The 112,536-nt window shown below is 33.8% G+C and overlaps 2 protein-coding genes and 2 long non-coding RNA genes across 4 annotated transcripts; 1 reads left to right on the top strand and 3 right to left on the bottom strand.

The window, feature by feature from the left end:
* The first annotated feature begins 38,825 nt into the window (after positions 1–38,825).
* On the top strand, positions 38,826–46,138 carry LOC129004076 (28S ribosomal protein S34, mitochondrial-like). The gene is made up of 3 exons (XM_054432464.1): positions 38,826–39,096; positions 45,193–45,411; positions 45,880–46,138. The coding sequence occupies exons 1-3, from the start codon at positions 38,917–38,919 to the stop codon at positions 46,093–46,095; spliced, it is 615 nt and encodes a 204-aa protein (XP_054288439.1). The 5' UTR covers positions 38,826–38,916; the 3' UTR covers positions 46,096–46,138.
* Positions 46,139–49,493: 3,355 nt separating this feature from the next.
* Positions 49,494–84,079, bottom strand: LOC129003759 (uncharacterized). Its single transcript, XM_054432054.1, has 23 exons — positions 84,037–84,079; positions 83,576–83,647; positions 82,293–82,391; positions 80,627–80,743; positions 80,142–80,213; positions 78,699–78,776; positions 78,384–78,458; positions 76,871–76,963; positions 71,593–71,729; positions 66,884–67,105; positions 66,651–66,735; positions 66,067–66,214; positions 64,287–64,418; positions 63,859–63,997; positions 63,104–63,226; positions 61,189–61,384; positions 60,052–60,233; positions 58,077–59,130; positions 57,119–57,303; positions 54,366–54,545; positions 53,503–53,647; positions 52,200–52,338; positions 49,494–49,833 (listed from the first exon to the last, which is right to left on the bottom strand). The coding sequence occupies exons 1-23, from the start codon at positions 84,077–84,079 to the stop codon at positions 49,608–49,610; spliced, it is 3,942 nt and encodes a 1,313-aa protein (XP_054288029.1). The 3' UTR covers positions 49,494–49,607.
* Positions 84,080–84,685: 606 nt separating this feature from the next.
* LOC129003263 (uncharacterized) lies at positions 84,686–88,525 on the bottom strand. The gene is made up of 4 exons (XR_008491634.1): positions 88,463–88,525; positions 88,179–88,247; positions 85,662–85,745; positions 84,686–84,748 (listed from the first exon to the last, which is right to left on the bottom strand). It is a non-coding gene; the product is annotated as an uncharacterized LOC129003263 (long non-coding RNA).
* A 9,353-nt stretch (positions 88,526–97,878) lies between these two features.
* Positions 97,879–103,915, bottom strand: LOC129003264 (uncharacterized). The gene is made up of 3 exons (XR_008491635.1): positions 103,806–103,915; positions 99,444–99,536; positions 97,879–97,981 (listed from the first exon to the last, which is right to left on the bottom strand). It is a non-coding gene; the product is annotated as an uncharacterized LOC129003264 (long non-coding RNA).
* Positions 103,916–112,536: the final 8,621 nt, after the last annotated feature.

The following is a 112,536-nucleotide window of genomic DNA, read 5'->3' on the forward strand; positions in this document are numbered from 1 at the left end:
TTCGAGGCTCTCACTCTAGAATGATCAGCTGTTGAGTATGTTGAATGCTTGAAGCATCTGATCAAATTGGCAATCGCCCTGAAAGCCTTGAAGTGTTGAGAAGAGTAAAAACTTCAGGAACAACTACGCACACAGAGGTAATCCATAATTGACATAACAAATGAAAACTGTATGTTGTGGTAGTGACTGAAACAGTATTAAATTTGTTATGTAAATAATAAAAAAACTGTTCCTAATTCGCGTTTCTTTGGTAATAAGGTATTTTACTATACATTTTATTGAGTTTATTTCATAAAAAACGTAACTATACGTAATTTGAGTTCCTCGAGTCCAGACATTATTCCAAAATGGTGTTGATGATAGTAAATTACTAATTTTCTAATGTTGTTCAATGTTACTACTATTGCGTCTTTTGTTAGAACAAACACCATACAAGAGTAAATAATTTGAGGGATGGACGAAATCATTGGTTTAATCAAAGCTAAACTATCCACTACATGTATATATTGGAAATACAATTGACAAGTATAGCAAATAAAGAATATCAACTTATTTTTCCATTATAAGTTATTATTGTCCTATCCTCCCTTTTGTTGGAAAATGTAACACACACAATACAAACCATTCTGAACAATAATAGCACAGAGATCAGAAGGTCGATTGGTATGCATTAGCTCTGTTCTAATCCGTTATACCAGGTTATACTGACTATCCAATATAACATTGGTTATTGATATAGCATTGATTAACATAAACCAGATTAATCGTATTAATTAGTCAAGATGTCCTTTATAAAACACTTGTTATCATTGATAAAGCACCTCGAAATCATTATAAAAGCACTTTAAACTCATTGTCAGGAGCTTCAAAACAGCTTCAAAATCATTGGAAGATAACTTATAAATTATTTTAAAAGCACTTTAGAATAATTTAAAAATGAGTTTAAATAACTTTAAAATTTTTTAACTCAGCAAAAATGTCCTTTATAAAACACTTTAAAATCATTGATAAAGCACTTCGAAATCATTAAGAAAGCACTTTAAACTAAAAAAGAGGAGCAGAACAATCATTGGTAAAGTACTTTAAAATTAAAACGATTTTCAATAACTTTAAAATCATTAATAAATTATTTTAAAATGATTTCACTTGGCAAAAATTGAATTTATAAATCACTTTGAAATCATTGGAAAAGGACTTTGAAATCATTGATAAAGCACTTAAAAATCATTATAAAAAGCACTTTAATGTCACTATTCTTAAAAAAAACTCTTGTCACTATTCTTTAAAAAGCACTCATTGTCAGGAGCTTGAAAACTGCTTTAAAATCATTGGAAGATAAATCATAAATTACTTTAAAAGCACTTTAAAAACATTAAAAAATAACTTTAAAATTATTTTAACTCAGCAAAAATGTCATTTATAAAACCCTTTGAAATCATTGATAACGCACTTCAAAATCAATAAGAAAGCACTTTAAACTAAAATAAGAGGAGCACAACAATCATTGGTAAAGTACTTTAAAAGTACTTTTTTAACGATTATCAATAACTTTAAAATCATTAACAAATTATTTTAAACTGATTTAGCTTGGCAAAAATGTAATTTATAAATAACTTTGCAATCATTGGAAAAGCACTTTGAAATCATCGATAAAGCACTGAAAAATCATTATAAAAGCACTTTAAACTCATTGTCAAGAACTTGAAAACAGCTTTAAAATCATTGGAAGATGACTTATAAATTATTTCAAAAGCACTTTAAAATAGTTTAAAATGGTTTTAAATTATTTTAAAATTATTTTAACTTGGCGAAAATGTCGTTTATGCTTACTAAGAAGCAGGTATTTACACCAATCAGAATCAGAATCAGAATTAATCATCTTTATTAAGTCTGTGTGTACATGAATAAAGTCAATACGTACAAATAATTTTACAGAAATCTTAACAATTTACTCTTGTAAAATAAAACCAAACTTTCATGATTACTTACAAATCTACAAGAAGTAGGCTTTTCAACGACCCATTAATAAATTAACAAAATCGGTCCAGTAGAACTCTAGATTTAGTTGTACGAAGTTAAAAAAAATAAATCTAATTCAGTATTTTCTAACAACTATAAATTTTCAATTGCTTAGCTTATTTGCCAATAACTCTTAAATTATCGAAAAATCGTCCAAAGTCGATGTGATATTTTGAATGAGAATAAAATTTCCTACAAATTACTACTATATATTTATTTGTACTTTTTCACCACAAATATTAAATAAAATCACAGTTTTATAATTATTTGCAAATCTATATGAGTTAGGCCTTCCAATGACCAATTTATTAATAAAATCGGTCCAGTATCAATTAGATACAATTAGATACAATGCATTTCTTGACAATACTCAAAGAGGCAGCCAAAAGTTGCCTTGAAATAAAAGAATATTAAACCCGCCCATTTTTAATGCATCTCTTATGTAAAACATGTTTTTTTTATTTATTTAATTTATTTATAATCATATTTCGTAATGATTTAAAAAATCTACACGAATTAAGCTTTCCAACGACCCATTAATTAATAAAATCGGTCCAGTAGAACTCTAGATTTAGTTGTTCAAAGATTTTTTTAAACTGAATTATATATAAGTAGATAATTAGTCTATACTAAATATATCTTCAGAAGTGTCATTTTGGTAACGTTCAATCAATCAAATATTCTTTATTCAATTTTAGACAATATGTCTTAAATAGTGTCATTAAACTAACATAAAGAAAAAATTATAAACTAAATAATTAAAGTAATTCATTACAAAGGATCTATACAGTAAAACTAAAAATGAGTGTTATTACTTAAACAAATTATAAAATCGATTACGTCAGAGTAAAACTAGTTAGTATCTGGAATTCAAATGAACGTTTCGAAATTACAATTTAAAAATTCTTTGATAGAATAAAATGGGTTTCTTATCAATAAGTCTTTTAGTTGGTTTTGAATCTGTTTGTATTATTTTCTTTTTTTAAGTGAAATGGGTAATTTTTGAAGAAATTTTAATCCTGTAAATGAAGGTTTTTTGGTGTAGAATTCTAAATTATGTCTAGGAAGGTTAATTTGAAAGCGTGTGTTATATATGAAAGCGATATAACACACAGCGATATAAGTGATATATGAAAGCTTTAAGGTGCCTTATGTTCAGTTCTTATATAATTTACATTTGTCTTATCACAATTTATAAACGCTGGCATGATAGTGATTACTTAGGAATGATAAGGTATTCAGTTTGATCCCGAGAAAAGTCTAAGGCTTTTTGATGATTTGATACTGATTATTGGTCCGAGGAAAAGAACCAGCTAATTACATTCAGTAGCAAAGCTGTCATCTCATATACTCAACTCTCATTTAGACTCAACTTTGCCATAAAATAACCACCTATGTTTGTCCGCTTCATATAAATACCAACTAACCAAAAACTGATTCAAACTATCACCTCCTTAACACTTAAATAAATTAAAATGTTTTTAAATATATTACAATTGAAGGCGTTCTTAAAACCAAAGGCAACTTTGTTATCTAATGAAATCCGACACCAGAACAACCCTGTTTTGCCCAGACACTAAAAAATAAACCAAAGAAACTCAATTAATTTCCGAAGCCAAACATGTGTTAGTTTGCCGCCAGTCCCGGGGGTTATTGTCAGCTGATTAAGTTCAACCCTGGGTAAGGGCAAATATCAGCTGATTAGTTTTCTTCTTTTTTGTGTACTGAGATTGTACACAAGTTTATCAGTAAGAGTCTTACAATTTTATACGTAAAACACAAGAATACCATTGGGCAAATTTACAGTACTACCATAGATTCTTATATGGGTTATTCTTGAGCCTCGGATTAAGAAAATAATCTATTTTTTGCAAACAGTCTACACGATTTTTATTTTTAGATGAGATTCTAGTCTCTCGTAAAATTTTAAACCATGCAATCAAAAAATTGTGTAACTTAATGCAAAACCTTTTTCCGAGAGCAGCTAAAGGTTGTTGAATTATTTTTGGAATATGTTCCATCTTATTCTTACCAAAGAGAACAGCATACGTGTACACTAATATTTTGCTGTCATCATGGTTTGTGTCCTCTATTTTTATATTGGTGTTAGATAAGAAGATATTTAGTGATCATGTTAGTAATCTGTGACTCCATACCCCATATTGAGTCAGTAAAAAAAGAAGTTAAAATCAAGTTATCGATTTTTGTAGGTTAGTTTATCTCAATTTACCAATTTAACAAGCCTCTGGATTTAATGGAGAAAAAATGTAAAGTTATTTTTAAAAAACCCAAAGTACATGTGATTTTTTCAGAAAAATCTTATTGCCGTTCTGTTACCAACTATAAAGTTTTAGGTAATTTAACTAAACTATTTAACGTAACTATTTTGTTTTGATTGGTGTTAAATTAACGGAGGGGTAGCAAATAATTTTGGTATGGCGTTCTAAAACTTCTATTACAAATCGATGTGTGCATGCTTTTAAGTCCATATGGCAGTTAGCGCCATCGTTACACACTGTTCAGAGGCAATCAGTGTTTTAATTTAGTTTCAGCTTCGCACAACGATCATCCTGATTGTAAATACAACTTTTATACCGTGAAAATATCCTGCCAACCTTCCAGTTGCACTAAGTTGTTACGTTAAAAAATTCTAATTAATTTTGAATAGAGCAGTGTTATGTGATACTGGTTCTAATAAGAAATCGATATCTTTTTGTCAGATGAATTAATTACTATTTTGCCTTTTATCATTAAACTTGAGTTCCTAACGTTTATGTTCAAAATTAATTGCAGTAGAAATAGATACAAATGTAGTTACAGCAATTTTGGTGCGTGAAAATAATTGCCCTCCTATATTTGAAAGCATGAGACCAAACAACAAACGCCCTTTGCCTGTTTTCAGGAGCCTAATTCACTTTCAACCTTGTTAAAACTGACGCCGGTAAACTTCTCTTGAAACAATAGGACAATTGTTACGTCCAATTCTTTTATCTAGTTTTTTTTTATTATTATTATTCAAATTTAGTGTTTACCAAGCACACTTTTATCCAACAAAGATTCATTTACAATATTACACTAAATTATTAACGTTAAACAGCCGAAAAGGGTTATTATTTATTAGACTATTCATAGTTAGTTAGGCCTAGTAACATTGAATTAGAAGTATTTAACTTGACAAAAGTATTGAATTAAGGCTTTTGTATAATCTAAGGAGTTTTTGAACTGTTTATTGGACATAAATGTGTTACTTGTAGTAAATAAGAATTCCAACATAATGGAAACAATACGCAGTACAGTTTAAGCAACTCAAGTGGATGCCATAGAATAGAGTTTTTCTTCCTCTATCAATTTTTAGGTTTTCAAATATTAATCAAGACGTCTTCAAGGGAGATTTCAAGTTTCAAGTGGCAGCCAACTCGCAGTAATATCTTGCTCTGTTGGTGTGAGAAATGTGAAAATACCAGACCATATAATAACATCCTCCAGAGCTGTGTCAGAGATTTTGATTTTGAAAAGTCTGAGTCACGTTGGTACCTTTACTAGTTGAAAATTTGGGGTGAATGTAAACGTAGTTTAAACAACTATGTCAACAAAAAACTTCCATAAGTGTGAATAAGTTATATTTAGTCAAGGTGTTTTTGAAAACCCCAAAACGAATACCACCATTCAACCTACAAAACTTAGCAAGACTTGTTATACTTATTTGAGTATTTACAAAACGTAATATTTTATTTTGTTATTTAATTTTTATCAGGGTAATATTTTTTAATATTTAGTCTGCTTTTGATGTAAAAAAATAGTATTTTAAAATTAGTTTTGTAACTAATCGCTGTAAATATTAAGTAAAAATCTTAGTATTTTAATAAAACAAAGGCTGAGTTGTTATCCAATGAAAATATATCACACACTCCTTTGAAAGTTATAATAGATTTCAAAGATTTTTTTCAAAGAGGTTGGCGGCCTCTTTTAATTTTTTATTTGCCCGTCCACATAGACTAACTGCCCGTGCGTGGAAGGTATCCAGCCAAGCAAGGGGTGTTTGCAGCAGTGACCAGGATCCGAACCTACGACAGCAGTGACGCAACCGACTCACCTTTTCGTCATTTATATAAGGCCTAATTTTATATTTAGTTAAGTTGTAAGTCCAAATTAAAATCCATTTATAACACAATATTATAATGCAGTAAGTTTATACATAGTTGTTAACTTCTCCAAATAAATTTTGTGAACAACTATGGTACAAATAGTTAAAAGTTTCACGTAAGTCATATATCACTTGTCATTTGTGATTTGATTACACATCGTGTAATAATTGAATATAGACTTGGTTTATATCATTAGTACACCATCTCTATGGACAGAAAACAAACAGATTTGGGTCAAATATATTTAGATTTTTTAAATCCACAGTTACTCTTTGTTTTGTTTGCTATCTTTGCCCAATCAATCATGATCAAGTCCGACATCGCAGTAGGGATTCACATTATTGTGTTCTTCAATTGATTGGTTTTTTCTGTTTTGGTAGCTTGGTGCTTTTTCTAAATATAAATTAAATTTATGTTTACACGATTGTGCTTGTAGTGCTATTACTCTTGACTTTTTAACACCTGCTGTTTTAAAATTTTGTCAATATTTTAGCTATTAGTCCAGTAAAATAAGGCATTTTGGAATGCAAAAGGTCGGGTAGTTCTGATTTTTGGAAATGTGGTTAGTATTGGGCCCATAACATAAAATCCAAGTTATCCACCTCGAGATACTGCCGCTCGCCGCGGGGCGCGCCACTTGTTATCGAAATATAAAAAATATGGCAATTCCTATTGTTTTTCACTCAATCTCACGAACCGTTGATTTTACCGACAATTTTATATTATTACATTAAAGAAGAATAAATTTGTGACAGTTTAAGCCCAACAGCAAGTATGTAGCGTGAATAATAGTCAAAATACAGACCATCAAAATAAATAAATTTTCCAAAGACGTATAAAAATTGTGTTTTTTTTTTTCAATATTTCCACAATATAGTTGTTTGAAGCAAACACCGTATTGATTTAGAGAGTATGCCAGTTTATTCGCTATTATTAGAAAATAAATGAAAGTATGAATAAAAATACCCCCACCTCAGCAAACCTGCAGACTAAGCGAATTTCCATTTGCTTGATTTGATTTTCACAAACCTATTTAAATAACATTAGGATTAACTGGTGCTTAGGTTTGCTGCTACAGGGAGGGTAGTAATATAGTTTATAAAATAATAATAGTATGATAAGAAACAAATAAATTTACCCAATTTAAAATAATGTGTCTATAAATAAGGAAAAAACAATAATTAAAAAATCTTCGCTATTGGAATAACTTGAGGTTTTTTAATTTACATTTTTTAATTTTCTCCGTAACCAATAACTGTAAAAAACATTTCATTGTACTAAATTATTTGTTTTCAAGCTCTACAAAATTCTTTAATGATACAATTGTAAAATTGTATGTTTTGTGGGTCAGAAATACGAAAAACCCGTTCTGAACAAAAACCCAAGCAACCGTTCCCATATGCCGTTACATACCGTTACTGAATATTACAACTCGTTTTAATAAATGTAGGTTTACATGCCGAAAAACAGACCTTCAAAATATACCTTCAACGGAAAAACTACTCTTCCCAAAGCTGTCAAATGTTTATACATAAACATAAGCTTTGGGTACAATACTTTCACATGAAAACAAAATAAAACAGTTTAACATAGTTAACAGTTTATTGAGGCTGAAAGATCAGGCAAATAAGATCTTCCAATTACAATCACTCTACAGATCTTCCATGCAGCGGGTAATTTTTCCACGCCAAGTGCGCCCATCTATACAGGACATGCTGAATATGAATTGAAATACAGGATTGATATTGAAGAACACAAAAAATTCACAAAGATCAGAAATTTTACTACAAGAAGTACAGACAAGTTATGGTGTGGAATTTGGTCTGATTAGGCCATCGAACAGGCCCTCAAGACAATGAAAAGCTCTGGTGGATTGACTCGAGGACGAGGGATGGGGATAACAGACAAAATGTTGTAACTTGATGGGCGCTTGGGATGATCCGTCCTCATCAAATCTGTAGGAAGTTGAGAAATATTATAAAAAATGACGTCAGTTGAACATTAACAGTGAGCAACATGTTGACGTCGGCCATTCTCGCATTGCTCGAGACAACGAAATTGATGAAAAGATTAAATAGTGGTTTCCTCAACACACACCATTCAATATAAATGATATGCTGATTATTAGCAAATTTCCCTGATAGGGAATACGCCATTACAGTAGGTCTCATGGTAAGACCTAGACCCGGGACCAATTTACTTTTTCATTTTGGTATTCCTAGAGGCCAAAAATACCGTTGGTTCAAATTGTTATAACATATATAAATATATATGTATACATCGAGTGTCCGAAAAAGACTCCATAGTTTTAAACATACCTCACGATACTATTATTCAAATGGATGAGTAATAATCATTTCGTGCTATGTAGAGTATACTTCAAAGTTTAAGTTTCGTACGTTGGCAATAAGTTGCGTTGACCTTGAACATAGTTTTGGTAATGAATTATAATACAAATAATAAAATATTAATGATAAAAATGAGAAAAATAGCTTGCATGTCTGCAGGGCTACAAATGGTTCGCATATTGAGGTGTGATAGTGTTAAAATAACTTTCATTTTATTACCTTTCATTTAATGTATCAGCATAGCCTTCTCTATGGTATCCGTCGTTGAACAGTAGTTTGTATCTAGAACAATAAATAAAAACATTTTCAAACTAGATGAGTTTTTTGGAGACCCTGTACAAAAAAAATAAAATAAAATAAAGATTTTACTAAACTGTATCCAAAAAAGTTATTATCGTCCGTTAGCACGATGATTCCCAAAAATCATCCGATTTAGTGGAATTTGGTACAAACATTACTTTTATTTGTGAATCAAGTGATGGACTATTTATCATTTACATTGTATTGTAAGTGACTTAGCCTATTGCTTTTGCTTAATGGCCTAATAAATCATTGAATCATGTAAACGTACATTTATTTATTAAAACGAGATCGCGAAGCATGATCGGCATGATAAGGCCATAGAAACGGTTGCCTTATAGGTATTTTGCCGTTAAGAATATTTTTTTTTTTTAATTTTTAACCCTAAAAACATACAATTTTACAATTGTATCATTAAAGAGTTTTGTAGAGCTTAAAAACAAATAATTTAGTACATTAAAATGTTTTTTACAGTTATTGGTTACGGAGAAAATTAAAAAATGTAAATGAAAAAACCTCAAGTTATTCCAATAGCGAAGATTTTTAATTATTGTTTTTTCATTATTTATAGACACATTTTTTTAATTGGTTAAATTTATTTGTTTCTTATCATACTATTATTCTTTTATATACTATATTACCCTCCCTGTAGCAGCAAACCAAGGTACCAGTTAAACCTAAGGTTATTTAAATAGGTTTGTGAAAATCAAATCAAGCAAATGGAAATTCGCTTAGTCTGCAGGTTTGCTGAGGTGGGGGTATTTTTATTCATACTTTCATTTATTTTCTAATAATAGCGAATAAACTGGCAAACTCTCTAAATCAATACGGTGTTTGCTTCAAACAACTATATTGTGGAAATATTGAAAAAAACCAAAATTTTTATACGTCTTTGGAAAATTTATTTATTTTGATGGTCTGTATTTTGACCAATATTTACGCTACATACTTGCTGTTGGGCTTAAACTGTCACAAATTTATTCTTCTTTAATGTAATAATATAAAATTGTCGGTAAAATCAACGGTTCGCGAGATAGAGTGAAAAACAATAGGAATTGCCATATTTTGATATTTCGATAACAAGTGGCGCGCCCCGCGGCGAGCGGCAGTATCTCGAGGTGGATAACTTGGATTTTATGTTATGGGCCCAATACTAACAACATATCCAAAAATCAGAACTACCCGACCTTTTGCACACCAACCCCATATTTTCTGACAGATTTACTGGACTATACAATTCAAAGGAACAAACACCTGTATCATGTAGAACAGCTCTTGATGTAGGTCTGAGTCAATTTATGCTATAGATATAGTTAAAACTCGGTCCTATACGGTATCCAAATATCGAAATTGTCAATCCCTGAACCTGCATATTACTGCATATCCCTGAACCCTACACTACTCAAAGACTGCTAAAGTGGCACATACACAAATAAGTGTCTACCTCCTCCTCGCAACAATTACAGTGTATACTAGTCATTTAAAAAAAAGACCTGGTTCCAGTAAGTCACTCAGTATAAATTAAATAATTTATTAATTCTCATTGAACGGTAAATTGGCATAATTTGACATTCTAATGGATCAGTTGGATCCTTAACTTTAAGACTAGTTTCTGCCTAGTACTTAACAATACTTTTTACATTAATTCTAGTTATTTAATTAACTTTAAAAATTATTTGAATAAAATTAAACAGTCCAACCACAAACCTCTGCTTGTCTTCTGATTTTATAATCTATAGCTACAAAGTATATTGTTATATAGATATTAAAGCTTTTTTGAAGCTAAAGTACTCTTATCAATATTCAAAAGATGTACCTTTAGCTAAAATTTAATTTTAAAACACGTCAAAACATTTTCCAGAAAAGAGTTTATCAGAATATGCTTTCAGACACTTGCTGACTGTGATATTGGACAAATTTTGAATATGTAATATTGTCATTATCTTCACAGAATATGCGGTAAGTAATCATTACATAATCAATAAATAAATAATGCATACATATTTTTGTGGCAACATTTATAACATATTATTATGGTATTTTGTATAGCTAAAACAGCAGGAGTTGGTTTATGTGCAGTTACAGAATATTTTACAAAATATTTACGAATACTATGAAAAAGATTGGAAGGATAAATGTATTTAAAAATACTAGCATTACGTAAAGTAAAACTAAGGAAAATAAAATAACTGAAACTAGTTAACGCCACCTACACCTGGAGAGAGAGGTCAAGAATTAATTGCAAATACATATATGGTAGTTATAAGTTATCTCTTAAGCTAGTCAAATAACTCTGGCATTAAAGGATATAAAACAAGCCTTAAAACTATCGTCAACTGATCCATGGTAGATATCAGTGGTTCAGTGTTTACCCAAAAATACAGAGTGTACTGATATCTCCATGTTTATAGGTTATAAAACTGGTTAAAAGTTACAACGATTCAATAATCAGCAATTTAAACTAATGATTATAAAAGAGATACAATCAAGAGGGAAAATTATTAATCTATGTTTATATAGCTTATTGTGTGTACACTTTATGATTATACAATTAATTGGTTAATTATTACTTTTTGGGTCAATTTTGGGTCACCTCTACCATAGAAACATTTCCTTCACTACTGTAGTACCTGTGAAAATAATCTTAAAAAATGAAGGATACGTCAATCCTCGAAGTTTGACATGAAGATAACTTTTATTTTTTTACTAAATTTTATATCTTGTAATAATATGTTCCAGAATGTTCCCAAACTCGTCGTTTCCAAGGATTGTCTCTCAACTTGTAAGAGACTCAGATGTGATCCGTAGTCAAGAGTATTGTTGGAAACATCGTCCGTGTTCCGTTCCATGTATATATTCTGCACTACAAGTCTAATGCGATTTATGTGAACCTGGATGTAGGCCCTTTTCATATTTATCGGACAAAAGACTTGTTCTTCAATTTACTTTGCTATGTAAAAGATCCGCTAATCGGAATTATTCGTTTACCTAACTTAGTTTCTAACTAACTAGATAAGCTCAATAAACAAATATTTAAGTAATTGATATGGCATAATTGTACTTATTAATAACCTAAATTGCCACTTATAGAATTTTTACTACTTAATGTACTGTCCACAGACAAAAAGAATTAAATATAGACCGACAGCAGTGCTGCGGTTAACGGAACCTCGTTCTGGCGTCCACTGCTAGGAGTGCCTTGTAGTTACGGCGCACACCGCTGCAGCGTCTGCTTGTAGCATAATATGGTAGAACGACGACGGCAGCGAATCGAACATCGAGCGCAAGATTTATCCATGTATCCATACATCTTGCATCGAGCGCGCTCTAGCGGCTCATCGCGGAACCTTTCCTTTGACTGTCTAGTGTCCATATATTTATTCAATTTGTCTATGGCTGTACTTATGGGTTCAAAGCTTGTGCACAATCAGAAAACTCCCCTAAGTTAGTGAAAAAATCAAATGCGTACTATTAAGATAAGACAAATATTATGAAAATAATATTTTTGTCACTAAACATAATAATTGCTCTAATAATCTCAATTTTGACCTGGATATTCTATACTTCCAATCTCCTAATATTTTCATATAGCACTAAAAGTACTATTGAAGATTTATTAAGGCCAAAACGCAGAAAACCATTACAAATACCAATAAAATATAATTTATTTACGCAATCTTGTTTTCCCCGCTAAATAGAATATGACAACTTAACTTGAACAACTTTCAATATTTTGCTCGGACAAACACAAATTTCCATTCAACAGTCAAGTAAAGACTGAGGTCAAATTATTATAGAATTGCAAGAAATTGTTTTCTAACCGAGCTAAAAGCTTCAACAAGATAATTTCATAACCGTCATTTCTGTCAATAATGCTTGAGTTTACAAGGGCCGCTGGGAATCGTCTTCAACTTTTTATGGTTATAAAAAAATTAAAAGCCCAATAAAAAGTGTATCATTTTTTAAGGAGGAATTTATCAAGTATGACTAGGTATTGCGATAGTAAATGTAACCTATATAAAGCTCATATATATATATATATATATATATAATATATATATATACGGTATATACATACATAAAGAAAATTTTATTATTTTACTCTGACCTATATCATACATATTTACTTTATAAATACATACTTAAGTTATTGTTTCTGCTGCTAAATTTAAGATCATGATCGTTTTGGAATTAGCCATTTAATGCACGTTTCCGCAATGTTTTTAATATGGTTTCTTTACACCATTTCAAATGTAAATTTTAAATATAACCTTTTTTTGAAACTGTTTTCTTGTAATACATTATTTTATGCCAAAGACTTAATTACAATTGCAATGTCCACTATAAGTTCCAAACTCTAAACATTCTCTAATGTTGTACCTGAACGCAATAAAGTGAACTAGACACATCAGTTTGAAAGCCAATCTCTCTAAAGGTAAAGAGTAATAAAGCCTACTCCAGATTATCGTGCTGTGTAAAGCAATATTAGTGTATAACTTGCCCTCGTTTGAATATTACTTTCCTTATATAAAGTCAACACTAAAACACGTTATCTTAACCAAAGAGATGTTGTTTTATCATAATGCAAGATATAACTAAGGATTCGATAACTTTAAAATATTAGGTCAATTATCCATCCTTTTTGTATAAAGCATTTACACCCTGTGATGTCAATGGGCTCAATAGGTCAATGTTAGTAATTATTGAAAAGTTTTTGGTATAACTGAATTCTTAAAGGTGATTTACTGTATGAGCAAGATTAAAATGGGTGATCATTCTCGTAAAACATTTACACAAAACGCAAAAGTTGTCATATTGTAGTTTATTGTTTGTATAAAAGTTAAAAAAAGTATCGTATGTTTTTGTACCTAATACTCGTTTTTCATTCAAATATTTCCTTATATTTCTTGAGATGTGGGTTTACAAATTACAATCACAAATTGGTTATTTACATAAGTTAGGAAACCCTTCTGAGAAAGTAATGTATTGACCAACTATTACAGTCAAACTATTACCAACTATTACTATCAAACTATTACAATTTACCAAAAACAACGATTATCATCGGTTGTCTGCAATAAGCATAGTCAATAGATTAATTAATATAATTTATTAATTTTGTATATGTAATTCTGATGTATTTTCACATAGTGTTACCTCGAAATAAATCAAAGTTTAGAGAAGGTTAGGTCATTATTGGTTGTTCATGTCATTCAAAATTTATTCTTGATGAATTTTATACAAATTTAATGCAACAATGAAATAATCTATTATAGGTTTGGCTTATTACAACACTAGCCCAATAGTTTATATTCGACAATTCGACATATTTACAAGTATGTCGAATTGTATTATAGTAAAGGCCAAAGGTAAAAAGATCTTATTTACAAACGAACCCAATCGAGTTTAAGCCTTGTTTATTCTGACAAGAGCCAACTTTCATTACTATGTTTGGTCCGACACTAGCCCCAAAAACACTCGATGTGGTTCCCTTAAATAAAATCAACTTTCAACACAACTTGTACTGGAGACACAAAGCTCGAGGGTGCATCCAAAGTCATGTAAACGTAGTCAAAGGCAAAGTCCAATGTAAATCGTGAAAAGCAAGAAAATAGCCAATTGTGATTTTAATGAAATACCTCCGCTGCAACTAACCTACTGACTAAGCTAATCTCTATTTACCTGGTTGGATTTTTACAAAAATATTTCTTTTAAAATTCTCAGATTAATTTCCTGTTTAAATAACATTAATTTTTATGAGTCATTAGGTTTGCTATACAGGGAAGGTAATAAAGTGTGTTTTTGATTTAAATATTTGAGTATAATATAATATGTCATTAATATATTTGTGTTTTTGATTTAGCTTAGTTTGAAATAAACAAATTTGCCAGCAGTATAAACAAACAGCAATATAAAAATTTGATCGAATGGTGTTTTTAGCCTCTGGGGACATCAAAATGAAAAAGTAAATCGGTTCCGGGCCTAGGACTTACCATGAGACCTACGGTAATGGCTACCTACTTCCCTATATGGGAATTCGTTAACAAGTTATAAAGTAGTTTTGAGAGGTTATGAAAACTATTTTAGTTTTGTAACATAGTTTGTTCAAATAATGGTGCAATATGACAAAAAATATAGCTTATCACACGGGCAAAAAGTGTCTTTTCAATCTTCGCTCATTTTCCGACCTCGGGTCTAAATGACTCACCTTAGGCCCTAGTGATGAAATGTATTACTATTAACGTGTGTTTTACAGGTAGGAGAAGTAATACACAATTGTATTTTATGATGATGTGGCCTCTGGGTCGTCTGAATTAACGTATATTGGTTTAAATTACCTTGTTCTGTCCAAAACGATCCTATGTAGTTCGTAGTGACTACAGCTGTTTCGTGCTGCAGGATGAAACAGCTGTAGTCACTACGAACTACATATGATCGTTTTGGACAGAACAAGGTAATTTAAACCACTATACACAATTGTATGGTTGAGAGGTTATAACGTTTCACCTTCAACTGTTAGGACTGGTTCAATCCTACAAGTGGGGTTTACTTGGCATTGATCATTACTAATCCTAATACATGTGTTTTTCCTATTGAAAATGTCTCCGTAGCCGACTGATAATGCTCGCCTTTAAATCTGAATCGCTAGTTCAACTCCAAGCGAGATAGTTGCCGGACCCACATGCCATTTTGTCTTATGGCTATCAATTATTGATGCTATCTAACAATAGGTTGACGTTATGTATTTATAATGCCAGGGTTTGTACCGTTCCCTTAACAAATAAAATATGAATGGCAAAGACTGACACAAAATAAATATACACACCTCTTTTACTTTTTCATAGTTTTATGGTTATTTATCGATGAAATGAAGGCCAAACTATTCTAATTTAATAATATAATGCAGGCATAAAAGTCAATTTCTAACAGGAAAGCGTTATTGTGTGCTCGTTACAACATGAATGGCAAAACGCGCGTTCTGCGAGGTTCAATATAATTGGAATCGTGATCAGGGAGTGATTAGGCAACTGAAAGTAATTTTGACTTTGGTTTTAAATGTTAATAGAAAATTGAAATGCATAGGAGCGTGAATTTTCAGTTTGGATACAAGGTCTGTAATTAAAAAGTGGTTCGTGTCGTTTAGGACTACTTCGACTTCGATTTCGACGTAACAATAGTTTACTACGATACTCAACTAATTCTCATAATAAATTATCATAGATCAATTTATGTGCAAACTATAACAACGAAAACAGCCTTTGTTACTAACACAGAATATTGTGTTTTTTATATTTATCAAACCTAATGACAAGGCTTCCTTTATTTTATGGCATTTACTGAATTAAATATGTCACTCTCATAAGCCATGCCAAAAATATTCCTGTTTGCTATCGTAAGCAGTTGAAATGTAATTTTAAATGTAGTTTAAATATATCAAATAATTAACCTTGTCTTCTTTTTGAGAAAGGACCTTGTCTACTATATGAAGAAACCGCACCTTCATAAAATGAAATTAACTTTGTAATAAAGTTATGGGCTGTAATTAAATTTAACCCTGCTTAATGAGAAATTAAGGGAGGCGAGAGGTAGGAATATTATTTTTCTGGGAAACGAAGGTACATAGATTTATACAGACGTTACTGCCAAGAGATGCATTAATGTTATTTATTTTTGTGTTTGTTTCTAGAGGCAACTAATAACATAATGTTTCAACAATAACAATCATATATTTCACAAACTACTAAGCATTGTCAACTAGAAATTATCGTTTATTGGATTTAGCAATGACTATTTTTATCTTTTATCGGAATTGAATACATTACTTTTTTTATGCAGAACACTATAAGTTTGAAGATTTAATGAGTTTATATTTTACAAACATTAACATAAAACTAACAATCAAATAAATATTCATATTGGTAAGATAAAGTGTGGTAAATCCACAAAGGATATCAAACCCTCACTTTTCTGTTAACGAAATACGTGTACAATTAATTAACAAAGCTGGGTCCAGTCTTGACCCATGAAAAAGTTACGGAAGTCGACATGATCGAACCGGGAAACGTTTCCACTTTCGTCCACTAAAAACTGTCGAACTGTCCACTTTAAACTGTTGAAAAGTTTAGTGGAATTTCCAAAATCCACCAAATTTTTAATATTTTCGGTTGAATAATGTTTTAGTTATCTACAAATCCTCTTGAGGGTTAGATTGGGTTGGTTAATGTTAGGTTAGAATCGAAACACAGCCTAAAACTTCAATTGTATATTGTTACATGAAAATTAATTTTTTTTAATTAAAAAAATTACATGAAAATAACTCGGTTGTAAATCTAGGAAATGGTCTATAAATTTAAATATCCAGATTATGATTGTTATATAGGTTCACAATAAAACAATAATAGTATTTTAAAACGACGAAGGCAAAAGTAAACTATATCAAACATTGTATGTCACAACTTTTTATTTCCAATGATGATAACCTTCTCTAGATGTTTAACCTTAATAAACACAACGGCAGTTGAAGGTGTACAGAGTCGCTGTAAAAGCAACACTTGCTTCTAGAGTGGTCTCAGTAGATACGTGCTTTTTATCAATTAAACTCCGAGTGTTGTCTTTGCAATTTAGGGCCAAATTGCTTACGTACTCTAAACGTTCTCGAATTGTATCCAGTAAATAAATTGAGTGAGACTACATCGTTTTATTATTTTGTATTAAATGTAGTTTTGGTATATTTTAAATGCATTTTATCCAAAGACCTGGCACAATGTTTTGTAATCTTAAACTTATAATCTTTGCTGGTATGTAGCTAGACTTTACTACTATTTACGTAAAGTATTGTAATATAGAAACACTACATTAGTAATTGATAAAAATTAAACACTCTGTCTACCTTGGCCTACGAATACAAATAAAGAAAATGAAACATTCAGACATTATTATTGTTACGAACTAAAAAACAAGTTTGTGTAGTTTAGCCAAGTTTCGAAAAGTTTTAAACTTCTTTCTGATGGTTTATTAAGGTTTATTATACTGAAACGTCCTCTAAATAATTCTAAAATGTTATGTATTAGATTTTTACCAGTTTTACATCAATTCATATTCACCTAATAGCTAAAGGACCTATTTGAATAGTACTTATCATTTGAATGGTATTTTAAATGAAATGTTAATAACACGAGTTATTTCATTTGTTATCATTTTCCCAAGTACTGTACTGTATGTTGTATTCAGATTGTGTTCTTTTACAAATGTAAATCGGTTGGTTAAATAAACCTATACATTTCTCCATAACGAGTAAATTTTAATTCTTAACTTGTAATCTTAAATATGTAGTTTTTATTTTAATCATTTAGCTCTTACTTTATCTTAACTTTATGTAAAATATACAAATATCCATTGGAAAAGTCTGCAAATGATTATTTTTATAGAAAACTTATGACAAATGATGAAGGTTGGAAGTAATCTTAGTCTTCTCGGTAAATGGCAAATGCTAAATTTAACGCTGTTAAGGATGCTTAGTCTAAACAATGTAAACAATAGCTTTTGTTCAACACCTTAATCACCTTTGAGAAACATCTGTTACATAATAAATTGCGTAATAATTTTTTTAAATTTAAAAATTCGTCAAAAATGTAATGGAATAATTTTATTTTATATAACATTGGCTCAGGATTCTCCTAAATTGATTTCAATGAGACTTTGAATTACTTATATCCCGATTGTTGTACATGTCTCTATTAAACACTAATGTAACACTATCGGTATTAGGCCACTATGTTCATAAGTAAGGTAAATAAGTCTGTAGGTATATTTCAGCCAAACCTGAATGAAATATGTTTGTACAATCAGATACAAAACTGTTTACGATGTAGAAAAAAAGTTATGTTTCTCTAGTTAAGAGAATTTATTTTTATTTTCTATTCACTCATTAGCCTACCACTCTCTTTACATTTCCATCTATGATTTTTTTTTTGTTTAGCCAATTTATAAAACCCTATCCAAAACCTAACCTAACTAGTAGTGAATCAACAGAAAATTGGAAATTGTCCTTGCATCAACTCTAACAAAACCCATCCGATAATTTAATTAAATTTGCAAATACGAGTTTTCGATCTCCAGAAAAGCTTTTACAGTAGATTGTAGGTTTCATTAATAATTAAAAAATAGTGTAGTTTTGTGATTATTGTGCCTTTAAAATCAAAGTCAACACGTTATAAATATAATGTTTGATGTGGCGACAACAGATTAGTAAGTGGCATTCGCTTTCTAAGCATTTAGGGCGCAGTAAGCGCCTTTCGTCTACCTTATCCCAGTATTACAGACATCTCCATTTTACCCCACGCTGCACTGTAGGTAATACATGTGGTTGGAATGTATTTAATTTGTTTTGATTTTCTGTTTATATTTCGTTGTTATTTCGTCACCAGCATGGAAACCCACACGAGCTGAGAAAATTTCTTTTAAAGAAACATGCTTGCCTACTATACAAATATAACAATAAATATAAATCGTGTTACTAAAGTTTTAAAACATAAAATATACTTTTCAATTATAAAATCATGTACGTTGACATAATACCAATTCAGTGAATCGGGAACTGCTTAGATATTCAAATCCCACAACGACACTAAAGCTACAACTGTTATAATTAACTGTCTTCCGTCGCTTAAACTAAGTGAAGCACACTGTGTTGATACTAGAGGTGTTGCCACACTAACAAACTTCACTAACTATAGATTATTTAACGTTATTAATGTTGATTATTGTACACTTGTACAGGGCATACTCCTAAGTTATTGAAAGGTGTATTGCCTTCAAATAGCTATGTGGTTTTAAGTTATTGTTCCTGATGATAGTAGCAAAAACTACTAGGAGCCGTTTCACCTTTAAACTACACACAAAGATAGATCATGAACTTCAACATCCAAATCTATTCTATCCTTAGATCATTTTGGGCTACGCCCCGTGGACGTATAAAGTTTTGAGGAAAGGCTTTTGGTAATGTAAATATTGATTGGGCTCCATGGCATTAAGAAAAGTACGGTTAAATCGTTCGTTATAATTAATAACTATAGTTACAGTTAAAAAGTATCTTCTAATTTATAGCAACCAGATCGTGTTGATTGTGGCCTCTGAAGCCCTTTCTCCAATCACCTTACACAAGGACGACCAAAAAATATAGTAAATATATTCGATATGGCCATGTACATTAACAGTTTCTTTGAGATACTAAATACACGCAATCAATCGCCAACTCACACACCCAAACAACAAGCACACCATGCAGCATACAGAACAAAAAACCTATTATTTCATATCTTATTTAGTTTAGACGTATTACTTCTTGTTTTCATTATATCAGTCACTTCATCAAATAAATTTAACCATGTCTTTATTATATTTTATTTATGATAAGGCCATAAAGTACAACTTAATACCATTTTAAATTTATTTTTACTTTCAAAAAACTACCTGTAATCTCCATATTTTACTTTATACTGTATACCAAGTGTTTTTCTAGCCTAATTTTAGAAATAAAAATACAGTTCCTTTTACTTTGTATTAGCTTACAATTTATCTACATAAAACCCATTTCAACGACCTTTTTTGACTTACTATGTAGTTCAACAGAACGATGAACCGTTTATTTAATTTGGTTTTAGCCGATTATCCAAGTTCACAGTAGTTCATTATGAAAACAAGAGTTTCAATAAACTGAACTAAGTTTATCGAGTACTTAACCCCTAACTTATTGCACTTCTTTGAAAGTTATAAGTTCATTCAAACTAATTACGTTTAGTTGAAGCTCGCCTGTAACTCTAGTTAAAAACATCGAGGCTAACTTGTTTACTAGTTTTTTTAGAGCCAGAATAATTGTATAACATAAATGTGAGAGATTTAAGTTTTGACAATGTATCAAATATGTTGGCCATACACCAGACATCTTAAACAAGTATAAAAAATCTTAAACTAAATAACACACTAGACATATTTCACACATCTAAGCCGTTCGAATATCTTTTATATTAAATCAATCATCTTAGACATACCAATATATCAAACATCTTAGACAAATGTAAATATCTTAGACTTATATAAATGTAAGTATAAATGGTACCAACCACCGATCTTACACATCAAAGATGATCAAACAATCTACTGTATTATAAAATGAACAAACGCATATTTTAAAGATGTTTCCGGGGTAGAAATATTTGGTCTAAATTTAACGTTGTTGTGCTGCTTAATTAATTGCTATTTTAGTATATAATTTTAAACACTAATCTTACTCAAACTTTGGTTGCTTATAACAAATTTTTTTCGAGGTTCTTTCCTGTCATGTTTCTCTTCCATAAACTGTTCAAAGTACAATACACGACAAAAATGTAAACGTCAATTTGAAGTTTAAGGAAGGAAGAGACAAGCCATTGACAAGCAACCAGCCTCAGGGGTCAACTTGTTAGGCCTAACTACTTGAGAACTCAGTTCACCTTGTGGCAGTTTTACACATTTCTCTCTAAACTACTAGTCCAAGAAATTATTTTGGTATTTGTTTACTTTAGGGGCTTCTAACGAATTTTGAAAAAAATGTTTTTTTCTCATTATTTGGCCTATTTTGAACACTTTTTACGATTGGCACTTTTGGGGCAAACGCCTATTTCACCCTGAAAATCGCGTTTGAAAATTGCAAAAAGTGCTAAAAATTTGCGTAGTTTTTTTACTGTTAATGTGTTTTTACTATTACTAAGGACCTACAGAACTAAATATAATCCAATCTAACTTTATCTAATCTAACCCAACCTAACCTAACCTAACCTAACTTAACCTAACCTAACCCAACCGTACCTAACCAATGCTTAGGTTAGCAATATGCCGAAAATAGCGGATTATTAGTTAAACAAAGGTTAGGTTACGTTAGGTTAGGTTAGGTTAGGTTAGTTAAGGTTAGGTAAAGTATGGCTAGTTATTAAGTTATTATTTAAACCAATTAGCCTAAAATCACCTTAATATTTTAAATCTAACCAAACCTAACCTAACCTAACTTAACCTTACGTATACTAACCTAACTATATTTAAACTAACCTAACCTAACCTAACCCAATCCTACCTAACCTAACCCAACCCTACCTAACCAATGCTTAGGTTAGCAATATGCCAAAAATAGCGGATTTTTAGTTAAACCAAGGTTAGGTTAGGTTAGTTTAAATATACATCTGCTTATTACTACAATAATAAAAACACATTTAAAGAAAGGCAAGGGGGGAAAAACCTGATTTTCTAAGTAAAAATGGCAATTGCAGAAAAATGTTTGCGATTTTCAAATGTGATTTTCAGGGTGAAATAGTGTTTGCCCCAAAAGTGTCAAATGTAAAGTGTTCAAAATAGGCCAAATAATGAGAAAAAAACATTTTTTTCAAAATTCGTTAGAAGTCCCTAAAGTAAACAAATACCATTATTTTTATTAGATGAATCATTAAAGTATAATTATAAAATAAAATATCTCCTCATGAGAAGAATTAGTTGTTTACTGTGCTTAGATACACATGTTTCTAACTTATTCTCTGTTGATCAATACTACCATACTTTAGTGGTACGGCCTAGATCCGCGAACACTACTATTTTTTAGGGTCCCTAGAAACAAAAAATACAGTTCGATTAAATTTGTATATTCGGAATGAACTTAAGTATAAACCTCAATTTTTGTAAGTTTGTGAACTAGTTTAGTCCAACCGTGGAAAAATATGTTAGTGAGAAAAGTTTGTACCTAAAGAAGATTAATTTGTTTACGCTTCTGCCAAAATGTTAAACTCTTGAAAAGAATTTTCATAGATTAAAGTAAATTGTCTTATAAAATTCTACACTTTTATTATAGGCCATAAGCTACCGAGATATAAAAGGTCGCGCAAGGTGCTAAATACCACGAAGAAATGTGGAAGGGTGGTCCCGTGGCTAGAATGAAAGGTTGGTGATGAATAAAAAGGAGGTTGTTCAAATTGTATTACTGGGCCGCCTAAAGAGGAAAAATAAAACAATTGTCTGTGTAACCGAGTGCTTATAGTGTTCGCCTTCAAACCTCCTTCAAGTGGTTATAGTGTTCTGAGGTTCGTTAGTCGAGTCCATGCAAGATCAGTTCTGGACCTAGATGCCATTTGTAACTGGGCTATCCATACTAATGCTATCAACAAAATGACGTAGATTGTAACAAGACCAAGGGTTAAACCGTTTTCACACACTTAAAACATTCCAATGACGTAGTTAAACATAAAATGAAGGAGGGAAGAGAAGTCCAGACAACTCTCATTGGCTATCGGAAACCCCCACAACCCAGTGCTGATCGAGGTTAGTGCTAAGAGTGCTGACCATCTATGGGGATCGGCTTAGCTGATTTTTGCCATCCTTTGTAAAGAAAAAAAATAAGGTTCTACATACGGAACATTTGACCAAATATTGTTCTTTTGCAGGTTATTGTAATTTATAAAGAATGCTTTTTAAATAGCGATAAGTGATTTTTACATTGAGGCAATTGCTTGACATCATTCATTTCCCTCTTCTTGTGACATCATCTGACAAACATTATCATCAACAGGAGATTGGGTTAAATGGGAGTAAGCCATTAAAAGAGCAATTTCCAACAGCGAGGAATCTAATGAAAACCGACAGACGCATCCTGTCGTTAACAGGAGGTTGAAGTGGCATTAATGACGTAATTTGTGCATTGACAGCTGATTGATAGTTGGATTACACGGGTTTTGTGTCAAACTAGCAACTCACCCGCATTGGTTGGTAGCATTAACTATTGGATCCTGAAGTATGAAGTATTAATAGTTGTATTAATAGTCAAAGTTGGAAGCTTGTGGATGGTAAGCCAAAACAGATTTGTTATGGATCGTTACAGATTTGTGTCACATATTGTTTAGCATTTAAATAATGTATTATTTTTTGAGTTCATTATCAGTGAGTGTTACAAGTGTTCGTCGTTTAAGGAACTGCTGTAGAGATTTCCCGTCATAGATTAGGTTAGATTTAAACGACGACGACATTGACATACCTCATCAGAGTGTGTAATTTATAGTGAAGAGCGAAGTATGAATATTTTATCTAGCTTCCTTACTGACTAAGATCATCTGAATATTTAGCCGTAGTTATTTCTAAGGGTCCAATGATCAAGGACAGCTGGGCCGGTTTTGAACAACCACTGACTTTTCTCAGTGGTTTGAACTGGCAATATTCTGAAAACATGCATCCAGGCGAGCACTACTAAATCCATCCAGTGCTAAACTAAGCTTTGTAATAATAAAGCTTTGTAAATAAGATAAAACAATGTTTCTTAACGATTCAGATTTTGGAATCTGATTTCATCTTTAGGTAGGAGAAGGTACTTCATCATGATACAAAATAGACAAACTCGCCGGCAAACACTGTCTACGTGTTTGAAAATTTTCAATTTGAAATGTGTCGATTTTAGATACATACCATAAAGGGTGATTGGCCTAAATCAATCAGGTTACAACTACCGAACAAGAAGTAGCACATTCAAAATATATTTTGATAAAATGCTGTATACCTTTTGCAGCATGGCTGCGGTTGGAAATTAAACTGACTGTTAACTACAATTATTTACGTTTACACCCACACACTGTAAATTAAATTGGTCAGCTAGCACTAGTTTTTTAAAAGATCCACTCTAGATATGGCCTTAGAGGCGAAGCCCTAAAGCAAATTGCCATGTTACCTACTGAACATTCGCCCCTGCACCAGATTATGATAGAAGCTTTAAAATGATACTTCAGTCGTAACGATCGGTTTAGGACGGGAGAAAACGGATATTTACATAGAATCCCCTGATTGTATTAAGTATACTGTAAACGATACGATCTATTTATCTACGGTACAACATTATAAAGTGGGTAGAATTAAAAATTGCGTTTACTTATACGATACTCCTGCAAAAACCTCAGTTTCGTTATTTGATACTAAATACTATACGATTACAAAATGTTGTTAAGTTAACGAAACTGTATTGTATAATATCTTTAGATAATTACACTTACGCCTAATTGTAGCAAGGAATAATTATCTAGTTTGTTACAATATTACCATTTACTAAATGAGAAACCTTACAACTTAAACATCCATATTATTTGTAGGCCTAAGCTGCATATTACATCCAATGACAGCATCTTGAATTCTAAAATAGAAAGTCATTTTGTGTTTCAACATTTATTTATCTACTAGAATTTTTTTTTTTTTGGGACTTGTTTCAAAAGACGTACAAAGGAGAGATAAATATGATTTAATAAGATATAAGGGTCTGTTTCAGGTAACAGGAATGTAATTGGATCTTCAAGTCGCATAATTGAATTTGTAGACGCAATTTCCGAAGTAAAGGCAGTAATGAGAGACGTAGAGCACCTGTGCCGGCGCAAGATTGTGTCGTGTGTTTTATTTCTACGGCGAAATAAATATTTGTAAATGTAGAGGAAGAGATAGGGATCTTTTCACAACGCCTACACATCGGGGTAGCCTACGGGTTTTAATATAACGATTATGAGTGGATGATGAAATGGCATCTTTGTTGTTAACTGAGACCACCTGTTTCAGTGCAGTAGAAATAATCGAAAATATAGCTTAAGGTGGAACTAATTGCAACACAAATGATTCTTGCTGTGAATGGTAGGTAGTATGCTTCTAATCAACATACTAAAAATATACATCCGTACTGTGGCGCAAAATACGTTTTTTGGCCGCCATCTTGAAAAAAGTGTCAAAATTTTAATATTCGTAAAAATAACTTTTTGGGTGTCAAATTATAGGAAATTTAATGCTGAAAAATATTATAATAGTGGTTATAAGCACTATTTAGAAATACGATCGTAGTACAAAATACCCCCGCCGCAGCAAACCTGCAGACTAAACGAATTTCCATTTGTCTTAATTGATTTTCAATTAAATCTAGTAATTCAGTTTTAAAAATCTTTGTACAACTAAATCTAGAGTTCTACTGGACCGATTTTATAACCTAATGGGTCATTGGAAAGGAATTCGTGTAGATTTTCAAATAATTATTAAAGTTTGATTTTTTAAGATTTGCTAGGTGAAACCCGTCAACGTCGACAATTAGCTTGGGTACTGTTTAGTTTGCAAGTAAGATCTTTTTAACTAAAAATCGATGATAGATAACTCAATTTTTAAACAATTGGGGTCGTTTATGATTTAGCAGTGTGCTTTAGGTACGTCCGATCTGAATAACCAATAATTCCAATGGTATCTGGTATTTCACTGAAGATTTTTTAAATAAAAACATATAGGATAATAGGATAATGTAACTGCTGGAATACATTTTTAATTGAAGTAAAAATTAAAAAAAAACAATTTAATTGTATTCTAGGGTTAAACATTTGATAGATTAATGATAACAAATATGTGCTTGCATACCTTTGAGACCAAAATTATGAAAATCGGTCCGGTAGAAGAGCCAAACGAACTCGAAAAAAAAAAAAATTTAACTCCCGTAAGTAATGTACAGGAAGGCAGTTTGTGCATAGCTCAAAATATACGTCAAAATGAGTGCTGATGCTTAATAGCAAATCCATGTTGCGTCTATAGCTTTAGTTTAAAGCCGAATTTACACTATGTACCAAAACCTGCTATATAACTTTTGCTATATAACATTGCTTTATAGCTTTTGCTGTATGAAAAATTTACAAACATTTTTAGCGAATTTCCCATATAGGGAATAAGCTATTAGTGATTCTGGTGCTCGTGCTAATATGTAGCACAACCTCATTCGCATTCCGTATCGAAATGTGCGCTGAAGAGACATTGTTCGTGGCAGCTATCGTGGTGATCTTGGAAGTCAGAGAGAGAGAGAGACAGACAGGAGCGAAGATTTTAGCAAGTTTTAGGTTTGACCGCTTCTTGCTTCGAGAAATAAGTACTGTACAGTGTAGCAGATTCATTACGGGACCTTAATGATGATGAATACCCTGACAATCCATAATTAAAACGCTAAATAATGCGACGGTAACTTCAAAAACGTTTTACGTATGATCACAACACCGGTTGTCCACGGAACAGTTAAATTAAGTTTATAATATCAATAGCCCCAATAATATCATCCCGACCCTAGGCACTGCCACTTTCCGTTTCCAGTCCTTCCATTGTAAACAAAGATCGCTGAGCAAAACCGTTCAGCGCTACATATAGCAGATGCTAGACGAAAAATATATGTATATCATTGCTACGTATGGCAATGTTAGATGTAGCACGTACGACTCCCGATGGATAGCACAATTTTAGCTATATATAGCAGGATCTGCTACTTATAGCAGTGTTAAATAGCACTTTTGTAAAGTTACTTTTTCTACTTCTAGCAAATGTTATATAACATTGCTAGATGTTACACAAATCTGCAATATAGCAGGTTTAGCTACATAGTGTAAACCCGGCTTAAGGCCAAAATTATGAAAATCGGTCTGGTAGAAGAGCTAACCCGACTCGGAAAAGAAAAACCAATTATTTTTATAGATGGCAATAATTGATTTACCAGTATGCATAATCTAACCATACAGAAAATGAGTTGATAATTTAACAGCTTATTGTTATATTGTTATTTAATTAAATTAATTTTCTTTGATTAAATATTGTTGTTAACAATTTGCATTTGTGTTTAAAGAGTGTTTCTTATGTTAAGTGTGTGATTCTAATGTTATGAGCTTAATATGTACAAAATATTAGTGAGTAAAGTGGTGTATGGATTTCATAACCATTATTTTACTAGAGACCATTGCATTAATTTAACCACAATGGGCTCTGTTGCTAGTCTATTAAATAAATAACATTAGGTTTAACGAAACGAGTAACAAGGTTTGCTGCTACAAGGAAACCAATTAAGTGTGTTTTTAGTAAAATACTATTTGTTTAGTATAAAATAAATAAATCTTCAAAGTTTTATCAAAATATATCCATATACCCCCGCCGCAGCAAACCTGCAGACTAAGCGAATTTCCATTAACCTGATTGGAATTACACTAAAATGCCTCCATAAAAATAGCACATTTATTTCCTATTTAAATAGAATTAGTTTAACGAGTGCTTAGGTTTGCTGCAACATGGAGGGTAAAAAAGATTGTTTTTATAAAATGATAATAGTTTAGTAAGAAATAAAAGTATTTTCCAAAATCAATCAAAATATGTTCATAAACAAGCAAACTACAACAGTTGACTTATTCTCCATAAGAATAACATGAGAATTTTAAAATTACAATTTTTTTGAATTTTCTCCGTAACAATTAGGTGCATAATAACGCTTCAATGTACTAAATTATTTGTTTTTTTAAGCTCTACAAAATGGTTTAAAAAGAAATTGTGAAATTTTGTGTTTTTATGGTCAAAAATGGGAAAAACCTATTTTTACCCCATAAAACCCCCCATAAACCCCCGTTCCCATAGTCCGATCATGCTGGTTCGCGAACTCATTCAAGTTTATCCCGCCTTACACCTTCAAACCAAATTTTATCAAAATCGGACAAAAATTACTCAAGTTATCGTGCGGATGGACACACACATATATATATATATATATATATATATATATATATATATCTCTATATATAGATATATAAAAATTTGAACGAATGGTGTTTTTGGCCTCTGGGGACATCAAAATGAAAAAGTAAATCGGTCCCGGGCTTAGGTCTTACCATGAGACCTACGGTAATAGCTACTTCCCTATAGGGAAATTCGCTAAAACAAGGAAACTACAACTTTTTACCATATTCTCCATAAGAATAACATGGGGATTTTAAATTTCCAATTTTTTTAATTTTCCCCGTTACTAATAATTGTACAAAACCCCTTTGATATACTTAACTATTTGTTTTTTAAGCTCTTTAAAATGGTCTAGAGAGAAATTGGGTAATTTTACGTTTTAAGGGTCAAAAATAAAAAAAAACTCATTTTAAAAGTATAAAATAACTTATAAATAAAAAACTTTTCAAATGCCACGTTTTTAAACGCACCTTTTTTCGCCCATAGTGCATCACTGTTAACAGTATATTTTAAATTCAACCATTATATTCTTTTCCAGCATGAAATGTTCTATAATTTTATACCAAACCAGATTTTTTAACAATAATTTAAAATTTTACACTTTTTTTAAATGGCGACCAAAAACCCGTATTTTGCGTAACAGTACAAATGTATATTTTTGGTATGTTTTTTATAAGTGTATTACCTACCATTTCTAACTGGAATAATTTCTGTTGCAATTAGTTCCACCTCAAACCCTATTTCTACTGCACTATTTAGCCAGGGTCATTTATTAACAGTCCGATGATCATAGCTGAGTCAAGTTTCAAACCATTAAAAAGATATAACGTTTTATCGGAACTTTAATTGGTGTTCTACCGCTTTAAACCAGGTAGCCAAGAATTTTATTTTGATGAAGAGGAAATCCATATTCCACACGAAAATAATTTACTGACAGTTATTAAAAATGTGTTAATGATTTGTTAAATATCGGTTATTTTATAGGTTTTGAATTCAATAATTTAATTTACGTGAAATATGTAATTAATGCTAATTTACTGTATTAGATTTGTACAATACTACAGTACATAGCAACACACAATTAAATGAATACAAAACTACGATGTTAAAAACATTTGCATAACTGTCAAGTCATCCTGTTTTCCCCGTCGGGGTGAATGATTATTTGAAATATCCTAACTTGGTATTCAGCTTGAAAATTGCCATTTAAGTTCGAAATGCCTACACAGGATAATACCCACGCCGCAGCAAACCTGCAGACTAAGCGAATTTCCATTTGCCTGATAGGATTTACACTAAAATGTCTCCTTAAAAATATCACATTTATTCCCCATTAGTTTAACGAGTACTAAGGTTTGCTGCAACAGGGAGGGTAAAAACGTGTGTTTTTGTAAAATGTTAATAGGTATTATGAAATGAATGCCCGAATTTGATCAAAATATGCTCATAAACAAGAAAACTTTCAGTTTACAAATTTGCTCCATGAGAATAACATAAAAATTTTAAATTTACAATTTTTTTGAATTTCCTCCGTACCCCTTAGGCGCATAATAACGTTTCAATATACTAAATTATTTGATTTTTTAAGCTCTACGAAATAGTTTGGAAAGAAGTTAAATTTTATGTTTTAGGGTCAAAAATGGGAAAACACAACTTTTACCCCTTAAAACCCCCCATAAACCCTTGTTCCCATAGTTCGATCATGCTAGTTCGCGAACTCGTTCGAATAAACTTATGTATACTCGTTTTTGCCAAATTTCATCAAAATGAGATAATTTTTGCTAGCCAAACTTCAGGTAATAAATTTGGTACAATTGTGTAAACTTACGTTTATTTGATCGAATTCACATACACTATCAGGCTATGAGAACGGGGTTTTATGGGGTAAAAGTTTTGTTTTTCACATTTAACCTCCTCAACAAAACATAGAATTTTAATTTTTTTCTCAAACCCCATTTTGAAAAGCTGTAAAAAACAAATACCCTAATAATTTAGTATCTTTTTAAGTGTGTTTGTACAATTATAGTTTGCAGAGAAATTTGAAAAACAATTTCAGTTTAATATTGTCATTTTACTAAGTAAACTAGTTTGCTTGAGTTGTGGATATATTTTTATCAAACTTGGAATGTTTTTATATTAACTAAGTTTTTAACATTTTATTAAAAAATATAATATTATAACCCTCCCAGTAGTAGCCATAGAGATAAAAGGATTATGAGTCACTACTCTTTGGTTAAACCATTTAAACATTAAAGAAAAAAGAGTGCCATCGATGGCTGCTCGATGCTGTGTTTTGTTGGTCACACTGTCTCGGTTTGGTTGGGCTCGTCAAATAACCCCATCTGATTGAATCGAATTTGACAGCTATCCAACCAATCTAACATATGGCCAACACAAAACACGAAAACAGCAAAAACTTGTAAAAACACAGCGAACACAGAGTGGTGACTCCAGTTAATCAATTTATCTCTCTGGTATCAGCTAACCTGAGTACCTACTCATTAAACCTAGTGCTTTTTAAATAGGGAATACATCTGACAGGTATAAGGAAATATTTTTGAGAAATTCTAATCAGGCAAATGGAAAATCGTCTAGTCTGCTAGTCTGCAGCAGGGTGGAGTATTTTGTAAAATATAGCGCCCTATAATTCATTACATTTTGGCATATTAAAAATTTGCCATACAATTAAGAAACTGTATATTTGATAGCTCCCGCTATATCGGTTGATAGTATGAACTAAATATTTTATATTTTAGAACCAAGAAAAATATTTTTTTTTCATTAATTAAAAAGTAATTCCCAAAGAAACTATTCATTGATCTATTACATCGACCACATAATACAAAGAACTATTTGAACTATACGGTCGCTGAACTATTACTACTGTATATCTTTTTCAAGGATGCTTCAAAACGTCTGGATAATGGTAACAGGAAGCCGAGAAAAGGAAGCGGAAGAAGAAAAAGGAAATTGCTGAGGATGTTATTTTAGTGTTTATCGTAAAGTGTTATTCTTGGTTCCAAACCATATTTATTCGAAATAAATCATTTATTTTACGCCCTTGATTCCTTTTCATGGCATCTTAACATATAAAATTCAAAGCCCTCACTCGATCACTCACTGATTCATCGCTAACTCTCCAACTTCCAGACTTCAACACTATTATCAAACATTCCAAGTGTTAATTCATCGATTTAATTTCGATTTGCTCGTAGAAAGGTACAAACAGTTACAAGTTTCGTTATTTTTTTACATGACTGATTATAATTAGTAGGTACTTCTGTTATAAGATCTATTATTATATCCTCACACCTATGTCAAGAGTGAACATGATACGAAACGTACGCCTGCTGCAGTTGGCGGGGTTCTTGTTTTTCTAAGTGGCGCCTTGGTTCTTTAAACCAATTGTGCCAAATGTAAATAATGTTTGTATAGTTCTGTTAACCCATATGAGCCGTGTAAGCTACATTTATACCCCCAGTCACGTCTTTGACATTTAATCACAATCAACGAGTAAGGTTTGAATTAATTGCCAAAATACAGTTCAGGACCAATACTTGAGATAGAAAAATTATTATTGCAGAGATATGGTTGATAATGGAACTCTACAATAAATGTTTAACCGATTTTAACAAAACTTTCTTTGCAACAGTCCTCTAGTGAGGAAGATCATACTAGCCATAACTAAATTATAACTCAGCCTATAACATATATTTTCTATGTATTCTGTATGCCTTGTAAGAAAGGGGATAAACCCTGTACCCACGGTGCTCATCTATGCAGACACACACTTCACATTACACTTAGTCGACCAGTTGGTGTGAACAGAGTTGAACAGTAGCATGAGCACCGTGGGAACAGGGTTAACATGGTTGGTCAACATGGTGGGGTTACATGGTGGAGGCAGCCACACGGCGAAGACTGTCTTTTCATTCTAACCTTAGCGATAACGATCCTACATTTATTTTAATACATTATCGTTAAAACAAATTATATGACTTGCGAATTAAGTTAGTTTATTTTATAGTCAATTACAGTCAGTTAAGTTGATATCAGACTCACGACTCGTCAAATGTATAGGGTGTTAATTTAAGATTAAACTTAAAGTCAGAATATGAACAAAACAATATAGGTCACTAACACAAATACAAAAACTCATAATTAATTAATGTAGCTAGGCTCATAACGTTTAAAACCCTCAAATGTAAAAATTACTTATGTAGGTTCATCGTAGTACTAAAACTTAAAAGATAATTTATGGATTTAGATTTTTAAATTGTTAACATTGACATTATAGCTTAAACAAAACTGAGGCTTTACAACAAGCTTGTAAAATATAAAATACAACTCCCACCCATCCCTGAAACCGAAACCCTAGCTAATCTGAGAGCATAAAGTTAGCTTTCACTAAAGATGTTTTCAAGACTGCATTTAGACATGCTAGTTTTGCTCAGACTTGTTCTTTAACTTAACAACATTCTAGAAGACCAAACAAAAGAACAGTTTAGAGATTTGCTAAAATTCAAGAAAACCCTTCAAGAACCAACATATGACACTGTACATTCTTCTGACGACCTAACACAACCTGAAACTGAACATTCACAAAACCTTGACGAAAGCAGAACAATAATAGAGCATGAACAATTGTTACAAAGCTTCAATTCGTTAAATTTAAATCAAGAAACACATCAAAATCATACCAACTGGAAACCCCTAATACATCAACACAAATTGTCTCTCATCCTAAATCACATAGGCCTATAACCAATAAAAACATGGCTGATGATTTAAAAGAGAGACTTCCTTTAATAAAAGCAGGTACATACTCTGGTCTTCCTTCAGAATATTTACATGAATTTATTCAAAAATTTGATATAGCATCAAGCTGCAATCATTGGTCAGAAAAAAACAAAAATTGAACTTTTCCCTACACACTTATTACATCTACCCCATATAAATGGTTTGCACTCTATAAACAAGAAAACATTGAAACTAGTTGGGTAAACCTAGAATCTGAATTCATCAAAGCATTCAGCCTATTTGCCATAATTTGGGGGGTTAATCCCTTTGCTTACAGCCAACACATCAATTATTAAAAACCATATCCACATGGCTGTATGGGCTATTAATCAACAGTCTATCAGTTAATAGAACATGTCTGCCTTAGTCATTAACTAAGACTAATATCGCGCCGCTCACTTCCTACACTCATCTCCTCATTCTTGGCTTCATATGGTCGCCATTTCAGTTAAAAAAATTAAAAAGCATTAATATACTGAGGTTATATTAATGTGCGTGAACTGTAAGCTTACATAAAACTACGATACAATAATAAAATATAGGGGAGTTTTTGATTGATCAATATTATAAAAGTAAACTCTCTTTTGCATTTTATATTATACTAGCTGTTGTACCCGTGCTTTGCAACGGGAAGAGAACACAAAATAGAAACACTTTAATCTTTACATCTGTTGCATATAATAGTTACACATCCGCCAACGCTTTTAGAAACAAAATTCAACTTTTATGGCCGAAATAGAAGCGTTTAAGTTATGACTTTTAAATCTGGTAAGTAGTGGATACCACAATTTCGGTTTGACTAATTTTAAATCTTGTGTAGGCTGATATGAGAAAACTGACCAAATCTTCAAATAAAACTTTAACATACATGATTTACCTTCATTGCCCTTAATTACATATCTTTTTTCTTTATTTTTGACATTTTCAATTTCGGTTTGAAGTTGCAAAAATACTAATTATTAAATTTAAATGAACATTTTTTAAATTTCATTCTTTTTCATATTAAATCACAAATCCTTCCATTTACAGTTTCTTCACTCACAATAAATCATTAGCAAAGCGGAATATAATTTTATCTATGGCAAAACTAAGTCAGCTGTTTTAAACTTTAGAAATAGTGTTGTGCCTTATCAATAGTCTTTTGAAATAGAAACTATATCTATACTATAAAAATGTTTAAACAAATAATTTAGCATTAAAGACAGCAGACAAAACTAATATGATTATCAACGCATCAAGGACTAAAAAATGTAATAGCAAATGCAGTACCTATATGTTTCATTGCATCTCTGATTCTACTCTCCAAAAATATCAACAAACAACTTAATATACAAACCAGTTCTTTTAATCAGTTCCATCGTCCATTGCCTTTACATTTTCACACTTACCATTGAGTAAACATAGTAACAGATATTTCATTGATTTTAGAAACAAAAGAACACTGTGTACTGCTTAGTTTTATGATATTTTCCTTGGTTTAATTTAATCAGTGGTGTGGCAAAACACAATAGTAAATTTATCAAATAAAGTAAATGCGAATTGAAGGCTATGTTAAGATAAAATAAGAGTATTTTGTATTACCATTTGATAATTAAATATAGTTATACATATACAACAGATTTTAGAACACAAAAATCAACACAATTTAGTTATTGATGATATTTTTTAGTTTGATTAAAGCATAGGTTTAGCAAAATACAATAACTAAATTTACCTAAATATACATATAAAAAAAAACAATGTGATGTGCAAGTTATGTTAAGTTAATCTAACTTATGTTAAGCAGTTCGAATTTATTCAAAGTAGCCTCCAAATTCATACAAAACATCTATACAGTTTAATATTCTTACTGTTTCCATGACAACAACATCCATCAAACATCCACCAATAACATTATTTTCATAACACTTAAGACAATTTAAATACCCCCGCCGCAGCAAACCTGCAGACTAAGCGAATTTCCATTTGACTGATTTGATTTACACTGAAATGTCTACTTACAAATATAACATTATTCCCGATTTCAATAGAATTAGTTTAAAAAGTACTTAGGTTTGCTGCATCAGGGAGGATAAAACTGTTTTTTTTTTTAAATGTTAATAGTTAGTAAGAAATAAAAACATTTTCCAAATTTGATCAAAATATGTTCATAAACAAGCAAACTACAACAGTTTACTTATTCTCCATAAGAATAACATGGGAATTTTAAATTCACAATTTTTTGGAATTTTCTCCGTAACCATTAGGCGCATAATAACGCATCAATATACTAAATTATTGGTTTTTTTAAGCTCTACAAAATGGTTTGGAAAGAAATTGCTAAATTTTATGTTTTTTTGGGTCAAAAATGGGAAAAACCTATTTTTACCCCATAAAACCCCCCGTAAACCCCCGTTCCCATGGTCCGATCATGCTGGATCGCGAACTCGTTCAAATAAACGTAGGTTTACACGTTTATACCAAATTTCATCAAAATCGGATCATTTTTGCTCGAGTTATCGTGCTAACGGACACATATATATATATATAAATATATATATATATATATATATGAATTTGAACGGATGGTGTTTTTGGCCTCTAGGGACCTCAAAACGAAAAAAAAGCGGTCCCGCGTCCAGGTCTTACCATGAGTACTACGGTAATAGCTTATTCCCTATATGGGAAATTCGCTAAAATCGAAAGCAGAGCCTGTATTGATATGCTTTTAGAATATATTTTTTATTTCTATAATCTTTGACATAGTTTTTGAATAAATCATCTTTGATAAATTTTTAGATTAAATAAATCAACCACATAATTGTGTGAAATATTATATTTAACTTCATTGGATCAGCTGTCTTAAATTGTAAACATTGTGAGTATTCTTATTGCAGCCATGGAGACCAATCAATATTTACTTTTAAAATCCTCAACTCAGAACTTTTAAAGCCAAAGGGGCGAACCCCACGGTTGGTATCAAAATGTGAATAGTCCTATAATAGTCCTTGGTATGGTAGCTATATTTTTGTAAAATTTGAACCCAGTTGGTTCAGTAGTTTTTGCACCTATTAGTAATACACATACAGACAGACACCATTAGATTTTTATATAATAGTATAGATTAAGTGCTTTCGAAAATACACAAACACTATTAGCTTCTTCCAAACAGCTGTTACAACCCTACTTGCAACGTTGCCACTTCGAAGGCCGCGGCCTGGAGTTAAAGGTGGCCGTGGGTCGAGCCTTCCTGAGAATATCTAAATTTAAAGTTCACTGTAATCTGTAGGCCAAGGTTTTAATGTGATTTAGAGACAAAAACTATTTTTTATATTATACCTGCTTTTTATCTGGCAACACTGTAATAATGTTTTAACGTGTTTTACATTAACTAGTTTGTGGCGAAGGGCCTTTTCCTCCGGACCCTTAAAGAATACTATTTTTCCTACAGTTACCTAACAATGTACATGTTCTCTCACTGATTTGAGAAAGCAATGTGGCCGATTCGCTCATCAGTGAGACAATGTTCTAAATTACTTTGTCTCACTCACTCCAGATTTGCAACGTGAAGGCACGAAATAGAGAGCGCGTAATATGCAGACAAGGTCTTATGCGCGCGAAATACGTTGGCAGCACTGGTTGTAAATCAGCTGGTCAGCTGGTTGTACTGTTGTATCATTATATGTAATATTAAAAGTTCACTTCTGTGTAAAAAATATGTCACGTTTCTTTACCAATTTATTAGTTTTATGGTAACTGTAGGAAAAATATAATGTGCAACTCGAGTGCAAAGTGCAATTGCCTCACTCGAGAAATTAGTCCTCACTCGCCTACAGCTCGTGAACGCCTGGTTTACGCGGGTCGAGTACAGCGGGCGAGTCAGTGTACGAATTGCCACTCGCTCTCTAACTCGCATGGTGTAGACATGCAGACGAGTCGAGCAACGGGCGAGTTGATAAAAAGAGGTCAGTTGAGAGCGAGTCGAGTGATTTAGTTGAAAACCGAGTTGCTCGGCCCAGTAGCTACCCCCACCACCACGATTTGCCCGCGAAACATCTGTTTACTGCTATCAAGTGAGTCCAGCGTCCATAGAATTACGTTTATATTTTTTTGTGGTCACTGAGTGAGTCGATGGAGTCGATCACCGATCACACACTGACACACAACGATCAGTATTGAGGTTAGTTCAGTGAGTAGTGTGGGCCTACACACCCTCAATGCTCAATGGTTTATTTGAATAGTACAAGTGATTTTGTACAAGTTGAACAGTACTGTGTTGCATTGTCTCGTAAATCTACTCTTATAGAATTTAGTTTATAAAATTGTTGTACAACAACTTAAGATATACAGTTATACTGGACTGATTTTATTAATCAATGGGTCATTAGAAAGCTAACTTCCTAAAAATGTGTTCTATCAGAATTACATTTACATTATTTACTTCCACCATGGTCCAGTCAAGTACCGGGAGAGTTGAACAAATCAACAACTGGGCCTAGTAACTGGGCCGAATAACTCGTCTGACATACTCGACCCGTGTAAATCAGGCTCAAGTATTTCTCTGGCTCTCGAGTGAGTCAATTGCTCCCTTTGTTCACTAGTTGCACAAATAACTATTGCCTCCCCTGAGGGTATTCCTGCCAGCGCTCATGTTTACGTCAACCAGTCGTATCTAAGATTGGATTTAATTTAGAAAATATGTAAAATCAGACGATAGATGAAAATAGCTCATTTGCCATAATACACTGGTTGGACTGGTTGGAGTTCGCCAGGGTCTACAGTATCGGGATGTGCCTGTGGCTCAAATGCAGGAAAACCTAAATCTCCATGATCTTCGGGCGAGGCGCTGTGCATCTGATATGGTCTTCCTCTCCAAGCTCGTAACCGGGTTGATTGATTGTCCTGCCTTGCTGTCTGAAGTAGACATTCGTGTTCCATCTGGTACAAGATCCCAGGATCTATTCGGAAGGAGGCACTATGCACGTGGATACCAGTACCATGGACCCCTTGCAAGGATGCTTCGAAATGGGAATGTCTTCTGTGCCACTTTCGACATCTTCACAGACAGCCAAAAGACAATCCGGAAGAGGGTACTGGCTGACTTCCACCGCTCATCATAGTACCACCCAAAATCACGGTTATTATATTTGTTTCAAACCAATGAATGTTTTCTCTCTTTTTACAAATCTTGTTTTCTTTGTTATTGTTGAAATTATATTTACTGTTATTGTTGAAATTCATATATTTATTGTTATTGTTAAAACTCATATATTTATTGTTATTATTTAAACTCATATATTTATTGTTTGTTGTTCATTTATATTTTCACTTACTATTCTTGTTTTTTGTTCTTGTTCATTGGTTGTTGTTTAAAGTTTTGCTTTGTGTACGTCCATTTTGATACTGCTGAAATTGTATTATTTACTAAACTTACTGCATGTCATTTTGTCAAAAATACTTTTGTATGTATATGTTTAAGTTAGAATAAGTCATCTTATACAACATATTATTGTAAATTGGTTCTTGACCGTTGGAAGGTAAAAATAAAAATAAATAAATAAAAAATACACTGAACTACAGTTAGAGTTACCCTGAAGCTACATAGAACTTTAACCAGCATACTTTTTTCAGGAAAAACACGAAGAAGTTTGAATAAAAATTTTTGTTTGTCAATTGTCAATTTACCAGACAAACATAACCTTAAAAACTCAAAATAAGTTTTATCCTTATCCTCCCTTGAAACCCTTGTAACTTAGCTATATATATTTTCAGAAATGCCAAAAATAATTAAAATTGGGCCCAGTACAAAGTATGTAGGAAAAACACTGTGGGAAATTCTAGGAAACTTGAGAAACTTAGGGGTAGGAAGAATCGTGAGGCGCAGCATTTATGAGAGGTATCCTGAACCTACCTACTATAGAATTCTCAAAGTTGATACACTTCCTCCTCCTCAGGTAATGAGTATACTATATTAGTTAATTCCATTAACTATAGGTAGTAATGCGGAGTTTCTACTAGTCCATAACTAATAGTATTTTGAACTGATAGGGGTTTTTTTAGAGGGCCTGACTTACAAGTATCCATGGGATAGCGATTGCATCACAGTTGGAACAGCTTATTGTGCACCCTCATTTACAAGTCCTCATTCTCAGTCAAATCACAGGTCCTTTGTGAACCATGACATCCTTTCGACTATAGTAGGCTAACCTGTTCTTCCCTTTGATCTCCAGTCGATAGGCCAAGGAATCTCATACGCAGACCTTGTAGGGCTGGGCACATAAATATCACGTGGAAGGCTGTCTCTTCCTCCTCTCCACATTTCCTACATAAAAGGCCTTCAACTTGAATTCCCATCTTGTGTAGATGTCCGCGGAGTATCCAATGGCCGCTGATGAAGCCAACCACCTTCCACAGGGTCTTCCTATTCAGCCCAAGGGCATATGCCGCTATCGCACCAGTAGGTGTCTGCAGCATTCTCTTTGACTGTACGTTGCCTTCTGTTCTTTCCCAGCTCTTTCCCAACTGATAGGCTGGATCAACATTTTTTGGTCTGCACCGTTGGCATTTTTAAAAGGAGTTGGAACAGAGAGTATGGACCTTTTCCGTTAGGCCTAATTCACTACCACAGAATCAAATTGTTTAGTTGAACCAGCTGATTAGATTCTTTAATGCCATTTAAAGTAGGTACGGTACTCATAAGGTTAACATGGGTAACTACAGAGCCACTGGGGTGGAGCCCGAAAGGATTTTTGAGATAAGAATATGCCTAAATGTTTTAAATCGGGAATGTGAGCTATAAACATGCCAAATTTCAGCCCAATCCATCTAGTAGTTTATGCGTGATTGAGCAACACACAAACTCACAAACTTTTAGATTTATAAAATTAGTAAGTTAGGCCTAGTATAAGATAAGATATAATGTTGTTAAAAGTGTAATCTACAATGTTTAATAGATAGCCTACTTTTTACTTTAATACTTTTGGTACTTTACTGTTAAGGGGAACATTCATTATTATCGATGATTTCTTTTCGATATATCGATATTTTTGTTTTCCTTTACGGTCCATATTCTATCTGTTTTAATATCTTCAAACGCGTTTAAATTACAGACAGACAGACATAGAAAATATTTCTAAGTTATTCTTGGTTCAATTACCTAGTTATTGAGTTATAGCTCGTATTAGAGAATAGGATTGAGAACTAATCTTGTTTAGGCAAAAAAAATAGCCTATTTAAGAAATAAAACTATTCTAAACTAACCTAACATAACTAACCAAACTTGCTGTAGGCTAATTAAGTTACCGTTCAAAATTCCGTTCGGTAACAGAAAAGGCAAATGGGGAATAGGCTATCAAACAGAATTTTGTTACAGGAAGTTTAGTTAGTTAGGTTAGTTTAGAACAGTTTCATTTCAATATTATATTTTTTTTTATTGTTTGTTGATACTGAAAAATATTTACCTACTAGAGAACCCGTGCGGCTCAATGAGCCGCATAGTATGAAACATAACGCCGAGGAAAACTTTATGCTTAAATTCAAGTAATTGTAGCTACATCTTAGAGTTGTTTAAAAACATGTTAGAAAATAATTTTAAATATCTCTGTTTGCGTCGTCAATGTTCACCTACATTATTTCTGCTCTCAGTTTTAATTGATAACTTCTAATTAATGCTAAACGATCTGCTTCGATTTGAGTTAAAATGTTGCAACAAAGTTTTTCCAGCATTGAGAATTGAAGAAAACTGTTGCCTTAGACCTACTGATAACCTGTGTTTAGTAATTTAAGTTGGGTAATTTCATTTCTTTGATTTGATACATCCCCTAATCAAACGAATTTTCTTCGTGGAGAACCCTGAAAAGTGAGGTGATATCAACCATTTCATGTGCTCCATTTTTTGCCAACTGGACTGTCATAATCTGCTTTGAATAGGCTAAAGCAGCAACACCATTGAATGTTGGTTAACATATTTTAACGTGTTGTCTGCCAGTATCACGTTTTTCAGTTGTCGAAATAGGTTGGATAACTCTTGTAGTTATACGATTTGGATAGCAATTTTCATATTCTCTTTTTGAACAGTGTATATTATTTGCCTTTCCTAAATCATAAAAATAAACTTGACTGTAACAACTCGATCGTTGAATACATAAACACTAATTCCTTCACTTATGTTTGGTCTAATATTGCCCCTAAAACTTTCAATAGCAAATGAGTTGTTGAAACTTCTTATTTTTGACTTGACATGTCTGGATTGTGTAGGTAAATTCTACTAAATGTTTTGAAATATCTTGTTTTGTCAGTGTCAGAAGTAAATATTTTTTGCATGCATTCATTTGATCGGACATTAGGCAAGTTTACTTTACCACCGTGACAACACTATGTGCTTCGTATATCTTTTCACTTCCAAAGTGAGTTGCATAGCAGAACCATCGATGTGTAGCATAACTGGCAAATATTATTCATATCACCAAGTGAATGTGTATCTGGATGGGTGTCTGTTAGACCAGGCCTCTCTATTTCTACTCTCCTCATATGCATATTTGAGCATATTCCTCAAGTATTTAGGAAAAAGTATTTAGGATGGCTCATTTTTCTAATGGCTTATCATTAATGGTAGCTTATCATTAAATAATGTGTTCAAATGATCTCAATGCCCAGTAGCCTGACCCAGGCTTAGCAAGACTTTTTTACACCATGTAAAGGTTGTTGATCCTTTAATACGGTTTTTTATGGCGACCATTCATAGTAGGTATTTTAAGCCAAGTATGTATGGAGATGAGTGTAGGATGAGTGGCGCGATCTTGTAGTCTTGTTAGTGACTAAGGCCGACATTCTTTAGATACAGCTGTTAATTAAATAAATAATCGTATCTTATTATTAATTGTCTCCTACTCACGTTTTCAATATTTCTTCTTTGAACTTGAGGTATTTTCTGTTCTTCCTACAAAACTGATTACCGGTTTAACTTGGTCTTAACCTACTCAATATTAAAAAACATTAATATTTACTCGTAAAAAGCTAAGGAGTTTCTTTTTATAAACAGCTGTTTTTGTTTTTAAATTTGTTCTATGTATTTCTTGGGGAAAACCCAAACTTTGAGAGGGTCTCACGCCCTTAAGAGTAGGAATTTCAAAGTTCTAAAACCTTATTGCAAAACTACATATTGAGACGAATCGTTTGACACCTTAAACATTGAAATTGGCCCACAAATAAGGGAGGAGTTGCGTTAACAAAAACGGCTTCACGTATTATATATATAGATACTAGGGGAAACCCGTCGAAATCGACGGTTACTTTCAAGGCTTACGTTAATTCATCTAACTGCGATGAATTGGGTGAAATATACATATTTTGAGCATTTAACATTGCTCAAAAAGTAATAAGTGTAAAAACAATAACAATATTGCGTTAGTTGCCAAATTTGGTTGTTCATTCAATGATTAAAATATTTCCTATCCTGTACGTCATCGGAGTTATTATTAGTATGTTAGGTATATGGTATCTCTTCCTTTGGTAGAACCTTTAAATAGTATTTAAATCGTATTGGTGGATCTTGTAGTTTAACACTTCCGCGACTTCATCAGTGTTTGAGAAAAAATATCTGTTTGTTGAGAAGACACGTTCTAACTTCAAAGGGAGGTATATCCGTTACAGTGTAAGTTTGATTTTCCTTCGTCACGTAGCGTCAGTTCATATCGTACTTCTCTGCCAATGAATGAACCCTCTAGCATAGTTTTGAGAAATTGACTGTGGGGTTACTGATAAAGCTGGAATTCTTTGACATGGGGGATGTCAGTTAGTTGTCTCGGCCTTATCAATAACATAAAGTTGTCAACATAATCTCTCTACGGCATGTTAGGTGTAGTGGAATACATGAAGTAAAGTTGGCTTTTATTCTTGAACTGTTAGGGGCCTCCTAGTTCATATGATCTTGGTGGCTTCATTGACAATAAATAATGCAAATGACATAGCAATGGAACATTTCCAAAAAGCAAAAATACTGTAAAATGGCTGTTAAAATACTTTAATCCTTTAATACGTTTTTTTATGGCGACCATTCATAGTAGGTATTTTAAGCCAAGTATGTATGGAGATGAGTGTAGGATGAGTGGCGCGATCTTGTAGTCTTGTTAGTGACTAAGGCCGACATTCTTTAGATACAGCTGTTAATTAATAGCCCATACAGCGAATGGCAACCAAGGGACCTAAAGTTTATAGTTGAATTGGAACCATTTGTTTTGCATTGGTATTTATGAATTGGTATAATTATCAGGATAGCACTGCGGGTAGTCGTAGTACTCACTCGTGCGGACGTTAATCCACACCAGGGAGTATCGCATCCATAGTGCATTCCTATAAATATCCACAATTCGTGACCTCCTAGTAGCTGTATTACAGGACGACGCCACCCGTCCCAGTCAAAGGATTATGTGATCTAGTTTAAAAGGAATATGACCTTTCTGTCATGAATGTAGCTGCTTAAATAGTATTTTCTCTTTGTACCATATTTTACAGCCAAAATGTCGTGTTATTTTCAATAATGTTACTAATTCAGTGCGCCAAAGTCCACAATATAGGCAGGTGCAAATAATTTGTCAAGATAGGTACCATTTTAGGCAATGTTTTTAAGTTTGGATTTTATTAGACACAATAAGAGCAGATATTTCTACATAAATATTTGATATTTTGTAGAATAATATGATAAAATGTAGGCAAAAGTGGCGAAAAAGGCACACACCAACCCGTACAATAGATATAAGATAGTTCAATAAGAAATAATTTAAGAATTGCTGTGATAAAAGGATTTTCCACTGATTTCGTAATGGAACGTTATATTGCAAAACATGGCATGATAAAGAAGAAAATCAATTTTAAAATCAGAAAATAACATTGCAAATACTTATTTGTAGAATTCAACTCTCAATAAATATGTGTTGTTTGAAATACAATTTTAAAATGAACAGCTGTTTCATTAAAATTATTATTCTCATGGCCAAAATGTAAACAACTTTGTGGAGGGATCTTTAAAGGCTTCTGGGGCAGAGTCCTGAGGGATTTTGCTTAGTTTATCTTTTGATAACTCATCTACATACCAAGACCTTTCTTTGGACACCTCTACCAAGTTTCTACGCCCAACCGTTCTCTCAAATTAGTGGGGACAAAGTTTCCAATCAAATATTTAGATTCCCCGATGTTAATCTTATGGGAGAAACTCCAACTTTGATGGCCTGTGGGGCAAAGCCCGAGGATTTTTACTACATGAATTGGTGAAAGGGGGCGTCTACACAAAAAATACTTTATTTTGACACGTCGTTTGTAAAAATCCGTCCATTATTAACGGAGGAGTAGTGTTTTGTAGAAATCGCCTTCACGTATTATATATAAGGATAGATTTATCGTAGATGTCAGCTGATAAGTTTCATTAAAAAAGGTTCAACCTTTTTTTATTTTTTTAAATATATTTTTAACAGTATGCGAAGATTTTCCCTGTGACGCTCACGATGAGAGAAAAAAGGTTTTAAAGGAACATGCTTGCCTATTAATATATGGATAGAGCTACAAAACAAGATATATAGATGGATAATATATAGATAGAGACACAAAGATACTGGGCATTACAATAATTTGAACACATTAATCAGTAATATGTTACCCCTCAGGGGGTAGACCTAAGCTGGATTTTCTTACGCGCGGAAGCGGAGAGCGGAGAGAGGAACGCGGAGAGCGGAAAAGAAATTAAAATGGCATTCTGCTCCGCTTCTAGGATAACAGTAACATTAAATTACCTAAGACAAGTGGAGTCCGCTCTCCGCTCCCGTTCCTTGGAAAACCCGGCTCTACATACATACTATGTTTACATTTAAGATTTTCTTCTGACTCCTAGCAGGTCGTTCCCCTGAGGAGGTAGCTTATCATTAAATAATGTGTTCAAATGATCTCAATGCCCAGTAGCCTGACCCAGGCTTAGCAAGACTTTTTTACACCATGTATAGATATTGCCCATGTTACTTATTTGTACTAGCTTCAGTGAATTTATTTGGGATTGATTGCAGAAAACAGATGATGCCAGAAAAGTACGAGCTTATACAGAAAGAGTTTTCAGGGGAAGGAAGTTTGAAAAGATTTATGAAATATGCCAAGAATCCTGGGCGCCCGATTTCACTTTGGTTCCAAAATCAGAAGAAAAGGCTTTATTAGAAAAAGCAGAAGCGTCAGTATATCTTAATAAGAAAACTGTCCCACAAACAATTTCCTTTCCACCACTGTTAAAGGTAAGTCTATAGAAAGATTAAATGAAATACTATTTCTAATGTTATCAACACACTGTGTTGTTAAGAAAAACATCAATAGCGTATATCATGTTACACAGTTTCATAATATATAAGTAGCCAGCTTAAATTCTTACTGAAAATGGTGTAAGCACCTGGTTCTGGTAAACTCCTATTTTGCCATCAGCCACTAGTTTCGCCTCTAAATCTGAGCCATCTTTAGGCATCCTCCACTGAAGACTATCAAATAGGATTTACATGAACACTTTGAATCGGCAGAAGTTTAGTCTATACTGGGTTACAATTCAAATCGTTGATTTTATTATTATAACTAAACATAGTTGTTGTTTACTTATGGATATATATCTTGATAGTGGTTTCTGGATGAACTGTTCAGTAACGAATCTTAAATATTTCTATTGATTGATAAACTCAAGTAGGTAGTTAATCAATTTATTTATTTAATCGTAGGAACTAATAATCCAAGACAGAAAGGCAAGGGGACTTCCTGTTGATGAGGAACCTCGCATGAAGCTGGTGATTCGGGAGGAAGAGGACCAGTTATACAGAATAACACAGGATGGCGAAGCTCCGTCAGTGAACTACGACGGAGGGAAAGGCACACCTAAGACACCCCAACTATACGAGATACCTCAACTTTTCAAAGAGAAGCTTAATTTGTCTTGAACATTGTTGCATTGTGCTATTAGTTATTTTCTATATTTTGTTTTGAAATAAATTTTGTTTGAAAATATTTTCAGTGGTTTTTTAAATACCAAAGTATAACACTGTATGTACTGGTCATCTAAATGAAAGGGACTTTACAGTATTTCCGTGTGATATGACTGTACGTAGTGCGTATCACACTTTTACCACCGACTTACTTGGAAGATATGTGCCAAGATTTTGGTATCTACACTTGACTGTACATTTGTCTTGTTATAGCATGCTGTACACTAAACGTTCCTCAACTCCTGATACCTGCATATATCTCTGCTTCCCGTCGTCATGGTTATCAGTCATAACTGGTTTAGATAGGATAATCAGAACTCTGATGATTTAGGATATGGAAGTCATACATATTAGTTTACGGGCATTCTAAGTCAAGGGCCTCAAAAATGATGTAGTTAAAAAAGTTTAATTTTTTCATCCACCAAATTGAAATCGACAATGACACAATTTTACTTAGATCATAATATGGACTATGTATTTTGGCACAAGAAGAAGTAAGTGCCTCCTCCTCTTTCGAGCTACGATTTGGTCAAAACATCATTACTAAAACAAACTGCACAGTGTGTCAATACACTCTTAAATTGTGAGATGATTAAGTGCATTCAAGTTTACTTAGACATCACAACCCAAGGTTTACAACTACAGTATATAGAATTATAGATGTATGACAAAGGAAATTGAAAAGTCAGAGATTTGTTCTAAATGTTAACTAACTAACTGGTGTAAGTTAGTTTTGTCTACACACCTTTCACTGATAATGGGAATTTATTGCAAATAATGTATAAAATAATGCATCTAAGGAAGAGCTTAACAATATTAATTGGTGTGAATTTTCAAGAATAATGTTTTTATACATTACATATAAACTGAAACTGACGTGGTAAGGACAATTTACTTCCTTCCTGTTTCATAAAAAAAAAATATTATTATTTTGATTGCGATGCAAACAGTTCTATCCAAATAAAAGCAATTAAAATTACCATCCACTACCTATTTGTTTTAGAAATGTGTACGCTGTACGGTAACAGTATATTTTCATAACAAGAATAGAAAGTGAGTTATTACATATTATTTGAGACCATGTTTGAAGTGCTATTAACTAGTATCGAGCACTTTTAATGGTTGAGAATATAGACCCACTCGTGTTTTGAACGTTAATTTTCGCTTCACTACAAAGCCAAATATTTTCTTAATTAAAACAGACATTGAATATTTCTTGAATATTACAGTTAGGAGCATTACAAAACTCATAGCATTTTCAGGTTATTCTTTTAATTTAAATTAATATTAATATAACATACGGTTTTGGTTGTCGGAAATTAAAACGGTTGACAAAACAATAACAAATTTTTTTTTTTAACGTCGGCAAAATCCAAAAAAGATAGTCGACATTACTTTTGCATAGTAAACATTCGTTTTCCTTACAAATCAATGTGATGATGAATTTTTGCAGGTGATAAACATGACATCTTTTTAAACATCAGAAAACAGGTAATTTCACAGTAGTGTAGCAAAAATACATTTCTTGAACATGAGAAATCCAATTTAGTTAGAATTAAACTTGTTGGATCAAAGATTAAATCATAAAAAATAAGGATGGGGGGGTCATTTATAGGGAATAAATCATAAACTGGATTATTCTGTTTCAGTTAAAAAGATTTTATAAAATAAAAATATGATAAAAATGCTTAATTTATTGATTTTACTACAAATATTTAATTCTAACAACAAATAATTAAAAATCCATACTATAGTTATTTGTGTAACTATAGTTCGGCCGCTTAGAAAGCGACCTCCTCCAGCATTAATTTAGCATTAGCGCGCTGGTCGTTTTCTAAGCGGCCAAACTATAGTGAGCAAAGTGGCACTTTGCTGCACACAAGAGCAACTTTTACGGAATGATCTTGAGTGCAGCAAAGGCCTTTTGCACTCGTGTTACACATTATATTTTTCCTACAGTCACTATAAAGCAAATAAATAATTAGTTTTTCAAACACTATACAACACTTTTTTAGGTTAAGCTGGCAACACAAATAGGTGCCCAATAGAAAGTAGTCCCCGGTCCGAATCACTCCGCTATTTGTTCCTCGACAAGCAATGTGCTCCGCGACTTGAGAAAATAGTTCCGTATATTTTTGTAATTTGCAGTGGTTACCGCGCCTAAAAAAATGCTTTAAAGGTATTTTCTTGTTTATTAAGATCGTAGGAATGTTTTAATAACGTTTAAAAGAAAAGTCCAGAAAGTAAGTGATGCCAACCCATTTCCAAGCGTTCACAGATTAAGTGCATAATAGAACCACACTGTTTTGTGTTGTTTCGTTGGAATCCTGATGTGCGCCAAAGTATAAACCGTACGATAAAGTATAAATATGCAGCAATTAGCAGCTTTCTGTAATCTGTACTATAAACAGTACAAGGAAGCCAACTTTGTCAGGTGACTGTAGGAAAAAGAATTTACTACACTTACACTTAGTCCTGAACATTGAATGCAACAAAGGCACTGGTTAACTAAATTGAGTTTTATAAAAACAATTTATTTACATTACAATATTTTTTTGAGATGTTGGCGTTTTGCTTATAAAAATAATAAATATGTTTTTACAAACTAACGACATATAAAAATGGTAGCTTGGCTACACTGATATCATGTGTGTTTAGTTTCAATTCAAAACTCAAATGATTATCCTGTTGGACTAGTCACAATGAATACATAAATCATTCGTTATGACATATTACAGTCTCTGATGACTTAATTCCAATTTATCATAGAATGGTTCAAGTTACGTCCAGAAAGATAAATAATGTGTAACGCTGAATTTGTCTTCAAGACCTTTACAATAAATAATAATAGAGCTGTTTGTATAACTAATTTATAACATACATTTCAAAATTAACAAAACTAACCTAATTAAAAAAAAAAAAAAAAATTTTTATAATATACATTTTTAACTTAAAAACTATCCTAATAAAAATAGATTACAATTAAAGTCCAACCAAGGTTGTTGGCAGCAGTAAAACTCAGTATTGTTCCCAAAAAATGTCGATCCAAAGGTCCACTATTGGTATCTATCTATAGGTATCTATTGGTTTCATGATAAATCAAAGTATTTTTATTATGATCATCTTTCTAGGACCAGACATAGAATGAGTCAAATTCCAATGCTCAAGCCCACCAACCTGCAAGACATTTTTATGACAAAACAGTATGTTATGTATCTTAAGATTTTTTCCTGGCTGCTCATTGCTAGAAACCAGTTCCTTTCAGCCAGCTGCAATACATTGGTATTCATTTCAAGCTTGCATATGAATTAAGAAAGTTTATTACACTATACATACAAGCATCCCGTGTTGTCTTCACCTGCAGGTGTAATGTAAAGTAATCAAAATCAGAAATATAGGTCTAACTCCACAGATTGGCGTTTTTCCAAGATCCATTTCTTATTTTGTTATGAGGATGACATTTTACATCACTTATTCATCATGGACACTCTTGGTGCGGGCATGAAGCCGGGCCGCTTGGTAGGAGGAAGAGTCCGGTTCGGTTGCAACGTGTTGTGATTTCCACTAGCGGTTGCTCGATAACTGCTTGAGCCAGAGCCACTAGAGGGGTTAGCCCTACTGTTGCTAGCACCTCTAACATTCTTAGATTTCGTTGTTTTCCATTTCTTCTTGCGTGGATTAAACTTTCTATTCCTGAAACAGTTTCTGAGTTAAATATACTGTGGCAAACTTTGATCTAAATAAAAATAAACGGTATAAGCAATCTGACACATACTTTCTCCCGTTAGCTTGTAAAAATCCTTCATCATTTTATGGGGAAAATCACAAAAGTTGCAATAACTTTTGAACCGTAATTTTTACAGCAAAGGGTGTCTTTTCCCTATTTTGTTTAGAATTATAAGGGCCATAAATTACTAATTTTAATCAAAACCGGTAAAAAAAAATCTGATTATGGGAAAATAATATAGGTTATAATATCTTTAGAATTAGAACCCTAATTTTTACAACAATGGGAGTTATACCATTTTGTTCAGAATTCAAAGGGCTATAACATGCAAAAAATTTATCAAAATGGTTTAGGCCATTTCCGAGAAAATTCTATCTTTCTGTTATTTTATGGGTTTTATGGAAAAATCTCCATCAAAAATGCCTGGAGATGCAATGGATTAATACCTAAATACAAAATTTCATAAAAATCGAACTTATAGGTGTGGTCTGTAGCTCTACAAACATCCACACACACACACACGGATATCACTTCGAAAACCACTTTTTTCCACATAAAAAAAAGTGTATACCACTCAATCCACTCAAACTCAAAAATTTTGAGGAAAACAATTTTTCTGAATATACTATGGTATAGGGGAGAACTCAAATCACTGTGTATACAAAAATAGTTCTTTTTCAACTACAGCTGAGCTTTACAAAAATCGTCTGTTTCCAATCCCTCCAAAGATGATGTTGCCTGTCATAAACATAAGTTTTCATGCTCCAAAAAATACTTTGCCTGTACAAAACAGACTTTTTCATGTCTCAAACCGAAACCAACAATCTTCCCCATTTAGCTTAACAGAGCACTAATCTATGTATTCTTTTGAAACAAGAAATATCGTTCTACAGTAGACTCCCTCTTAAGAATCCGGACTTCTCGGGACCGAGGCCAGTCCGGATAACGGTTTTTCCGGTTAAACCGACGTCCTCAAAAACTTGTTAAGTAACCCAAATATTTGACTTAAATTTAGGAGAGAATTGTATTTAGACATGTGATCACTGGTCTCAAATCTTTCCCACGAGAACAGTCGTTTCAGTACTACCCACTTCCTGCCGATCTAGTCCGGTTAAACCGATGTCCGGTTAAAAGGTGTCCGGATAAGAGGGAGTCTACTGTAACAGCTAACTTCAAAATAAATAGCAAAACTTACTATTGAAAGTGTACTATTTAAAGAGTAGTTTTAAAGAGTACTAGGTTATGGAATAATGTTTTTTTATTATTAATCACCAAGAAGCTTTGTGTGATTATTTTCATTGTGATGGAAAGTATTGTCACTACTCGACATTATTTTCCATTCCGGGGCTCGAAAGTTATTTCTTGCGCTCTGCTTTTCCTCACTCGTAAACCACTATCTTGCCATAAATGGGTTACTTTCAGGACGAGTAGTGAAATAAACTATTAAAGTTAGGTAATAATGCAATTACTTTTCAACACTGGCTTCAAAAGGAGACATTCTTATATATTCTAACCTCATTGCAAATAATGCTGCATCTATTGGTCCAGCAAAACAACATAAGCATCACATTTACTATTATTAATAAATTAAAGTATGATTTCTTTCAAAAGGTCAAAATTGGCAGCATTATAGGTCCACATTCTAGGGTTTTGTTTTAGCACTTTCAATGAACAAAAAAACGCTGTGTTTGAATCTGCTAGTGTCTACACCAGAATATAGAAGCGCTGCGTTCACTGGCTGGCGGGCTAGGCCAGACTTGTGGAAAGGGAAGAACTGACTTCACTACACAGTTGCTAACTACTGATTATATGAACAAGTGAAATGTTAACTTTAGAAAAACTACAGCGGAGCTCAGGGAAATTGCAGGTAAATCCCCAAAGATATACCTGCAAAGGCAGAATTCAACTTCTAAATTTTGACAAAAGCGTTTTTAATAGAGTGGTGTTGTATGTATTTTAAGGGAAGGTGAAATAGAAATAAATCATTCAGACACGTATCACTGATACAAAACTTTTGGGTACTGAAGTAGGCTACACATCCCATCCATATGGATTTTTAATTCAAATACAACATAGTGAAATGAGCTGTTTACAGCAAATGCTACAGTCTACATTTTGTTTTCTGCCTAAGTTTTTGTTACTGAGATAGTTGATGTGAAATAAAAGATGCTACAGCTTACAAAAAGTTGTCCAATCAGTTTGACTTAAAAAGGTGGACAAATTCAACTGAAACTAGTAGTTTCAGCACACTTTGTTGGTGGGCTTGATTCAAAAACTGGTGACAGCATAGGAATGGAAAGTCAAACTACCAATTCTCAAGACTGACACTTACTTCATCTTGGCGGCATATGGAGCAATGTAGGATCCTGCCGGAGAGTCTTCTGTAGAGGATTTTCTTCGTTTTGAAGGGCCGTTGTGTGGCCTGAAGGACGTAGGAGACAAAGATCTCTTCTTCTTTGGTTCGACAAAATCTATAAAATATCCATGATTAATTTTTACCTAGTTTTTACTTTAAAAAGGTATACTAGGGAGGAGCTAGCACAGCTCATTGTCTAATTAATCTTAAAAACAGGATTTTTTGAGAGGATAGCAGGCTTACCTGAATGGGAAAGAGTCCAAACTGGCACAGGAAACACAAAACATAACTTTACACTATATACACAAAACATTAGAATATTTCACTGTCACTGACAGCATTTTCAACTAAGGAAGAGAGAGTTTTTTAGATGTCCAAAATGGTGGCCAGTGAGTTGTTGAGTCAGTGTTGCCAATAGTAGAATTCAAAAAACACATTTTCAGTTTATCTTATATGCACTATATATATATGAATAAATATGTAAGCCTGCTAGTTGGGTTGGATTTTGAAGTGGAGTGGGTTAGATGAAAGGTATTATCTAAGGTTTAGGTTTGGGGGTTGTCTAGACTTAGTAAACCATTGGTAGGACAGTTCCCATCTTCTAAGTTGTGACTGGTTACATTGAGGAGGTAGTGATTTGACTATTTTGGTTGTAAAGCAGTCATTGAAACTAGGGTTGTTGTGGCTCTGGGCATGTTGTACAACTGGTTTGTCTTTGTATCCAGTAGATACATCTTGTCTATGGCCATTCATCCTGGTTCTGAGGATGAAACCAAAATCTCCAATCTCTCTTGGTCTTTGTGTTGGTGTTTGAGTAAGATAGAAAGATGCCTTCAGGACCTAACAGTGTTAGCTTGAGGGTAAATTGCTGCCAGTGCTAATCCTGCTATGATATCTGAAGTCTCAGGAAAAATAGGTCTATGCCTACAGGGGTTTTAAACTAATTTATTATTATTTTTTAAATAAAACTCCAAACCTTTAGTGTTTAGTTACTTAATAAAGACTGCTTTCTGACAATTTAAATTGGTCTATTCTGATAGGTACTTCTATAATCTAAAAATATGAAAGGTTGGCAGGAACAACATCAAATTTAACTCTATCCAATGGTGTGCATTAATTGGAATTTGCTATTTAACAAACTAGTCAAGTTACCTATATGGCATTTAAAATTAATGCAGTCAAAAATGTATAAAGTTAAGGAATGCAAATGAAATAAACTCACAAACTAAAACCACCTTCAATTTACAACAATAACTACAATAATTGTTCTTATACTCACTTAGCTTATTTCTCTCCTCCGCATATTTGCTTGTGATTTTAAGCAAATCTTTGCCATATTTTTCATAGTTAGCATGTGTCACACCGATAATCTTCAACATTTCCTCTCTGGTTTCAGGTAATTTCAGAGACATTCCTTTTAGAGACTGAAATTAAAAAAGAAAATAAAATAACCATGCTTTCATTAACTATCAACATTGGTTTTGAATATTATTGAAGATCCCCATCTTATAGTAAAATCTGGAACATTTTTATGAGTCTGACTACGTTTGGGTATGCTGATGTCAACTGGCTGTTTTTCTTTTATTTTTCTGTAAATTTTACATAGGCTTGATACAATTTACACTTAGGTTATAATACCTGAAGACAAGTTAGTTACAGTAACTTATTAATTAGTATATCATCTATTGAATTGGTTAGAACTTTCTTAATGTTGATAAAATTAAAATAGTGAGAAAGAAATAATAAATATCAAAACACAGTCGGTTCAAACCAGAACAAATCATACCTCAAAGTTGTTTTCAGCTAATCTACAAGCATGACTATTCTTAAAGGGAGTATACAAGTAAGTAAATAACACATCTTACAAAACAATTTTTTTTGTATTTTAGTTGTCGAGTTAATAATTGAACAAAATTAGAGAGTTAAATAGTCGTCAGAAGATAGCCATGTCGTTGAACCATTGACGATACAACCTGGCCTTTTGGAAGTATTGCAGCAATCCATCTGCGGGCGAGCTACTATTCAACTGAGTTAATTCTTCCAAAACAAAAACGTTAGCCACTGTTTTTACCAATTCAATGACACAGTCATCTCCTGAAGATGACCCAACAGTCTCAGGTTGGATGTACATGATGCCTGTACCTGTATGTTCATGATGGTGTTTGTGTTGACTCCGCTGACCTCTGCGATGGCCGTTACGACATCCATCAGCTCACTGAAGCACTGCTCATGTATCGCATCCATCTCACTCATAGCCTCATTGCCCTCCGCTGGGTTCACAACTGAACTCTTCCTGGCAAGCTTGCGTATGGAGAACTCAACCTGCAAGCATTCACTCATTGACAAATAAAATAACACTCTTTCACCTGCAATATGTCCTGAGGATCAATTGCCTCACTCGAGAGAAATCCTTACTCACGAGCCATAGGCCAGTGAGGAATGGTTTCTCGAGTGAGGCAATTGCACTTAGCACTCGAGTTGTACATTATATTTTTCCTACGGTTCCCATAAAACAAATAAATTGGTAAAGAAAGGTAACATATTTTTACACAGAAGTGAACTTTTAATATGACATTTAATGTGATGACAAATACAACAGTACAACAGCTGACCAGCTGATTTACAGCCAGTGCTGCCAACGTATTTCGCGCGCATACAACCTTGTCTGCATGTTACGCGCTCACTATTTCGTGCCTTCACGTTGCAAATCTGGAGTGAGACAAAGTAATTAGAGTGTTTAATTAGAGTAATTAGAGAGTAATTAGTGTTAACATTGTCTCACTGATGAGCGAATTGGCCACTTTGCTTTCTCAAATCAGTTAGGTAACTGTAGGAAAAAATAATAACACATCAAACGCACACTGCCACTGTCTATTACTCAGAGATTGACAGTCGCAACTCTCCTTTCAAAAAGCACCGTATTTATGTCTGAATGGGGTCTGGTCAACCAAGCAATGGAATAATGCAATAAAAAATAAAGTAAGTGAAAGAATAGCCTAATGAACTAGACTATCGTTCTTTAGTGTGCTAAAAGTAGGCACTGCTTACTCATCCTGATAGTTTGCAGAAAATAAGGTTCACCTCAGTGACCTAAATATACTACAGGCTTAACAGGGTGTCTACTACATTCTGGATAAAAATTTCATGGACAATTCCCGTACATTTAAGGACACTTTTCTGTAACCTTTGTCGGTGTCATTAGGCCTACCGAATAATTTTCCTGATTTGTCAAACTGTATTAATCTTGTTATTCACTGTAGTTGTACCAGAGAGAAAAGTAAATAGGCCCTAATAATAGATAAAGAGTTAAAAAATACAAAATAGAAATTTATTGAAAGTAAACAAACATAGGCCTACCTATACTTTAGGTAGGTAAAGCTTTTATAGTGTAACAGAGAAACGCAATCATTGTCTCCTGCGATAACGACAAATATCTCCATCCGTCACGTAAACTTCATAACATAGCTTATCCGATCCAGGCGGATTAATTTGGCATGATTCGCCCTGGCACAACGTTAGGTTCTCGACTACTTTTGAGAAAAAATCTTTAATGCATATTGTTACTCAATTCTTAGTACAAAATCAAGCGGCTATTAATAAGCAATAAGCACAGAGTAAGATTATTGTATTTTCATTTGTAAAGTTAATATCGACACATATCAATCATTAGTTCAATTGCTGTATCTTATAGGCTCAATTACATTTTCTTAATATATTTTAAAGCTCTTTCAAGAATCAAAATACCCAGGCCTACACCTAATTATTTAGGAGGGCCTATATAAACTGAGTAACAAACAATGAAGTTATAATAGCAGCAAAGTTACTATCATCATTCTAGTTCACATAAGATTTTGATTGCTTAAAGCATACAACTCAATAAATAAATATATGGGAAACAAAAAACACTGAAACCTGAATAGCCAACAATATAAGACAAAGATACAGAAAATGCAATGACATAATTTGAAACCAAGCAGGCCTACATTCCTACATAGTGATAAAACATTAATGCAAACAACAATGCTTGTGGTTTTGTCAATTGAAAGATAAAATGTCCATAAAAAAGGGGTTAACTTACAAATTAAGACTGTAGATTATTTAGGTACATGTTTAATATGAAACCATAAACAGTTTTATGGCACTAGGCACTGGCCGCGGCATATTGAATCTTCAAGCCGAAAGTACAAGTAAGAAGTGAAATTTAACAGCCATTATAAAGCTATTATTTTCACGATAAAATAGGTTTGGGATCTAATAATAATTACCCTAGTAATAAAAAAAGAAGTTGTAAAGGAATAAAAGTGATACAACTTTTATGAGCTAGCTGCTGAGTCAACAGTTCTTGGAAGTACTTGACTTGACACTTGATTGTCGTGATAAAATATTAATGGGTTTGAGATTGTTAATGGGATTTTTATTGCATAATTACTCTAGTAATAAATTATGAAAATGTAAACAAACATCTGATAAACCTTTTATGTGCTCCTAACCAACTAGCGATCAATAAAATTATGGCCCATTAAAAATTTAAGGACATTGTCTGGCATTTAAGGACAATTCCCGTACATTTCATGGCCAGTAAAAATTTAAGTACAATTCCCGGTTTTCCCGGATTTCCCGGTTGGTAGACACCCTGCTTAATGTTACAACTAGGACCATGCACGCAATCTTGCCTTTGCAACGACCAATTTCAGATTATTTGGTTATTGTCTTAAAAGAAATAATTTCTACCGAATCTATTTAATTTAGTCCTAAAAGTTTTTGTTTTATTCAAAACTACTTACCGTACTTTAAATTCAATTTGTGCCAAAATATATACTGGGATTCTAATGTATAGATACACTATGGAAGAATTACCTATCATATATCTATTACAATAGTATGAGAGTAAATACCTTGTCTCGGCCGTTAGCAAGGCTCTCAGCTCTCTGGCCCAGTCTGATGTAGGAGTTGGTGTTGTCATACTTGGTGACATGGTACTCCTCCAACACTCTGTCCATCACCAGCTTGTTGATCAGTCTGCAGATATCTACCTTGTCCCAAACACTGAGACTGCCAAACGCATCCAAGGTGTCATGTCCTAAAACATAAAACAGCTCTCAGCTTACATGACCACGAGCTACTACCTGTAAAATACAATAAAATACATTTCACCAGTCAAAAGAACTGATTTTACCCAGAAAATATTGTTCGTTGTCATGTCTGCTCTCGTGGTCTTTCTACATTGTCTCCCAGCATTGTTTTAGTGATTGCGTTAAAATCTTGAAAACCTTCCGCAGTCTTGCAGAAATGATCATTGTCTCTCACGGTCATGGAAACTCGTCATCCTTTTCCGCGATTAAGGCAACATCTTTTACAGTTTTGTGGATATTATCATCGTCTCCCGCAGTCATGGAAACATCGTCATAGTTTTCCGTAGTAGCGGCAAAATCATGAATAATTTTTGCGGTTGGGTAGACAAGATCATGGTCTCCCGTAATGTAATTTTTTTGCGAATAATTAATATCATCTTCAGTCTTGTAGACCTAATTTTCGTCTCCCGCGGTCACGTAAAATCTTAATCGTCCTTCGCAATGGCGGCGAAAGCATGATTTTTTTCTTTCGAAATCTTTGCAGACGCGTTTTGTGATTAAGATAGTAATAGCTCGGCTTTACTCGGTTTCTTTTTTGTAAAATACCCCAAATTTGGGTAGAAATCCAGTTATCAAAATTTTTGTCAATTCAAAAAGGTTAAAAGATTTTCAAATCAATTCGGATACGTAAACAACTGCTGAAGTGAGCACAACGGGATAAAAGACATTTTATTCTGTAAAAAAGCTGATAATTTTTATACAATCTCTACCTTACACTTACCATTATCCACCACCTTCTTGCAACGACTGCCCTTACAGACATCCACCAGGTGGTTGATGGTGAAGTTATCCCACTGAGACTTGTTACAGATCTGAGCCACCATCATCACAATGGCTCTGCACACTTCTGTCACATCCTCCACTCTGTAACTCTCCTGTAACAACAAAGACTTGTTACAGATCTCAGCCACCATCATCACAATGGCTCTGCACACTTCTGTCACATCCTCCACTCTGTAACTCTCCTGTAACAACAAAGACTTGTTACAGATCTCAGCCACCATCATCACAATGGCTCTGCACACTTCTGTCACATCCTCCACTCTGTAACTCTCCTGTAACAACAAAGACTTGTTACAGATCTGAGCCACCAACATTTCAATGGCTCTGCACACTTCTGTCACATCCTCCACTCTGTAACTCTCCTGTAACAACAAAGACTTGTTACAGATCTGAGCCACCATCATCACAATGGCTCTGCACACTTCTGTCACATCTTCCACTCTGTAACTCTCCTGTAACAACAAAGACTTGTTACAGATCTGAGCCACCATCATCACAATGGCTCTGCACACTTCTGTCACATCTTCCACTCTGTAACTCTCCTGTAACAACAAAGACTTGTTACAGATCTGAGCCACCATCATCACAATGGCTCTGCACACTTCTGTCACATCTTCCACTCTGTAACTCTCCTGTAACAACAAAGACTTGTTACAGATCTGAGCCACCATCATCACAATGGCTCTGCACACTTCTGTCACATCCTCCACTCTGTAACTCTCCTGTAACAACAAAGACTTGTTACAGATCTGAGCCACCATCATCACAATGGCTCTGCACACCTCTGTCACATCCTCCACTCTGTAACTCTCCTGTAACAACAAAGACTTGTTACAGATCTGAGCCACCATCATCACAATGGCTCTGCACACTTCTGTCACATCTTCCACTCTGTAACTCTCCTGTAACAACAAAGACTTGTTACAGATCTGAGCCACCATCATCACAATGGCTCTGCACACTTCTGTCACATCTTCCACTCTGTAACTCTCCTGTAACAACAAAGACTTGTTACAGATCTGAGCCACCATCATCACAATGGCTCTGCACACCTCTGTCACATCCTCCACTCTGTAACTCTCCTGTAACAACAAAGACTTGTTACAGATCTGAGCCACCATCACCTCAATGGCTCGACACACATCCGTCACATCCTCACATTTTGTGAACTATAAAACAAAAAACTTCATTATGAATAAACCCATAAGAAATTTTGGCTAATTGCAATACTTTATAGTTCTAATAAAACACATTTGTACCCTGACAAACAGTCAAACAAAATCATCACTTGAAATAAGTGCTATACATCTTAGCAACTTTTGTTTGGAATACTCAAGCTTTGCGTTTGCAATGGGTTGAGGACACAGTTTAATAAAATTTGGTTCATAAATTTACGGTATAGTATAGTATAACACATCTAACATTGCCATAATGTTCTACCACTGCACCTAAACAATAGAAAAAAATAAATTATCAAACATTCGCACAATATCATAAATTATTCATTAAATTAAAAACACAAACCAAACTGTAAACAATACTACTTTGACAGTTCTCATTGTGCTCTTTTCTATGATTCTATGCAGTTCTCTTTTTAATGCTATTGCATATTATAGAACCAACGTGTAAAGTTGAAACAGCTGACTAAATTCTTTAATTCCCTTTAAATATGAATACTCATAATGTTAACATGGGGTACTAAAGAGCCACTGGGGCGGAGCCCGAAAGGATTTTTGAGATAAGAACATGCCTAAATGTTAATTGGGAATGTGAGCTATCATCATGCCAAATTTCAGCCCAATCCGTCCAGTAGTTTATGCGTGATTGAGCAACACACACAAACTCACAAACTTTCAGATTTATAATATTAGTAAGATTCTGTAAATAGACCTAAAAACATGAATAATTGAGACCTGGCAGAGACAATTGTCGCAGGCGAGTAACGGATTGTTCGGACAGCGACCTTTGAAGTTCTCTCCAAAGTAGTGCAGCTGAATAGTTCTCCGACAGTCGCTCTTGTTCTCGCAGTACTCTACCATTCGTCGTAGATTGTCTCTGTGAGTGTCCTTCGAGGACTTTGTTCCTTCAGAGTCCACTGTCAAAATATTACAGACTAAGTCTACAGCATAAGTTTACTCCATAACATGATGTTAAACCTCCTACTGATGAGCTAAAAGTGGTTTTCAGTAGCTTGAAACCCCGTTAAAGATTTTACAAATTTCAAAAACACACTTTCAAAATTGTTTATTGATGGTACCGTTTACTTTTAGATACCATAGTAGACATCCCATCTATATGGACTAGCTGTAGCTTTTTTTACTAAAAAAGAAGTAAGAACATAGTTGAATGTGCCACTCTTAGAGTGTGCTACAGTCTAAAGTTAAATTTTATCTTTTTTTTGTTACTGAGATAGACGGTTGATGTGGCATAAAAGTTGCCAAAGCTTTTTGTCCTATTCACGAGTTAAGTCGGTCAATAAGTTGGTGTATTTGACTTACAGTAACATCAGCACACTCCTGTGGCTTCATTTAGATTCCAAACAGTAACTTATACTTGAGGATGAAATGTCTAGTTCTGTCAATGGTCAAATATTGGTATGTACCAATAAAGCAAAAGGTTTAGATTCAATTAAAAACAAGTGTAAAAAAATAAATTATGTTGTTGTAAAATCAAATTTAGCTCTATAATCTACTGTAAGTAAGGGCTGCTTCATTTTGGTTGTGGATCGAGCTAACACACCAAGTAATGAATGTAAAAGGCACTGTTAACTGTATGACTCGATTCCTGACTTTCAGTCCCTCAGCCACACGAGTACGACTGATTTGGAACCTGTCCCCACTCGGAATCGTAGGAAACGCATAGATGAGAAAACAATTTAACAAAATCCACTCCTTAATGGGCAGCTGTATTTTAGCTACTGTTGGATTGCAGATTAAGGTCTCGTGCCGATAGACAAGGTTTCAGATTACAATTATATTATTTTGTTAATTTACTTTTCATTATGGAGTGCCTATATTATCCAAGCTTGATATTAAGGTTTGATGACTCACTATCTATCATTTTACGCAGCTTGCACACGTCCGCCACACTGTAGTACAGTATACAGACAGCTGTGTCTCCGTCTCGGCCAGCTCGCCCCGCCTCCTGGTAGTAGCCCTCTATACTCTTGGCCATGGTGTAGTGGACCACGAACCTCACGTCTGGCTTGTCTATACCCATACCAAACGCTATGGTAGCCACCACTACCTACAACATTAGACACACTGTAGTACAGTATACAGACAGCTGTGTCTCCGTCTCGGCCAGCTCGCCCCGCCTCCTGGTAGTAGCCCTCTATACTCTTGGCCATGGTGTAGTGGACCACGAACCTCACGTCTGGCTTGTCTATACCCATACCAAACGCTATGGTAGCCACCACTACCTACAACATTAGACACACTGTAGTACAGTATACAGACAGCTGTGTCTCCGTCTCGGCCAGCTCGCCCCGCCTCCTGGTAGTAGCCCTCTATACTCTTGGCCATGGTGTAGTGGACCACGAACCTCACGTCTGGCTTGTCTATACCCATACCAAACGCTATGGTAGCCACCACTACCTACAACATTAGACACACTGTAGTTCAGTATACAGACAGCTGTGTCTCCGTCTCGGCCAGCTCGCCCCGCCTCCTGGTAGTAGCCCTCTATACTCTTGGCCATGGTGTAGTGGACCACGAACCTCACGTCTGGCTTGTCTATACCCATACCAAACGCTATGGTAGCCACCACTACCTACAACATTAGACACACTGTAGTACAGTATACAGACAGCTGTGTCTCCGTCTCGGCCAGCTCGCCCCGCCTCCTGGTAGTAGCCCTCTATACTCTTGGCCATGGTGTAGTGGACCACGAACCTCACGTCTGGCTTGTCTATACCCATACCAAACGCTATGGTAGCCACCACTACCTACAACATTAGACACACTGTAGTTCAGTATACAGACAGCTGTGTCTCCATCTCGGCCAGCTCGCCCTGCCTCCTGGTAGTAGCCTTCTATACTCTTGGCCATGGTGTAGTGGACCACGAACCTCACGTCTGGTTTGTCTATACCCATACCAAACGCTATGGTAGCCACCACTACCTACAACATTAGACACACTGTAGTTCAGTATACAGACAGCTGTGTTTCCGTCTCGGCCAGCTCGCCCCGCCTCCTGGTAGTAGCCATCTATACTCTTGGCCATGGTGCAGTGGACCACAAACCTCACGTCTGGCTTGTCTATACCCATACAAACGCTATGGTAGCCACCACTACCTACAGCATTAGACACATGGTAGAAATATTGAGCTGATAAGCCACACATTGCTGGTTTGGGACTAGCTTGTCTGTGTGACTTACACTCTCACTGTACTTTTCTGTCTTTTATCACTATTCAAACCAAGTAGTCTGTGGTAACAGTCAGTTTAATTTTCTTATTTTTATTAGAGTAAAACCAATACTATTTTAAATAAAAAAGTCAGGCCATTTTGGATCACCTATTTTTTTATTTAGCAGATTGTTAGATCCAACAGGTTATTTCAAAGTGGTTTCAGTTTAGCGGGGAGCAGTTAAAAAGTGGTTTACCGTAATAAATAAAAATTATTTGTATCCAACGACATGCTGGAAGTAGAATAGGATAATGTTAAGGTGTATCCCTATGAACATATCCTTGATCAGCCACATGGTTTGTCATTAAATAAAATACACTAAGTATAACTAACACACATAAACACACTGAAAGTACATAACAATATGTCTAATAACCCTTAAACAGTTCTTTACTTATACTTTTACACATACAATGTTGATCAAGAAGTTATTTATATAAACACAGACCTGCAACTTCCCATGACAAACCCAAATAGGAACACACTGGACAACCTTAAACTAGTAATCAGCAAAACAAAAGGAGATGTATCAACAAATGCATATTGTACAAATTTACCTTAATCTTATTGAGTACCCAGTCAGTCTGTACTTTAGCTCTTTGCTTGTCGCTGAGCCCAGCGTGATAACAATCTGCCTGTATACCAGCGGCCTGAAGAGCACGAGCCGTCGTCTCACACTCCTACATGACATACAAACTGGTATAGTACAAGCCAGGGGACATGTGTAAAACTAATGTAACACTAAAACATTTTGAATATTTAACTTAGTTTTCTTAAGATATCTTAGAGTAATAAAAAGAAAACTATGAGGGGGAAAACACATCCTATGTCACAATAAAAATAACTTCATTTATAAAACATATTTTGTCAGTTACAGTCCTGGTTTTCTTCCATTTGTGGTCAATCTTGCCTCACAGACTCCTGGCAGATAATTAATTTTATCATCCTCAATATAACTTTTGAACTTAAATCTAGTAAAAAATCCATACTTCATGTTACTAACACAATTACAACAATTGACAGCTAAACTACAAAAAACTAAATTTGAAAATACCTATACAACTCTTCTATGACACATCCTCCAAATTGGATGATCCAATAATGAAGGATGGGATGAAAAACACTGAAGAAAATGTGTTGTAATTTTGACCTAGTAGTGATCTTCCATAATATTAATATTTTTGTAGCAAGATGCTCTAAAAATAAATTTGTATACATTTATAAAGTATTTGAGTTGGTTGTAACTGGAAACATTGAATATTCTATATTAAAGAGGATCAGATATAATTGTCGGATAAGAGTTGACACCAACCTTACGAGAGAAACCATACACGATTCCGGATTTCCTTAGGTATTGTTTTTTGATGAAGGAAATAATCTCTTCCAGAGTGTTCTTGGTCTTGTAGCGGACACTGTAGGCAAGGTTAGGTCTGTCAAAGCTGCAGACAAACCTGTAATACACAGCATTGGTAAGTTTACACAATAAATGTACAACTCACTCAGGAGAAAATTTGTGCAGTATCATGCAAAACTGAATTCAAGCGTTCAGTTAGGCCAGGTTTAAAAAGTATAAGACATTCTGAAACATTTAGTGAATACAGGGAAAAGATTTTTATCTGGATCAGTGCTTTAGCTGTCACAGAGTAGGCAGTGTAAATTGCTTAGAGAGCCACTGACTGACCGACAAACACAAAAAAGTATATTTTAATTTGTATGGGTTTCTCTAGTCCTGATACTGACCACTTGGTATTAGTCATGTGTAACTGGTGGAGGATGTCCTTCCTGACTCTGAGAGTGGCTGTGGCTGTCAGAGCCATCATGGGCACCCCAGGGAACTGTTCACGCAACTGACTTAGTCGCTTGTAGTCCTTCCTACACAGTACACAGTTAACAAATATGTCTCTCATAGTGTTGGTCATGTGTAGGCTATGTGTAACTGATGGAGGCTGTATATTTTTACTTACTATTATTTTATTGTATTTACTCAGAACTGTTTTCTTTTACAAACAGCTGACAAAGTTTACTAACGTAACAAATTTACAACTGATCTCTTCAACTCCAGCTGATCATTTTTCACTCTAAGAATGGTAATAACTACTTTAGCCCCGTGCAAGTCTGTAACGTATGGGTTAAGGAGAGTTTTTCTAATCATTTATGGGATTATTGCATTTAAATCACAATTATTTGTAGTAAAAGGTTACAGGAATTTTTAGGATTTGGCATCTGATCTCATCCTTGTGTATGACAGTAAACCAGAGTCCTGCTAATCAGAACTAAGTGGCACTGGACTCTGTTTGGACTAACCCATTGAGTGCCGCTGTGTCATGCCTATTTCTTATGCATAAATTGCTGAGCTAATTTCAAAGGAAAATGCAGTATTTTATATTAAATGTCATATGAAACACAATTTTAGATGTATCCATGTAATTTATTTTATTTTGATTATGAATAAATTCTTTATGAAATGATAAGACATAAAAAAATTTCAAAATAAATTGAAATCAAATTTTTTTTACATTTTTTCAATATGTTGTTTTGTGTTTGAGTAATACATAAAATATATTATTTATTTATATATTACTTTATGCGCACAATTTATGCGTAAGCACATTGCGTCCCTATGAGAGACGCTGCGGCACTCAAAGGGTAAAAAAATTGTTTGGATTAGCGAAAAATGCAGTCAAATTGCATTAAAACACTAATACAGCGTTTTTGTTTGCTTCTTTTTTATTGTAAATTACTCCCACAATCACGCCAGCACTGTGATCATCTTCCGCAAAAAAGACAACAACAACGAGATCATTTCCCACCATCATGGTGAAATAATCAGGGCTACACCGTCTTCCATGATTGCGGAAATATCCGTATTTATTTACCATGATCGCAGCAACACCTGTGATCGATGATCATCTCCTACAATCACGCTCTTGTTACTAAACAATGACCTTAAAATAATATCAACTAAACACCGTTAATGAATGGCCACTCGACCACAGGCTATTGGTGATTGTATCAAATCAAACTATTCCACATTAAATGCACACACAATTCACAGACTTTAGCCTGTTCATAAAAATTAAAGTGCAGTTCCTAGATTTCTCGGTTTCCTAATAGGATGTACACCTTGGTTGGTATTTCAGAACACATAGCTTTGTTTTTAATTTAAATACAGTAACATGTTCTCTTTGACAGGTGATTCGGATTAGCCAGACTCTGGTGTACCAACATAACATAACATGACTTGCCTCCTGATTAGGTACTTTCTCAACTATGATATCAGATTCCACAATCTTCAAATAAATAATATAACCTTAGTCACTAAAAAGACTACAAGATCGCGCCACTCATCATACACTCATCTCCATTCATACTTGGCTTAAAATACCTACTTTGTATGGTCGCTATTTCAAAGAAAAGTATTAAGTATTAAAGTATTAAGTAACAGATTCCACAGTTCTCAAATAAATAACATAACCTACACACAATTAACTCAGCACAGCTGTTTTGTGGCAGTACTGACCTGAAGTCATGTCCCCACTGAGACACGCAATGAGCCTCATCAATGACAAACCTCGCCAACAATCCTCTGTTGAACAGCCCTTGTAGGATACCGACCAGCCGCTGCGACGCAACTATCTTCTCCGGCGTAACAAATAACAGATGGAAATCTAATAAATTTGAAAACAAATATATTAGAAATTTGTAAGAAATTTTAAAAACTCAACCCGTTTAGTGCTATGGCTCTCTACCGAATGCTGTATTGATTTTTATCAGACAAGAGATGGTTAAGTCACTTTGATACACACATTATGTAGATAAACGTTAGTTGAACTACAAATTAAATAAAAACCCTTATGTTGTCTTCCTTATGAATCCTAAGACAATTTTGGAATGTGTTTCTGCTTGGTACACATGCATTGCATTTTGATATTCAGTATTCATTGATTGTTATCTAATCAATATTGTACCCTAACCAAATATATTCTTGGTTGCCCTTCTGTGTAGTAGCCAAAGAGTAAAACACCTGTAGAATTTAATCTAAATTAAAGAGACAATTCCACAACTAAGCTATCTAAGCTTTATTTAAAGTGTACTTGTACTTACCAGGTCCGTTGACCCTAACCAGCTCACTATAGATCCTGTTCGTCTCAGTCTGTGTGTTATCTCCCATCAGACAAGCAGCAGGTATCTGCAATATTGACATTGAAAAGAAATATTGAAAATGTCTACAAAAATAAATTAAATAACATTAATATATCATCATGAAAACATCTCAAACAAAGTAAGCTAATTAACAATTTGATCATATTAGGTTAGGAGATTGTAGGGCAACTTACGTCCAAACTCTTGAGTTTGTTGACTTGGTCCAGTATAAGTGAGCGGAGAGGGCTGATCACTACAGTGAGACCCCTCTGCAACAGAGCGGGCAACTGGTAACACACGCTCTTGCCTCCCCCAGTCGGCATCAGCACGAAGCAGTCGTGCCCCAACATGGCGGCGTTCAGTGCTTCACGCTGCTTCATGCGGAACTTGGCTAGCCCAAACTGCTGTCTGAACACCTGCAGCAAAATAATAATAGAAAACACTCGTTCACTTAAACTTGTTTCTTACATTTTACAATTGGAATAATTTTGACTACACTAAGGTCAAAATTGTAATTGTTATGTCAAAATACCAATCTATAAAAAACAAAAAGCATAAAGTGACAGAATTAAGTAAAATTAACTCCCCTCTTCACAATGAGTACAAGACAGTTGACATCCCTCATGACGATAAGCATGATGTTTTCAGTAATTTTAATATTAATAAGATCTCCAAAAAGACCTGAACTGCATGCACGTTGAATGTGGAATGCCGTATAATTTTTCATTTTGTATGGACCAGCTGAAGAAAATTTTGTATTCACATAAATCGTAATTTAATGAGCCCCTCAAAAATGTTTTACTGCCAAAATTATATTTCCTATTATATGTTTACATTTTTTAATAATACAATTGGCTAATGTGATGTACTACAGTTTAAAAGCTATACTACATGTGTCTATGGCAGAAATCCGCAGAAGTTAGCAACACACTAAATTCAACTATATTCATTTTTGGCAAAGATGCTAACTTCTTTTAAAATCTTATCTTTTCTTACTAATATTACAAATGCGAAAGTTTGTTTGTTTGTTTGTTTGAAGTTCAATACCGCACTAACTACTGGTCGGATTGAGCTGAAATTTGGTAAGATGATAGCAATATTGGATGGTGAAGTTTCAGTCAGAACACATTGTGTTATCATCAGCTGAGTACTTTTGCTTGTGATGTAACGGTCAAAAATAGACATTTTTTGACCTTATACAGAATAAAATACATATTAAAAGGAGAGAAGGTTATTTTTATTTATTTATTGGAATTATCGAAGTAGTGACAAAAGAAACTAGACTGGGCAGGGTAAACGTTGACCCCTCCTCACTCCAAGACGATTCTCGTAGCGATCGCTGCCTTGCCAGGCGCTAGTGTCGGGCCTCCAGCAGAATGGGGGAAGCCAAGAGCGAGTGGCAACAAACAGTTCAGTTGGTCAGTCTCGTCCTAGCCAGTAGCCACCAGCAGGTCACAACCTCTCCGGTGAGTGTAGTATACCATTTGGTTACACGTTAGTAATACCATAGCTACACTTTACCGCTCTCACGTTAGCTTAGACGTTCGACAGTGTAACATATATTCGTTGCTTTAAGTATTATTTTGTTATTTGTTAATTAAAAGAAGAATATACTTTCGTTTGCATTTTAGTTTTGCATAGAGGTTATTTGCAGTTTAAATTGTGTTGGGAACCAGGGTCACTCCTCTGACACCCAGGGTCATTGTGTCGACTTTATTTGTCGTTAGCTATCGAGCAACTATCACTAAACGTTAACTCTTTAAGTTTTAATCGTTTGGGAACCAGGGTCGCTCCCCTGACACCCAGAAGGTAGGAGTTGGTGATGATGAGCCTTACAGAATAAATCTTGAGAGTTTCGAGACTGGACAGAGTTCTGAGCCTTCTCCTACAAACAAAACTCTTGCGACCGTGTTTGAGTTTTGTTCGACCGTACAAAAACAAATCTCAACTGACCCCTGGAAAATTGGGAACCCGCGCAGACTGAACTATTTTCGGCATCGATTTCAATTCCGAACACCCCACCGAAAACACGGTCACAGAGAAGTGATGTATTCCACCAGATGGCTTCTTCATTGTTCAATAAACTAACATAAATCACAAAAACAACACAACACATAAACATTTAAAACACTTATAGAGACATTGCAGGCCTACATGGACAAACATACAGTCGCGCCGTGGGTCAGGACAGACTGGCTATTTGCTTATCAGTGTTATCACGGAGACAGTGGACAGCTGTTTCTTTGATGGGAATGAGAAAATTGAGTATTGAATTGGAGCTGAAATTTATATTTTGTTTGGAATAACTTTGTTTGTGTCAGTATTTTTATGAGCTCTGTAGATTTCATATTCTTCAAAACTAAATTTCAGCTCCAATTCAAAATTCAATTTTCTCATTCCCACTAATGAAAAAGCTGTCCACTGCCTCCGTGATAACACTGATAAGCCTGGATGAGGAAATAGTCAGTCTGTCCCCGACCCGCGGCGCCGCTGTATGTTCGTCCATGCAGGCCTGCAATGTATCTAAACGTGTTTTAAATGTATATGTGTCGTGTCTTTTTCGTGATTTATGTTAATTTATTGAACAATGACAAAGCCATCTATCTGGTAGAATACATCACTTTACAAGCAAAAGTACTCAGCTGATGACGACACAATGTGTTGAAATGTGTTCCGACTGAAAATTTACCATCCAATATTGAGCTATTTGACGTAAGTAATTTATTCTTACAATTTAAATATAGGCCTATTTATAATGCTTTTTACAGTGACACATTCAGAGGATAAATAAAGCGGACTGACTAGTAGATGTAAATTTATTAAAAAAAGACAAATAAAAAACAAATTAAATTAAAATTAAAGTTAAATCTATGAAATAATGAATGGTCCCTTAAAACTTCTGAAGAAGTTGTAGCAAACAAGAGGTGTACATAAAAAAAATTGAAAACAGCAGCAAAACATGGGAGCACAATTTTAAAAACATCCAATGAGAAAACAATGCAGGAAACGGTGGTGGACAATAAAGAAGAAGAATAAACATTAAGTCAATTTTGTTTATTGCTCTCCAAAAGAGACATGGTAAAAATAAAAATAATATAGTAGTTAACGTAGTATACTAACTTACTACGTTACTACCATTGACTTTTATATATTATTAGTCAAAGGTACTACTCTATTATCTCAACCCCCGTATTAAACCAACTGGCAACAAATTAACTAAACAAAATAGATGCAGATTGTAACGATAAGATTTAAGTACAAGTATCCACCACTGTGACGCAGAGTTGTGCTGCTCGTGCTGCAGCATGGCCTGTTTTTCTAGTGGGGCATTGGTTCTACCAAACTATGTTTTATCTATGGTTCTACTGACCCCTGTCTTGTGCCTTGCTTGTAGTCAGTTGAAACAAACAGCAGTTCTATTATTTGTTTATAACAACTAATATAATGGAAATAAAATGTCTCAAGGTTTATTCAAACATATGTTTATACTCATATCCTTATGTGAATTAATTTCTGTACTGTTTACAAATGTTTAAACAAGCTGATGTTTTAAAAAAAAATGTAAATAACAATAAAAGAATAAACATTACCTAAGACATTAAAATAAATACAATCTGAAAAAGGTACACTAAAACTACAAATGTCAGATTTATATATACAGTTTTTATATGATGTGATGAAGGGAATCACCCACTATTGCACACTTTTTATAATTTTCTACTTGATTTTGTATTTCTTGCTCTGCATAGGAAACGATCTACTTGCAATGAGGATAATGGAGATGAGAAGACTACAGACACATTCAGAGGAAAATCAACAAGAAGAGAACTCTGACAAGGATGACTGAAACTGGTTTTGGATTTTGATTTGAAATGGAACATTTCAAACTCAAATTTAATTCAGGTCGACAAATTAAATTAAGTGATATGTTGCTAATTTAGGAGGAGTAGAAATACAGACAATTTTATTCATTTTGGATTTGAAAGACTACATTCAGTTTTAACTGGACTGGATGGGTTAAGTTTCATAGATTAAGGACCAAACACAAATACAGTACTAGCAAATCTTATTTGTTTTTTTACATTAAGTCCTTCCCCCCCTTTTATCCAAATGAGTTCACTAATTATCATAAATGTAAGCATAGGTCGACATACACATCAAACTAAAGGTCTTTATTAGTAGAATATAATATTATGGCGCAAATTTGAACTCAAAAATCTTCGAACGGCTACCATTTTTGACTCAGTTGTATGAGTTCAAATTTGCGGCATTGTATTTTACAAGTAAAGGCCCTTTAATTTGGTGTACATATCAACCTATGCTTACACTTTTTCTTCTGAGTCCTAGAGGGCTGTCCCTCTGAGGGGGTAGCGTATCACTGATTGTGTTTAAACTATTTTAATGCCCAGTAACTTTGTACCAAAGTTTGTAAGCTATATATTGATTTTTTTATATTTAACTGTCCCGGGACTTTTTTCCACCCTGTAAATTCCATTCCACATTCACCGTGCAATAGAAAAAGGCCATTAGCCATGTATTTTAAATAACAGTTTTGGCAAAACTTGCTGTCCTGAAACATCAGAACCGTCTAAATGCATTTTTTCAGTTTTTACTTTATTCTTAAGTGCTTACGACTAATTTTAACTGTACTAAGGTAACAATTCAAATCACCTATAATACAAATTTATTCTAATAAGAAACATAAATTTACAGGAATAAATAAAATATACTTTAGTGCCTTTATGAGTGTCACAAGGACAGTTCACAAAACCCGCATGACAACAAGAACAAACACAATGTTTCCAGTAATGTAGATAGCACAACTATTTATCTGAACAGTGAACACCTAAGAGAGATTGTATTGGTGAATGTGGTTTTGAGTATATCAGTTGCACTACATTACCCTCAACATCTCCTGGTAGTGTGGAAAGTTTGTGTGGTTGAACTCAGCGGAGTCGTCTTTGATCTCCGGCTGCTGTTGAGGAGACTCTCTGATGCTAGGAAGAGAGGTTCTGTTGGTTTGGAAGTACTCTGATTTATCTGTATGAATTAAACATACCTCATAATGTCTGTCACATTTTGAGAATTCTAAAATTTCAAAAATATTTTAAGAAAAAATATTTTTTTATACATCAATTTTTTTACTTAACTAGCAACCTGTGTCACTTTGTGACTTAAAATCCGTAAGTTCATACAGAAGAGAGAACCAACCGTTGGTGGATCAGATAACCGATTTGTTCGGATTTTCAAACGTAGCCTAGAAATGCCTAATAGACACATAATTAGGCCTACAGTATTAAAAATACAGTTCTAGGATACAGTTAATGAAATAAAAATAATGATTTTTTTACTTAGGTATTTTTGTTATATAACTGTAATTCGTTTCTTGAAAAAAATATGTAGAGCTTATACATATTTGATTTCACCTAATCACTTTATTAAAAATCTAACTAACTTCCAAAAAAAGACTGGTGCAATGGTTGAGGTAGTAAGTTATCATCAGAACTCCAAAAGGTTACTGTGGAGTGGGATGCCTCATCATTTTTTTGTCAACCGATTACGCAATATAATTGCTATCCAAGAATTGCAGGAGACATCTGTTTTTGGTTCATCGCTGTCGTCAATGGAAGATTTCAACACAGTCTCTAGTGTCACCTCGCCTCTGAGTGAGCAACCCTTGTCAAGCCAGTCCCCGACCATCGAGACCAACAGGCCTAGTGAGCAGCAGACCAGTCCACCACCTCATCTAGTACCTGGCCATTGCAGTTACGCAGAATGTGTCTCCCTCAACACTAGTGCGGATGTCAGTGTCAGTGAAAAGCAGAGTAAAAGTGATGTGTCTGTGAGTGAAGTCAGTTCAGGAGTGATTTCAGGTAACATGGTTGTTCCTTCCTCTTCTTTTTTACAAATAATACAACAAATACCAAAGAATGTATAGCCTTAACTAAGAATGTGTACAGCTCTTCACAACACAGTTCTCGGAACCCTTCAAGCCACAAACCTAAACCAAACTTTGACTCCTCCAAAAACAAAATAACAATATTTCACCAAAATATAGAACATCTGGAATCTCGTAAAAATGGATTAGAAATTATTATTGACGAAATAAATCCACACTTATTAGTAATAACAGAGCATAATATGAAGGATTATGAAATTCAAAAATTCAATATTGATGGTTACACTCTTAAGCATTATTTTTGTAGAAGCAATTTTACAAAAGGAGGTGTGGCATTGATGGCTAAAAATAATTTAAATAATCTAAAAATTAAGAAAATTTCAACCTCTATAATACAGGAAACATGTGAGGAGATGGTTTTTGAGTGTTGTGCGGTGAAGTGCTGTACCAACAATTATCAGTTTGTACTATTAGGAGTTTATCGTTCCCCAAGCGCAAGCAGTAAACTATTTTTAGATAAACTTAGTTTTGTGATTGACAGGCTCTTAGGAATTTGTAAAAATATAATTGTAGCTGGGGACATTAATATAAATGTACTGGATAAAAATCACACATATAAACAGTTTTCAAACATGCTAAAAAGCCACAGCATGAGATATTTGGTGGACTTTCCCACAAGAGTTGTTAAAAATTCCAAATCCTCTATTGATAATTTTTTAACTAACATTACTGATGTACAGATGTATGTATATGGTTTAATTACTTGTTTGTCAGACCATGATGGTCAGGTACTTGAGATGAATATTACCCTTGATCATAACAAAAAAAAATCCATAGTAAAAACTTGTAGAAATCTTGGCCAAGAAAACATCAATTTGTTTAAATCAAAACTGAAAGATGAGAATTGGATGGAAATTTACATGTCTCCTATTGAATATAAGTACTCTAAGTTCCATCAGAAATTTTTTTATTATTTTAATGAGTGTTTTCCACAAATTACTGTTAGAACAGGCTCCAAAAAGAATTGCTGGATGAATACTAGGTTAAGAGAAGAGAGGGAAACTATTGTTAGGCTAAGTAAGTGTGCAAGAAATCAAGACAAAGAGTGCAAAGAGCTTAAAATTCGTCAAAGAAAATTTAAATTTGATCTTTTCAAAACAAAAAAAGAATATTATAACAAAAAAATTAAACATTCATCAAACATTTCAAAAACAACATGGTCAATTATTAACAAGGAAGTCTTTAACGGCAAAAAACAAAAAGAACAGGAAAATATGTCATTAAAAGTTAACAATAAGATAGTTAACAATCCAAAAGAAATAACAAATAATTTTAACTCATTTTTTACAAAATCCTCTACGTTACATACAAAATTTTGTAATACTACATCAGACACCTCTTCAAAAAATATATGGCATACAAAATTGTATTTCGAACCAGTAACTGATACCGAAATAATAACTATTATACAATCTTTAAAAAATAAAACAACATCTGGCTATGACAATTTATCAGTAAAAATGTTAAAAGAGGTAAAAGATGAGATTAAATTAATTTTAATGCACCTAATTAACTCACCATTTGTAACAGGAATTTTTCCAAATGAGCTTAAAATTGCTAGAGTGGTACCTGTTTATAAGAAAAACTCTAAGAAAGATATTTCAAACTACAGGCCAGTGTCAATTCTCCCGGCAATATCAAAGGTATATGAGAAGGCAGTGTACAACAGGTTGAACAGTTTCTTGAACCAATATGATCTAATTGATAATGAACAACATGGTTTCCGTGCTGGTAGATCGACAGTTACATCAGCGGTTAATTTTGTTGAAGCCGTGATAAATTCACTAGATAAGGGTTTAAATTCAGCTGGCATCTTCATGGACATGTCCCAGGCATTTGATAATGTAGACCACCATCAATTAATAGCTAAACTTGATAATTTGGGTATTAAAGGAGTCACTCTCAAATGGTTTAAATCATACTTAGAGGAACGTTACCAATTTGTGGAAATATCAACTTTGTCAAAAAATAACATCATCCAAAAAACAAGATCTAATTTATCAAAGATATCATCTGGTGTCCCACAGGGATCGATTCTTGGTCCTCTTTTATTCATATGTTACCTTAAAAATCTTCCAAATTCTCTAAAAGACCCAGGTAGTAAGATAAGTATATATGCAGATGATATTAATCTTAACACAACTGGGAAATCCCTAACTGATTTAGAAATGTCTGCTAAATCAGAATTAAAAAGTCTGAATCAGTTTTTAAAAGACCATAATTTAGTACTTAATACTAGTAAAACTAATTTCATTCTTTTCAAAACGAAAAGAGACAAAAATGATCAAAGTATTAAGTTAGATATAGATACAAATTCCATGGCTCAAGTTAAAACCTCAAAACTATTGGGTTTGATAATAGATGAGGATTTAAGCTGGAATAAACATGTCGAGTATTTAATAAAAAAACTAAATTCTGGTATATTCGTCCTAAGAACAATGTCATATCTCTGTTAAGGATCAGTACTTAAAATGATATATCATGCTCATATTGAATCACATATTAACTATGGAATTAGTATTTATGGTGGGACAAAGAAAAAGAATTTAAAAAAGATTTTGAAAATACAAAAAAAAAGCTATCAGGATAATACATAAATTAAAATACAACCAGTCCGTAAAATCTTATTTTAAAGGGATGGGCATTTTTACAGTTCACGCCTTATATATTTTTGAAACAATTAAATATTTTTTAAATATTGCTGAGACTCAAGAATTGCCTGTGCATAATTATAATACAAGGGGTAAAAATTATTTAGCTAAAGAAAAACCAAGACTTGAACTTTTTAAAAATAAACCTTCTTATATTGGAAACTATTTTTTTAGAAAACTTCCTAGCTTTTTAAAAAAAGAAAAAGACAAATCTAAATTTATGAAAAATCTGAAGGCATTCTTACTTGACCTTGCACCTTACAAAATAGAAGATTATAGTAATTTCAATTTAAAATAATGTAGCCTATAGTATTTTGTTTAAATGTTTCTTATTGCTAATTTAGGTAGTAAGTAACAATAGACAATAGACACTATTCATGTACGAAAATTTGTACTGTGTGAATAAAGACTCTTTGAATCTTGAATCTTGAATCTACATTGGAAAGGAACAAAACACAGATTGGCTCGGCGCATTCACTCATTTCCCTGCCCAGCACCCACTGTTTGGCCCGCAAAATTCTAAAACACCGGTGTCTCCGGTGCTAATTCAATATTTTTAAACTCTCAGGAGCCGTTTGGATTTTTGACGTTTCAGATTTTTGACGTTCGGATTTTCGACTCTCTACTTTGATTAATGATTAATTCTCATCATATGCCTTTTATTTGCATTGCGAGTGTGATCCCTTCGAGGTATCTTAGAAAAATAACTAATACTAATGAAACACACTATGAAAAGTCTAACGTAAGTCATTTTCTTCTTTAAATTTTAAACAATTAACACTACAATACTTTACTTGAATTCCCTAAAACAATAAAATAATATAATTTTCGTATGGATGTAAACAAAATTGTATCATGGCCATCTGTTTTGGTGTAAACAAATGTTAACTTAAAAAAGTTCAGATGATAGACAACAGAATTCAGTACAAACTATGAAATGTTAAAAGCCTATAGGACGAAGAGATTTTACGGGATATCATGCAAACCCTCAAAGGGCACATCTAGAAGATAAGAGCTTTATATTGATACCCAATATGCCTATGAAAATAAATATTTAGGGGTCGATTTGCTGCACACAAAAATCCAACAAATTATTTTAATAATATAGATACTATTATTATTAACACTAACCCTGGACTTACTCAAAATTAGATCAGCTATCCGAGGACGACTGTACAATTTTGTCCCCAAGGGCAAAATTGCACCGTCACAATTCTTATTCTTTAATTCTTTAATTATTTTTAACTCAATATGGAAAAATGCTCATGTAAGTAATAAATTTATATGTTAAAATTATATAGTCTGTAATGTATCCATTTACTAAAACCCATTAAAAATTGCAATGTTCCGGATAGCTCGACAACCTCTAGGCCACAAATTGGTGAGTTAGTGAGGTTTACTGTACGTACAAGCGTGTTTAAATTTGTTGTCAGTAAAATTCCTAACTGCTTTTATATCCTTTCATTGGCTTTGGCTCGTTCGTTAAACTTGAGCTTGTGTAAAAAACACTGTATACCCTACAAATATACTGTTTATATATTCAGGGTTCAATCGATTTTGTGATTACTTACTCGCTGATGAAGTAGAAGCCTCCAAGTGAGTGATCGACTCCAGGAATTGATCACAGTCCAAGTCTGGACCCCAGTCAGGTCCCCAGTCCACATCTGTTACATTAGATGTTTTTTTTTGACTAAAGGAACTTACAAATGCAAAACTTCCATATCACTCAACTAATTTATATTTAAAACATACACATAATGTAGGTAATCAAATAACAAATAACTTAATAAACCTAAAAGATTCACCTTAAGTTTTGTTATGAAACTCATTGGACACAAACTAAAAAGCCAAAGGCAATTCACTTATTACACAGGTTTGTTGAAACTGGATTATTTAATGTTGAGTGCGTTTTATAGGATTGTAACTCTAGTCTCTACCAATCAATGAATACCTATTGAATTTCAAAATGTAAAGACCAATACAACTCAAAATAAACAGTATCAGCAATCTGACACATACTATCTTTTAGCTTGTCAACAATATAGATATACCTATACTATAGATAGTACCATATTTCATCAAAATCGGACCACAGGTGTGGTCTGTAGCTCTGTACACATCCACACATACAGACAGACATCACTTCGAAAACCATGTTTTCAGGGGGGGGGGGGCCAAAACTGATATATCCACTCACAACTCAAATTCGAAAATTTTGACAAAAACAATACTTTCTCCATATAGGCCTACTGGATAAAGTACTAAAAATGTACTTATAGGGGGAGAAAGTAATAATTATTTGTGTAAACATTAAATAAGTTCTGCTGTTTAGGTTCAAAATGGCAGTATATAAAGTATTTAAACTGAAATAACAGAAAATGCAGCTAAAATTATCAGAAAATGTGAAAGGTTTTATTTCAAACTATTTACAGTAGACTCCCTCTTATCCGGACACCTTTTAACCGGACATCGGTTTAACCGGACTACACTCGGCGGAAATGACATCTCGATCTGTTTAACTGGACAATTTTTATCAGCACATTGGTTTAACCGGACTAGATGAGCAGGAAGTGGGCGGTACTGAAACAACTGTTCTCGTGGGAAAGATTTGAGACCAGTGAACACGTGTCTAAATACAATCCTCTCCTAAATTTCAGTCAAATACTGTACACAGTATGCATTTAAACGGTCCGTTTTGAGTTTTTGGGGGCGCCGGTTTACCTGGAAAAACCATTATCCGGACTGGCCTCGGTCCCGAGGAGTCCGGATAAGAGGGAGTCTATGTATTCAATCTAATCATACAAAAAATAAAGAGAGCCGGACAGGAAAAAAGCTTGTTATTATTGAGTGTTATAAAATGTAGTTTACACCATACACACATTTTCAATACTTTGATAAATAATGTTGAGTTACTGTAGTCTAAATTTTACCAGTTCAGATAACATAGTAAGTTATTAGGCCACAAATCTCTTTTGGGCGTTAGCACAGAGGATGGATGTAGAATGGTATGAGATGATCTGTGCAGCTTTGTTACTGACTATGAAGTCCCCGATAATGATAATGTCTTAATTTGTAAGCACTTACTGTTGTCATCATTTTGCGGTCTTGGAGAGGAAAAATTAGAAGCCCCTTCATTATCCACAAACGGAGGAATGTATCCTGCAAAAACACCAAAATAATCCGTTAAATTATTATTTTTGATAAATATTTTGAATGATAAGGTGTAATGACTATTTTCTTCTTACTACCTGACGCAGTTAGGTACCACAACACCAAAGCCATGAAGCAATGAACTACGTACTTCACAAGAAAATAAACAATTAGGCCTAACATTTTTTAATTAATTTAAAATCCAGCAGTTCTGATCATAATGTGAAATGTTATGTCTTATGTACTTACTACTATTATCATCATTTTGTTGTCTAGGAGAGGAAAAATTACAGAATTCTTCATTATCTTCTAATGATGGCATGTACTCTGGAAAAATACAAAATGATAAATCTTTTTTAAAAAATCATACTAATATTATGCCTAATTGTGAAAGTTTGTGTATTTGTTTGTTTGTTAGAAGTTCAATCGGGTATTAACTACTGGTCGGATTGGGTTGATGTTTGGTATGGTGATAGCTCACATTCCCAATTAACATATAGACATATTTTTATCTCAAAAATCCTTTTGGGCTCTGCCCCAGTGGCTCTTGAGTTTCCCATGTTACCCTTATGAGTATTCACATTTAAAAGAATTAAAGAATTTTGTCAGCTGTTTCAACTACCTACACAAGTTGGTTCTATGATATTCAATAGCATTAAAACGTTATAAGGTTACAGGGCAAACAGGGTGCAGCACTATAATTTTTGTGCAATTATGACAACAGCTAATTTAAACCAATCAGCAACAAAAAATTGTGAGAACTTTACTTTTTTCTATTGTTTAGGTGCGGTGGTAGAACATTATGGCTACGGTAGATGTGCTATACTATAGTATACCGTAAATTAAAACTGTGTCCTCTCCCATTGCAAACGCAACTGTTGTTATTAGTGTGGCGTTGGAACATTGTTCTACAAGGCTTAGTGTTAAAGGAGACTATGATATCAGATAAATATACCTAAAGTTCAGATTGTTCATCTTTATCATCTTATCATTGCGTATCCAACTTCCTTGTTATCTGACCAGTGTCAAGAGATCGCACACTATGTCTGTGTGGTATGCCTGCAAACCTTGGCGAGTACGTCGTGACAACTACAGTGAGCGCAAGCAGTCTGGGCGCGCGGTTCCGTCTCTACTAGCCATCCTGTGTACATTTCACCCACCCCCCTCCTAGCAGTGAAGACAGCTGAACAAACCCAGAGCCGTGTGGGCCAGATGTTTTTGGAAATTAGCAATAAACACTCCCCCCTACACCCTGTGCTCTATTGCGGCCACTCGCCCAGACTAAATGCGACTACTACTACTGTACATTGGTACTGGGAAGATAAGTTTTCGTCTTTTGCTCATGAATTTACTTTCTGACTGTTTTAGCATGATGCAGTTTGTAAACTCCTCATATCTGCAAACTTGTATACCACACCTAAAGTCTTAGTTGTAGACTTTAATATCTGAAATATCTTGAATATGTTTTTCAGCCAAAGAAATAATTAGACCAAAAACAATCTAGGGTTAAAATTATCCTAAGTAAAGAATTGGTTTACACACGTAAAGAGCTTTTAAAGAGAAAAGTTGTTAAGCCTCTCCTAGCATTGACTAAACAACAAGGATGGTTAACAAGGATGGTTATTTAGAGAATACAATCCATCCTTATTCCATTAAAAAACTTTAGGGCAACGTGAGATTTAAAGTTCTTACCATTGTTGTGATGTTGTTGTTTTGGAGGGGAAAAGTTGTAACCTCTGCCTTCCTCCTGGTTTAGTGACATCCCTTGAAACATCGAGACAAAGCATTCTGAATACTCACTCAGCAAGTTAAAATAATCAACAATAAGAATGATAGTTTGAAGTGTATAATATAAGACACTAAGCCTCTTTCAAGAGAATACAATAGATAATTTGCTTAAGATTAGTGAACAACACTTGTTGATTTTATTTATGAACAAAATATATCAAACCGCTTTGGTAGCTATTTTCATGGAATAAATGATATTTGATTTTTGAAATTATATTTGATTTGATGAATATTAAAATATAAAATATGTCATGGCATGTGTGATATGAATGATCTACTTTTGAATGTATGTTTCACCTATACAGTATATTGTATTCAAATTTACAAACAGTGTCAAGTGACTGATGTCCCGTTGCTTTAATCAGTGGTACTCCTAAATTTTGACTCACCATCATTGTAGCTCCCACGATCATCATTACGAGGATGGGAAGTAGGAACTCTAGGAGTTATTGACTCAGACTTCCTGACTACTTTGTTTTCTTCAGCTAATTTTATTTCATTCTTGTCTGAAAAAAAATTTTTGAATTATATTTCAATAGTGGGTCAGCTTATTATTTACCACACTACTTTTTAATCTCACGATTTAGATTTATTTCTACTGACCGCAATTCTTAAACTTGCCCAAAAGTCTAAAAAAAACATGTTATTATTTTTAATAAATTGGTAAAAAAGCGTTATTAATTATACTTTTAATTATTTTTTAAACTGTTTACATTCATATTTATTTATTTTGTTCATTTTACTTTTCATTAATTTCTCTCTGCTTGAAAACGTTTTTATTGAATACAAATTTGCACTGGTTTATTTTTCATAGTTCTCTCAACAAAACCTCAAAGAAAAAAAAAATATATATATATATATATTTTAATTTATTTTTTTAATAGGGCGGTTTTTTAAGAAAGGGCGGGTTTCACATATAACTCCGTAGTTTACTTGTATGCCTTAACGAGGCTCATCATTATTTACTGGCATCATTTGTGAACAGAATTACACAAATTTCAGCTCTGTGCCTGTCATGTATGCTTCGCTGAGTGTTTTTACAACTTTTTAAGCAATAAAATCTCCCGCTGAATCTGAGGTAAGGTCAGTGATACTTTTTAATTACAAGAAACAAATCCGATGCCTAAATTCATCGCCAAATGACTAAAGGTGATTTCCCTAATGTAATGAGGGAGGGTAATGTGCAGAAATGGGTTATGGAGTGTAAAAATGGCTGTGAAATCTTTTTTTCTTAGTGGTATCTTTGAGAAGTCTGGGTACCCACCAAAAACACAATTCCTTCTTAAATGAGTCATTTTTAAACTCCCTAGCCTATTTCTGCATTTTCCACTCTATCCCAGAGCATCAGGGTCATAATCTCCAGTCATCTGGCGATGAATGTCGACATCAGATATGTTTCTTGTAATCAAAAAGTATATCACTGAACACTGACCTTACTTCAAATGTGGCGGGAGATTTGATTGTTTGAAAAACTTTAAAAACAGACATCTACGCGTATATGACAGCTACATAGCTGAAATTTGTGTCATTCTACAGTAGAACCTCTTTAATCCGAACTAATTGGGACCAGGGGTAGTTCGGACTATTGAATAGTTCGGATTACAGAACATATTGTTGTTTTTACATAACAATAGCTAAAACTGATCAACATTATTTTGGGAAAAGTGAAAAAATGTTTTATAAAGTAAAATACAGTGTTTATTTAATACAGTAGTAAACATGGTGAATAAACAGTACTGTAAATTAAATACAGTATACAATAAAGAACTGCTGTACTGTGTATAGAGTACAGCAATGAGGGGTTCGGATTAGTGGACGTTCGGATTACAGGGGTTCGGATTAAAGAGGTTCTACTGTATTCATAAATGATGCCAGTAAATGGTATGAACCTCGTTTCGGTGTACAAGCAAACTACGGATTTTTAAGCGAAACCAGCCCTGACTTAATATACCGCCTTCGTATTTATTTATTTATAGCTCAATAAAATATTAAATTCTATAAATAACAAAATATTTACTAAATATAAACTAGTTACACATATATAACTATACTTACATTGATGCAGTAGTTTGGCCCATGTCTTAGAGACACCACCAGACTGAGACTGTTTGACGAGTCTGAGCAGTGAGACGCTTGGCTTCTTGTGTATGAATCCTGAAACAGTCAAATCTAAATAAATTGTCTGTTTTATATAAATTTCAGGGCCCTATTTAGAATCTATGTGGCCCCCAGCGGCTCTAGAGATCTCCCTCTATTTTCATCCTTTGGTGGCTGGAGCTCAAGGAATTTAGAAATACAAACGATATTGCTTCAACTTGATGAACTCAATTCTTTTTTTTTTCTATGATCCAATCAGCAAACAGAACTAGGACGTAAGAGGTTAGGAGACCAGCCAATTAAGAATTTTTTTTAAATTTTTTTATAATATTAATAGTCTTTGGGCCAGACTATTTTATTATGGGTCTGGTCAAATATGGTTGTATTGGGGCAAATTCAATTTGAGTATAAATCAAGTTGCTTTGAAAAATATTGATTTAAAAAAATGGTTATATACTTTAATGTCTTTGAACAACTTCTGCAAACGCAAATAAATCTTCAACATTGTTCTTGGTTGTAATGAAATTAATAATATCCCCCGGGGTTCATGGTAAAATCGTAAACATTATCACAGTCTCCCACGCTCGTGGCAAAATCACAGATATTGTTTGCCAAGTCATAATTTTTGTCTTCGTGACAAAATTGTTAACGTCTCCTGCATCGCGGCGAAATAGTGAAAATCTTCAGCCGTTGCAAGGACAAAATTATCATCTCCTGTAATCACCAAGAAACCAAGAACAGCATCATCGTCTTCCAGTATGGTTTGAGTACTTTCACTAGCTGATTGATAAAAATTGTCTCTTAAAAGCTCTTTTACTCTCTATTTTAATAGCATTTTTGCTAACCTTAACATAAAGGCTAATATTATAAAGCATTCTGTAAATAACATTTTCAGTGACTTGCCATTGCTAAATTTCTGAACAAGCTGGATTATGGAAGGTCTACAGTCAGAGTATGATGAATCAAATCAAACATATTTCTCAATCAGGCAGGAACTGCTTTTAACAAATAATTACAGTTATCGTGTATACTTAAGTGGTAGATTTGCTATAGGCCTAGCCTAATGATTGTTTCTGTCATGAAAAGTGAACATGGAACAAAGTGTAATTTCTGCCTGAAGGGGTAGTTAACAAACCATAGTTTTTGTGAAGAATCAAAGAACTTCTACTTGGGGAACAATTAAAAAGTTTTATTTATTAAAAAATTTAAATAAAACTATGATAAATGTTTATATTAATTACCTGTACTTGCTGTGCTGGATCTAGGAACATTCGTTGATCTGGAAACAGTGTTATCACTCGGAAGATGGGAATCTGTAAAACATAAATAGTTGATAAAAAAACTACCTCAATACAACACTAAGTACCTAAATTTCACAATTTGACTAAACAAGATTAGTGTTACTACCATGAAATATACATGCCATTGATAAGTCAAAGTTGCTGCTAGGATTAAAATAGTAAAGCAAGTGTAAAAAGAACCAAGTTTGATTGTAGAGAGAGTGTACAATGTAAAATTCATCAACCCTTTAGCTGTGTATAACTGAAAATGCCACTTATTCCTAACTTAACCTTTTATCAACTATCAAAGTACAAGAAACTAAAACTCAAATAGTATTACACTCTAAGAGGTCAATTTAACTATATTCCCTTTAATTAAAAACTGGCTACTGCTAATCCAAATACAATTGAACTCTATATACGGTCCACGAGAGTCTGCAGTTGAGAGAGGAGCCTATCTACCATGTGATTATGAAGGAGCCAATGAGGAACGAGCATTGTTGCCAAATCTAATAATTATTGGTTAATAAATGTTTACATTAAGTGCCATACCATCAAGCTTTGCTATTGTTATTTCTGTAATCTTATATAGGCTACTTTAGTTTGACAAACTTCTTTTTCCCCAGCAGAAATTTATACCAGCTGAATTGGAAATATTGTTTAGTATATTTTAGTTAGGCCTAGTGCCGCAACAGCCTATGAGGGCGAGTGGTAGTCAACGGACGATGTTGCAACATCACGCCTAGCCTGGTCTTGGTATTGGCTGCCGCCAACTGCAGACTTTCGTGGCCTGTACTTTAATCATCCGGATTGTCAACCATCCAGATAACCGTACCTCAACAACAACAATAATAAATTCAGCCAGAGAAATTAAGTAATTTGCATAAGTAGCTTAAATTTTAAAACCATTAAGCTTTTTCTCAGAATTAGTTATTACATTTAAATTCAACTAGAGGAAGTCCGATTCAATGATAACCTCTAAGCCTTTTAAGCAACTACTAGCACAAATAAAAATAATCTATCTCCAATAGGAATGAATAGGCCTACTAAAGAAATACCAAAACTACTCACCCAAAGAGGTCTCAGGAAAGCCAGAGGACAGGGTGGTATAGGAAGTGGTTGGTGCCAACCTAGCTGCAGAACATGGTACAAATTGTTAAAATCAAGAGTTAATACAAGTAACCAAACTTTCAGAGGTTGGATATAAAAATTTAAGTACACAAACAAGTAGCGTTTTTTCGGTGGGGCATACGGAAGATTTCTCAGGTGCCGTTTGACGTCACTAACTGCTGATGTCACTAACTGCTGCGTCTGGAGAAATAGACAATTTTATAATTTTTCTATTATTAAATTAAACTGTCATAACCTAACCAAACGTGCTGATAATGAAAAAATCGAATGAAGGTTTACTAATCTAAAAAATAGTTTTGTTCATAAAATAAAATTACAAATGCCTAAAATTCAATTTTATATTTTTTTGATTATAAAATTAAACTGTCATAACCTAACCAAACCAACCAAACTTGCTGATATGAAAAAAATTGTTGACAAAAAGTTAGTACTACGAGCGGGATTCGAACCTGGTACATTCGGATTACCAGCCCGCCACGCTATCCACTTCACCACCGAGGCTGATGGCTCCATGCCGTATCGCTGCGGTATTGAATTGGTGTTCCCTCAAAGTAACATCAGCAGTTAGTGACGTCAAACGGCACCTGAGAAATCTTCCGTGTGCCGTTTTGGCGTTTTTTAGCATTGTGTAAAAAAAACAATGTCAAATTTAAAATTTACAGCAGAGCGTCAATTATAACCTAGCAATCTGAAACATCAGTTAACCCAAAGGCCGATTATCATTGTTTGCTATACTGCAAGATATGTTTCTAAAACTGCAGGAGAGAACCAAATTCAGTAAAAATTATTTTTAATATTATCAATCTAAGTTACAATACTACATGTCAATTTTACTAGCAATCACTCTCTGCTGTAAAACAATGTTTTAAGTTTTGATGTAAAAATATAAATTGTATAAATGTAGTAAAATTCTTACTTGAATTGGTTTTCCCAGAAGATTGAGTCTTGAATGAGGAATTGTTTAAACTACGATTGGGAGGAGGCAAAAACTCATCTCCACCTAGAATATTTCAAATAAATTATACAAAAATGGCTGCTTGACAATAAGAGTTACATTGACTTGTAAACATTTGAGCTTATGTGAAGAAGTAGAATGTTAGCTCTACTGGTGAATAGCATAAATACCCCCGCCGCAGCAAACCTGCAGACTAAGCGAATTTCCATTAACCTGATTGGATTTACACTAAAATGCCTACATAAAAATAGCACATTTATTTCCTATTTAAATAGAATTAGTTTAACGAGTACTTAGGTTTGCTGCAACAGGGAGGGTAAAAAAGATTTTTTTATAAGATGATTATAGTTTAGTAAGAAATAAAAGTATTTTCCAAAATCTATCAAAATATGTTCATAAACAAGCAAACTACAACAGTTGACTTATTCTCCATAAGAATAACATGGGAATTTTAAAATTACAATTTTTTTGAATTTTCTCCGTAACAATTAGGCGCATGATAACGCTTCAATATAGTAAATTATTTGTTTTTTTAAGCTCTACAAAAAGGTTTAAAAATAAATTGTGAAATTTTGTGTTTTTAGGGTCAAAAATGGGAAAAACCTATTTTTACCCCATAAAACTCCCCATAATCCCCCGTTCCCATAGTCCGATCATGATGGTTCGCGAACTCATTCAAGTTTATCCTGCCTTACACCTTCAAACCAAATTTTATCAAAATCGGACAAAAATTACTCAAGTTATCGTGCGGATGGACACATATATATATATATATCTAATATATAAAATTCTCGTGTCACAGTGTTTGTCTGCAAACTCCTCCGGAACGACTTCACGGATCGTTATGAAATTTGGTGTATAAATTCTGTAGGTATGCGAATCGGACGTAAACTATTTCCCGTTTCGAAATTCTTAAAAGGGCTCCGCCCCAGTGGCTCTGGAGTTTCCCATGTTAACCTTATGAGAAATGGAATTAATGAATCTTAACAGCTGTTTCAATTAAACGAGTTGGTTCTGTTCTATGATGTTCAATAGCATTAAAGTTACAAGGATTACCAAAAGGGTGCAGCACTATTATTTCTTTACATTTATGACAACAGCTAATTTGCAACCAAAAGGTGAGTGAGCGTAGCGAACGAACTTCAACCTGGAGGCGAGTTAGCGTAGCGAACGAGCTAACCTGAAGGCAAGTGAGCGCAGCGAACGAGCTCCAACCTAAAGGTGAGTGAGTGTAGCGAACGAGCTCCAACCCAAAGGTGAGTGAGCGTAGCGAACGAACTTCAACCTGGAGGCGAGTTAGCGTAGCGAACGAGCTATCCTGAAGGCACGTGAGCGCAGCGAACGAGCTCCAAATTAAAGGTGAGTGAGCGTAGCGAACGAGCTCCAATCCAAAGGTGAGTGAGCGTAGCGAACGAACTTCAACCTGGAGGCGAGTTAGCGTAGCGAACGAGCTAACCTGAAGGCAAGTGAGCGCAGTGAACGAGCTCCAACCTAAAGGTGAGTGAGCGTAGCGAACGAGCTCCAACCCAAAGGTGAGTGAGCGTAGCGAACGAACTTCAACCAGGACGTGATTGAGCGATGCGAACGAGATCATCTTGAAAATTAAACGTAACGGTACTTTCTTTCCATCGGTCTGTCTTAGGGGAAACCTATAACTTAGGCGATACGAAGTTCGCCGGGTCAGCTAGTATATATATATATATATATAGATATATAAAAATTTGAACGAATGGTGTTTTTGGCCTCTGGGGACATCAAAATGAAAAAGTAAATCGGTCCCGGGCTTAGGTCTTAACATGAGACCTACGGTAATAGCTACTTCCCTATAGGGAAATTCGCTAAAACAAATAAATTAACGCAGATACGTCTCAAAATGGTCTATGGATTCATACTATCCAAGTCAGCTAATGAGTAATCTACAAGGCATGTTTTATTAACTAAGTACTGTTTTTAAATTTCTCCATTCCAGCACTGTGATTGGCATTTTGGACATTTGTGCTGTGTATGTGCAACAATTCGGCAACAATCGGCCGCGTTTACATCCGTTTTCGAGCATTCAAAATGGTGCCGCCAATGCCGACTGTGAAGTGCACGCTGTAATAAGGTTTTTAAGTGCTAAAGGTGTGAAAGCCATTGCAATTCATTGACAGATTAGTGAAGTGTATAACGAGAACATTTTGAGTGACGGAACGGAACGTAAGTGGGTAGGGTAAGGGCATTTAAAGACAGCCCCACCAACGTTCATGATGAGCAACGCACTGGGTACTGGGGACAGTAATGCCAGATGGCCGCCCAGTGCGTTGCTCATCATGATTGTTGGTATGAAACAGTTTCTCAAGATTTAATAATATGGTATTTTTTAATCTGAGTCTTGTTTAGTGTAGGTATATTGTAAGTAATTTCTTCAAGAAGAGTGTTATTAATTTTGTAATATTTTTACTTATTTATCACATATTATTTTTTCAGAGCTTAACTTACTTGACGAATCTTCAATGATGACCTCATCACGGTTAGAGTAAATTTCTGCGTCTTCTTCTTCATTATCGCCTGTGGAAGAACAGTACTATAATAAGTAGGGTAACAGCTAACAGCAAAAACTAATATTTCTTAAATTTTAAATGAAAACCCCAATCGCAATATTTAATTGATATTAATTATTTATTACTAAAGCAAAGTGTGTATTAATTTTAAAAAACATGAAGGAACATTGTCCTTATTTTATGAGTTAAATATTAACAGGCAACATAAAATTCTAAACTTACTCATTAATATGGGATCTCTTTTTTCAGGTTCAGGTGCAAAATTGATTCTGCTTTCATCTGAAACTAACACCATTTACTGGCTATTGGAGAATGTTTTCCAATTTGGAGTACATTTACCGGTCATCTGCCTACTAATGGTTCTCAGAGGCTACTGCAGTGGTGCGTGGTGATGTTTTACCTACGAGTAGTGTATGTCCAGGATTGTTGAGGCTGGTACACGGCACCAGTTCACGGTCCATTGGCAACTGTATAGTCAGCAAGACATTGGAGCATGGAAGAGATTATATTTCGTTTTGGAAAAATATAGCTTGCTTGGAAAGTTGAATACTTATGGCTGGGGAATGGGTCAGTTAGGTTAGGAAAATAATAAATAATAAACATATTCCATCCATATTTACCTCCACCTGTCTAAGCGGGACGTAAATTATTTTTGTCAATGTGATGTGGTATGCCAGGAAAAAAGGTTGGAAAAATAAATAAAAACGCTATAGTAATCCTTTAAAAAAGTGCATCTTAGTAAAATTTTAAATGCTCTAATGAAACATACTATGGAAACACAAAATCTCTTCTTTAGATATCAAACAAATAACATTACAATATTTTACTTAAATTCCCTAAAACAACTAAAACACAACACAAATTTTAACGAAAGTCATTTTCTTCTTTACATTTTATACAAATAATATTAAAACATTTTACTTGAATTCACTGAAACATCACCAACTACACCCCCATACCAATAGCCCCATTTTCCTATGGATATAAACAAAATTGTATCATGGCCATATGTTTTCATGTAAACAATATGTAAACTTGAAAAAAGTTCAGATGATTGACTCTGAAATTTTAAAAGCCTATAGGACGAAGGGCTTTCACGGTATATCACCCGAACCCGCAAAAGGCACATCTAGAGGATATAAGCTTTAAATTGATACCCAATATACCTATAAAAATAAATGTTTAGGGATCGATTTGCTGCACACAAAAATCCAACAAATTTTTTTGATAATATAGATATGTTAGAAACGGGTACGCGTCTAATTGGCACCGCGTCAGATTGGCACCGCGACAGATTGGCACCGCTCCTAGAGGTGCCAATCAGTCGTAACAGTACACGACAGATTGGAACCTGGAGAAAGGGGTGGTGCCAATCTGTCGTGGTGCCAAGCTGACGGCTGCCGCAGAGGTGCCAATCAGTCGTAACAGTACACGACAGATTGGAACCTCGAGAAATGAGTGGTGCCAATCTGTCGTGGTGACAAGCTGACGGCGGCCGCAGAGGTGCCAATCAGTCGTAACAGTATACGACAGATTGGCACCGCTGCCCTCAATATGCCCACCTTTTCGTTTTACTTACTAGTCTGATGTTTGAAAACAGAAACGTGTCAATACTTGATGCATGTCAATTAATGCATACACATTGATAATAACATTAACTTTAACAGCACAAACCGCTTCGTAAATGGTCCATCTAATCAAAGTTACAGTTCCTCAAGGCTTTTAATATTATGCCATTAAACTCAAGTTCATAATTTGGAAAACGTCTGATACCTACTAAAGTATTTGGCACAATTGAATGAAACCTTGCAGTCATTTTTCGGAAGGGGGGTGTGCGTTAACCTGGTTAAATAATTTATTTTTGTAAAAAAATACAACCGACTTCAAACGCTCTAAAAAGAATGAAATAATTTCAATAAAGTAAACTTTTGTATTAGGCAAGCTCACGTATTTTAAGTCGGCGCGACTCTATGATGATGTTTGATACAAAATTGAAAGAGGGTGTCCATATTGCAGGTGACTCTATAACTAAAGGTGTTAATCTGCATGTCTTTTTCATAGTTATGCGTTAAGTGTTATTTTATTACCGTAATCAGAGATCGGCATTATAGTGGTATTAACGAGTATCTTTAAAAAGATTATAACGCATTTAAATGTTTCTAACTTGGAAAAGTAACGTTTTAATACTAAACTAGCTTCTTTTCCCTATAATAATATCAAACTAAATTATTTTCCTATTCATATAGAACATTTGTGAGTGTTATTTTTATAATGCATTTATTCTGAAGTAAACATAAAATACAAGAAAATATTTCCTTTAATATATAAACAAAACAGTTCAGTATGTTTTTTATATATTTATGTTATCCAGCTACAATTTATTGATTTTCAAAATACACACACAACATTTAATTTCAATCATATTTGCGGTTTGAGCAGCGCCGACTTGAAATACGTGAGCTTGCCTAATACAAAAGTTTACTTTATTGAAATTATTTCATTCTTTTTAGAGCGTTTGAAGTCGGTTGTATTTTTTTTTTACAAAAATAAATTATTTCATGATTTTTAGTGACTGTATAATTTTTTTTATATTAATTACTTCAGGATTTTTGATAAGCAAAACTGTTTGACACAATCAAAAGTTCCACAGAACAATCATTATTTTAAGAGTCACCTGTTCAGGTTACATAATCAATGTTCTTATTCTTAAAATCAATGTAATATTCTTATTCTTATTCTTAATGGGTACGAAAATAAACATTTTTAGATATTCCTTAAGAAAGAAAGAGTTGTCCATTACATTAGGCCTAATGAAAAACTAATTGTCTTTTCTAGATACATTGAAATGTCAGACATCATCGTTTCCTGCAATCGGTGTACTTCTACATTATAAAAAGAAATACAGTAACGTCTCAAGCCTTTTGGAACAAAATGAAAGTTATTCCTCAGCTACCAACACTAAAAAATCTCTCAAAAGTGGAAAATTGGTCGTTAACACGTATAGTACCTTTGGAAAATATTATATGAAAGATTGGTTCAGCTAAAAGTGGTGTAAGTCATGTAGGGGGTTTTGTTTGCTCAAGATATAGCCTAGTCGAAATTGCAAATCATCTTCCTCTAGGACTTTCCGAAGCAGGCATAATAGTATTGATATGTTATAGTAACTGGGTAGAGAATATTAATAAACATTCCACATCTGCATATTGAATATGTATATGAAAGATTGGTTCAGCTAAAAGTGGTGCAAGCCATGTAGGTGGTTTTGTTTGATCAAGATATAGCCTAGTCAAAACTGCAAATCATCTTCCTCTAGGACTTTCCGAAGCAGGCATAATAGTATTGATATGATATAGTAACTGGGTAGAGAATATCAATACACATTCCACATCTGCAAATGCATGTTTGATAATTAAAATATTTAACACTTTTAAGACAATTGACGATTATGCACTGACACACTTCTTAGGTCGTGTATGGAATAAATGCATTTAATTTATATTTAGACCTGTTTTACGATTGCTTTGGTTTTCACAATACACCTTGATTTGTCAATATCATACAGCTATTCATTGAAACATATATGTTTTTGTAAGTCAGTAGATTCAATACTAAAAACAGAATTACTGTATACACAAATCAGGTCAAACTTTAAAATACATTTTTTATAGTAACCAAAACAAAATGCATTTTTCTCAATGTAATTCATTTAGGCTCCATGGCAAGAAATAGTTTATTAATCAATATGAAGCAACTGTTTCATGAAGAATTTTCTGAAGCTTCATTTAAATGGTTTCAACTAACAGCTGTAGGAATGTTATTATTATTTATTGCCTTCTCTGCACAAATGTAAACAATCTGCACAAATGTAAACAAAATAAATGTTGAATATTTAAGGTTTTCTGAATTTTTCACCGAAACAAATATTATACTTAAACATAATATATAAGGTACCAAATAGAAACTCTCCTTGTTATTTTGGTGGTGGAACCACACTGTTCGGTAAAAGAATCACAGAGAAATTGGTGAACATACATAGAAAAAAAAACATCGCAACAAACAAATTGAGAACCTCCTCCTTTTGTTGGTAGTGGGGAAGTCGGTTAAAAAGTTTTTTTTCATTCCGAAGTTACAGCTTGTCAAAGATATGACAATTTATCATTCAGTTAACTAATATTATTTCAATGAAATGATATTTTTATGCATTATAGAGTGATAAATTATGATATATTTTAGATGCTGTAATTTATTACTTAATTTACCTTTTTGTAAACAAGATGCGGTTGCACGCAAGTAGGCTTGCCCTATAAAATAATTACCGGTACTTCCTTCTTGGACCAAAACTCTAAAACTAGGTAATGTATAACACGAGGTATGGTTACACTGAATATGCAAATCTTCTGAAATGGGGTTATTTAGGCGTGAAATTTACGTGGATTAAAATATATAAAGCTATGGAAATTGAAAGTGGAAGCTATGATAGATTTTCTGCCTCATATCAGGACTTTGAGAGAAAATACTTTTAAACACTTTCTTAGTATGCATCTTATAGGCTACATGCCATGATGTCGTGTTAGTTAAGCAGTTTGTAACTCGAGACCGGCTGGATCTTTTTAATGATTTATGATTTGTTGGATTCGTCTTTAACCCGATTAACACATGTATCTTCAGTTCAGTATTTAAATTTAGGGCTAAGCCCCACATATGTATGTTATGCGTATGAAGAAAAATATGATGGATTTTGACCATATGCATACATTAATTTAAATATTTTCGAAACAGCTGATTAAACATTTGACAGGTAATGTAATTGAAAGTCATTTTCAGCTGTTTTGTGTTGTCTGTGATTGTTTTTAAAAGGCTTATAAAGGTGGGCGGTTGATTTGGTGTTTTTTTTTTACTTTTATGGGGTACAAAGTTCGCCGAGTCATCTAGTTTGTAATGTACAGTTCGCTCAATGTTTCTGTAAACATAACAATAAAATACGTTTTATATCAATTGTTTTTCGTGTTAACAGTAACAATTCGCATGTGTTTTCATAGTAGGCCTACGCTTTATTTAAGGAATCTTGATTAACAGTAATAACAAAAACTAGTCGAAATCAAAATACTACTGAGCAAGGCTTGGTCCTAACAGTAGGCCTACTAGGATTGAGAAACAGATGGTGTGGTGTAGTTAACTGAACCGTCATTAATAAAAAACGACCCCTAAATGCCTCAAGGGTCACAGCACTGACGCTAGTTTTTATTTATGGCCTTGTCCTATTTCAAAAAAATATCATCTTATAAAAGGTGCTTGAAAAAATATTCGAAACCCTCCCAGCGTGGAGTTTTCCGGCTTCCTCAAATTCTCTGTACGTCCGCTCGTTTGTCAATGTCAACGTTGATGTTGAAGACCAAATTGACAGTTGGAAATGCCACATAACTTGCAGACTCAAACATAGAAATCCCCGTAATTTGAATAGCGTGAGGATGTCAGCAGTCCCTGGTGGTCGCCCGTAACAAAGACACTGTTGTTTGTCAACAAGGGATTAGGATTGCCCGTCTACCTGTTATGGGGGGAGGACGCCCCGACTTTAAAGCCAGGTTATTGAACCACGAGGGAAATAATAGCTAAGGTAAACCAGGCCAGATTTAGTTTAAATGTGCCGCACACATTATGTCAGTAGTGAATTGATATACGAGACTCGTATTAAGTGTACTGTACACTGTACTGCCAATAAAGGGGTTTCAATGGTTTTAATTAACTTTAATATGGAAATCATTTTTTTTTTGTAAGTAACACACTGAGTTAATATGAGTAAATATGGTATGGTACATGTTATAATGACTTTTCTAACATTAAATTTGAACATGAGGTTAGGTTTCTCCAATACAGCATATGCAGACTCACGATAATCTGAGCCCCAATTGATCAAGCCTTCGTAGATAACCGAGCTCATATAAAAATTATAAAAAAAGTATAATAACAATTAAGCTATTAAAACCACGAAAATTAACGTGAAAAGTGGAGTTTCTTTCTTTTAGTGCAGTAGTAAGTAGCAACCAGGTAGCAGCATTATTCTTACTAACAGTTGTTCGCTCAAGCTGTTGATTACCACAAATAGTACGTTCGTCTTACGCAAAAATCTTTAGTAGTAATTGTTACACATTTTACTGTGGGCCCTGACTGTGATATTTTGTATATTCCACGAAGCACGAAATGAAAGAACCCTTATTCACTAATGCCACATCTGATTCAAAGTACAATGCTTAATCAGTTAAAAAAATCATTCTATACATGCTATCTGGTAGCAAAAGCGTCATGAAAAAATCACTCTAAAAGGGCCATTACACATTCGGCGAGTTTCTTGCAGATGTTTGGCGGTTTTTCCACTCAAGAAGTAGTTGTGATTTCTTCCATACGAAAAGGGATTTGTTTGAATTTTTACTAGCAGGAAAATATTTCTATAGTTAATCAGGAATAAAATAGTTTTGCCACCTGTTTCAACTACACAAGTTGGTTCTATGATATTAAATAACATTAAAAAGATATAAGGTTTACCAACAGGGTGCAGTACAAATTGTTTAAATTGATGATATCAGCTAATTTTAACCAAGCAGCAACAAAAAACTGTGATACAAAATGTGAACTGTCAAAGTAGGATTTTTTCCTGAGGTATGTTTAGGTTTTTAATTTAAGAAATCAATTTTTATATTGTGGGAATAAGGCGTTTTATTTTTTAAGTGCATCGTTCTTTAACTTATTGACTTCATTTTTTCCTATTTGTAAAAAAAAAAAACTATTGTGTTTGTATGGTTTATTCCCCCAAAAATAATGTTTGGGAAACGGAGTATCCAGTTAATACTTTTCGGAGTTTAAGTTTATCTACATACGACAAATCTATGGAACATAATTATTCTCATTAGCGTTCTCTTCCCGTTGCGAAGAACGGGTATGACTGCTAGTTAACCATAAAAGAATGTTAAATACGTTTTTTTAATCGGGACTAGTTAAATAAAATCAGTACAATTGTGTGTTCAATTAACAAATATGATTATAGTACAGACAGTTGCTAATTGCTGCATTTACTTCCTTTTGCCGCACTCCAGTATTCTAGTATTCCAACCAAACAACACAAATTGTTTAAAAAGCAACATAACAGAGTTTAGTTTTATTAGGACGTAATACGCGTACTCTTGAAAATAAGTTGACAGCGCTTAAATATACTACGTTTACCATCAACTAACTGATATAGTCTTTCTAATTTCGTCCAACGCTTGGATTTAAGCTAACCTATTGTATAGTGTTTAAATCACTAAGTATTTCTATGCTTTACAGTAACTGTAGGATAAATATAATGTGTCACACTAGCCACACAATAGTATATTACGTTACTAGTCCTGAAAATAAGTTTTTACCGGACGAGTGTGGTCGTTCCTGTGCGAGACGAAGTCGAGTACGGGATTACCATACGAGTTCAGTAAACACATTTTGGACGAGTGACATACGATAGTTTACGCCATACTACTAAATCTGTAAAAAATCTTTATATTACCACCAACTAAAGGACTAAAAATCACTAGTCATAACCTGTAAGAGAGGTTATGTTTTTGTTTATAACTACAGTACTCATTGCCAGTGCCACCCAAATACAGTATAATCAGCTGATTGGTGTCCGGTAAAACTCATTACAGTACAGTTAGTAGTACGCAATGAAACTCCATTTGATTAAGCTGGCGGCAAACAGCTGTTTTGTGGACTAAATTCTTGCGTGGGAAGTTCGTCAAAATAGTGTAGTGTGGCGTAATAGTATATTACGTTACTAGTCCTGAAAGTAAGTGTTTACCGGACGAGTGTGGTCGTTCCCGTGCGAGACGAAGTCGAGTACGGGATTACCATACGAGTCCGGTAAACACATTTTGGACGAGTTACGTACGATATTTTACGCCATACTACTTAATCCGTACAAATCGTTATATATTTCCACCAACTAAAGGACTAAAAATCACTAGTCATACATAACCTCTAAGAGAGGTTATGTTTTAGCTTATAACCAATTATTGCTACATACGCAAATACAGTATTATAATCAGCTGATTGGTGTCCGGTAAAACTCATTGCAGAACAGTATCACGCAATGAAACCCCATTTGAATAAGCTGGCGGCAAACAGCTGTTTTCTGGACTGAATCCTTGCGTGGGAAGTTCGTCTAAATAATGTAGTGTGGCGTAAAAACTATTTCAGTCAGCTATGTTTAAGACTGTCTAAATGACATTTATCCAAAGGTAGGATAATCTATATTATTAATAAGCTAAATGAAAACTTGTAAACAATAAAGCTGTTTGTTTTAAGATTTAACCCCACATATTGTATCCCAAACTGTTTGTGCTTCCAAACACGGGCGCATCCGACTTGCGCATAATCCCGGGTCACCAGCGGGGGGTCGACAAATTTAAACGCACCCCAACGTCCGACTTGCGCATTGTCCAGTCAGGCAGACTAATTGGGTAATCAAGCGTTATTAACATGGTTTGTATATATAGTTACCTAGGCTGCAGGTCTGTTGCAGGGGAGGTTTTGACAATATGAGAATCAAGGGACCATCAAGTTTCAAGGTCAAGGGGGGAGAGTTGTGTTTGAAAAATATCCCTGCCCCTCACACGATATTCTTCAATTGGGAGTTTGGTTTTTAACAGAGTTGGCATTAATTTGTACTCATATTATTGTAATTGTACATGAAAACCCTGTTAAAGGCTGTAAGATTTTATATTGATTATTTATTCGACGGGAGGTGTACCACTCCGTGACAACCAGCAGTGGAGACGTATTCAAAACGTCCATCCGCCTTCCCTTAACCTGTCCGGCATGCCGATCAATTGTCGGACATATCGTAAGACTCTTTTTTTAAAGGATTTGCAGTATTATTAATATGGTTTATACAAGAATCTATAGAATGACTGTTGAAGTGATTGACTTTAAATTAAAGAACGTTTTATTTTATTTTTGTATATTATGATTTAGTTAAAATTAAAATGAAAGTAAATAAAAGAAACGTCTTATAACATTAAAAACATATATTTACGCTTATACTGTTACAAGACGGAAAGTACACAACAAAAGATGGTAAATGGTTACCACTTACCATCTTTTTTGTACATTTACCCTCTCTACTTGAATACTGCAAGTAGTTAAATCTCATTCACGAGGAACAGGTGTAGTATTGACTTTAGAGAAGGATTGGATTAATATTCCAGCTCCACTGAATATTGCACGCAGAAAACTACGTTGTTGTATTTTTAAACCTCATTCAAGAAAGGGGTGGTGCCAATCTGTCGTGGTGACAAGCTGACGGCGGCCGCAGAGGTGCCAATCAGTCGTAACAGTACACGACAGATTGGAACCTCGAGAAAGGGGTGGTGCCAATCTGTCGCGGTGCCAAGCTGACGGCGGCTGCAGAGGTGCCAATCAGTCGTAACAGTACACGACAGATTGGAACCTCTAGAAAGGGGTGGTGCCAATCTGTCGTGGTGCCAAGCTGACGTGAGGTGATATTTCATGGCCTCATGTCAACGAGGTTCCAATGTGACGCCTGGTGCTAAAACACCATGGTGCCAATCTGTCGTGGTGCCAATCTGACTGCGACTCTTAGAAACTTACCATTAGGTTTCTGAGTAGGTCGAAAAAACTTTGTCAAAGGAACGTTGGACGACTTGACATTTGATTTAGGCTTAGCTTTTGAAAGAGAAGGTCTTTGTGATTTTGCTGTAAATAAACAAAAAAGATAATGTAAATTAAACTTTGAAATTTCTTCATAATATAGAGTACACTGTGTGCAACTTATACTTCCCTCAAGGTTGTTTTTGTACTACCTATGCAATGTTGTTGCAAGGAGACGGGCTTTCACCTTTATTATTCAACTTGGCTTTATAAAACTCCCTTCAAAAGGTAAAAAGTCGAGGCCAAGGAATAGAAGTAGGAGCAAAATGTTATGTCTTAGCCTTCGGGGATGACATTGCGCAGGTCGCGGAAGATGAACATAGCTTGAAAAGCCTTGCCAAAACTCTAATAGAGAGAGCAAAAAAAGTAGGGCTACAGGTAAATGAACAGAAAACTAAATATCTTTGGGTAGGCCGTCACATGGACAATATTAGTGACAACTTACAAGTAGAGGACCTCACATTTGAAAGAGTGACAGTGACAGAATTCAAATATTTAGGAGCGACTATTGATCAAGCCAACCAAGAAATGGCTGAAATCAACACAAGAATAATGAATGTCAACAGATGTTATTGGGCTTTACAAGGGCTTTTAAAAAGCAAACTACTCTCAAGAAAGACCAAGTTACGGGTCTATAAAACCATCATACAACCTGTAGTATTGTATGGGTCAGAAGTATGGACAATGTCAAAACAGGCTGAAAAAAAGCTGATGGTGTTTGAAAACAAAATTTTAAGGTGCATCTATGGTCCCATAAATGAAGATGGAATATGGAGAATACGCACTAGTAAAGAGCTTCGAGAGCTATACAGAGACCCAGACATAATAGCCCAAATCAGAAAAAGCAGAAGACTCAGGTGGGCAGGCCATATCACAAGATGAGAACAAAATGTAACAATTAAACAATTAAAGCGATAAATGAAGGACTACCAAGAGGAAAGCGGCCCTTGGGACGACCACGACTTCGCTGGACGGACCAAGTGGAAAAGGACTTGAGAAGATTGGGGGCAGAGGCTCAATGGATGCAAGACAGAGAGAGATGGCGAGGCATTTTTGGTGAGGCCAAAAACCTTCTGAGGTTTGAGTGGCCTAATAGGTAAGGTAAGGTATGCAATGTTGTTTGACACGCTCTAGTCTTGACAGTTAAAGAATATATTTTTAAGGATAGACACTTTTAGGCCTACAACTTTAAATGGTGATAGCTTTCCCTTAAAAGCGTTACCTAATACACTTAAATAGCTACAACTTCAATTTTAAAAATGTCACTAGAGTAAAAAAAGGGGGGAAGTTGTCCTTGATAAATGTCTTTTAAAATAGGCCTAATGTTTTTGGCTGAAATTAAAGCCAGTAACAAGGCATTCATTTAATACTTATCTTTGCCTCAAATTAAAAACCTGAAGTGTAGATCAACTAGTGTGTTTTGTGTGTTAAATTCAACTGTGTATCTATATAGACAACAAGCCTTTAGTTGGTAGCCTTAACTATTATAATTAACATATAAACTCACAATTAATAACTTGTGAAGCAGGTGAGCTTTTGGATAACCAACTGCTTGCATGGCTTGACTCTGGCCTGGAAGTGTCAATGTTGAACGATGAAGCTGAAATACACAGTTTATATCAGCAGTTGTAAGAGAAAGTCAAACTGCATGTTTGGCAATGGTTTATTTGATTATTCTGTTTTAAAATTATAACCCTTTAACTAATTTAGTTTCACAGTCTCCTTAAAGCCTCAAAGGTTTTTTTGTCCCACCTACAACACTTTCTAGGACGCCTAGGCTCCTGTGTGGAACTGTTTTACACATTAAGTCAGGCTAGTCCTGGAAAATCATCGACATATAAAGTCCACTGGTGATGGCGGGATTTGAACCTGGGACTTTGGGGACAGAAGCCTTACGCTCTAACATTTGTCCAGTGTGCTCCCCAACCTGCAGCTTATAGTATATTAGTGTGATCTGTTTAGTTGTTGGTTTTATAGGTTAGTTAAAAATGCATGTTTTATTACTTTATTTTGCTTAATCGCAGCTAGCGGAAGCCATCTTTATACTGTTTATTGTATTCTACATTTTCTGCAAAACCAGTCTGAGAGATTTAATTGTAGGCGGTTAAGTACAAATAGCACGATACTTTTAATGTTAAAAACAGCAAAGTGTTCAGTGATTACTGATTAAACCAATTCAACACAAGAATTAAAAATATAATGTTAAGTTATTAAGTTTTTACATGTTTACAGAACCTTTTTGAACACTATGTTTGAAGTAATAATATGGCCATATACAAGTTTTGTTTTGATGGCTTTGTTTTTACACAGACATAGTTTTCACTGATAAAGCGCACCCTTAAAAAAGCCACAATAACTGAATGTGTAAAAAACCCGGGTCTGGCACGTGCAATCCTTCCTTCGTTAGCGTCTGTCCATATGCCTTATTTAAAGTCATGGCAAATGTAACTTTTAAGGGAAATTCCTTCTTAGTCATTTTGAAAGGATTACGGACTATTGCGTGGTATGACATTTTAACCGGAGTCAGTCAACTTCGCTTTGATAGTATAAATTAGTTGCCCAAGTGAGCTACAACCAATCTTGGAACATGCTTAGGTTTTCATTTCATTAACAGAGTTCTTTTTAGCATGGGTTTATGAGGTAACGAACCTAAAGGGCCTAATGAATTTAATAAACTCTATACTGGATACAACAGAGCGTTCTACGTCCCTTGGTAAAAAACAGAATCAAAACTAATATAAACCGTTCCCTGTCAGTAACAAATGTGACACAACATAACCATTCATTAAACCCTGTATTAAAGAAAAGATTATAGGTGATGCTTATGAGGCAAACCTAGCCACCGTCTTAGCCTTATTCTACCCCATTTTACAACTAAAAATCGTGATATTTCTTTCAGCTATTTTTTATTCAATCTTTTTGAACTTGGTATCATTTGATAGGGAATTGAAAATGCCAAATAAAAGTGTTCTTTACGTTTTTTAATTAAATCAGCCATAATTTATGTTCAAAGACTTTAAATGGCCGCCATTTTGTTAATTTAAAAGAAAATTTCATAAGTATTTTTTTTTATTAAATGTATGTGCAAAGTTTGGTTTCTTGGATAACTCTTGAGATATAAATTGTTTTGTAAAAATGGCAAGTACAGTTTTTTGACAAAATGACAGCTAGCGGCTGAACAACATTTTTTTTCGACCTATGTTTATATGAGCTTTTAGTTTAGATTGATTAGTACTATCAGCCCATGAAGTTTTTGACACCCCTTTACGAACACCCTATATATAAATTTAAATATTTTCCCATTTCATATTTAAATTAAATTATTTTTATCATTCTGTATTCTAGAATATCCGAATTCCATAGAGCTGAGATCTTCGAAAATCTTCAATTTCCGTACATCAAAAACAAATACGGTAGTGATCAGCTGACTTTTTCTGACGTAAACATTCTTTGGCTACACAAACAAGACTTTGCCTGACATCAACAAAGTTACAACTGACGTTCCCGGTTAGCTCAAATGGAGTGAGCGCCATTGAGTCTTAAATAAAAATACATAACAAAAAATTGATTTATTTAAAACTTAAATAATTTTTTGTTGACAGAGTTTACAACTTGCATTAGGCTAATATCAAATTTAGACTAGATTAAATAGTTAAGATACACAATTAAACCTAACAGAACATAGTGTAGAGAACACTGAAATTTTGAAATTTAAATTTATATTTACTGTGCAGTTCTGATTATTTGTAATATTGATGCACTCGTTTGCCCATGTTATTCTTATGGAGAATAAGTACACTGTTGTAGTTTGCTTGTTTATGAACATATTTTGATAAAATTTTGAAGATGCATTTAATTCTTACTAGGCCTAAATTATTAACATTTTACAAAAAAAATTTGTTTACACTTCCTGTTGCAGCAAACCTAAGTACTCATTAAACTAATTCTATTTAAATAGGGAATAAATGTGATATTTTTAAGTAGACATCTATATATCTAATTCCGTAAGCCCAAAATTTTACAATGAAATTGTGAGCGAACCGGAGGGCGTAGAAAGCTGGGAGGGGTCTCATTTTAAAGGTCTGGGCATGAAATTTTGGGGAAAAATATTCATTTTTCTTAATTATGCACCAAAAGGTTGTTACGGAATAAAATAATTCACATTTAAATAGCATGGAAATCTAGGTCATGTCTGCTTTGTTTACTTTAAAACATGTGGTTTAACTTTATTTAAAGCATATGGTGATATGTAATAGTCAAAGGTCTTTGACTATTAATACAACAACTAGACATTCCATCCCCATGTTAAAGTTGTAGCCAGGTTTTTAATAAAATTTGTTAGTTGATGTGAGCCCCCTACAGATTGCGCTGATCTAAATTACTGATGTCTGCCAATTACACGATGGTTTTTACCAAGTCAAACTGATGGAATGACTTATTATGTGCTATAGCAACTGTTGTGACCCAGCAACGATGTCAGTAGCCAGCAATAGTCAATGGTAATATGTACTGTAATATGTATACTACATATTATAAAGCTGAAATAGACTTTTCCTTATTTTAAGGGTCTGGATTATAGTTAATGGAGTATGATTGGTTGTGTTAGGTGTGTCTGAAAAAAGTGTTAACCTAGAAGTAATTGCTGGAGTAGGCAAATGGAACATATTATCATGCCAAAATAAAACTAATATCTACAGATCCTAATATGCCGTTTATAAGGATCCAATTCCTATTGCGATTAGCTTTCGCTATTCCTATAATTTAAGCGCGAGGCCCGCATACCTTCACAAAAGTCGGCATCTATTTGAAAAAATAACCCATGGACAACTTTATGTTGCTTTTAGCCAGGTTAAGCGGCCAGATGATGTTAAAATAGCTAGAACCAAATAAAGACCAAGGAATCGACCAAGATTAATAGGCCTACTATACAACAAATGTTATTTTCAGAGAGATTTTGTTATAGAATTAGCATTTTACAATTTGGAGGATGACATTATCTATATGTGTTTTATCGAAGTGAATTTGTCTACATTCAAAGAAATATATATATTTAATTAATATTCATGAAGATTATCATTGAAAATGTTCCTTGGTGGTATTTTAATTAGAAAGTTCATATTGTAAACACACTGCATGAACAGTCCTTTTGAATTTTTTTTTTAAACAGAGCAGACATCAAAATGCATTATGCAGGGTATGTAATAAATATTATATTAAACACAAATTTTTAACGATATCTAATTCAAGTTAGGGTAACCCATGAGACTAATAATTTGTACAAAATAATTACTAGAATATAGACCTATAGGGGCTATTGCCCCTACAAGCCACTAGTTTAAGTGTAAATCCAATCAGGCAAATGGAAATTCGCTTAGTCTGAAGGTTTGCTACGGCGGGGGTATTTTTTTACTGAGATATTTGACGTGACATAAGACATGCTATAGCTTACTATAAATGGTCCTATAGGTTTAACTTGGTCAAAAAGTCCAATTCCCAACAGAAACCAGTAATTTAAATGAGCCCAATCTGTTGGTAGCTCACATTAACTACCGGTACGTCCATTTTGATTTTAAAACTGAAGACGACTTTAACATGGGGATAGAATGTTTAGTTCAATAAAAGTCAGAGGTACAAAGCTATTATGTTATGAACAAACGAGGACATGGTACTAGAACAGCCTCAGTCAAGTGGGGTTTCGGCTCCCTGGACTGAAACATCACGAAACAACAGCGAGTACACAGTCAATGTGAGTTGACAGAACAAGATACTATAGGCCTAGATGATTTTTAGAGTGATTGACTTAAGATTTTATTTTACAGAGAAATAAAGCAGCATCATAAAGAAACTTGAATTTATTATGTAGGCCTACCTTTAAAAGAAGTAGTGTTTCCAAGTTGAGAAGATGGGGTTTTCTGAGTACTAGAGACTGCACCTTTACGACTTGTGTTGCAAGGATAAGTTGTTTGGTCCCTAACAGCTGAAAAATAAATAGTGCTGCATAAATACAACACTGGATATAAATACAATATTGGAACTGTTGTTTCCAAGCAATATTACAAGTCATTATCGGGACAGTACGTTTTTGAAATCTAGCTTAACTTACGGCCAGCTTATAAGTTACATCATTTTATTAGTAAATAAATAAATAAATAATTCTTTATTGTCACATCAACGTTTTAAATCATAGCACAGCTAAAAAACAGATGACATTGTCAAAATTATTACCATAGACTAACCAACACAAGTAGACTTCTCATCCCATTGTAAATTTTGAAGCTCGTTTTTCATGTCTAGTTCATGTACGCCACACTGGGCGCTAGTGTCGACGAAATTTTGTTTCTATTATTTTAGGGTTAATTTCTTGATTTGTGCTTTACTGTTTGGTTAAATAACTAGGGGACAATTTATTGTTTATGATTAGATCGTATTATTCGGTAAAACGAGGTTTTAAATGACTGTATTAACGCGAAACAAATTGTAAACAAAACACGACCTCTACATAAACCGTACAGAACTAACAATAAAATTGTCTTCAGCTGTTCCATTAGGATGAGAAATCTACTAAGGGAGTATGTTTTATCTATGTTATTACTAACTTAACCTAATGTACAACAATATGTCTTATGCATAAAAAATGTTTGTAAACAAGTTGGCAAAATTTGTTAAACGATGACAGAAAAAAAAAATTAGTTTCTATGTCATACAAAATAGAGTCATATTGATTGGTTAGTTTCATTGAGGTAATCATTAACACTGTAATACGTTTTGCTAATCAGAAAATCAGCAAGGCTGCTTTTAAAAGATTTATTATTAATTACATTTTTTAGAGTTGAGGGTAGTTTATTAAAAAGTTTTTTTCCCATGTATTTAGGTGTTTTTTCTACAAGCTTCAGTCGGTGTCTCGGATATTGGAAATATTTTTAAATCTAGTGTTATATATGTGGTCAAAGTTTTCGCTAATGTAGTCATCAAAATTTGAATGCACCGCTAACAATGTTTTGTAAATAATCAAATTTGGAATAGTCATAATATTCAATTCTTTAAAAACTGTTTTGCACGAAGATTTCCATGGTAAAAAAGTCATAATTCTTATAAACTTTTTTTGAATTTTAAAAACTTTTCAATTTCAGAGGCGAACCCCCAAAATTCAATTCCATACTGTACTATTGAATAAAAGTAAGCATAATAGAGCATGACAGAAGTTTTCAGGTCTATAGAATTTCTTAAGCATAACATTTGAAAACAGGCTGAATTTAATTTTCCAATTACCGACTGAATGCACTTACTCCAGGTCAAGTGTTTATCAATATATAGCCCTAAAAATTTTACATTATCATCAGTTGGTTGAGATTGATCAGTGAGTGCCATTGATTGAGGTGTACAAAATCTTACAAATTTGGTTTTCTCTTCATTCATTTTCAATCCATTGATCTCAAACCACTTCCCCAATTCGGTTAGGCTTTCTTCAATTTTTATGTTTTAATCCCTCATTGTTTTTTGTTTTAACTACTGCAGTAGTATCATCTGCATACAGAATTAGATTATTTGAAACATTTTTTGGAAGATCATTGATATATATAAGAAATAGAAGAGGCCCCAAAATCGAACCTTGAGGCACACCTATTTTAATTTTTTGCCATTCTGACTTTACTTTTAAATTATCTTTACAAATGACTGTTCTCTGATAGCGATTATTAAAGTAAGATTTCAACCATGACACTGAATTTCCAGAAAAGGGATACGACTCTAGTTTTTTAATGAGGATATCATGATTGACACAGTCAAACGCCTTGGATAAGTCACAAAACACCCCCATTGTGCTATGCGACTCATCCAAGGCCCATGACACCTCCTCAACAAAGTCTGAGAGCGCTCTCATGGTGCTTCGACCCTTTCTAAACCCAAACTGTTTGTTAGACAAAATATTGTGGGTTTCCATAAAAGAGGATATTTGGTAAGAAGCACATTTTTCAAAAACTTTAGAGAATGTCGGTAAAAGTGAGACTGGACGATAATTGTCTGGATTATGTCTCTCTCCATTTTTGAAAAGAGGTTTTAGTTCAGCATATTTTAAGTGTTCAGGAAAACTACTATTGAGGAATGATTGATTTATAATTATAGAGAGTGGTAGTGAAGTGTTAGCCTATATTACTATAACTTACTTGGTACTTTTTTAAATGGATTTTTAATATTTTGTGCTAAATGAAGCAATCAATTTACATAAATTGATACCTATCATATTGACCCCCTATTGGCCAATATTTACATAAATTATTGACTTGTGAATCTGCCAATAACTCACCAATAAGTAGCCATGAATAGATTTTGGTGTGAGTGGTTTGTCATCTACCCCTAATGTATGACCAAAATTCGTTCCTGGGATATGACTTTGATACTGTCCTGTGCGTGAACATGTCCTTTATCACGTGGCCATATAGATATTACTCTGTGCAGGCTTATTAAATACTCAAATAGCGCCATCAATAGATTTTTACAAGTGTGCACACTACTTATTGCTAGGAATGGTTATTGGCAAGTTATTAGCAGGTTCACACCAATAAATGATTTTATACTTATTGTTGGTATAATTTTGGCTGCACTTTAGTTTACGCCCTTTAGCACTTTAGTTTACGCCATTTAGTTTATGTTAGGTTAGGTTAGGTTAGTTTAGAATAGTTTCATTTTATAATCAGCTGGTAGTTAATGTATAAGTTTAAGGTAGGCCTATAACTAGTTGCTCTGCCCGTGCTTCGCTACGGGGTGAGAATGCAGAAAAGAATAATTCGGTTTTACTTTAAGATACTATAATATACTATGAGAAACAGTTACAACACACTTACCAGGAAAAATATAAGCAAAGGCTCAATTCTGCTTATTGATTATTTAAATTAAGATCTCTTAATGTATTAGAGTACTATCATTTTATATAGTGTATAGCATTTAAAATATATGCAAAAGTATAATTCATTGACCACATGGCACCAAGAAACAATTCTCTTTGTAAACAAATTAAATTAAATAGCAGAACAGCATTTCTGACAACAACTGGAGTTTCATAACAATTTTTGTTTCCCATGTTAATCTTATGGAGAAATACGAAACTTTAAAGGGCCCCAGGGCCTCACTCTCTAATTATTTCCCTAAAAAGAAAGTTTCCGGCACAACTTCACGTTACGCTCTTTCCAATGACACCAAAAACATGTCAATCGGTTCAGTAGTTTCGGAGGAGTAATTGTCACAAAAAACCTGCTTGCGTACGGTATTAAATAAGTATAGATTAATAGTAAATGTGGGGCATAAACTAAAGTGCACCCATAATTTCAAACATCTTGGTACATCAGTGATGTACCAAAAACGAAGGGGTGAAGGGTTAGGGAGAAAGTACTTCCCAGAACCCAGTGTTCCTAGAAAATGTTTTTTTTTAATTACTTACCAACCCATTCAGGCAATCGTAAGGCCCCATTGAGGATACAAGTTTTTTTGTTAAACTAGGCTAACCTATTTTTTTACTTTATTGCAACCTATTTCAAGTTAACCCTCGAGGAGGCGCTTCACCAGTAAAACGGGAGCGGGCGCATGCAGAGTTTTATCCCGCAAAACTAAATAGCATAAATTTTACCCATTTTCCTTGTTGTTATAACGAAGTATTATATGTAAGTGTTGAATAACCTAATCAGAAACCTAATTTCTTTGGTAATAACATTATTTGTTTAACTTAATATGAGTAATATTTCAAATAAACATATTGAGCAATTTTCTAGTATAAAGGTATGTTACGAGAGAGGGCGCTTGCGGAGTTTTGTTCCGCAATAATGCAGTTATACATATACATGCAAACAAAATATACAGGGTGTATATAAAGTCCCGCACGGGCTTAATATTTTCTAAACGACAACAGATAAATCAATAAGATTTGGTACATCAACACCACACCTAAAAATCTACTGTTTCAAGGAACTATCAATTTTCTGTCATATCATGGGGACGTCCCACAAGGAGTCAGAAGGAAATCTTAAATAGAAGCATAGGTTGGCATGTACATCAAATTAAAGGTCTTTACTAGCAGAATATAATGCCGCAAATTTGAACTCAAACGGACAACCGAGCCAATAATGACAGTTGTTCAAAGATTAATTGAGCGGAGTGAGCGAAGTGAGCGAAGCTCTTATACAATACTCTTGCTTTTGTTTTACAAATACTCCTCCTGAACGGCTGAAGCGATCTGCACGAAACTTAACACAGTTAGAGTACCCAACCATGGGAAGGTATAAATCTGAAATGGTACAAATCGGGCCACAGGACTCTTAACATGGGCCTTATGGGCTAATTGGTCACCACGACATTATTTGCGAGTTAACACTAAAAAGTAAACAAGAGCCTCGACATGTGTTAGTCAACAAATCTACCACATTATAGATACAGTACAAAAGAAAAAAATCGGATGAATACTAAAGAGCACATTAGTCTATTACAAATTAATTAACAATTAGTTCTATATTGAGTGATTAAAATCATGCCGTTTATATTTAATTGTATAATCATTCTGTTCTTTTTAACAACAATGAATAGTCAACTAATTAGGCCTAAGCGTATGTTGCGTGGAGAGGAGAAGATAAAACGAGGTCATAAAAAAAAAATCTCTACAACATAATTATACCTACAAGAATCACACCGCCCTTGATTTGCAAGTAAATTTGTAAAAGATGTACTTGTAGCTAAAAATACAAAATCATTTTACGAAACGAAATCACAACCACTTGGTTTACAGGTAAGGTTTAAAACTAAGGTAGTTTTACCCCGCTCGCCAGAGAAAGCCAAGAAAGTTCTAGAAGCGGCCGGAGCGCAGTGGAGCTAGAACGGAGTGGAAAGTTCCAGAACACCCCCACCACCATCAAGAGGGTATATAACCTACGAGCCCGGCCCACCCGTGCCAGTCGAGTTCTGTGACTACGGTGATAGTGCTCGCTCGCCCTGAAGATGGCTGACTGTTATGTGGCCGAAACGTCAGTAGTTTCTGTACATAGTGTACATAACCTAAGGACGCGGTCGAACCCCGAAGACCAAGAGAGTATAGATAATTGGTTCATTTCCCGTTGTAATTTCATTCAGTGTATTTTAGTGTAAACCTGCTTAAACTCAAAAATGAAAGGGAACTAAATAAATTAGGCCTACTTACCTTCATTGAAATAAGTGGTACAAAGCACCTGGTTCAACAGACAGTTTGATTTTGAGGATTTGACAGAAGAAATTAAACTTGAGCTTGGATCATTATGGCGGAAACATGGACCTGTCAACATTTAAGTACCTAGTTTGGGGCTGCACTTTAATTTACGTCCTACACTCATTGGAATGAAAATATCGATCGATAATTCGATTAACTTATTCGATATATCGTTTGGTTAGTTAGGTAAGGTTAACCAAACAATATATCGAATGAAACAATCAGATAATCGATATTTTCATTCGAATGAGTCTAGTACGTAAAGTGAAGTGCAGCCTAGTTTGGTTAACAGACAAACGTGCAAGCAAAATGAATGGAATGACAACTCATTAACTTATGGTAATTCCAATGTTTAGAGAGAGAGAAAAGATCAGCTTAGAAGGTAAAAATAAACCTCTTATGAGTCTTATGTCATAAGGTTGGCACTAGGGCTGGTACATTGAAATCTGGAACATTAACTTAGGCTAATAAATTGTAGAATTGGGCCTTGTAATTTAATGGCAAAAAATATTGTTGACCTGTTTAATAGTTCAAATAAGTTGAGCTGTATTTTCTTTTATAGAGAAGCATTATAAAAATGTAACTTACATGCAGGACTAATAATTTTTTTTTTACATTGGCTAGGCCTACTGTAGGAAAATACATGTAACAAATTAACAAAATGGATAAAATTACCTGCCATGTTATTCGTTTAAACTTGACTGTTTATTCATATCTTAATTAATTGTGATTATAACTCCATCATTTGAATCAGAAAAAGTTACAAACCAAAACTTATTTGAATGAAGAGCTTGAAAGTAGTCACAGTCAAGAAACTCACAACTCACAACACAACTATTAATTAATTAATCAATTAATGTTTTGAGGTTATTGAGGTTATGTGTTTATGTTCTTAAATCATATGATTTGATTTTAGTAGTTTGAATTTTGTGCATGTTTAAGTTTTTTGACATTGCTAAGCAGCTTTATTTATACCATGTAGCTGCATATTATGTGTTTCCAAAGATTCTACCATAGATAAATAAACGATATCAGCATTCTGACACATACTTTCTCCCATAAGTTTGTCAACAACCTTTATCATATTGTGTAAGCGGTGAGAGTAAATATATGGAATTGGGATTAGTATAATCTTGTTAAGAATTTAAAGGACTACATACAAAATTTTTATCAAAATCGTTTTGGGCCAGTTTTGTGAAAATCCGATTTTTCCGTTATTTTATGGGTTTTTTATGGGAAAATAACATAATTTACAATAACTTTTGAACCGTAATTTTTACAGAAATGGGATTTGTACCATTTTGTTTAGAATATAAAGGACTATAACATACCAAATTTTTGTCAATATCGTTCTTGCTGTTTTTGGGAAAATCCTATTTTTCCGTTATTTTATGGGGTTTTATGGGAAAATTCCCATAAAAAATTATTTTTTTTTAAATGAAAAAAACTATCAAAACTATAAGGACCATAACATACTATGTTAAATTAAAACTGGAATTTTATTCTAAAATCTTATTTTTCGTTATTTTACGGGGTTTTTATGGGAAAATAACATAATTTACCATAACTTTTGAACCGTAATTTTTAGAGAAATGAAATTTGTATCATTTTGTTCAGAATTTAAAGGGCTACATACAAAATTTTTATCAAAATCGTTTTGGGCCAGTTTTGTGAAAATCCGATTTTTCCGTTATTTTATGGGTTTTTTATGGGAAAATAACATAATTTACAATAACTTTTGAACCGTAATTTTTACAGAAATGGGATTTGTACCATTTTGTTTAGAATATAAAGGACTATAACATACCAAATTTTTGTCAATATCGTTCTTGCTGTTTTTGGGAAAATCCTATTTTTCCGTTATTTTATGGGGTTTTATGGGAAAATTCCCATAAAAAATTATTTTTTTTTAAATGAAAAAAACTATCAAAACTTTAAGGACCATAACATACTATGTTAAATTAAAACTGGAATTTTATTCTAAAATCTTATTTTTCGTTATTTTACGGGGTTTTTATGGGAAAATAACATAATTTACCATAACTTTTGAACCGTAATTTTTAGAGAAATGAAATTTGTATCATTTTGTTCAGAATTTAAAGGGCTACAACATACTAAATTTTTATCAAAATCGTTCGGGCCATTTTTGAGAAAATTCGATTTTTCCGTTTTTTATGGGTTTTTATGGAAAAATCCCCATTAAAAATCAAAATTTCAAAAAAAAGAAAAAAACACCTGGAGATACCATGGATTAGAACCTACATACCAAATTTCATCGAAATCGGACCACAGGTGCAGTCCCTAGCTCTGTACACATCCAGACACACAGACACACAGACACACACACAGACACACACACACACACACACACACACAGACATCACTTCGAAAACCACTTTTTTGGGTCCAGGGGGACCCAAAACGAATATATCCACTCAAAACTCAAACTCGAAAATTTTGACGAAAACAATACTTTAGCTCCATATACTATAGGTATAGGGGGAGAAAGTAAAAACATTGATTCTACAGTAGGCCTAGATTGTCAAGTTAATTTATTCCAACGGGAAACCCATTTCATTGATTCATTACAAAAATAAACAATAATAAACAAGGAAAGATATTGTGTGTTACTATAAATATTCAACAACATCGTATTCATACAATAAGTGTGACTATGTAACAATAAAACATAACCATAGATAAAACATGTTTATCTATGACATAACCTTGTAACAATATATAATAACAAATACATTTCAAATTGACAACAAAAATAAATAATTTAATTGTTTAACTTAGAGCAAGCAACAATATCAACAAATAAATATTACAAATTGACAACACATATAAATAACTTAATTGTTATACAACTAATGAATACTGATTTGTCAAGCTTATTTTTTCCAAAATGTAACCAGTTTCATGCCCTATTCAACAATTTATAAAGAACCGTGCTCAATCATTTCTAGGTGGGGAAAGCAATATGAAATCTCCTAAACACAATTTTTCACTGGCTGTAACTTCACAAGAATTTGCGATGCTATCCCAAGTAGCACACATCGTTGGCCCAACGTTGGGAAATGGTCGGCACGGTCACAGAAAACGTACGTGGCACGGTTGGGAAATGGTTGGCAGAAATTTTAACGATTTGCCAACGTTGGCCCAATGGAAACTGGTATTCGTTGGCCCTACAAAGGAAAGAATCGTTGGGCCTTCGTTGGGTTTAAGAATAAAACATTCTAAAACGAATTTTAACAAATTGATTTATTTAAAAGTACATAAATGTTATGGCAGCAGAATATAAGACAAATATTGTAAAAATTTGGATCAATAATGAATGTAGTCAGATGATGTTGTGAGTTGTGATACTACGTAGATA

Source organism: Macrosteles quadrilineatus, unplaced genomic scaffold (assembly GCF_028750875.1).
Source record: "Macrosteles quadrilineatus isolate MER2022 unplaced genomic scaffold, UCM_ALF_1.0 Scaffold_9__3_contigs__length_116548681, whole genome shotgun sequence".
Taxonomy (NCBI): Eukaryota; Metazoa; Arthropoda; class Insecta; order Hemiptera; family Cicadellidae; genus Macrosteles; species Macrosteles quadrilineatus.

Excerpts from the sequence above, each read along its gene's own strand:
- LOC129004076 (XM_054432464.1), top strand. The coding sequence starts at position 38,917 with ATGCCAAAAATAATTAAAATTGGGCCCAGTACAAAGTATGTAGGAAAA. Across the intron at positions 39,097-45,192 it reads ATACACTTCCTCCTCCTCAG|AAAACAGATGATGCCAGAAA; the intron begins GTAATGAGTATA and ends GATTGATTGCAG. Across the intron at positions 45,412-45,879 it reads CCTTTCCACCACTGTTAAAG|GAACTAATAATCCAAGACAG; the intron begins GTAAGTCTATAG and ends ATTTAATCGTAG.
- LOC129003759 (XM_054432054.1), bottom strand. The coding sequence starts at position 84,079 with ATGGTAGATAGGCTCCTCTCTCAACTGCAGACTCTCGTGGACC. Across the intron at positions 80,214-80,626 it reads TCGTGGGAGCTACAATGATG|GGATGTCACTAAACCAGGAG; the intron begins GTGAGTCAAAAT and ends CGATGTTTCAAG. Across the intron at positions 59,131-60,051 it reads GCGACAATTGTCTCTGCCAG|GAGAGTTACAGAGTGGAAGA; the intron begins GTCTCAATTATT and ends TTGTTGTTACAG.